The 142136-nt window shown below is 47.3% G+C and overlaps 1 protein-coding gene across 2 annotated transcripts; it reads left to right on the top strand.

The window, feature by feature from the left end:
* The first annotated feature begins 28213 nt into the window (after nt 1-28213).
* bace2 (beta-secretase 2) lies at nt 28214-118562 on the top strand. 2 transcript variants are annotated; one of them, XM_086007197.1, is made up of 9 exons: nt 28217-28977; nt 41613-41701; nt 66884-67100; nt 67312-67449; nt 71832-71966; nt 78337-78438; nt 103972-104121; nt 105598-105766; nt 113541-118562. In XM_086007197.1, exons 1-9 carry the CDS (start codon nt 28714-28716, stop codon nt 113780-113782), a joined length of 1506 nt encoding a protein of 501 aa, XP_085863323.1. In that variant the 5' UTR covers nt 28217-28713; the 3' UTR covers nt 113783-118562. The 2 variants fall into 2 exon arrangements, with proteins under 2 accessions (XP_085863324.1, XP_085863323.1); XM_086007198.1 differs by lacking the exon at nt 71832-71966 and having other exon boundaries at nt 28214-28977.
* The last annotated feature ends 23574 nt before the right edge of the window (nt 118563-142136 follow it).

Here is a 142136-nt window from a genome sequence, read left to right on the forward strand (position 1 = left end):
AGGGTCGTAAATCTGTGGAATTCTCTGCCGCAGAGAGTTGTGGAGGCTGGGTCATTAAATACATTTAAGGTGGAGATAGACAGATTTTTGCAAGATAAGGGAGTGAAGGGTTATGGGGAGCGGGCGGGGAAGTGGCTTTGAGCCCAAGATCAGCCATGATCTTATTGAATGGCGGAGCAGGCTCGAGGGGCCAAGTGGCCTATTCCTGCTCCTATTTCTTATGTTCTTATGTTCTTACTCTCTCTGTTACCTCTTCAAAAAATTCAATGAGGCTGGTCAAGCAAGACTTTCCCTTTTGAAAGCAAAATACTGCGGATGCTGGAAATCTGAAATAAAAACAGAAAATGCTGGAAATACTCAGCAGGTCAGGCAGCATCTGTAGAGAGAGAAACAGAAATAATGTTTCAGGTCGATGACCCTTCTGTTTCTCTCTCTACAAATGCTGCCTGACCTGCTGAGTATTTCCAGCATTTTCTGTTTCTATTTCCCTTTTGAAATCCATGCTGACTATTCATTACTATGTTTTTGGTTTCTAGATGTTCTGCTATTTCCTCCTTTAGTAGGGATTCCATTATTTTTCCTACCACTGATATTAAGCTGACTGGTCTATAATTCCCTGGACATGTTTTATTCCCCTTCTTAAATATAGGTATTAGATTAGCTATCTGCCAATCCTTTGGCACTGCACCTTTTTTTAATGAATTTTTAAATTTGTGTAGTTATGCCTCTGCTATCTCTTCCCTAGATTCTTTTAAAATGCGTGGATGCAATCCATCCGGACCAGGAGTTTTATCCTCTTTGAGTTTGATTAGTTTATTTAATATATCCCCTTTTTTTTATTTTAAATGTATTTATCTCATTACTAATCTCATCATCCAATGTCATGTCCACCTGTTCTATCTCCCTGGTAAATACTGAAGCAAAATAATGATTTAATATTTCTGCCATCTCTCTATCGTTACCTGTGGTATTACCCTGACTATCCCTTAATGGCCCTATTCCCATCCCAACCTTCCTTTTTTTATTGATATGCCTGTAAAATATTTGACTATTTTGTTTTAGGATCCTTGATAATTAAATTTCACAGTTCCTCTTTGCCTCACTAATTGTATTATTTCAACAACAAAAACCTTTTGTTGATATATAGTGCAATGATACGAGAACTGTCATGGGGGAGTTTTGGTTTGAGCGACGAATGGGCACGATATCGGCGACAACCACCCAACGCTACAGTCGGGAGGCTCGAGCCGCTTTCTGGTTTGGGCCTCGTTAACATTTTCTCAGCGAGCTCCTCGGGAGGAGATTGGCTACTCCACGCAGCTGATCGGAGTGGGGAGTGGCTGCGGGGAGATTGGGGGGTGGGGGGGATGAGGGGTGTGAACGGGCCAACAGTGGGCCGGAATTTTTTTATTGGGCCTGCAGGACTTCTGATCCCACGAAAATATATATATTTTTAAAACACCTTTTTGGCGAGGCCTCCAGTAGTCACCTTAAGACCATCGTTGGGCCTCTCAATGGCTGAAGAAATGGGACAGGCTTGCACTGTGTCAGCTGTGGCTCAGTGGGTAACACCCTTGCCTCTAAGTCAGAAGGTTGTGAAATCACATCCCACTCCAGGAACTAGAGCACATAAATCCAGGTTGACACTCCAGTGCAGTGCTGAGGGAGTGCTGCATTGTCAGAGGTTCTGACTTTCAGATGAGGTGTTAAACCAAGGCCCTGTCTGCTCTCTCAGGTGGATATAAAAGATCCCAAGGCACTATTTCGAATAAGAGCAGGGACATTTTACTTCGTTAAAGGCGCTATATAAATACAAATTGTTGTTGTTGTTTAATTCACTCTTTCCCAAAGTTTACCTACAGACAGAATCGCATTTCAGGAACCTCAGTGTAAAATACTTGTTTTGTTCGGTGTCGGTTAGGTTGAATTTGTGAACGAATGATTAAGTAGCTACCAAAATTCGACAGCTGCCTATTTTAACCTGCAGTTTAAGAATCCTGATCCAATCCCAATCCCTAGCACAAGCTTAAAATATCTTAGAACAAAAGTAAAAGACTGCAGATGCTGAAAATTAGAAGTCAAAACAAAAGGTGCTGGAAAACACACAGCAGGTCGGGCAGCTTCTCTGGGTTCTGACGAAGGGTCATGGACCTGAAACGTTAACTCTGATTCTCTCGCTCCACAGATGCTGCCCGACCTGCTGAGTGTTTCCAGCGTTTTCTGTTTTAATTTCTCGAAATATCTTACAACAACGCTACTGAAAGGATTGTAGGAGGCTTGAAATTCATTGCTGCAATGATAATGTGCCTTTAATTTGGAGGCTTAGCGTGTCCTAAGGCTTATTCGGCCATGACATACGACGGACCAAATCTCCAGTTAAACCTTTACCGTCTAGTTCACTGAGGTGGGCACTTATTCCAATAATGTCGCTGTAGTTGTGGATCTCAGCCTACAACCTTGCGGCACTGTTTTCTGCCCCTATCCCCGTCAGATAGGAGACAATGGGTATGGAGTACAAATCAATAGCATTCCTGTACAGTATTTCTCCAGCCAGGACTGTTAATACTCACAGATTAGATTTACATAGCAAGCAATCTATCTTTCTGACAGGTAATCATTTAACAGCCCTTGTACACCCTTTTAAGCCACCTGTCACAGGTATGTCACTAAAAGACAGCAGGGTGGGTCGGTTAAAGATGTAGGACTGTTGCAAAGCTAGTAATCCCCTCAAGCACCTTGGGATGTTTTACTGCATTAAAGGCAGCATATAAATCCAAGTTGTGGCTGTTGTTTCTGTCCCAGTTAACAGTTTCATCTCAGAAGGTATATCAGAACAGCTTTCAAGAAGGTTATGTGCTCATAATTCTAAAATTATATTCTAGTAGTTTGCTTACTTGGACTAGCTACCCAACTCTCATGGTCAACTATCGCTGTCCGGGCTCATAAACGGCTGCCTGGGTGAGATGCTGAGGGCCTACTGATACCCGTGAAGCTGTATCCCAATATTTTTTTTATTTGTTCACAGGATGTGAGCATTGCTGGCAAGGCCAGCATTTTTTGCCCATCCCTAACTGCCCTTGAGAAGGTGGTGGTGAGCCGCCTTCTTGAACCGCTGCAGTCCATGTGGTGAGAGTACTCCCACAGTGCGGTTAGGGAGTTTCAGGATTTTGACCCAGCAACGATGAAGGAACGGCGAGATACTTCCAAGTCAGGATGGTGTGTGACTTGGAGGGTAACTTGCAGGTGAGGTGATGGTGTTCCCATGCGCCTGCTGCCCTTGTCCTGCTAGGTGGTAGAGGTCACGGGTTTGGGAGGTGGTGTTGAAGAAGCCTTGGCGAGTTGCTGCAGTGCACTTTGTAGATGGTACACACTGCAGCCACAGTACACCGGTGGTGGAGGGAGTGAATGTTTAAGGTGGTGGATGGGGTACCAATCATGCGAGCTGCATTTTCCTGGATGGTGTTGAACTTCTTGAGTGTTTTTGGAGCTGCACTCATCCAGGCAAGTGGAGAGTATTCCATCACACTCCTGACTTGTGCCTTGTAGTTGGTGGAAAGGCTTTGGGGAGTCAGGTGAGACACTCACCGCAGAATACCTAGCCTCTGACCTGCTCTTGTTGCCACTGTATTTATGTGGCTGGTCCAGTTAAGTTTCTGATCAATGGTGACCCCCCAGGATGTTGATGGTGGGGGATTCGGTGATGGTAATGCCGTTGAATGTCATGGGGCTATGGTTAGATTCTCTCTTGTTGGAGATAATCATTGCCTGGCACTTGTGTGGCACAAATGTTATTTGCCACTTAGCAGCCCAAGCCTGAATGTCATCCAGGTCTTGTTGCATGCGGACATGGATTGCTTCATTATCTGAGGAGTTGTGAATGGTGTTGAACACTGTGCAGTCATCAGCGAACATCCCCACGTCTGACCTTATGATGGAGGGAAGGTCATTGATGAAGCAGCTGAAGATGGTTGGGCCTAGGACATTGCCCTGAGGAACTCCTGCAGCAATATCCTGGGGCTGTGATTGTTATGTTCATTAATAAATAGACATTCTTATTATGAACACAGCTAGCTTTTGCTAGCTACTTTTATTGAGCACATGTGGACTTGTACAGCATCTTGTAGAGGCTTCCATCTTGACTGCTGCCTTGTGGGTCGTCTAGCCTCATGGGTAATGTAGTCTTAATATAATATATAGCTGGGTAGTGTAGTCTTATACATACAGCTCTACAGCTCCACCTAGTGTCCACTATAGAATGACATGCTATTGATCACTACATCCCCCTTTCTTTGAGGTTTAACAAAATCAATATCAATCAACTTTCAAGAAAACAATAAAGATAATATCAGTAACACTTTTGTTAGTGCTCTATAAACATAAACATTTTCAAAACAGTCAACACATTTTCAAAGCTTTACATTGTACTCAAAGATTAAGTCTATCAGGCTCTTTTACTTCATGTGTGGATCTTCTCAACATGGGTAAGTCTGATGTGTCTTCATGAGATTGTTCTGGCGGTGAATGACAAGATGCAGTTGCGGCATTGTCATCAATCTGGTCTTGAATAGTCTCTTGTGTTTTTAGGAGGGAACGGCGGTTCCTCCTGAGAATCTGTCCTTCCTCAGTTCTCACAGTGTATGACCTTGGTCCTACTTCCTCAAGAACTGTAGCTTTCCGGTTCCATGCATATGGATCCTCAATCCTGACAACATCATCCTTTGTCAATGGTTTTAGAGTTTTGGATGACTTGTCACAGTATGATTTCTGTTTCAGCGTTAACAGTTGAAGTCTCTGTCTCAGTTCCTCACTTTGCTGTTCTTTTGCACAGCAGGGTAGCGTGGTGCGCAACTTGCGACCCATTAGTAGTTCAGCAGGTGAAGAACCACAGTCTAAAGGTGAGGCTCGGTAGCTCAGCAGGGCGAGATAAGGATCAGACTTGCTTTCTGTCGCTTTCTTCAGTAGCTGCTTGAGAACTTGAACACCTTTCTCTGCCTTACCATTTGACTGAGCATACAAAGGACTGGATGTGATGTGCTGAAAGTCATAATGTGCTGCAAACTGTTGCCACTCCTTACAGTTGAAGCATGGACCACTGTCGCTAACGGCAATCCTGGGAATTCCATGTCTGGCGAAGATGGATTTCACATGCATTATGACACTGCTTGCTGTGGTGCTTGAGAGCAGCGCCATCTCAGGATAGTTAGAATAGTAGTCAATCACTATTAGATATTCTTTACCATTTAAATGAAAGAGGTCCATACCAACCTTTTGCCATGGTGCTGTTGGTATGTCAGCTACTATCATTGGTTCCTTTGCTTGTTTGTTTTGGTGTTTCTGACATGTCTCACATTTGCCTATCATGTTCTCAATGTCCTTATTTATGCCAGGCCAATAAACAGTGTCTCTTGCTCTCCTTTTGCATTTTTCAATTCAGAGGTGTCCCTCATGAATCCTTTTGAGTATGTCTTGACGTAGAGCCTGTGGAATGACTATTCTGTTCTGTTTTAGTAATAGTCCACTTGCGACACTCAATTCTGACCTTATGTGAAAATATTTTGGACAGGAACCTTTTGGCCAACCATGATGAATGTTCTCTATTACTGTTTGTAATACTGTATCTTTTACTGTTTCTTCTGCTATTTGCTTTGATTTTGTGTCTGACACGGGCAGCGCAGCAGTGACCATACTCACATGAACATCCACGTCTTCTTCAGTAGAGCTCACATGGCTCATTGTGGGTGCTCGGGATAGTGCATCTGCTAACACTATGTATTTGCCTGGTGTGTAGATCAGTTCAAAGTCATATCTTTGCAGCTTCATCATGAGTTGTTGAATCCTTGGAGACATCTCATTCAGGTTTTTTTTTTATGATGGCAACCAGAGGGCTGTGGTCTGTCTCAACTGTGAAAGTGGGAAGTCCATATATGTAGCCATGAAACTTTTCTAGTCCAACTACCAAGCCTAGACATTCCTTTTCAATCTGGGCGTATCGACACTCAGTATCAGTCATAGACCTGGAGGCATAGGCAACAGGCTTCCAATCTTCACCCTCTGCTTGTAGCAAGACCGCACCTAGGCCATCTTTTGATGCATCCGTTGACACTTTGATTCTTTTGGTTGGGTCAAAGAAGGTGAGTACAGGTGTGGTTGTCAGCACTGTTTTGAGGTTTATCCACTCTTGTTCATGTCTTTCTGTCCATGCGAACTCATTTGTTTTATGTAGCAGGTCTCGCAGACAGGCTGTCTTGGCTGACAAGTTAGGAATGAACTTTCCAATGAAGTTTATCATCCCCATGATGCGTAGCACTCCTTTTTTGTCAGTAGGTCGGGGCATTTTGAGTATGGCGTTTACTTTTTCCATATCTGGCTCTATTCTTTTACCAGATAGATTATCTCCTAGGAAAGTGACTTCCTGGACGCCAAACTGACACTTGGCTTTGTTGAGCTTCAGTCCATTCTGGCGTATGCTCTGTAGCACTTTAGTCAATCTCTCATTGTGTTCTTTCAGTGTGGAGCCCCAGATGATGATGTCATCAACATAGACCCGATCTCCTTCCAGACCTTCAATTATGTGTTCCATCGCTCTATGAAAGATTTCAGATGCAGATATTATCCCGAAAGGCATTCTGAGGAAACAATACCTGCCAAATGGTGTGTTGAAGGTACAGTATTTGGTGCTCTCTTCATCCAGTTTTAGTTGCCAAAATCCTTGTGAGGCATCGAGCTTTGTAAAGTATCTGGCACCTGACATTTCACTGGTGATTTCTTCTCGCTTGGGAATCTGGTAGTGTTCACGTTTTATGTTTGCATTTAAGTCCTTTGGATCCATGCATATTCTTAGATCATTGTTCTTTTTCTTTACACATACCATGGAGTTAACCCAGTCTGTTGGCTCTTCGACTTTCCTGATGACTCCTCGTGTGGTCATTCTGTCCAGTTCATTCTTGAGCCGGTCACGCAGGGGTGCTGGAACTCTTCGTGGAGCATGTACCACTGGCTGAGCATCCTCCTTTAGCTGGATCTTGTAAGTGAATGGTAGAACTCCAAATCCTTTGAACACACCCTGGAAATTATTAACTACAGAATCCACCGAGTCATCTGGTCTGCTTATGGCACAGTTTATGCGGTAGACTTTTTTGACCAGTTCTAAGTCCTCACAAGCTTTGTCACCCAGTAGTGAATCAAGCCTTTCAGCCACAACAGAAAACATGAGATGATGCACTTTGTCTTTGACTGTCACTTTAAGTCTGCATACACCTAAGCTATCTATTTTCTGTCCATTATAGTCCTTCAGTAGTACTGACTTTTTCTGTATTTTGGGCTTTTCTTTCATATTGTTGATGTCACTCATACTGATTAAGTTTGCTTTTGCCCCAGTGTCTAGTTTCAAGGTAACTAATGCTCCATTTACCTGCAGTGGAATCATCCATTTGTCCTCTTTTACTGCATTAACTTTATGTTCAGCATTGTCCATTTCTGAGGGCTGCACATTTTCTGTATCCTTTTTGATATTGTCACATGACACCATTCCTACAAAAAATGTCTCACTTAAATCAGTGTCCTCAATTACATTAACTCGTTGCCCTTTCTTAGTTTGTACTTTTGAAAAGCATTGTTTGGCAATGTGATTGTTTCCATTACACTTTGTGCACATTTTTCCAAACACTGGGCATTATCTTAACTGGTGTTTGTAACCACAGCGTTTACAATTCAAAATTTCATCCTCCGATTGCTTTTCATTATTGATTTCACTGAAAGTCTGCGCGTGCTTTCGAGCTAGCTTGCTGGCTTGGCATATTTTCACCGCATTTTCCAAATTTAGTTCAGTTTCTCTCAACAGACGTTCCCTGACTTTTTTATCATGAATACCAAACACAATCTGGTCACGAATCATGGATGCTTTGAGCTCAGAGAAATTACATGTCTGTGCTTTCAGTTTCAGATCAGTTATAAAGCTATCAAACGTCTCATTTTGTTGCTGTGTCCAAGAACGGAAGATGTATCTTTCATACGTCTCATTCTTTTTGGGAGAACAATGTGCATCAAATTTCTGTAGCACATCGTCTAATTTGTCTCTGTTCTCCGCTGGATTAAATACAAATGTATTAAATACCTCTATCGCCTGTGGGCCTGCAACCGTAAGCAGCAACGCTATCTTCCTTGCATCTGGCTTCGTACCGAATCCGATGGCTGCAATGTAGAGTTCGAATTGCTGTTTAAAAGTCTGCCAATTGTAGTCAATTTTTTCTGTGAGTTTCAAACGCTCTGGTGTCTTCAAATTCTCCATGTCGCTTTTCACAATTTTCAGCAGATCTTCACCACCCTGGTACCATGTTATGTTCATTAATAAATAGACATTCTTATTATGAACACAGCTAGCTTTTGCTAGCTACTTTTATTGAGCACATGTGGACTTGTACAGCATCTTGTAGAGGCTTCCATCTTGACTGCTGCCTTGTGGGTCACCTAGCCTCATGGGTAATGTAGTCTTAATATAATATATAGCTGGGTAGTGTAGTCTTATACATACAGCTATATACAGCTCCACCTAGTGTCCACTATAGAATGACATGCTATTGATCACTACAGTGATGACTGACCTCCAACAACCACAACCATCTTCCTTTGTGCTAGGTATGACTCCAGCCAGTGGAGAGTTTTCCCCCTGATTCCCATTGACTTCAGTTTTACTAGTGTTCCTTGATGCCACACTTGGTCAAATGCTGCCTTGATGTCAAGGGCAGTCACTCTCATCTCACCTCTTGAATTCAGCTCTTTTTCCATATTTGGACCAAGACTGTAATGAGGTTTGGAGTCGTGTGGTCCTGGCAGAACCCAAATTGAGCATCAGTGAGCAGATTATTGGTGAGCAAGTGCCGCTTAATAGCACTGTCGATGACACCTTCCATCACTTTGCTGATGATTGAGAGGGGACTGATGGGGCAGTAAATTCACAGATTGGGTTTGTTCTGCTTTTTCTGGACAGGACATACCTGGGCAGTTTTCCAGATTGTCGGAGAGATGCCAGTGTTGTAGCTGCATTGGAACAGCTTGGCTAGAGGCACGGCTAGTTCTGGAGCACAAGTCTTCAGCACGACAGCCAGGATATTGTCGGGGCCCATAGCCTTTGCTGTATCCAGTGCACTCAGCCTTTTCTTGATATCACGTGGAGTGAATCGAATTGGCTGAAGGCTGGCTTCTGTGATGGTGGGGACCTCAGGAGGAGGCCGATATGGATCATCCACTCGGCACTTGTGGCTGAAGATGGTTGCAAATGCTTCAGCCTTGACTTTTGCATTCATGTGCTGGCTCCGTCATCATTGAGGATGGGGAGATTCATGGAGCCTCTTCTTCCCATTAGTTGTTTAATGATCCACCACCATTCACGACTGGATGTGGCAGGACTGCAGAGCTTTGATCTGATCTGTTGATTGTGGGGTCGCTTAACTCTATCTATAGCATGCTGCCTCCCCTGCTTAGCATGCATGTAGTCCCGTGTTGCAGCTTCCCTGGTTTGGCCCCTTATTTTTAGGTACGCCTGGTGCTGCTCCTGGCATGCTCTTCTGCACTCCTTATTGAACCAGGGTTGGTCCCCTGGCGTGATGGTAATTGTAGCGTGAGGGATATGCCAGGCCATGAGGTTACAGATTGTGGTGGAGTACAATTCTGCTGCTGCTGATGTTCCACATGGATGCCCAGTTTTGAGCTGCTAGATCTGTTCTGAATCTATTCCATTTAGCACGGTGGTAGTGCCACACAACACGATAGAGGGTGTCCTCAGTGTGAAGACGGGACTTCGTCTCCACAATGACTGTGCAGTGGTCACTTCTACCAATGCTGTCATGAACAGATGCAGGCCCAGTCTGGTAGTTATGTCCTTCAGGACTCGGCCAGCTCGGTCAGTAGTGGTGCTACTGAGCCACTCTTGGTGATGGACATTGAAGTCCCCCACCCAGTGTACACTCTGTGCCCTTGCTACTCTGTGCTTCTTCCAAGTGGTGTTCAACATGGAGGAGTACTGACTCATCAGCTGAGGGAGGGCGGTAGGTGGTAATCAGCAGGAGGCTTCCTTGCCCATGCTGGACCTGAAACCATGAGACTTCATGTGGTCCGGAGTCAATGTTGAGGACTCCCAGGGCCACTCCCTCCTGACTGTATACTACTGTGCCACCACCCCTGGTGGGCCTGTCCTGCCGGTGGGACAGGACATACCCAGGGATGGTGATGGAGGAGTTTGGGGCATTGGCTGAAAGGTATGATTCTGTGAGTAGGACTATGTCAGGCTGTTACTTGGCTAGTCTGTGGGACAGCTCTCCCAATTTTAGCACAAGTCCCCAGATGTTAGTGAGGAGGACTTTGCAGGGTTGACTGGGCTGGGTGTGCCGTTGCCGTGTCTGTAGCCGGTGCTGAGGTCGATGCCAGGTGGCCCTTCTGGTTTTATTCTTCTTACTGTTTTTCGTAGCGGTTTGTTACAACTGAGTGGCTTGCTGGGCCATTTTAGAGGGAAGTTAAGAGTCAACCACATTGCTGTGGGTCTGGAAACAAAAATAGGCCAGACTAGGTAAGGACAGCAGATTTCCTTCCCTAAAGGACATTAATGAACCAGATGGGTTTTTACGACAATCCGATAGTTTCATGGTCACCATTACTGATACTAGCTTTTTATTCCAGATTTATTTAATTAACTGAATTTAAATTACCCAGCTGCCGTGGTGGGATTTGAACTCACGTCCCTCGGATCATTAGTCCAGGCCTCTGGATTATTAGCCCAGTGACATTACCACTGTGCTACTGTTTACCTCAAATATAAGTTATAGACGAGTTGAGAAGGAAAATTGAAGGAGGGAAGAGTAAGATAATGGGAAAAAATGTAAAGGTAGATTTAACAGACACAGACTGTTGAGTGTAGAGCTTCACGCACTGGGACTGGGCGGGGGGAGGGGGGGGGGGGAAGGAGGGTCCACTGGATTATTTGTCCATTAGGGTAAAACTCTTAAAGGGTAGATTTTCTGAACCTGTAACAAAACCTGTTTTCACTATATTTACAGTAAAACCAGGCGTGTGCTCCCCTATGTATTGTGGAGCTAAGAGCATTGATGAGGGTAGGTGGCATGGTGGGCACAGCATGCTGGAGTGAGTGGCACCACAGAAGGGGTGGGTCCATTGCCTTCGACCCATTGAGCCCCAATCGCTGCCGTCTCGCTGCTGAGCAAGGGGCTCTGCTTGACGGAAGGAGAGGGAACTAAAGGGAGAGTCACCAGAGGCTGTCCTTAAACACTTTCTAGCACTTCAAAGGTCTGCGAGGAGATTGGCTAACGATTCTCTTAGCGATTTAAAAAAAAAATTGTTTATGGGATGTGGGCGTTGCTGGCAATGCCAGCATTTATTGCCCAACCCTAATTTCCCTTGAGAAGGTGGTGGTGAGCCGCCTTCTTGAACCGCTGCAGTCCGTGTGACGAAGGTACTCCCACAGTGCTGTTAGGGAGGGAGTTCCAGGATTTTGACCCAGTGACGATGAAGGATTGGCGATACAGTTCTAAGTCAGGATGGTGTGTGACTTGGAGGGGAACTTGGAGGTGGTGGTGTTCCCATGTGCCTGCTGCCCTTGTCCTTCTAGGTGGAAGAGGTCGCGGGTTTGGGAGGTGCTGCCAAAGAAGTCTTGGTGAGTTGCTGCAGTACATCTTGTAGATGGTACACACTGCAGCCACGGTATGCCGGTGGTGGAGGGAGTGAATCTTTAAGGTGGTAGATGGGGTGCCAATCAAGCGGGCTGCTTTGTCCTGTACAGTGTCGAGCTTCTTGAGTGTTGTTGGAGCTGCACTCATCCAGGCAAGTGGAGAGTATTCCATCACACTCCTTACTTGTGCCTTGTAGATGATAGAAAGGCTTTGGGGAGTCAGGAGGTGAGACACTCGCTGCAGAATACCTAGCCTCTGACCTGCTCTTGTTGCCACAGTATTTATGTGGCTGGTCCAGTTAAGTTTCTGGTCAATGGTGACCCCCAGGATGTTGATGGTGGGGGATTCAGCGATTGTAATACCATTGAATGTCAAGGGGCGGTGGTTAGACTCTCGCTTGTTGAAGATAGTCATTGCCTGGCACTTCTGTGTTGTCGGAGTTGGGATAGGAAGCAAAAGACTTTTGAAGGGAGCAAAAAGGGAGTTTATATCCTTACAAAAGAAACACCACCGCCCCAATGGGCCCGCTAATTTTTCTTGGGTGCGCGGCCCGTTCAAACTTCCACGCATGCGCGGTTTTTCAATTGAGGAACTGGCAGACGGCCTGCGCGGGAGCTTCGAACAGCTGTACAGCCAAACGGGAACATTGCTCCACACTACAGTCATGAGATTCCAACGTAACTGCAGCTGAGGAATGTTGTTCAAACCATCTTAATTCACCCATGTCAGCATCCAAGTGTTTCGTCAATGATTCCGGGGGGGTTTTACCTGTACTCGTCTGGAAGTTTATTCGACATGCTGGTCACTCTGGAGAAGAATTTCCTGCTATTGGTCCTCAATTTACCTTCCGCGATCCTGAATCTATGTCCCCTTGTCCTACTCTCACAATTTGATTTAAGGCCTGCCAGAGAGGTTTTTGGTGCAGCTTAATATAAATGGGCAATTTAGGATGACATTAAACAGTCTCCTGCTACGGTTTAAGGGGTTACATTGTGCTGCATGTCAACAAGGCCTATCAGAGGCTTAAAGATTATTTACTGCCTAAAACTTACTTTGCTCAGTGTATATTTATGTCAGATTTATAAATTTTCATCATCCATAGGAGTCAACAGCGTCAATTTCATTTCCCCGGCAATCCTGAGTATGCCACAATACCATCCTCAAGTCGAAAGGTTTGCACAGCACTGAATTTAGAAACATGTGGTCAGGGATTAAGGAATGCTGCTTTAATCCAGGATTTCCCATCTAGTCCTGAATGTAATTACAGCGAATCCGATACCAAACACAGATGAGAGCAGATGTTCAGTGTCTAAGTAAAGAATTATGTACTTAATATATCTCCGATGCTCTGAATTAGTGCAGTAACCGCAGGTCAACGATTTCGTCCAAGGCCTAATGACACAGTTGAAATTCCAGATTATGTGCAGAGCTGGTGGCGCATGGGCCCATTGGTGGGTGCGCACCTCAATTGAACAGGGAGCATAAAATAAGACGTGGATCAAGGGCCCGGCAAGTAATCCAGGCAGGGTTTAGGTATGTGGTGTGAACTGGCCCAGGTATCCTGGACCTCTGGCTAGTGTTATTGAGCAAGAAAGATAAAGCGCCTTTCACAATCTCAAGTTGTCCCAAAGCACTTCACAACCAACAAAGTACTTTTGAAGCACTCAGGATTGCTGGGGAAATGAAACTTGCGTTGTCGACTCCTATGGATGATAATTTATAAATCTGACAAATATACACTGTTGTAATATAGGGAAACGTGGCAGCCAATTTTCACACAGCAAGGTGGCACTAACACCAATGCCCAGATCATTTGTTTTTTTATTGATGTTGATTGAGGGATAAATATTGTCCAGGACACGGGGGAAACTCTCCTTCTCCTCTTCTTTTAAAGGTTCCTTGAGTGGCCGTGGGATCTTTTACGTCCACCCGAGAGAGCAGATGGGGCCTCGGTTTAACATCTCATCCGAAAGACGGCACCTCCGACAGTGCAGCACTCCCTCATCTCAGTACTGCTCTGGAGTGTCAGCCTACATTTGGTGCTCAAGTCTCTGAAGTGGGACTTGAATCTATGACCTTCGGACTCTAGAGGTGAGAGTGCTGCCCACTGAGCCACAGCTGACATCTCAAATGCTTTGAATTTTTTATATAAGGACACTGAAAGACACCACGGCCCTGAAGTTACACCGTGAGTTACTAACACGCGTATACATGTTTGCCTAAAACTCACTGGGTGTCAGCCATGCTTGATCTACCCCACTGTAGGGGGTATTTTAACCCTTCCACTTGGCAGGAACCGTGGGCTTGATTAAGGTCCGCACAGACTCAGACCTGCCACCAAAAGCTGACAGCAGGCAGGAGCATGGCCATAGGAGGCCCAAGTAAGTGAGATTATTTTAATTTTTTGAAGGTTCCTTGAGGACCAGGAGGTGCAAGAGTGCTCCTCCTGGCCCCACAAAGATACCTCAGGACTTCCCTGTGCCAGGCTTGCCCCTGTCCTCCGATTCCCCCCTCCCTCTAATTTCTTCCTTACCTTCCCAGCGACTGTTTCCGTGGGTCCACCCATGGCAGCACGGACCTCCCCATGAACTTTGGCTCCCGTCCGCTACTGGTGATGTCATTCCCACCAGCATCAATGTACAGGAAACTCTTTGGTATCCGGCACCGACGGGACCGGCGTGTTGTCGGTTGATCAAAAATTCCGGATGACGGAGAGGGTTATCTACCGAGGCTATTTTTAACAAAGAAAAATTTTAAAAATCAAGAAATGTGCAGTATACAGTAATTGGGTACTCACCTACAGAATGTTGTGTTAAATAGATGGTGGAAGATGCTTGATTAAGTACAGTACTGCCAGTTGAGGGTAATGCAATGCAATGACTACCAGCAGTGTGGGAGACACACAGTACCCCTGTAAAATGGCGGATCAGAAGAGACTACCGGCAGCGCGGGAGAGTCAGACTCCTGTTACAGGGGTATTGAGGTGTTCCAACTTCCGACAGCGCCAAGAAGCCGAGTAGTGGCAGTTTGGAGAACTACCCCCCCACTGACAAACTTGGCCACTGCGGGAGACTCGGACTCGGCAACATTGCCGGTTATTGAGGTGTTGTTTTCGGAGTGAGAATTTTGCCGGTTAATAGAGAATTCCGGATATTTAGTTGCCATTTAAATGAGAGTTTCCTGTAAATGAGCCAAGCTGGGACTAAGCATTTGTGGGAGGACTACTGAGCATCTGGCAACTGGCGGGACGATTCTTGTGGGGCGAGGGGCAGCATTTATGCTCCTCCAGGCCACACAAAAATCAGAGCCCCAGCTTTGTTTCTGGCCGTTTTGGGAACGGCCTCCAGTGGTTCCCCCTCCGAGGACCATCAGTTAGGCCACTCTACTGCCGGTACCAATGCACGGCTGCACCCATTGCTACCTGAAAATTGCATCGGGCTTCAACAACCCCAATTTGAATATTTTAATGAGGTTCCCGCCTGTTTCGTTTCTGGGCGCTGGAGGCCCAGTTTTGACGCCCACTCAATGATCGAGACAGCCAGTGGGCAGTAGGTTTTGAAAAAAAATTTCGCCCACCTGTCACCCCATTTTACGCCACGATAGGGGCTGCAGACAGTCGAAAATCCACCCCCGCCCCGGCTCATCTGTTATTTTTTCGATAATGGTTCTAAATAGTTTTTAAAAAGGAAAAAGCAACAAAACCCAGACAAATCATTGGTAACGGAGAGAGATGTTTTTGACTAATCCTATCCTTAAAAAATAACAATTAATTTCAGTTTTATGCGGGTTTAATAAATGTTTATTGTCGGCCGGTGTTGAAGATTCTGTTAAAGGTATAGGAGAACTGTCAGAAGTTACACAGAATTACATAGAATGTACAGCAGAGAAACAGGCCATTCAGCTCAACGGGTCTGTGCCGGTGTTTATGCTCCACACGAGCCTCCTCCCACCCTGCTTCATCTCACCCTATCAGCATATCCTTCTATCCCTTTCTCCCTCGTGTACTTATCGAGCTTCCCCGTAAATGCATCAAGTACTGACAGAAGTTCCGGAACTCTCTCCCTAACAGCACTGTGGGAGTACCTTCACCACACGGACAGCAGCGGTTCAAGAAGGCGGCTCACCGCCACCTTCTCGAGGGCAATTAGGGATGGGCAATAAATGCTGGCCTTGCCAGCGACGCCCCCATCCCCAAGAAAATATTAATACAAAAAAAAGTCAGAAGTTTGAACATTGCATCATTGAAAAAATAAATAAAACCAGCATTTTTCAAAGTAAGAAGTACTGAGATAAGCCAAGAAATCTTAACAAGTTTGAGATTTTTAAAAATATATTTCGCCATAGAATCATGCAGCACTGAAGGAGGCCATTCGGCCCATCGTGCCTGTGCCGGCTCTTTGGTAGAGCTCTCCAATTAGTCCCACTCCCCCGCTCTTTCCCCACAGCCCTGAAATTATTCCCCTTCAAGTATTTATCTAATTCCCTTTTGAAAGTTACTATTGAATCTGATTCCACCGCCCTTTCAGGCAGCGCATTCCAGATCACAACAATAAATTTTTTGTATTCATGTTTCTTCCAACAACAACTTGTATTTATATAGCGCCTTTAACGTAGTAAAACGTCCCAAGGTGCTGCACAGGAGTATTTTAAGACAAAAAATTTGACACCGATCCACATAAGGAGATATTAGGGCAGGTGACCAAAAGCTTGGTCAAAGAGGTAAGTTTTAAGTAGCGTCTTAAAAGGAGGAAAGAGAGGTAACGAGGCGGAGAGGTTTAGGGAGTGAATTCCTGAGCTTAGGGCTTAGGCAGCAGGTTCCCCAGGCACTGACTCTCACTGGGGTACAGTTCCCCTGGCACTGACTCTCACTGGGTTACAGTTCCACAGGCACTGACTCTCACTGGGGTACGGTTCCACAGACACTGACTCTCACTGGGGTACGGTTCCACAGACACTGACACTCACTGGGGTACGGTTCCACAGACACTGACTCTCACTGGGGTACGGTTCCACAGACACTGACTCTCACTGGGGTACGATTCCCCAGGCATTGACTCTCACTGGGGTACAGTTCCCCTGGCACTGACTCTCACTGGGGTACAGTTTCCCTGGCAGCGACTCTCACTGGGGTATGATTCCACAGGCACTGACTCTCACTGGGGTACAGTTCCCCTGGCACTGACTCTCACTGGGGTACGGATCCCCAGGCACTGACTCTCACTGGGGTATGGTTCCACAGGCACTGACTCTCACTGGGGTATGATTCCACAGGCACTGACTCTCACTGGGGTACAGTTCCATTGGCACTGACTCTCACTGGGGTACGGTTCCCCAGACACTGACTCTCACTGGGGTACAGTTCCATTGGCATTGACTCTCACTGGGGTACAGTTCCCCTGGCACTGACTCTCACTGGGGTACGGTTCCCCTGGCACTGACTCTCACTGGGGTACAGCTCACCAGGCACTGACTCTCACTGGGGTACAGCTCACCAGGCACTGACTCTCACTGGGGTACAGTTCCACAGGCACTGACTCTCACTGGGGTACGGTTCCCCAGGCACTGACTCTCACTGGGGTACAGTTCCCTGGGCACTGACTCTCACTGGGGTACAGTTCCCCTGGCACTGACTCTCACTGGGGTACAGTTCCCCTGGCACTGACTCTCACTGGGGTACAGTTCCCCTGGCACTGACTCTCGCTGGGGTACAGTTCCACAGACACTGACTCTCACTGGGGTACGGTTCCCCAGACACTGACTCTCACTGGGGTACAGTTCCACAGACACTGACTCTCGCTGGGGTACGGTTCCCCTGGCACTGACTCTCACTGGGGTACGATTCCACAGGCACTGACTCTCACTGGGGCACGATTCCACAGGCACTGACTCTCACTGGGGTACAGATCCACAGGCACTGACTCTCACTGGGGTACGGTTCCCCAGACACTGACTCTCACTGGGGTACAGTTCCACAGACACTGACTCTCACTGGGGTACGGTTTCCCTGGCACTGACTCTCACTGGGGTACAGTTGCCCAGGCACTGACTCTCACTGGCGTACGGTTCCCCAGACACTGACTCTCACTGGGGTACAGTTCCACAGACACTGACTCTCACTGGGGTACGGGTCCCCAGGCACTGACTCTCACTGGGGTACAGTTCCCCAGGCACTGATTCTCACTGGGGTACGGTTCCCCAGGCACTGACTCTCACTGGGGTACGGTTCCCCAGACACTGACTCTCACTGGGGTACGGTTCCCCAGGCACTGACTCTCACTGGGGTACGGTTCCCCAGACACTGACTCTGACTGGGGTACAGTTCCACAGACAACGACTCTCACTGGGGTACGGGTCCCCAAACACTGACTCTCACTGAGGTACGGTTCCCCAGACACTGACTCTCACTGGGGTACAGTTCCACAGGCACTGACTCTCACTGGGGTACGGTTCCCCAGACACTGACTCTCACTGGGGTACGGTTCCCCAGACACTGACTCTCACTGGGGTACAGTTCCACAGGCACTGACTCTCACTGGGGTACGGTTCCCCAGGCACTGACTCTCACTGGGGTACGGTTCCCCAGACACTGACTCTCACTGGGGTACAGTTCCACAGACAACGACTCTCACTGGGGTACGGGTCCCCAAACACTGACTCTCAGTGGGGTACAATTCCCCAGGCACTGACTCTGACTGGGGTACAGTTCCACAGACAACGACTCTCACTGGGGTACGGTTCCCCAGACACTGACTCTCACTGGGGTACGATTCCACAGGCACTGACTCTCACTGGGGTACGGTTCCCCAGACACTGACTCTCACTGGGGTACGGTTCCACAGACACTGACTCTCACTGGGGTACAGTTCCACAGGCACTGACTCTCACTGGGGTACGGTTCCCCAGACACTGACTCTCACTGGGTTACAGTTCCACAGACACTGACTCTCACTGGGGTACAGTTCCACAGGCACTGACTCTCACTGGGGTACGGTTCCCCAGACACTGACTCTCACTGAGGTACGGTTCCCCAGACACTGACTCTCACTGGGGTACAGTTCCACAGGCACTGACTCTCACTGGGGTACGGGTCCCCAGGCACTGACTCTCAGTGGGGTACGGTTCCCCAGACACTGACTCTCACTGGGGTACGGTTCCCCTGACACTGACTCTCACTGAGGTACAGTTCCCCAGGCACTGACTCCCACTGGGGTACAGTTCCACAGGCACTGACTCTCACTGGGGTACGGTTCCCCAGACACTGACTCTCACTGGGGTACGGTTCCCCAGGCACTGACTCTCACTGGGGTACGGTTCCCCAGGCACTGACTCTGACTGGGGTACAGTTCCACAGACAACGACTCTCACTGGGGTACGGGTCCCCAAACACTGACTCTCACTGGGTTACGGGTCCCCAGGCACTGACTCTCACTGGGGTACAGTTCCACAGGTACTGACTCTCACTGGGGTACGGTTCCCCAGACACTGACTCTCACTGGGGTACAGTTCCACAGGCACTGACTCTCACTGGGGTACGCTTCCCCAGGCACTGACTCTCACTGGGGTACAGTTCCCCAGGCACTGACTCTCACTGGGGTACGGTTCCCCAGACACTGACTCTCACTGGGGTACGGTTCCCCAGACACTGACTCTCACTGGGGTACGGGTCCCCAAACACTGACTCTCACTGGGGTACGGGTCCCCAGACACAGACTCTCACTGGGGTACGGTTCCCCAGGCACTGACTCTCACTGAGGTACGCTTCCCCAGGCACTGACTCTCACTGGGGTACAGTTCCCCAGGCACTGACTCTCACTGGGGTACAGTTCCCCAGACACTGACTCTCACTGGGGTACGGGTCCCCAGGCACTGACTCTCACTGGGGTACAGTTCCACAGGCACTGACTCTCACTGGGGTACGGTTCCCCAGACACTGACTCTCACTGGGGTACGGTTCCACATGCACTGACTCTCACTGGGGTATGGGTCCACAGGCACTGACTCTCACTGGGGCACAGTTCCACAGGCACTGACTCTCACTGGGGTACAGTTCCACAGGCACTGACTCTCACTGGGGCACAGTTCCACAGGCACTGACTCTCACTGGGGTACGGTTCCACAGGCACTGACTCTCACTGGGGTACAGTTCCACAGGCACTGACTCTCACTGGGGTACGGTTCCCCAGACACTGACTCTCACTGGGGTACAGTTCCCCAGGCACTGACTCTCACTGGGGCACAGTTCCCCAGGCACTGACTCTCACTGGGGTACGGTTCCCCAGGCACTGACTCTCACTGGGGTACAGTTCCACAGGTACTGACTCTCACTGGGGTACATTTCCCGTGTAACTGATTCAACCGTTCCAGAAGCTACCCGAGGGGGCCATTCTTCATATGCGAGCCCAGACAAAGTTACGCAATGAGATTAAAAGGCTGTTTAATTTCCTGTGTTTTTCCAGTCCTGACGAAGTGTTTCGACCCGAAACGTTGACTCTGTTTTCTCTCCACGGATGTTGCCTGGCCTGCCGAGTTTTCCCTGCATTTTCTGTTGTTATTTTGCTTTTCCAGCATCCGCAGTATTTTGCTTACGCAATGGGATGTCCGATGGTCAAATGTCACATGATGGAACCTCCGGGAATACGTCCAGAGTTGGTAATTCCTGTGACCTTGCAAACTATTACTTTACTTGACTTGACACGAGTATGAACTCACCAGAAGCTGAGCCAAGTGTCCCTCGTCACTTGTGCTGTATGCAGCGCCCTCTGCTGCACTATCCACATTCGTGTCAGAGGCTGCATGGGCAGTGGTGTCCCGTCAGAAATCAGGCGTGTCCGCTCTCTGTAGATAATTGTCCAGCGTAGAGTGGAGTTAGCTAATGGTTTTAAGGGACTGCATTACATTTAAATTACATAATGGAACATGCAAGAGATGCCAATGCTGTGCATGAACAGCATCGCATTGGGCTTCTTGTTGAGCAGAAAATCTGATCAGTGAAGTTCACGTAAAAATGTTTAATACGTTCATGCTACATAGAAACATAGAAGATAGGGGCAGGAGTAGGCCATTCGGCCCCTCGAGCCTGTTCCGCCATTCAATGGCTGATCATCCAAATTCAGTACCCGGTCCCTGCTTTCTCCCCATATCCTTTGATCCCTTTAGCCTTAAGAAATATATCCAACTCCTTCTTGAATATATTTAATGAATTGGCCTCTACTGCCTTCTGTGATAGAGAATTCCACAGGTTCACCACTCTCTGGGTGAAGAAATTCCTCCTCATTTCTGTCCTTATCCTTAGACTGTGACCCCTGGTTCTGGACTCCCCGACCATCGGGAACATCCTTCCTGCATCTAGTCTGTCCAGTCCTGTCAGAATTTTATAAGTTTCAATGAGATCCCCTCTCATTCTTCTAAACTCCAGCGAGTACAAGCCCAATCAACCCAATCTCTCCTCATACGTCATTCCTGCCATCCCAGGAATCAGCCTGGTGAACTTTTGCTGAACTCCCTTCATGGCAAGAACATCCTTCCTCAGATAAGGATTCATTCCTTCTGTTTGCTGTTTTATTACAGGCTTTAATCCTCAACATACAGGTTAATGCCAGTGTGCAAATAGTGCACACACGAAGGTCATACAAGTGATCACAGTGAACTTCATTGATTGGAATTTCTAATTCTTATTGGTTGATAACTTTGATTGACAACTGATGTCATCACCAACAACAATGAAGCAAGTGTCCCTTCTCAAAGGGGCACAACCAATAAAACTGTAGCTTAAACCAAATTTAAAGGAAACTTAACAAGTCAAATTAAAATGTTATTCCCAGGGGGGTGACGATGCACTCCAGTCCCTCCGGTGCCCACCGGTCGCGCAAGACCTCAAACGTGCCGGCGGACACCGCGTTCTCCATCTCCAGGGGCACCCGAGCGCGAACATAGCCGCAGAAGAGAGGCCGGCTGTCGGGCCGAACGACCCCCTCGATCGCCTGCTGCCTGGACCTGCTAATGGCCACCTTGGCCAGGCCCAGGAGCAGTCCTATGAGGAGGTCCTCCAACTTTCCTGCTCCCCTCTACACTGGGTGACCAAAGGCCAGGGGCATGGTGATGGGAATTTCTATATTCTTGTTTTATTTTTCCACACAGGGATCATAACCTGTTAGGCTTGCATCCAACCAAGAAACTTGAAGAGGGGGGGCCATAGCCCTTTCTGGATAGATGGGCTGAATGGCCTTTGTGCTTTCTGCCCTATTTACACTAGTCTGTAAAATTCTGGTGTCAGGGGAAAAGGACCAGTCTTCAACCTCCCCCCACCCTTACAGTAAAGGGCCATGTCTGGCCACCCAGAATACCCTTATAGGGCCTCAAGGTCATTCTTGCCAGCTGAGGCTGGCCAGAGTACTGTTGGAACCCTTGGAAAGGCCCCAGAAATGTTCCAGACAATGGTAATCTATCCTGGAGGGGCTCCGTTACCTACCAAACACTGGCAAAATGCCACCTTAAGCCACTGAAGATAATAAAAAATGCTTGGCCCAGAAATTCGGGCCGGGGGCTTCCCGCGGGTGCAAGCCTCCGACCTGCACTTACCTAGCGCGCCGGCCATTGAGCTGTGGGGCCCGCGTGGGATTCCGATCCTGGGCCTCCTCCAGCTGCCAGCGCGCAGTGCTTGCGTATCCCAGGGGCGCAGTTACTTCGATGCGTCCCCTGGGATCACGTGGACCATGGAGAGCCAATGGTAGCAGGGAAATGCCCATTCATAAAATTGACAGGAAGAGCTGTCAAAACTATAAAAACTATAAGCCCCAAAACATCACTAAAACTTCAAATAAATTTTTTAAAAAGCCATCACATTTTTTAAATAACTATAAATTACATAAAATAACTATTTTAAACAATAATTTAAATTTTTGAAAAAATTAATTACATTTTCTAACGGGGCTAAAAATAAACTTACCTTTCTTTAAAGTATTTAAAAATAATAAACCTGTGGAAAAAATGTTTTAGTTTTAATTAATTCACCACTTACCTTGTTAAAAGCAGGCCTTGCGCCTGCTTTTTACATGTGTAACTCCTGGAGACTTACCCTCCCGGAGAAACCTGCAAAAAAAACGTAAGTTCCTTGCGCACGCGCTGCCTCTCCGGCGCACGCGTTCCACCTGCCAACCCCTTCCTTTCAGGGAACGGAAGTTCCGGTTTCCCGCGCATGCGCAGTGCATGCACAAAACCGGCATTTCTGTTGGGCCTACGGGTGAGTACCCAGCGCGTACTCACCCGTGGGGACCCGAATTTCTGGGCCATAATGTCTTTATCTTCAGCCTCAGAGGGTCTCAGCAGTCCCCTAACAAGTGGGTGCAGGCCTCTAAGATGTAGGTGGGTGGATTGAGTCAAGTGTTTTCATTGCAGGAAGCATTTTTTAACAATAGAAATAATTTGCTAATAAGCCAACAAATACAGAACATGATCTAGAATACAGAATTAGAAGTCTCATGGTGTGCAATATGCCTTAGATGGCGTAAATCGGACCACCCTCCAATCTGCAGACCCCACTGATCTACAGCCACTGGCCTCAGTGCAGCATAACTGCAGCCCAGGGCAAATTACCTGACCACCTGGCACAGCCCCTTTAAGAAAGACCTGCATTTGTATGGCGCCTTTCACGACCTCAGGACGTCCTAGAGTGCTTTACAGCCAATGAAGTACTTTTGAGGGGTAGTCACTGTTGCAAGGCCGAGGTTGAGACCCAGGAGCGAGGTCGGGACCCAGGGGCGAGGACAGAGCCCATGAGCGAGGTCGGGACCCAGGGGCGAGGACAGAGCCCAGGAGCGAGGTCGGGACCCAGGAGCGAGGACAGAGCCCAGGAGCGAGGTCGGGACCCAGGAGCGAGGACAGAGCCCAGGAGCGAGGTCGGGACCCAGGGGCGAGGACAGAGCCCAGGAGCGAGGTCAGGACCCAGGGGCGAGGACAGAGCCCATGAGCAAGGTCGGGACCCAGGGGCGAGGACAGAGCCCAGGAGCGAGGTCGGGACCCAGGAGCGAGGACAGAGCCCAGGAGCGAGGTCGGGACCCAGGAGCGAGGACAGAGCCCAGGAGCGAGGTCGGGACCCAGGGGCGAGGACAGAGCCCAGGAGCGAGGTCAGGACCCAGGGGCGAGGACAGAGCCCATGAGCGAGGTCGGGACCCAGGGGCGAGGACAGAGCCCAGGAGCGAGGTCGGGACCCAGGAGCGAGGTCGGGACCCAGGAGCGAGGTCGGGACCCAGGAGCGAGGTCGGGACCCAGGAGCGAGGACAGAGCCCAGGAGCGAGGTCGGGACCCAGGGGCGAGGACAGAGCCCAGGAGCGAGGTCGGGACCCAGGGGCGAGGACAGAGCCCATGAGCGAGGTCGGGACCCAGGAGCGAGGACAGAGCCCAGGAGCAAGGTCGGGACCCAGGGGCGAGGACAGAGCCCATGAGCGAGGTCGGGACCCAGGAGCGAGGACAGAGCCCAGGAGCGAGGTCGGGACCCAGGAGCGAGGACAGAGCCCAGGAGCGAGGTCGGGACCCAGGAGCGAGGACAGAGCCCAGGAGCGAGGTCGGGACCCAGGGGCGAGGACAGAGCCCATGAGCGAGGTCGGGACCCAGGGGCGAGGACAGAGCCCAGGAGCGAGGTCAGGACCCAGGGGCGAGGACAGAGCCCAGGAGCGAGGTCAGGACCCAGGGGCGAGGACAGAGCCCATGAGCGAGGTCGGGACCCAGGAGTGAGGACAGAGCCCATGAGCGAGGTCGGGACCCAGGAGCGAGGACGAGGCCCAGGGGCGAGGACGGAGCCCATGAGCGAGGTCGGGACCCAGGAGCGAGGACGAGGCCCAGGGGCGAGGACGGAGCCCATGAGCGAGGTCGGGACCCAGGAGCGAGGACGAGGCCCAGGGGCGAGGACGGAGCCCATGAGCGAGGTCGGGACCCAGGGGCGAGGACAGAGCCCATGAGCGAGGTCGGGACCCAGGAGCGAGGACAGAGCCCATGAGCGAGGTCGGGACCCAGGGGCGAGGACAGAGCCCATGAGCGAGGTCGGGACCCAGGGGCGAGGACAGAGCCCAGTAGCGAGGTAGGGACCCAGGAGCGAGGACAGAGCCCAGGAGCGAGGTCGGGACCCAGGAGCGAGGACAGAGCCCAGGAGCGAGGTCGGGACCCAGGGGCGAGGACAGAGCCCAGGAGCGAGGTCGGGACCCAGGAGCGAGGACAGAGCCCAGGAGCGAGGTCGGGACCCAGGGGCGAGGACAGAGCCCAGGAGCGAGGTCGGGACCCAGGGGCGAGGACAGAGCCCAGGAGCGAGGTCAGGACCCAGGGGCGAGGACAGAGCCCATGAGCGAGGTCGGGACCCAGGGGCGAGGACAGAGCCCAGGAGCGAGGTCAGGACCCAGGGGCGAGGACAGAGCCCAGGAGCGAGGTCAGGACCCAGGGGCGAGGACAGAGCCCATGAGCGAGGTCGGGACCCAGGAGCGAGGACAGAGCCCATGAGCGAGGTCGGGACCCAGGAGCGAGGACGAGGCCCAGGGGCGAGGACGGAGCCCATGAGCGAGGTCGGGACCCAGGGGCGAGGACAGAGCCCATGAGCGAGGTCGGGACCCAGGGGCGAGGACAGAGCCCAGGAGCGAGGTCAGGACCCAGGGGCGAGGACAGAGCCCATGAGCGAGGTCGGGACCCAGGGGCGAGGACAGAGCCCATGAGCGAGGTCGGGACCCAGGAGCGAGGACAGAGCCCAAGAGCGAGGTCGGGACCCAGGAGCGAGGACGAGGCCCAGGGGCGAGGTCGAGGCCCAGGAGTGGCGCATCATGGACCAGCAGCGGGGTCAGGGCCCAAGGAAGGTGCAGCACGGGTCAACAGCGAGGTCGGGAGGATCACACTGTAGCAGAGAGGACCTGTGGGAAGGAGGGAGGAGGACAGTAGGAGTATGTTTGTGTGTGTGTGCTAGGCCGTTGTAGCAGAGCCTGGTCTCCAATCGTCTTGGATCCCCTTGCCATTGGACCAAGACCTTGCTCTGTCAAGCCCGAGCTGGTGTGCAACGGCCACCCCACGTTAAAAGAATTCATGCACAGGCATCTTTCACCCTTTAAAATGAAGTCGAGACCTGGAACGTCAGGACCCTCATGGACAAGCCCAACAGCGACAGACCGGAACGCCGTACTGCTATCATTGCCCGGGAGCTCAGACGTTTTGACATAGATATCGCCGCCCTAAGTGAGACCAGGCAGGCAGAGGAAGGCCAGCTCAAGGAGCAAGGCAGTGGTTACACCTTCCTCTGGAAAGGCAAACCTGAAGAAGAACACCGCCTCCATAGGGTAGGCTTCGCCATAAAAAATGAGCTAGTTGGACGTCTCAGAGACTCCCCTTGCGGAATAAATGAACGCCTCATGACTCCACGGCTCACCCTAGCCCAGAACCAGTACACTACGGTCATCAGTGTGTATGCCCCAACACTGGAAGCCACAGGCGAGACCAAAGAGGAATTCTACTCCAGCCTCAAACAATCCCTGTCCCGAGTCCCAACGGGCAACAACCCGATCCTCCTTGGCGACTTTAACGCCAGAGTTGGAAAGGACACAGACCTATGGGGAGGTGTGATCGGCAGAGAGGGGGTAGGGAAAGCCAACTCCAACGGTACCCTCCTCCTGACGAAATAATTAGAACATGGCCTTGTCATAACCAACACCTTGTTCTGTCAGAGAGACAAGTACAAGGCTTCATGGCAACACCCTCGCTCCAAGCACTGGCATCTGCTGGACTAAGTCATCGGCCGAGCGAGGGACCGCAAGGATGTCTGCATCACCCGCACCATGACAAGAGCTGATGACTGCTGGACAGACCACCGCCTAATCCGCTCTGTCACCTCCATCAGCGTAGCCCTAAAACAGCAGCGGCAACAGAAACAATGCCGCAGGAAAATCAGTGCTGGAGCACTCAAAGACCCTGCTAAGAAAGCCCTATTCAGCCTGCGCCTCACAACCAACTTGACGACTCCCAGTGAGTCAGAGACACAGAGTGTCCACGGTGCCTGGTCTGCACTCAAGGCCTCCATAATCAGCACCTATGAAGAGATGCTTGGTCACTCGACCAGGAAACACCAAGACTGGTTCGATGAGAACAACCAGGAGATCCAGGAGCTAATAATCCGCAAGCACAAGGCATTCCTGATCTGGAAACAGCAACACAACTCGAGAGCAAGAAAGCATCTCTATAGACGCCTGAAGGCTGAGGTCCAACAAAAAACTTGCGACCTAAAGAACAGATGGTGGGTGGAGAAAGCGCAGGAGATCCAGCAGCTAGCCGACAACCACGACGTGCGTGGATTCTTTAGCGCAGTCAAGACCACCTACGGCCCAAGCACCTAAGGTCCTACCCCACTGCAGGCCAAGAACAGAGAGGTAGTCATCAAGGACAGAGAGGCAGTCAGTGCCCGCTGGAAGGAGCAGTTCGAAGATCTCCTTAACTGAGACTTTGTCTTCGATGCGAGCATCCTCAACTCCATCCCGCAGCATGCTACCCGCCACCACCTCAGCACAACCCCAGGCTGGCATAAGTTTGAAAAGACCATCAGACAACTGAAGAACAACAAGACCTCAGGACCAGATGGAATCCCCGCCAAGGCACTAAAGCATGGCGGAGAAGCACTATTGGTGCGAATACATGAACTCATTTCTTTTATTTGGAAGGAGGAGAGCACGCCAGGGGATCTCAGAGACGCTGTAATCGTGACCATCTTCAAGAAAGGGGACAAGTTCGATTGTGATAATTACAGAGGAGTTTCCCTGCTGTCTGCCACAGGGAAAGTCATCGCAAGAATCCTCCTCAATCGCCTTCCCCCAGTGGCTGAAGAGCACCTCCCAGAGTCGCAATGCGGATTCCGCCCACTAAGGGGCACAATGGACATGATCTTCACCGTGCGTCAATTACAAGAGAAATGCAGGGAACAACACCAACCGCTGTACATGGTCTTCTTTGACGTCACAAAGGCCTTCAACACTCAACCGTGAGGGATTATGGAGTGTCCTCCTCAAATTCAACAGCCCTCAAAAGTTTGTCACCATCCCCCGCCTGCTTCACGACGACATGCAAGCCATGATCCTGACCAACGGTTCCACCACAGACCCAATTCACGTACGGACCGGGGTCAAGCAAGGCTGTGTCATCACACCAACGCTCTTCTCGATCTTCATTGCTGCACAGCAAGCTCCCACAAAGAGCAATGAGTTAAATGACCGGATCATTTATTTTAGGTGTTGATTGTGGGGTTAATATTGGCCAGGACACCGGGAGAACTCTCCTGCTCTTCTTTGAATACTGCCATGGGATCTTTTACATCCATCCGAGAGTTGGCACCGACAGTGCAGCACTCCCTCAGCACCGCACTGGGAGTTGTCAGCCTGGATCATGCACTCAAATTCTGGCTCAGAGGAGAGAGTGCTACCCACTGAGCTGACAAAAGAAAAATACTGCCGACTCTCTAAATCTGAAATGAAAACAGAAAATGTTGGCCAACACTCAGCAGGTCAGGCAGCAACTGTGGAAAGAGAGACAGAGTTAACGTTTCAGGTCTATGACCTTTCAGCAGAAACTGAGCTCCACACCCACCCCTTCGTTGCAAAGCTTTTCACCCCACTTCCTAAATAAAAATTCTCCGCGAGTAAAAGACCTCCGCACATTATCCACTAGGGGTCTGTCCAGCACTCCGAACAACTTTTGCAAAGTTTCCCATTCCAGCGGCTCGTCACATCCGTTTAAAGTGAAGTTTGGGCAAGAGTTTTTTCTGGGACGTTGAACAAGTTTGCTTCGAAAAGTTTAAATTTGACACACTTGGCAGGTAGCAGAATTTACTTTCCATTAGTTTAAGTGTTTGGTTTTAAAAATAGGGAAAACTTTTTTCCAATCTAAAAACTTGAAGCAAGTTTTAAAAAAAAAAGCCACAATGAGTCAATTTCAACCCGGATTTTCGAGATGAAATAGCAAAGTTGCAACCCTTGTGGCGCAGGGTTTTTGCGGAGTTGAACGGGTCTGTATTTTCCCCGGTGAAATGATGCTCTTTGTGAGGCTGGTGTTGCTGTCGGTGCTGGGGGTTTGCCGAGCCCAATACTTTCTGCTCCCCCTGAAGATCTCCTCCACTTACAACAGCACGGGACTGCTGCTTTTGGACAGCCGGAGCTCGCAGTTCCAGGGCATCTCCCTCGCCTCTCTGCCTGCCGGTGCAGTCAGCTTCCTGAGTATGGTCAATAACCTGAAAGGCGATGTGGGGAGAGGCTATTATCTGGAGGTACTGATAGGGACGCCGACACAGAAGGTGAGAAATGTTTGACTTACTCAAAGTTTAATGGGGAGAAAATGTTGTTGTAAATATTTTTTTTTTTAAAAGAGCATGATAAAGTGTGAAACTTTTTTTTCCCTAATGGCCAGTAGGAAGCTATTTGCTTATGATGGCCTAAATCATGGCAAAATATAACCCCCGCCCCCCCCCCCGGCACTCACCTATTAACACAGGGGTGTCCAGTTTAAAGATGTGATTACACTGGGGAGGGTAGAGGAGATTTCCGAGGATGTTACCAGGACTGGGGAATTTTAGCTATGAGGAAAGATTGGATAGGTTGGGGTTGTTTCCTTTACAACAGAGGAGGCTGAGGGGAGACTTAATTGAGGTGTATAAAATTGAGGTGCCTAGATTGAGGGGATAGGGAGAACCTATTTCCCCTAGCAGAGAGGTCAATAACCAGGGTGCATAGATTTAAAGTAATTGGTAGAAGGTTTAGAGGGGATTTGAGGAGAATTTTTTTCACCCAGAGGGTGGTGAGGGCCTGGAACTCACTGCCTGAAAGGGTGGTAGAGGCAGAGACACTCATCACATTGAAAAAGTACTTGGAAATGCACTTGAAGAGCCGGAACCTACAGGGCTACGGACCAAGAGCCGGAAAATGGGATTAGGCTGGATAGCTCTTTTTCGGCCGACACGATGGACCGAATGGTCTCCTTCTGTGCAGTGAATTTCTGAGATTCAATTTATGGCCCCTTGCCTCCTAGAAGTCTGGCCCTCCAAGCCCAGGCAAATCAGTCCAACTGGCATTCATTGGGCCAGACTTTGCTGGAAAAAGTAACAATTAATGTCCAAATCGGCCAACAACTTGTGGCAATGAAGAGCTACTCTGTGAATTGCGAATCGCCACAAGTTACTGGTCAATTTGCACCTCTCCGCCGTTGGCCGTGTCAGCTGTGGCTCAGTGGGTAGCCTTCATGCCTCTGAGTCAGATGGTTGTGGGTTCAAGTCCCACTCCAGAGACTTGAGCATAAAAATCTAGGCTAATGTTCCAGTGCAGTACTGAGGGAGAACTGCACTGTTGGAGGTGCCGTCTTTCAGATGAGACATTAAACCGAGGCCCCGTCTGCTGTCTCGGGTGGACGTAAAAGATCCCATAACACTATTTCGAAGAAGAGCAGGGGAGTTATTTCCGGTGTCCTGGCCAATATTTATCCCTCAAATCAACATCACAAAAACAGATTGTCTGGTCATTATCACATTGCTGTTTGTGGGAGCTTGCTGTGCGCAAATTGGCTGCCGCGTTTCCTACATTCCAACAGTGACTCCACTTCAAAAGTACTTCATTGGCTGTAAAGCGCTTTGGGATGTCTGGTGGTCGTGAAAGGCGCCATATAAATGCAAGTCTTTCTTTCTTTAGCCTCCTGAAAACTGCAACCTCCCTGTGATTTTCATGAACTTGGTGCATTTGCACATTAATTGACCATTAAACTTGCCACAGCAAATTAAGTCTAGTAATTAACTGCATAAGTACCCTTTTAATGGCGTGATAATTGTTGATTGCCAATCAACCCCTCTGGCCCAGAAAGTTATCAACCCAATTTCGTGACCGGTGGGCGCCGCGGGGACTGGAGTGCATAATAGGTCCAAATGACCAAATTTTAATTTAATTTCTGATTTCTGATTTGAGTTCTTAAAAGTTACTGGATTTTTAGTTGTTTTTGATTTAACACAAGAGGAGAAAGTTATCAACCTCCCTCTCTTCCGCGGCCATGTTCGCGGCCGGGTGGCCCTGGAGATGGAGCACGCGGTGTCCGCCGGCGAGCTCGAGCTCTTTCGAGACCGGTGGGCGCCGCGGGGACTGGAGTGCGTAGTTGGTTTAAACAACCAGACTTTAATTTAAGTGGTTAAGTTTTGTTTCGGGGTTTATTGGACTGGTCGGTAGTGTATTTGTTTAATGTATTTTTATTGGTTTAAACAAAAGAGGAGAAAGTTATCAATCGTAAGTGTGGAGTCTCATTCCTTCAGGTTGTGAATTACTTTAGGAGATTTTAACAATGTCAAATTTTAAATTTAATTTATTTTTCTTACCTTTCTTTCGTCTCTCTTTTTCTTTCTCCCAATCCAATCTTTCGTTCCCTCTTTTTCTCTTTCTGTACCTGATTTGGCATTGAATTCACCCACTCTAGTTCACCCTCCTTCTCAGTCCGTCCTCTGTTTAATTTCTCAATCCATAAATCTCATTGGTTAAGGCCACTTAGGTCCCAGATGTCCTGTTGCCTGTTATCAGCTCGCACTTCCAGCAAATTTGTGGGCAAATCTTTTTGAAAAACCTAGGCATGCATGAACGGATCTAACTAACTGGACAAACTGCGAGATGCCCTGCTTCTGCAAAATATGGCCCATAATGTTTTTTATTTCCTGGTTTGTTCTGTTTAGATTTTGTGTGGGTCTGGGAGGTTTGGAAAGAACTGTCCTTGGGGCTGTTTGCCTTGTTGGATAAATCTAAAGTTTAGAGACCATAAGATCTGTTGGCATCAATGGCTTGAGATGTAGGACAATTGTTGAGAGCATTGATTCATATTAAAGGCGTGGTCCCCGAGACTCTGTTGCACTAATCAGTGTAGCCCACAGAGATGAAAAGGCTCGGACACCCCCCCCCCCCCCCCCACCTTAAACATAGAAGATAGGAGCAGGAGTAGGCCATTCGGCCCCTCGAGCCTGCTCCGCCATTCAATGAGATCAGGGCTGATCATCCAAATTCAGTACCCTGTCCCTGCCTTCTCCCCATATCCCTTGATCCCTTTAGCCTTAAGAAATATATCCAACTCCTTCTTGAACATATTTAATGAATTGGCCTCCACTGCCTTCTGTGGTAGAGAATTCCACAGGTTCACCACTCTCTGGGTGAAGAAATTCCTCCTCATCTCTGTCCTAAATGGCTTACCCCTTATCCTGAGACTGTGACCCCTGGTTCTGGACTCCCCGGCCATCGGGAACATCCTTCCTGCATCTAGTCTGTCTAGTCCTGTTAGAATTTTGTAAGTTTCAATGAGATCCCCTCTCTTCTAAACTCCAGCGAGTATAAGTCCAATCGACCCAATCTCTCCTCATACATCATTCTTGCCATCCCAAGTATCAGTCTGGTGAATCTTCGCTGCGCTCCCTCCATGGCAAGAACATCCTTCCTCAGATAAGGCGACCAAAACTGCACACAATACTCAAGGTGTGGTCTCACCAAGGCCCTGTACAACTGCAGCATGACATCCTTGTTCCTGTACTCAAACCCTCTTGCTACGAAGGCCAACATACCATTTGCCTTCTTAACTGCCTGCTGCACCTGCATGCTTACCTTCAGCGACTGGTGCACAAGGACACCCAGGTCTCGTTGCACTTCCCCGTCTCCCAATCTATTGCCGTTCAGATAATCTGTCTTCCTGTTTTTGCCACCAAAGTGGATAACCTTGCATTTATCCACATTATACTGCATCTGCCATGCTTCTGCCCAATCACCCAACCTGTCCAAATCATACTGGACTTTCTCGGCATCCTCCTCACAGCACACACGCCCACCCAGCTTTGTGTCATCTGCAAACTTGGAGATATTACATCTAGTTCCCTCGTCTAGATCATTTATATATATCTTAAAGCATTCAGCTTGCCATTTCTCTCAAAAGCCTATCTTTTCGACGATTTTTTCTCCTACCCCACCCACCCTGCTAATTTGTTTTCTGCCCACACTCCGTGTCCTTTTCCCCCCCCTTATTAAACTTCCTTTGCTATGTGAGGGCAGTTACACAAATATAATCTTCTGCTCTATATTAACGTATATCACTGGGACACTGGTCTGGGATGTCCTTATGACGAAACAGGTGAATGGCTCTTCCAGAGAAAATCACTTCCCATGCATTTCCATTTAAGACGGGTAGTGCCCTTTTGAAATGAATTTGGGTCAGCATTCTAACCTACAAGCTACTTTTGGTTATATTAACATGAACAACATTTTTTTAATGACATTTCTCTCAGCTGTTGCAACATAGAAATATTGGTTAATACTGATAACAAATTCTACTCTTGCATATGAGCAACGTTGCAACAATGGCACTTCTAATTATTTTGTAATGCTCTTTTAATGCATAGAAAGAAGAGAGAAATGCTTTGGGCTCGAATTGCCAAGCCCCGTGGATGCGGGTTTGGAGGCGGGAGTGGGGGGAAAATTGCAGAATCGGGGGGCACGAACCCTTCCCGCCCCAACCCGTTTCCCAGGAGGCGGGTACCCGACCTGTGCTGGGAGCCGCCTCCCCGAGGCGGGAAGGGGATTAGTGCCAATTAACTGCCTGTTAACAGGTAGTTAACAGGCAGTTTTTGGCCTAATCCCTATTTTTAGCCCTGAAGTGTGGGCTGCCTGACGGCTCCAAACCACGCCAAGTTAGCGAGGCCAACCATCGGGCTGAAGGGCTTGGAGGGTTCGAGATGTCCGGTGTTCAGGTGAGTGATGGGTGCATGAGTGCAGAGGTAAGTGTGCTTGGTGTGTGTAAAGTGTTTAAATAAGTTTTACTTACCTTTACTTACTAATGCAGGCTTCCTTCCTTCAGGTCTCTGGAGTCCCTCATCTCACCGGCATAGAAAGCAGAATGGCCGCGAGCTGTCAAAAGTTGCGGCTTTCTGTTCTGGAGAGATTTCTAACTGAGTCTGTGGAGAAGGACTCAAGTTAGAAGACAGATTGTCAGTGTTTGACAGCTTCACAGAGCTGTCAAACGCTGATATTTCATCTGTCAAAAGCTCTTGACAGATGAAATGTCAATCCCTGATGCCACCTGTAACCGGGTGTCCCTTAATTGGCCTGCTGAGCCCACTGGGCGGGCTCAACAAGGTCAATCAAGGGAAAATCGTATGGGTTGGCCACAAATCGATGGAGGTGGGACTACAACCCAAAAAGTGGGAGTCCCGCCTCCATCACGTCCCCATTGACAAAATCCAGCCCTTTGTGTGCACTCGCGCTCCCCCTCTCTTAAATAAAATGGAGTCTCTCTAAAACATTAGCCAAATTTCAATTTTGACAACACTGTGAAGTTACAGGATTAACACATTCAGAAATCGAGGTGAAATTTAAACAATAGTTTTAATTTTATGCACAGTATTCCATTTGGGCTGCAGTTAGATTCGAACCAGTATTTTGTGTGTTGAAAGGAATGAAGGATTTCTAAAGGCAGGAAAAATCAAACTGGATTTTTTTCTCATTCTACATCGCTCCAAAAGATGACTACTTTCTAAAATTTAGCACTAGGGTGGAGTACTTTGATATTTAATGGGAGAAATTTGAGGTGATGAGTTATAAGAACATAAATAGGAGCAGGAGTAGGCCATTCGGCCCCTCGAGCCTGCTCCGCCATTTAATGAGATCATAGCTGATCTGATCTTGGCCTCAACTCCACTTTCCTGCCCGTTCCCCATAATCCTCGATTCCCCTGTTTTTCAAAAATCTGTCTATCTCCGCCTTAAATATATTCACTGACTCCGCCTCCACAGCTCTCTGGGGTAGAGAATTCCAAAGATTCACGACCCTCTGAGAAGAAATTCCTCCTCGTCTCTGTTTTAAATGGGCGACCCCTTATTCTGAAACTATGCCCCCTAATTCTAGATTCCCCCACGAGGGGAAACATCCTCTCAGCATCTACTCTGTCAATCCCCCTCAGAATCTTTTATGTTTCAATAAGATCACCTCTCATTCTTCTAAACTCCAATGAGTATAGGCCCAACCTGCTCAACCTTTCCTCATAAGACAACCCCCTCATCTCTGGAATTAATCTAGTGAACCTTCTCTGAACTGCCTCCAACGTAAGTATATCCCTCCTTAAATAAGGAGACCAAAACTGTACGCAGTACTCCAAGTGTGGTCTCGCCAGCGCCCTGTACAGTTGGAGCAAGACGTCCCTACTTTTATACTCCATCCCCTTTGCAATAAAGGCCAGTATTCCATTTGCCTTCCTAATTACTTGCTGTACATGCATGCTAACTTTTTGTGTTTCGTGTACAAGGACTCCCAGATCCCTCTAGCATTCTGTAGTCTCTCTCTATTTAAATAATATTTTGCTTTTTTATTCTTCCTACCAAAGTGGATAACCTCACATTTTCCCACATTATACTCCATCTGCCAAATTTTTGCCCACTCACTTAACCTATCTGTATCCCTTTTGTAGACTCTTTGTGTACTCCTCACAACTTGCTTTCCCAGCTATCTTTGTATTGTCAGCAAATTTGGCAACAGTACACTTGGTCCCTTCATCCAAGTCATTTAATATAGATTGTAAATAGTTGAGGCCCCAGCACTGATCCCTGTGGCACCCCACTAGTTACAGTTTGCCAACCTGAAAATGACCCATTTATCCCGACTCTCTGCTTTCTGTTAGCCAATCCTCTATCCAATCTAATATATTACCCCCAACACCGTGAGCTCTTGTGCAGTAACCTTTTATGCAGCACCTTATCGAATGCCTTCTGGAAATCCAAATACACCACATCTACTGGTTCCCCTTTATCCACCCTGCTCGTTACATCCTCAAAGAACTCTAGTAAATTATAACTTTAAAAAGGTGCAATTCAAAGAAATGAGGGGCGACTAAAGCAAATAAATTGGTGGAAATTGTTTAGCAGCATTTCAGTACAGGATTCGTGGAACACCTTTAAAGGTATAGTGCTGAAAATGCAGGATAAATACATACCAAAAACCAATGAACTCAGACTGAACAAACGTGACCCAAAATGGATTAACAGACGTATCAAACTGAGGGATAAAACAATGACAAACAAATCCAGATCCATCAGTCTCGCCTCCATTCCAAGTGAAATATTGGATTTGATCAATTCAATTCAATTCAATTTTATTTGCCATATGTAACCAGTACAAGTACAATGGGATGCTTACTCCCCGTAGGGACACGTCAGCTATTCTTACAGCGCCGTGTTCAGAAAGTCAGTTCAATGGCTTCCAGTGGCAGTGGGAGCACGATGTCCCTCAGCCGCTCCGTCCTCCTCGTCACCGCGGCCTCCTCCTCACTGTTGCCGGCTCCACGTGTGGTGGCCTGCTTCTCCCGCTCACGATCCGACCTCTGGCCGCCATGCCCGGCTCCCCTCCTCCCAGTCGGACTGCGAGCTTCCCGCCATGGAGCTGCCGGCCGACGTGCTGTAGCGGGTCGTCGTGGCTGCTGCTGCTGCTGCTCGTTGCGCTGCGCTGCCTCCGCCCGACTTGCCGAACACATCGTCGGGATGTGAATGCTCCGGTCGCCGCGGCCTCCTCCTCACTGTCGCCAGCTCCACGGTCCGACGGCCCGGAGCCTGCTTCTCCCACTTACGGTCCGGTCTCTGGCCGCCATGCTCGGCTCCCCTCCTCCCAGTCGGACTGCGAGCTTCCCGCCACGGAGCTGCCGGCCGACGTGATCCAGCGGGTCGTCGTCGCTGCTGCTGCTGCTCGCCGCACTGCGCTGCCTCCGCCCGACTCGCCGAACACTTCGCTCCGGTTGCGGGAGCGAGCAGCGAGAGCGGGCAGCCCGAAGCAGGGAGAGCGCGCTAGCACTGGACCGCCTCGGCCGCCATCTTGACTTCCATTAGGAGTAAACTTGAGCATCTATCTAATAAGAGGCTTTGAACTGTCTAGGCCCTAAGCTCCGAAATTCCCTCTCTAAACCTCTCTGCCTCTCCACCTCTTTCTCCTATTTTTAAGATGCTCTTTAAAACCTACCTCTTCCTACCCTAATATCTCCTTGTGTGGCTCGGTGTCAAATTTTGTTTGATAACGCTCCTGCGAAGTGCCTTGGGACGTTTTACTACATTAACAGCGCTACACAAATGCAAGTTGTTGTTGTTGAATAAGATCTGTTTCAACTAAAGCTGAGTGATTCCTATGCCTAATTGTGTGCACGGGGACATAAGAGAAGAGCCTGCGACAGCATATTCTCTGATTGACCGTGAACAACGCGACGGAAGCTCAATTACAATGTAGCAATATGAACTGCGTATAAGTCAGCTGAACCCCCTTGGCACACATGCCTGAATTGCTCGTTTAAAATTTCAAGTCTGCAACTCCTATCTTCTGTATCTCTGATCTCCCTGTATTGTGTCATCCTTTGGTCCATGCAGAGTTACAGAATGTGATGCAATCTAGCCTTCAGTTGCTCCTTGTTCAAGAAATGGTGCAGCTGCTGAATAAAGGCATAGTTTCAGTGAGTGTACCTCATGTGGCTCCACATGACCGCCGTGTTGGTCGTGGGTGTTTCCCATGTGACTGGGATTTTAACAATGCGCCTCACAGAACCCATCCCTTGCTTTGCCTCCGACAAATGGAATTATTCTCTGCGCAGTACTTTAAGTCGGAGCTGCTGGCAAAAGTAATCCCAGGAACAAAAAGAAAACAATATTTTTGTTTTTAAAAAAGAACTGAGCTCCAACTCCTCCGTACAGTGCCTACCAGACAGGCTACGTGTCTGAGTGTCGGAGATTTTCAGGGCTTGCTGAAATCAGGACTAATTGACTATTTACTGCAATTCTGAAGGCCATCGGGTGAGACTGGGGTTTTTGTATGCTAGAAAGAAAGACTTGCATTTATATAGCGCCTTTCACGACCATCTGACGTCCCAAAGCGCTTTACAGCCAGTGAAATACATTTTTTGTAATGTAGGAAACGCGGCACAGCAAGCTCCCACAAACAGCAATGTGATAATGACCAGATAATCTCTTTTTTTAGTGATGTTGATTGAGGGATAAATATTGGCCAGGACACCAGCAATAACTCCCCTGCTCCTCTTCGAAATAGTGCCATGGGATCTTTTACGTCCACCTGAGAGAGCAGACGGGGCCTCGGCTTAATGCCCCATCTGAAAGACAGCACCTCCAACAGGGCAGCACTCCCTCAGCACCGCACTGGAGTGTCGGCCTGGATTTTTATGCTCAAGTCCCTGGAGTGGGACTTTGAACCCACAACCTTCTGACTCAGAGGCAAGGGTGCTGCCCACTGAGCCACGGCTGACACATTGGCACAGAACCCAGGAATAAACACACTTCCTTTTTTCAGTTTTTTAAAAGGACACTTCCCTCCCGCCTCCTGCGTGCCCCCCCCCCCCCCCCCCACCAACTCCCCAATTTTCTTACCTCCTCTCTGAAGAAGAGCGTGCATTTCTATAGCGCCTTTCATGATCTCGGGATGTCCCGAGGTGCTTTACAGTTAATGAAGTACTTGAAAGTGTGGTCACTGTTGTAATTTAGGAAATGCAGCAGCCAATTTGCGCACAGCAAGATCCCACAAACAGCAATGTGATAATGATAAGATCTGTTTTAGTGATGTTGGTTGAGAGGTACATTTTGGCCAGGACCTTGGGGAGCACTCCCTGCTCCTCTTCGAAGTAGTGCCATGGGTTCACCTGAGGGGGCAGACGGGGCCTCGGTTTAATGTTCATTCCAAGAGACGGCACCTCCTGCAGTGCAGCACTCCCTCAGTACCGCACTGAAGTATCAGTCTGGATTTTGTGCTTCGGTCTCTGGAGTGGGCCTGGTCCTGATTTCACCTTGTGGCTCAGACCGCTGTCCACTGAGCCATGGCTGAAAGATGCTGAACCCTTGTAGATACCGTTCCACAGGTGCCCATCTCCTTCCAATACCTGTCCAAGTGCCTACCTTTCACGTGAGCCTCGACTGCAACCTAGTGAAGGCGAGGAGGGGTGGTGGTGGTGGTGACAGGGTCAGGGGTCAAAGCCAATTCGTGTCTGGTCCTTCACACACCTTTATTTTCAGATAGAGGTCAGTAGAGAGAGATGAGGACTCACTCGCAGCATTTAAAAGAAATTAGATAAACAATTGAAGAGAAAGAAATATTCAGGGTTGCAGGGCACACAGGAGAATCCGATCAGAGGAGATATTTATTACATAACATAAGAAATAGAAGCAGGAGTCGGCCATTTGGCCCTTCGAGCCTGCTCTGCTATTCAATAAGATCATGGCTGATCTTCTACCTCATCTCCACTTTCCTGAACTATCCCCATATCCCTTGATTACCTTAATATTCAAAAATCTGTCGATCTCTGTCTTGAATATACCCAACGACTGAACCTCCACAGCCCTCCTGGGGTCAAGAATTCCAAAGGTTCACCACCCTCCGAGTGAAGAAATTTCTCCTCGTCTCCGTCCTATTATTCTGTGAAGGTAACACTTCACGGAAGTGTCGGCACAGGCACGATGGGCCGAATGGCCTCCTCCTGTGCTGTATGTGCCTGTGCCAGCGTTCAATCACGTGGTCTTCTAAGCTGACATTTCAACATTCAGTGGAACGATTACTGAAAGCAAATAAAAATTGCGGAAAATGGGAATCTAAAACAACTGTAGTAGGGGTGGAATGGGGTGTCCTATTTGCTCCTGAGTTGTGCGTCAAACACCACACCGTAACTCCACAACATCATACACCTCTGTCCCTCTCCTACCCCTACTGCAATTGAAGCTTTCATCAATTGACTTCATTTCTCCCTTGCCAACTTCCTGCATTCCACCTTTCACAAATTGTAAGTCATCCAATACTCTGCTACTCCTATCATTTATGCAATGCTAAGAACCAAGCTCTTTGTCCAAGCTGTTAGTCACCCTTCCTAATAACTCCTCCTTTGGCTTGGTGTCAAGTTATTGTTTGACTATACTTCTGTGACGTGTTTTGGCATGTTTTTCTAAGGTAATAGTCTTCTATAAATGCAAGTTGCTGCGGAGGACCTTGGACCCAATATTGGTGGGGAGCGAGTGGGGTGATTTTTAGCATCCGGGGAATGCGGAGGCCCTGCCGAATTTAGCGACAGGACCTCATTTGAATTATTTTCTGTTTCCTGCCCGACAGCCGGCCAGGTTGAGAGGCTGGCTGTTGGGCAGGAAGACCTGTGGTAGAAGGCCACAGCCGGGGACCGGAGAGCAGAACAAGAATTTGCAAAATGGGACAAACACCCAATTGAGATCCTACATGCAGAATTCTGTAAAAGTATCCTCTGGACTCAAAGGAAAACTGTAAACAATGCATGCAGGGCAGAACTAGGCCAATATCCATTAATAATCACTATCCAAAAAAGAGCCACCAAATTTTGGAAACACCTAAAAATGAGCAACCCCCACTGCTATCATTACGAAGCCCTGAAATGCCAAGAGAGGACCATAAAGAAGAATACCCTCAGTCAACTAGTCCTGGGACTCAGTGAAGTCACTACTAACAATAACCAGCCCCAGGACAGTGACAGCGTAACACAAAGAATTCGACCCAACACAATCGTCACTAAGCAAAAGGAAAAATATCTGTCATATTGGGCAGAAACAACAAAAACCCAAAACAAACTCAATTGCTACTTGGCCCTAAACAGACAATACAACATGGCTGATTACCTGACCATGGTAAAGGATAGCAAACTGAGAAAAACCTTGACAATGTACAGACTTAGTGAACATAGCCTGGCAATCGAAAAAGGTAGACACAGGCAGACCCGGCTACCAAGAGAGGACAGGATATGCTCTCACTGCAGTCAGGGAGTGGTGGAGACAGAGATGCACTTCCTCACAGCTTGTAGAAAATATCCGGGCATAAGGGAGAATTTCTACCCAAAATTCACAAAAATATGCCTGGAATTCAGAAATTTGAATGACGACCAAAAACTCCCATACCTACTAGGGGAAGAGAGAAATTGTGTAACCTTAGCGGCACACTATGTTACAGCTTGCCATAAACAGAGGGACAACCACTAAATATAAGAAAAGAGTATATACAAATTATATGAATGTATATTTATACACTCGGGGATATATCTGTTTATACACTGTATGGATAGATCTGTGTTTGTGTTCAACCATGAATGTTTTTCGATGCTTTGGCAACATAAGATGTACCTTGTCATGCCAATAAAGCGATTTGAATTGAATTGAGAGATGACTGGGGCCAGGGGGGGGAAGAGAGGGATGACTGGGGCCGGGCGGGGCGGGAGAGGGATGACCAGGGTTGTGGGGGCGGAAGAAGAGATGGCGGGGCCGGGGGAGATTCTCCTGGTCCACAAACAGTGCTGAAAAAGCACTTCCTGGTGGATCCAGCAGTTCTCTCATCCCTTTGGATTTCAGAGTCCAGGGAACCCAGTCTGCGCCCGTTAAATCCACATGGCTGCTAAAATCTGAGGCAAGCAGCCTCACTTAAATATTAGAATTATACTGACCCGCCTCTTGAGAGCAGGTTACTTGCCTGACCAGCAGCCACCCCCCCCCCCAGGTTAAACCAGAGGTTGGCCCGTTCGTGGCAGGATGGTGCTGGCTTTCCCATTTTTAAGAATTTAAACCTCCCCTTCCGGCCCGTCTCTTACCACCTCCTCTTCCCCCATGCCCCCCAGCCTGCCATTCGCCCGCCTGTCCTGGGTGAGGTGGGAAAGGAGGGTTAATTCCCCCCCCCCCCCCCATCTTTGTGTTTTTTCCCCTCCAACTTTCTTGCCTACTCTCCTGAAGGCGCTGCGTCCAACGGGCGGCTGATCCAATACCGCCCGTTCTGCGCCACCGCTTGAGACGAATTTCTAGGCGCTAAGTCTTGCCAGTGTGAGCCCTGTTCTTGCTTTCTCTCGTCCCTCTCTTCCAATGAATGGATTCCTTTGTAATATGTGCTGTGTTTCCTTCACATACAGATGAATATACTGGTCGATACTGGGAGCAGTAACTTTGCAGTGGCCGGTGCCCCATACGGCACGATGGGGACCTACTTCAAACCAGAACAGTGAGTACACAAACGTTGGCGTGTGGGGCGGTGGAGGACTACATGTGTACGTGAGGGGGGGTGGTGAGGGAGGGAGTTCAGACTTAGCAGGATGATTGTTGCTGTTTTGTAAAGTTCGACATCTTGTACGAGATGCGCATCACAAGGATGTTGCACAAGCCAGATGAATGGCGTCATTGTGACAATTTTTTTTTTTTACAGGTAAGTGACATTTGAGAAGCCATGGCCCAAAATGACAGATGTAATTGGGGTTGAAAAAATCAGTTGGGTTGGTTGTATGTGGGATGGTTTATGCCCACCTCTTTTAATGTCTCATTATGAAGGCGACACTTTCAACAATGCAGCACTCCCTCAGCACTGCACTGGAGTGTCAGCTTAGATTATGTGCTCAAGTCTCTGGAGTGGGACTTAAGCACACAATCTTGTGCCTCACAGGCAAGAGTGCTACCACTGAGCCAAGGCTGACATTTCAAAGGGTTTGTATAACTGAGGGGCGTGTATATAAGAAGCAGGAGCAGACCATACGGCCCCTCGAGCCTGCTCCGCCATTTAATAAGATCATGGCTGATCTTCTACCTCAACTCCATTTTCCCACCGTATCTCTTGGTTCCCTTGGTGTCCAAACACCTAGCGATCTCGAGGCCGTCGCCCATCCCTTCGTGTATGAGGGTTATGACCTCTGAGTAGGTTCATTCTAAAAAAAAATACCAAATTCCGATCAATGTAGGACTGTGATAAAAATGTAATATTTTGGTGAGTCTAGTTTTCACTTGGTGGCTCTCCCAGTTTGCACACAGTTTCCATTATAAATACAGGAAACTTTCTGATATCCGGCACTGACGGGACCGAGCTGGTGCCGTAACATCAAAAGTGCCGGACATACCAGAATTAATGTTTAAACATACGAAACTGAGAAGCTCCGTGTGAATCAACAAACCCTGTTGCTTAGCAACAGCTTCAAAACAGTCGGCTGCAGCTGCAAGCGTCTGTAGCTGAAGCTGTTGCTATAGCTACAGACCTTGCAGTGCTTGACTGGGGGGGGGGGGGGGGAAAAGCAACGAGAACTAAAAAAACATATAGAAAACGGCTCCTGATTTTTGCCGTTAGATCGAGTATTCTGGACATATAACCTCCGGATAAACCAAAGTTTCCTGTATGGCCATATGAATTTATAATGGAACAAGTTGATCGGATTACACACGCACTCGGATTGTTCCCTTGTTCTTTAATATTTTTTGTGACTTGACTTGCTTCACATGTTTGTGTAACTCTCGGTCCCAATGGATGGTAGAGATAGCTTTTTTTTGTTTATAAAGTTGTATTATTTGAAATGCTGCTGTGCATTTGTCCGGTCTATTGAATTTAAATGGTGGCCTTGTTGGTGAGTCCTTTTTAAAGAGGTCTTTTATCCCATTGGAAGGGAGTTACAATGATTTGATTCCATTTTCCGGGTAATTCCTCCTGCCAGCTTTGTGCTTTTAAATTAGGTGATCAATAGGGTCGTTTTTGTCTTTTGAAAATGAGCTATAATTAAAACGGAAGCAACAAGATTCAAGATTGAGATCCACAGATGAGTGTCTATGGGAAAGTATCAAATGCCTATGTGCTGAAACTTAATTAAGTCAAAATTGCTTTTCTATAATGGACCTGTTTATTTGAAATGTTTAATATATGTGTGAATTTACAGTCAGTGGCTTAGGTGATTTTATTTTGTCAAGAATATTGAACTATTGTACTGGGGAAAGTGTAAGAATCCCAAGATAGTTATTTCCTGGACCATTAAACATGCAGTTCTCTGCACTGTGGGTCTTCAAAGGATCTGCTTTTCAATCAAAGGAAAAGATGTGTTTAAAACTCGCCATCTCCAAGTCTTCATTGCCGCTTCGCGGTGCCTTACACGTGAGGGTCTAATTGGGACTCTAAGGAATTGCCCCCACTTAATCTTTCACCAGTGCCAAAGCAAAATACTACGGATGCTGGAAATCTGAAATAAAGAGTTAACGTTTATCAGAAGGGTCCTCGACCTGAAACGTTAACTCTGTTTCTCTCTCTACAGATGCTGCCTGACCTGCTGAGTATTTCCAGCATTTTCTGTTTTCATTTTTATACTTTCACCAGAGTCTGTTTCCAAAACCTTACTGTTTCCCACATTACAACAGTGACTACACTCCAAAAGTACTTCATTGGCTGTAAAGTGCTTTGAGGTGGTCGTGAAAGGCGCTATAGAAAAGCAAGTCTTTTTTTACTGAATGGAACTACAAGGATTTCAGACTTGTTTCCAAATGGTTGATATATTCCGTAAGTCTGATTATTGTGCTGTTAAGTATTTTGATGATTCTTTCTGCTTCTACACTGTATTTCAATATAAGTAAATTTGACCAAATAGTTTAGCTTGTATGTATAACGTTATATCATAGTGTTTTACTATGCTAAAGGTGCTATGTAAATGCAAGTTGTTTTTTGTTGACTTGCACTATTTTCCACTGTGGGAAAGGGACAGGAGAATGTGGTGCAGATTCCCAGTGGTCTCCAGTAAGCAATATACCACAGTCAGAGGTTATTTGTTAAACTTGGGCTTGCTAACCCATCCGTGGCATGTACCTGTATAAGGATGCAGGCTTCAGTTCGTAGCCTCTTCCTGCTTCTAGAAATTGCCATCCAGCTGTGAACATGGAACCAAATGTTGGGAAAAAGACCATATTCGATTTTCTGGATTGTTCTCCAAGTCTCTTTTTTGGGAGGTTGGTTGGAGTGGGGGGGGGGGGGGAAAAAAAAGAGAAAAAACTTTCTGGACCTTCAGCTGTTCCAAGGTGCTTCACGACCAATTAGATACTTCTTGAAGTGATGTCACTGTTGTAATGTAGGGAAACGTGGCAGCCAATTTACGCACAGCAAGCTCCCACAAACAGCAATGATATAAATGACCAGATAATCTGTTTTTGTGGTGTTGGGATTGATATTGTCCATGGAACTAGGGGAATTTTCCTTCTGATTTCGAAAGTGCTGGAGGGATCTTTATGTTCACCTGAGACCCCTCGAGCCTGTTCGCCATTCAATTAGATCATGGCTGATCTGTACCTCAAACTCCATTTACCCGCCTTGGCTCCACATCCCTCGATACCCTTGTCTAACAAAAATCTATGGATCTCAGTCTTGAAAGCTCCAATTGTCCCTCAGCATCCACAGCCTTCTGGGGGAAGAGAAATCCGGATTTCTACGACCTTTTTGTTGGAAAAGTGCTTCCTGATTTTTGCCTTCACTCTAATTTTAAGATTATGTCCCCCACGTAAAATAATCGGCAGTGGGACGGGACTTCAGCTCGGTAGTGGAAGTGAAAACTTTAGCGCCATGCAAATCGATGCTGTTCTGTAGGGTTTTTCCTTTTTAGAGGGATGAGGGGAGATGGGCCGAATGGCCTTGCTTGAGTAATTATCCTGCGTATGACCTGCAAGCTTCACCGAAGAAAGGGTGGGGGCTGATGGTAAATGTTATAGAATTTACAGCACAGAAACCGGCCATTCAACCCAACTGGTCTGTGCTGGTGTTTATGCTCCACACCAGCCTCCTCCCACCCCTTTTCATCTCACCCTATCAGCATAACCTTCTATTCCTCTCTTCCCTCATGTGCTTATCTAGCTTCCCCTCAAATGTATCTATGCTATTTGTCTCAACCTCTTCTTGAGGCAGCGGGTTCCACATTCTAACCACTCTCTGGTTTAATTATTGTATGCTTAATAAATCTGAGGCTTCTGGTATTGCGAACCCTATTTTGAGCAGTATACAGGAAACTTTTTTTTTATCCGGCACGGGCGGGACCGACGTGGTGCTGGTTCATCAAAAATTCCGGATAACCGAGAGCTATAGTAAAAGATACGGAGAGCTGAGAGCTCCGCATAAAGCAACAAACCCTGTTGCTTAGCAACAAGTGTAGAACAATGGCCACAAGTTTCAAGCATCTCTGTAGCTTAGCAACAGCTGCAGCCACACCCTTGTACAGCACAGATGGAAGAAGGCAAATACAATATGAAGTAAAACCTACTCCTGAATTTTGCCGGTTAACCGAGATTTCCGGTTATTTAGGTGCTGGTAAATCGAAAGTTTCCTGTGTTAGAAGTACGAACACACACAGTTGCCCCTCCTCTAATACTGGGCAGACACAAGGATTCCTTCTGGGGCCTGGAAGAATATTCATGCTCCTCCTGCTCTTCCCCCCCGCCCCCCCCCCCCCCCCACCCCACCCACCCAACACCCTCCCAAGAATCCTCCCGAAGAGTAAAGATTGAAAGTGACTGTGGTCTCTTCTGGCCACTCCGGTGCCTCAGGCAGGGTTTCTTTGTCAGGTTTGTAATTGGACATTCCCCACCCCCCCCCTCCGAGTTGTAGTTAAAATAGCATCGTGGCACTGATGACATCATCGGGCCATGACTTTTACATTACAATTAAGCCCCCGCCTGCCCTTGGCGGAAGCCTCGGCCGACTTGAAAGTCAGGTGAAAACGGCACTGGGCGGGAACGGAGTGACCTCGGTAAGTCGACCTGCCTGATTGTAGCCCGTCCCACGCAACCGTACCCATTCGGTTCGACAGCATCTGTCGATTTTTATATTGCCAGCAGAAACTGTGCCGTTATTGTGAAGAAATTGCGTCAGTCAGTGGCTCAGTGGGCAGCACCCTCACCTCTGAGTCAGAAGGGTGTGGGTTCATAGTCCCACTCCAGGGACTTGAGCACAAAAGTCTAGGCTGACACTCCAGTGGAGTGCTGCACTGTCAGAGGCGCCATCGTTCGGGTGAGATGTTAAACCGAGGCCCCGTCTGTTCTCTCAGGTGGACGTAAAAGATCCCATGGCACTATTTTGAAGAAGAGCGGGGGAGTTATCCCCGGTGTCCTGGCCAATATTTATCCCTCAATCAACATCAAGAAAACAGATTATCTGGTCATTATCACATTGCGGTTTGTGGGAGCTTGCTGTGTGCAAATTGGCTGCTGTGTTTCCCACATTACAACAGTGACTCCACTTCAAATGTACTTCATTGGCTGTAAAGTGCTTTGGGATGTCCAGTGGTTGTGAAAGGCGCTATAGAAATGCAAGTCTTTCTTTTCTTTAAACCCACACTGTGTGTCATTTTTGAAAAGGCAAAATGGAGGGGAAATGGCACATAGTGTACTTCTAGCACCAACCTAACCAGCTCCAAAGTGACGAGGAATGGTTGCCTAGTAGTCGTCAGAAAGTATAATGTTTGTTTTCATTCCAAAGTCTATAAGAATTCTTGTACAAGATTTTCTGGTTCCCAGCCACTTGCCTGTACTCCCAATTAATTATCGTACCAGGTTGCTTTGGGTAGGGTAGAATACCCAGTATGTTTTGTCAGTGAGAGACCTGATGAGGTATGACTGACTGACTGTGTCGCAAGCTGGGGGGGAGGGAACATCATTTAATGATGACTGGGTAATGTCACCTGTAACCCAGCGTTCAGGAGATGTCTGCACCCATTTTTAGATGTGATCGTTTATCAGTTAATCAAAAGTGGTTCATGAAATCAACCAAAGTAACCCGCCAGCCCACCCCCCCCCCCCCCCCTTCCCCCCGAAAGTCCTGGGGACAGGGATACTCATTGTAGGTGCTGTTGAGCTGGGGCGGTCCCTCGCCCATTTTTGCAGCCAATTTCCTGGTCTGGTGCATAACATCCTGATGGAAGATTTAAATCTTTCCAACCTGCGCACTCAATTGTTGTAACTTTTTTAAATGCTAGTTTTCAGCCAATGACCGACCCAAATTTCTAAACTTACTCCCACCTCCAAACTGATGGGAGAAAGAGGAAATGGGCGACCGATAAAAGGTTAGATGTGGTCGGCGGAGTTGAAAAGAATGCAATAGGATAGTTGGCGGGGGTGGGGGTGGGTGTAAAGTTTTTATGGTGAACGGGAAAGAAGAGAAAATGGAGAGCCTGGAAGTGATGTGAAGTTTCGAGGACGTGCAAGTGAGGTGTGCGCAAGGTGGCGGAGGTGAAGGGACTAATAGTAAGGGGGGTCACAGATGCAGAGTGCTACAATAGGAGCTGAAGGAGACAGAGTGCAGTGATAGGAGAGTGCTGATCATCCAGGGAGGGAAGGGTAGCGCTCGGGAGACACAGTGCAAGGCAAATAAATACACGAGGGAGAAAGGAATCGAGCTTACGTAATGGTTCCTATATTACAACAGTGGCTACACTTCAAAAAGTACTTAATTGGCTGTAAAGTGCTTTGGGACGTCTGGTGGTCATGCAAGGTGCTGTAGAAATGCAAGTCTTTCTTTCATGCTGATGGGATTAGATGAAGTAAGGTGGGAGGAGACTCGTGTGGGGCATAAACACCGACATAGACCAGTTGGACCGAATTTCCTGTTTCTGTGCTGGAAGTTCTACGTAATGAGCAGAATGGAGAGCCCCAGGTTTAACTCGGGATGTGAGTGCAGGGACTGGGGCGGGCAAGAAGTGCCCATCATGGTGCTGGCGAGTGGCCCAGGTCATTTGAACTCCTGGACCTGGTTACCATTTTCCACGGTGGACACCAGCATTCCCGTTTGAGCTGCGCGGCCTCGCTGCGGCCTGGAGATCCCGCGCAGGCCACTTGCCGTCTTCACAATAGGGGGGTGGGGGGAAAGAACTGCGCATGTGCAGAAATTTGAATGGGCTGCTCAGACCCTTAAAGGGCCCCAAAAACAAATTAATGGGAACATGGATGGACACCCACTCAAACCCGGTGAAAATTACTAGAGGGCCGGCACATAGGAGTGGGATTTTTGCACCGTCTGCCGGGGACCTGAGGGAACAGCGCACCGTGGCTGCAGTGTGTCCTACCTACAGGATACACTGCAGCATCTCCCAGACCCGCGACCTCCACCACATAGAAGGACTAGGGCAGCAGGCGCATGGGAACGCCACCACCTCCAAGTTCCCCTCCATGTCGCATGCCATCCTGACTTGGACGTGTATTCCCCCCCCCATTCCTTCATCACCGCTGGGTCAAAAACCTACCTAACAGCAGTGCGGGAGTACCTTCACCAACGCGGACTGCAGCGGTTCAAGGGGAAGGCGGCTCACCACCACCTTCTCGAGGGCAACTAGGGGACGGGCAAAAAAAAAAAGCCGGCGTCGTCAGCGACGACGCCCACACCCCGAGAGTGGTTTTCGTTTTAAATGGCGGCGCGTGCAACCCCGTCTGGCCCGACCGACCGCTATTTCAATCATCCACCTGCCCCACTCTCTCCCAATGTGAAGGGTTAAAATCAGGCCTGTAGTCTTTAAATGTTTTATTTTTTAGAATTGTGCTTTAATTGCATATTTTAGTCCTGCCATGTTAGGGTTAAAGCTGTACATGAGCCAAAAATAAATTAAACCAGTCGGTCCAGGGAGATAGGAATTTCCATGGAGCTGTCAGCAGTCTAAAGATTGATGAGAATTCATTAACCAAATACTAAGACGTGTGACGCTCAATGTATGGCAGAAACTGCTAATGTGGGTAACTTGCCGTGCACTGGATCATTATGCATTCCATACCAGTTTTCTATTCATGAAACAGAAAGGAACCTGATGAGATTAAGACTGCCTCAGTTTTCAGTAAGTTTCCCTGTAAATATACCCTGAACTCTTGGATAACCTGACACCTACAGCAGAACCTCTAGTGTCCACCACAATGGACCACCCTTCCTGGCCCTCCCCAACAGTGGAAATCTGCAGATACTCAATAATATACATAATAGATCAATATGTGGTGTAGCAATACCCCAGGGACAGAGATGAAGACAAGTACAATACAAATATAAAATAAATGTAATCTTTTCTGTAAAGTGGGGTTCTCTGTTGTACAGGGGAATGTGTTACTCGGCAATGCAACGGGGTGACGTCTTGTGTAAGAATTTATCCCATTCAATTGATGGGTTATGGGGGCAGCCAGATAATTTGAGTTTAGAAATTATGTTCATTATTTAAATTGTTTTATACTGCAGTATAGTTACAGTACTTGGGTATGTCCTGACCCAGTAACAAGTGTGTGACTATCACAGTTCTGACGAAGGGTCATTGACCTGAAACGTTAACTCTGTTTTTCTCTCTCCACAGATGCTGCCTGACCTGCTGAGTATTTCCAGCACTGTTTTTATTTGTGACTATCACTGTTGCGATAAGAGTGTGGCTTTAAGAGCAAGTTATTCTGAGGGCCTGTTTTAAGGGGCATTATACCTTTAAGTGATCACCATCTCTCTTTACATTATGTTTCTGCTGGTTCTGTATTGTGAATAATAGCTTTCAATAGTAATTTCATGCTGTACATTTTGCTTCCAACAAAGCACCCTTGAACGTTGCTGCTTGGTTGAGTTGCAACTTACTGTACAATCTCCACTAAAAAAGAGAGAGAAGGAAAGAGAGAGAAGGCACCCTACTGTGAGGCTTTGGGGGCTCCTCTGATCCTAGGGAGTGGCTGTTCCGAATTATTCCGTTGATTTGCTTCTTCGCTTCCCGTGACTTTTGATGCCAGGTGAAGCGGCAGCTTTCGACAAACTTGATGGCGGCACCAAGATCGTCAACTATGTCTGATCCATTCCCCTTGGACAAACGAAATCCTCTTGGGCAGTCCCTCGGAACCGAGGATGACTTGCTTCCACATGAGTTCGCAGGTGACTGATGAGTCCAATGTGGGACCTACAGTCTCTGTCACAGGTGGGGCAGACGGTGGTTGAAGGGGTGGGTGGGTGGGGTGCTTGGGTTGACGTGCGTTCCTTGCGCTTGGCTTCCGCTTGCTCCCGGCGAAGAGACTCGACGTGTTCGGCGCCTTCCCGGATGCTTCTCCTCCACTTTGTGCGGTCTTGGGCCAGGGATTCCCAGGTGTCGGTAGGGATGTTACACTTTTTCAAGGAGGCTTTGAGGGTGTCCTTGAAGCGTTTCCTCTGCCCACCTGGGGCTCTCTTGCCGTGCCGGAGCTCCGAGTAGAGCGCTTGTTTTGGGAGTCTCGTATCGGGCATGCAGACAACGTGACCCGTCCATCGGAGCTGATTGAGCGTGGTCAAAGCTTCGATGCTGGGGATGTTGGCCTGAGCCAGAACACTGACGTTGGTGCGCCTATTCTGCCAATGGATTTGCAGGATCTTGCGGAGGCAGCGTTGGTGGTACCTCTCCAGTGCTTTGAGGTGCCTGCAGCCCTGTCGACAACCAAATGTGGAAAAGCAGCTGGTCCAGATGGTGTTTACCCAGAATTCATAAAAGCACTGGGACCCAAAGTGAAGAGATGGTTGACCTTCTTCTCTGAGGCACTGGCAACCAGTAAAATTCCACCTATTTGGAGGGAGACTAAAATAATTGCCCTCCTGAAGCAGGGGAAGAATGCTTCTGAAGCCTCCAGCTACTGCCCGATCTCCTTACTTTGCACTTGTTATAAAGTGCGGGAGAGGCTGCTACTCTACAGACTAGCCCCCATCATTGAGCCAACCATTCCTAAGGAGTAAGCGGGCTTCCGGAGCGGCCGTTACTGCTGTGACCAAGTGGTAGCTTTAACTGCACGTCGAAGCAGGCGCCCAGCGCCAGCTCAAGACCGCCGTAGCACTCGTGGACCTGTCGGCAGCGTATGACACACTGGAAGCATGGACTGCTTTTCAAGCTCTCCACCATTTTACCCTGCAGAACAACGATCCATCTTCTCAACTCCATGCTTAGCAACCGATGCTTCCGTGTGTACTCTGGCACCCAGAAGAGCAGATATAGGACATTGAACAACGGACTCCCACAGGGTTATGTCCTGGCACCCATATTACTCAACGCTTACACCAGTGACCTGCCTGAAACAGAGTCCCGCAAGTTCGTATAGGCTAATGACATTGCCTTGGCCGCGCAAAACATGAATCTGTCCGTCACCGAGGAGACCCTGACCAGTGATTTACAGAGGATGGAGGCCGACTTCTGCCGATGGCGACTTCGGCCAAATCCACAAAAGACCGTCACCTTGACATTCCACCTCGACACCCATCAAGCATACCGAACTTAGAAAGTCTCTTTTTGTGGCACAGAGAGAAACCATGCCAAAACCCCCTCCTATTTAGGAGCCACGCTTGATCGCACCCTGTTGTACAGACAACATCTCCAGAACCTTGGGAAGAAACTAAAGTGTAGGGTCAACTTGATCCAGAAACTCGCCGGATTCACACGGGGAGCAGACGCTCTAACCCTCCATACGGCAGCTCGCGCCCTGGTGTACGCTACAGCGGAGTACTGCTCTCCAGAATGGTTATCGAGTCCGCATGTCAAATCCGTTGATGTCCAGCTGAATTCTACTATGAGAATTATCACCGGTACACTTTTATCGACACTAACACCTTGGCTGCCCGTGCTTGCAAACATCGCACTGCCACACCTACGCCATGAATATGCAGTCTCCAGAGAATACAACCACTACACCAGCAAAGACATGCCGATCCAGGTTGACTTGTATAACCTACCGCCAACCCCTCTCAAATCTAGGTGGTCATTTTGGACCGTTTCTGAAGCCCTTCAGCGATCTCCCCTCAGCCTTGATGACCGATGGCGAAATGTTTGGAAGAACTGTGACATACGGAATGGATTCCTTACAGAGGACCCCACAGTGCAACTTGAAGGATCAAACCTTCCTCACAAACAGCGGACAACCATCAACCGCCTCAGAGCCAGTCATGGTCGATGCTGCCACCTTCTCCATAGATGGAAGATTAAAGCATCCCCATCGTGCGACTGTGGAGCTCCTGATCAGACCCTGGAGCACATCATTGAGCACTGTCCTCAGAGGAAATTCACAGGCAGCCTACAAGATATCCACGCTGTTACACTGGAAGCTTTGGCCTGGATATCTGACTTAGATATTGACATCTGATTTGCTTTGCTACTACTGTATGAAAGAAGACTTTAACTTGCATCTGTTTAGCACCTCCCCTAGTCGTGGGTAAGGACTCGACGATGGAATTGTGGAAAGTGAAAGAGGATTCACCAAGTCCCATTCACCCATCACCCCTGTGCTCCCTGATCTACACTTGGCTCACTGTTCACCACGCCTCGATTTTTAATATTCTCATCCTTGTGTTCAAATCATCTCTGTGGCCTCGCCCCTCCCTATCTCTGTAACCTCCTCCAGCCCTACAACCCTCCGAGAACTCAGCGATCCTCCAACTCTAGCCTCCTGCGCGTCACTTTCGCCCCACCATTGGTGACCGTGCCTTTAGCAGTCCAGGCCCCAAGCTCTGGAATTCCCTCCCTAAACCTCTCTGCCTCCGAACCTCTCTTTCCTCTAAAATGCTCCTTAATACCTACCTCTCTGACCAAGCTTTTAGTTGCCCATCCTAACATAGCCGCCTTTGGCTCGGTGTCTGATAACGCTCCTGTGAAGCATCTTGGGACATTTTCCTACATTAAAGGCACTATATAAATATAAGTTGTTTATTCTGGTTATTGGCCTGCACTGGCAAAGCTCCAGTTTGGCCACAAGTTAACACCTTTCCTGTAGTGAGTTTTGTTGGCTTTGAACAATCCTGAAATAGGGTGTTTATAATGGCGCAAGGATCCTCAGAGAGTCCTTTTGCCTGTATAATTAGAGGAAGAAAAATGCATTTATGTAGTTCCTTATCAAGTAACAGTGTTTCAAAACCCATTGATTACTTTTTTGAAGTGCAGTCACTATCTTTATGTTTATCTCACCCTGGCCGTGCCCCCTGGTACGGCCCTCCTCTTTGCTCCCTTAAGTCTAAGGGGCGCAGACTTGAACGGATATGGCGGACATCTGGTTTAGCCATTCACCGCCAGATCTGGCTGGACCACATAAAGCATTATCGGGTCCTGTCTTATCTGCCAAAACTGCTCACTGCATTCCAGAATGATTCTGGAATGCAAAGATAAACCCCAGCTTCTATTCTCCACTGCCAACCGTCTTCTTAAACCCCTCTCCCCTGTCTCCTCCACCCTCGCCTCCGATAACAAGTGTGAGGAGCTCATGGACTTCTTTGTCTCTAAGATTGAGATCATCCATTCAGCTGCCTCTGCCACTTCCCTTCCTTCCCCCTAGCCCACCAGGCCAAACTTCCTCCAAGGTTCCCCCCTGCCCTAGCCATGAACTGACATCTTTCTCCAGTTTCTCTCCGATCTCCCCTCATGACCTCTCCTAACTCACCTTGTCCATGAGATGCACTTCCTGCTCCCACAACCCTATTCTCACTAAACTGATGACCACCCAACTTCCTTTTCTGTCTCCCATGTTAGTTGACATTGTTAACGGTTCGCTCTCTTCAGGTACTGTCCCCCTCTCCCTCAAATCTGCCGTCATCACCCTTCTCAAAAAAACCAATCCTTGAACCCTCTGTCCTTGCAAATTACCGCCCCATCTCCAACCTCCCTTTCCTCTCCAGTCCTTTAACGTGTTGTCACCTCCCAAATCCGTGCCCATTTTTACCGCAATTCCATGTTTGAATCCCTCCAATCAGGTTTCCGCCCGCCACAGTACTGAAACAGCTCTCATCAAAGTCACAAATGACATCCTTTGTGACTGACAAAGGTAAACTATTCCTCCTCGTCCTTCTTGACTTGTCTGCAGCCTTTGACAGGGTTGACCACTCCATCCTCCTCCAACGCCTCTCCACCATCGTCTAACTGGGTGGGAATGCACTCGCCTGGTTCCATTCTCTGGTTACGATTAGATAGATAAGAATCACCTGCAACGCCTTCTCTTCCCGCTCCTGCATCATTACCTCTGGTGTCCCCCAAGGATCTATCCTTGGCCCCCTCATATTTCTGATCTACATGCTGCCCCTTGGCGACATCATCCAAAAATATAGCGTCAGGTTCCACATGTATGCTGACGACACCCAGCGCTACCTCACTACCTCTTCTCTCGACCCCGCCAAGGTCTCTAAATTGTCAACTGCCTGTCCAACACCCAGTTCTGGATGAGCAGAAATTTTCTCCAATTAAATATTGGGAAAACAAAGCCATTGTTTTTGGTCCCCGTCACAAATTCTGTTCCCTAGCCACTGACTCCATCCCTCTCCCTAACATCTGTCTGAGGCTGAACCACACTGTTCGCAACCTTGGTGTCATATTTGACCCTGAAATGAGCTTCTGACCACATATCAGCAGTTTAACTAAGACCGCCTATTTCCACCTCCGTAACATCGCCCGTCTCTGCCCTTGCCTCAGCTCATCCACTGCTGAAACCCTCATTTGTTACCTCTAGCCTTGACTATTCCAACGCACTCCTGACTGACCTCCCACATTCTGCCCTACCTAAACTTGAGGTCATCCAAAACTCGGCTGCCCGTGTCCTAACTTGCACCAAGTCCCGTTCACCTGCTTGCTGACCAACATTGGCTCCCGGTTAAGCAAAATTCTCATCCTTGTTTTCAAATCCCTCCGTGGCCTTGCCCCCTCCCTATCTCTCTAATCTCCTCCAACCCCACAATCCCCCGAGATATCTACGCTCCTCTAATTCTGCCCTCTTGAGCATCCCTGATTATAATCGCTCAACCATTGGTGGCCGTGCCTTCTGTTGCCTAGGCCCTTAGCTCTGGAATCCCCTGCCTAAACCTTTCCATCTCGCTACCTCTCTCCTTTTAAGATGCTCCTTAAGACCTACCTTTTTGACCAAGCTTTTGGTCACCTGCCCTAATTTCTCCTTGTCCCCAACTCTTTACAATCTATATTAACGATTTGGAGGAGGGGAGCGAGTGTAACATATCAAAGTTTGCAGATGATACTAAGATGGGAGGGAAAGTAGTGAGTGAGGAGGACATAAGAAACCTGCAAGGGGACATAGACAGGCTAAGTAAGTGGGCAGAGATTTGGCAGATGGAATACAATACTGGAAAGTGGGAGGTTATGCACTTTGGCAGGAAAAATCGTAGAGCAAGTTATTATCTTAATGGCAAGAAACTGGAAAGTACTGAAGTACAAAGGGATCTGGGGGTCCTGGTGCACGAAACTCAAAAGGTTAGTATGCAGGTGCAGCAAGTGATTAAGAAGGCCAATGGAATGTTGACTTTCATTGCTAGGGGGATAGAATATAAAAATAGGGAGGTATTGCTTCAGTTGTACAAGGTATTGGTGAGACCGCACCTGGAATACTGCATACAGTTTTGGTGTCCATACTTAAGAAAAGACAAACTTGCTCTCGAGTCAGTACAAAGAAGGTTCACTCGGCTAATCCCGGGGATGAGGGGATGGACATATGAGGAGAGGTTGAGTAGATTGGGACTCTACTCATTGGAGTTCAGAAGAATGAGAGGCGATCTTATTGAAACATATAAGATTGTGAAGGGGTTGGATCGGGTGGATGCGGGGAGGATGTTCCCGATGATGGGTGAAACTAGAACTAGGGGGCATAGTCTTAGAATAAGGGGCTGCTCTTTCAAAACTGAGATGAGGAGGAACTACTTCACTCAGAGGGTGGTAGGTCCATGGAATATGCTGCCCCAAAAAGCTGTAGAAGCTACATCATTACATAATTTAAAACAGAAATAGACAGTTTCCTAGAAGTAAAGGGAATAAAGGGTTACGGGGAGCGGGCAGGAATTTGGACATGAGTCTAGGTTCGGATCGGTCATGGCCCTGTGGGTAGCGGAGCGGGCCCAGGGGCCGTGTAGCCTGATCCTGCTCCTATTTCATGTGTCTAATTCTGTTAGATTCAGGAGATGGTTCTGTGACAGTGGATTGGCGGTTAGGATCAGATCAGCCATGATCTTATTGAATGGCGGAGCAGGCTCGAGGGGCCGATTGGCCTACTCCTGCTCCTATTTCTTATGTTCTTATGTGGCTCGGTGTCAAATTTTCTTGTCTTAAAATACTCCTGTGAAGCGCCTTGGAATGTTTTACTACGTTAAAGGCGCTATATAAATACAAGTTGTTGTCAAGTAAGTAAAGTGATGCTTGAATATTGGACCATGATCCAGATTCAAAATGGCTGCACTGAGGTAAAGAAACAAGGCAACTCTGACAGCGGTGGTTGCTGAGTCTCGGATGGATCCTGTTAGCAAGCACCAATATAAGGAGTGCTTTATTGAGGCTGTGGTCATTGACTCGCATTTGAAAAAGATTCTAGATACAGGTAGAGTCCCCAGCACTTGCACTGCCAGCTGCCTATATCGGGGGGGACATGGTGCTAACCATTTGTCATCAGAGGCACCGCTTAAACCGTATTGTGCACTTGAAGCGCCGTAACCTACAAGGCTACGGACCAAGAGCTGGAAAGTGGGATTAGGCTGGATGACTCTTTTTCGGCCGGCACGGACACGATGGGCCGAGTGGCCTCCTTCTGTGCTGTAAATCTCCATGAGGCACGCCGGCTATTTTGTGCAACTCCGCACGTGTCGGTTTCAAAGCTCTGCTGATTTCGGGTCTTCAGGGAGCTGATAACTTTCATGGCTTTTTTTTTTGATGCTTGCCTACAAATTACCAGATTTATTGAATTCAACTTGCCATGGGTGGGATTACCAAACCATAACCACTGCACTACTGAACCTGTATAAGTAGATTTTTTCCTACTCTTGTGTTCGGCCAATTTTCTCCCCTCCCTGCGCCTCTTGTCAACATTGTATCCTTCCTGGTGTGCAATTACATGGGCACAAGTACCCTCTGGTGCTTTGCCTACTTGTCCATTCTTCAAATGAAAGCCTAAATAGCGAGTGTCCGCCGCAGCAACAACAACCTGCATTTATGTAGCGTCTTTAAGGAAGTGAAACATCCCAAGGCGCTTCACGGGCGTTATTGAAGACAATTCGACACTGAGCCACATAAGGCGATATCGGGACAGATGACCAAATGCTTGGGCAATGAGGTAGGTTTTAAGGAGTGTCTTACAGGAGGAAAGAGAGAGAGATAGTGAGGCGGAGAGGCTTAGGGGGGAATTCCAGAGCTTGGGGCCTAGGCAGCTGAAGGCATGGCCGCCAACGGTGCAGTGATTAAAATCGGGGATGCGCAAGAGGCATTTTATCATCTAAAGCAGTCTGTTTTATCATAAGAGGGCATTTCACCAAGCCTGAACCTGTCTTCACGCATGCACTGCCAACAGGGGGCAACTGGATGGCAGTCAGAAATAGGAACCCCAGCCATTTTTTCCCCCCTCCCTGCAACCCAAGGGTGCTGAGGCCAATTCTAAAGCCTATACCCCAGCCATGGCTGATGGAACCACCTCAGCATAGACTGGAGATTTAACCTGGGACTCTCCTGGTAGCGTCACTGCTTAAGGAAAGAAAGACTTGCATTTATATAGCGCCTTTCACGACCACCGGATGCCCCCAAGTGCTTCAGAACCAATGCAGTACTTTTGAAGTGTAGTCACTGTTGTAATGTAGGAAACACGGCAGGCAATTTGTGCACAGCAAGGTCCATCAAACAGTAATGTGATAATGACCAGATAATCTGTTTTTAGTGATGTTAACTGAGGGATAAATATTGGCCCAGGACACCGGGGAGAACTCCCCTGCAGGCAGAAGAGCTGCAGAAGTATTGTTAATGAGCCCTAATGTTGTGACCAGTGTAAAACTAGAGTGTATCCCACGCAAGGCATAATGCTTTTTCTCTCAGCCGTGGCTCAGTGGGCAGCACTCTTGCCTCGGAGTCAGAAGGTTGAGTGTTCAAGCCCCACTCCAGAGACTTGAGCACAAATCTAGGCTGACACTCCAGTGCAGCGCTGAGGAAGTGCTGCACTGTCGGAGGTGCCGTCTTTCGGATGAGACGTTAAACTGAGGTCCCGTCTGCTCTCTCGGGTGGACATAAAAGAGCCCATGGCACTATTTCGAAGAAGAGCTGGGGAGTTATCCCCGGTGTCCTGGCCGATATTTATCCTTCAATCAAAATCACTAAAACAGATTATCTGGTCATTATCTCAGTGCTGTTTATGGGAGCTTGCTGTGTGCAAATTGGCTGCTTCGTTTCCTACATTACAACAGTGACTACACTTCAAACGTACTTCATTGGCTGTAAAGCGTTTTGGGACATCCTGAGGTCGTGAAAGGAGCTCGAGAAATGCAAGTCTTTCTTTTGTCTCCTGTGAAGTCCTTGACGCACCAAAAAAGGATACTGTGTGCCAATTGTGCGTGTTAGGCTTAGCCTACCGCCCTTCTAATGTGCAGAGCTGAGATGAAAGAGACGTTCTTTCGTTTCACTTTGACCTTGACTCTGTTTCTGTAATCCGCTCACATCACTGGAGATCATCGAATAACAGTTTCTTGGCGGCCGATAGTCCCACATGGGATGGCTGAACCTGAACCATGGGAGCTTGTATTCACACAATCCACATCAATTTGTCTGTCGTTTACAGTTTCTGTGTTGTGACTGTTGAGTTTGTCTTGTCAATTCGCCTTTCTAACTGGTTATTTTCTTTCTTTGTCTGTAACCTCCTCCAGCCCTACAGCTCTCCGAGGTCTCTGCGCTCCTCCAATTCTGGCCTCTCTCGAATCCTCAATTTTTTTTTTTATCGTCCTACCATTGGCGGCCATGCCTTCAGCTGCCTTGGTCGGAGGCTGTGGCATTCCCTCGCTAAGCCTCTCCGCCTCTCTACATCTCCTGCTTTTAAGTTGCTACTTAAAACCTACCTTCTGGTCACCTGTCCCAATATCTCTATGGCTCGGTGTCAAAGGTAACGCTCCTGTGAAGCGCCTTGGGACGTTCTACTATGTTAAAGGCACTATATAAATGCAAGTTGTTGTCATTCACCAGTCAGATTGTGTAAGACTTTTCTTCCCAGTCGCAGTGCATCAAAAGAACAGAGATGCAGCCTCCATGACTGTTCCACGGTACACCGTAAGAAAATGAAATTACCACAACGCCAGTGCGTAAATGAAAAATCACAACAAGAGTCTTGAAAATACCCATAAATTTAGCAAATGCATCTCATTTTCTTCGACGTGCTTTCTGTACTGGAGAATTGGAGCTTCACTAATCTTCTCTTGTAGCACACCTCTTTTGCACTTTGGAGTTAGTCTTGTTGCTTTTCTCCCTCTCCTGTACATACTTTCTGGCAGTAATTGGCTCTGTCCCAAGATTGATCAAGATAAAGGGGGAGATTGGGTGGCATTTGCTATTGCAGGATAAATTAGACGTTTTTTGCCTGTGCAGCATTAGGGAAACCTTTCCCAGTTGAATTCTCCTGTCTATGATTAGGGAACAGAAGAAAGAACTTGACATTTTATATGATAGCAAAATACTGCAGATGCTGGAAATCCAAAATAACAACAGAAAATGCTGGAAAAACACAGCAGGCCAGGCAACATCCGTGGAGAGAAATTAGAGTTGACGTCGACTCTAATTTCTCTCCACAGATGTTGCCTGGCCTGCTGAGTTTTTCCAGCATTTTCTGTTGTTATTTGACATTTTATATAACTGCTTTCAGGATGTCCCACAGTGCTTTACAGCCAATGAAGCACTACTGAAGTAACCACTGTTGTAATGTTGGAAGTGCAGCAGTCACTTTGTGCACAGCAAGCTCCCACAAACCGCAATGTGATAATGACCAGATAATCTGTTTTTGTGATGTTGATTGAGGGATAAATATTGGCCAAGGCACCACGGATAACTCCCCTGCTCTTCTTCGAAATAGTGCCACGGGATCCTTTACCTCCTGAGGGGGCAGACGACGGGGCTTCAGTTTAAAGTCTCATCCGAAAGATGGCACCTCTGATAGTGCAGCGCTCCCTCGGTACTACATTGGAAGTGTCAGCCTGGATTAGTGCTCCAAGTTCTGGAGTGGGGCTTGAACCCCACAGCCTTCTGACTCCGAGGCGAGCGTGCTACCCACTGAGCCACAGCTGACGAGAAGATTTCTGTGATCAATCTCTTTGAATCTAGCCTGTCAAATAAATCACAATCTCTCCTTGCCCTCGGCTACAAACATTGGCCTTTTATTTTCTTTTAAATTAAATTTTGAAAGCAAAGTTGCCTGAAAAGGCTGGCTGATGGCATTGTAACTGATCAGTGCTCCACAGTACAGCAAGACTCGAGTAATCATCTGGCTAATTGGAAACCAATTGCTTCTTTGTTTATTTCCTTGGGTTTTCTCCTCCACCTCCTTGCTTTCTGCTCGATCATTTGTTTTGTTTGTGTCCCGTATCCCTCACTAGATGGATGGCAAAGACTGGTAAGAATGGACAGATCATGGTGCCTGCTACATTATTTAATATAAAAATAGCTTGCTGGGGTTTTATAGGTGTTTATTACTCTTGCATGCTACTAATCATTTCAAGCCTTGCACTCGAATTAGTGTTTTCAACTTCAGTTTTGCCTCTCCTTGGGTCTTGGCTCTCCGCCAGACTCCTCGGGAGGTATAATATCTGGTAATTATTAAGCAAGGCTGAGAGGATATTGCTTGCTGGGGTGTAAAATACTGAGAATCTGTCCTAATTGAGAGAGTCTGCATAGCAAAGTGATGCGAGTGCAGTAATCTAATGGAAAAAGTCACTTTGCAAAATCGGCTCCAGCTTGCCCAAGGTTTGATTGGTTGAGAGGGAAGAAAGTGTGGCGGAAGGGAGTTACAGGAAACTCTCGATTTACCAGCACCTAAATGACCGGAAATCTCTGTTAACCAGCAAAATTCAGGAGTAGGTTCAGGTAAGTTTTACTTCATATTAGTGGCAGTTCCTGGATCTGTGGCTGTGTAACTGGGGCTCCTACACTTGTTGCTAAGCAACAGGGACGCTTGGTCTGTGGCTGGAGTTCCTGCACATGTTGCTAAGCAACAGGGAAGCCTGGATTTGTTGCTGTGTACAGAGCTCTCGTACCTTTTAACTATACCTCTCTGTAATCTGGACTTTTTGATAAACAGGCACCACGCCGGTCCCGGATACCAAAGAGTTTCCTGTGCTTAGATTTGCATCCTCCTTCTCTCCAGATGGAAAGCATGGGAAAGTCCAACAGTTTTTTGTTTAGTATCAGCTGGTGGCGTTATCGGAACGGTGGCATAGTGGTTATGTAGCTTTTAAAAGCTCTTTAGAATAGTTTGTCCGTGACTACACAAACCATTCTGGGTACAGGTATATTGTGTATCAGTAAAACAGGTTTATTAAGCATTAAACATCCGGTACAAAGAAGTAATACTTAACAAGAAGATAGTCGCAGTCTGTTCGTTGAACCCCAGCGTTCCTTCCGAGTGACACTGGCGCGGTCTCTTTATTCTCTTGCTGTGTTCTGTTGACTGAAGCTTTTCATCCTCTAGTTTCGCGTTGCCTGCAGTGTTCAATAGCTGTTCATTTTTACTTTTTTTCCCCTCCGTTTTGCCTTCATGGCAGTTAGAAAGTAAGCTATCTTTACCTGAGAACAACCTTCACACTAAGTTCTCACAGATGTCTTTTTGCTTTTTAATCAGCTCATTGTTTGGCCAGTTCTGCATTTTTGCGAAGACAGGGAGTGGTGACTGTCTCCAGCCCCCTATCTTCTTTTGCAACGTTGCTGAATTTCTTGTTCCCCACTATCTCCTTGTTTATTTAATAGACCATTTTACAGAATTATATCAATTTCTAACAGAGTTTAGTCAGGTTGGCATAATTCCCATCCTGCTTTACTTCTCAGCCATTCGTCATTGTATACAGGCATTTTAGGTTTTTAACATACAATTTCACATATTATAGTTACTTAATAATGGTTACATAATCTTAACAATGTTTACTAAATCCTACAGGTACACTCTATCCTACAGTTATGTTACGGGACTAGTAATCCAGAGGCCTGGACTAATGATCCCGAGACATGAGTTCAAATCCCACCACGGCAGCTGGGGAATTTAAACTCTGTTAATTGAATAAATCTGGAATAAAAAGCTAGAGTCAGTAATGGTGACCATGAAACTATCGGATTGTCGTAAAACCCATCTGGCTCACTAATGTCCTTTAGGGAAGAAAATCTGCCATCCTTACCCGGTCTGGCCTATAGGTGACTCCAGACCCACAGCAATGTGGTTGACTCTTAACCGCCCTCTGAAATGGCCTAGCAAGACACTCCATCATACCAAACCGCTACAAAGAACTATACTAAGCAGCACCGTGAGAGTACCTTCACCGCACAGACTGCAGCGGTTCAAGAAGGCAGCTCGCCGCCACCTTCTCGAGGACAATTAGGGATGGGCAATAAATGCTGGCCTTGCCAGCAACTCCCACAAACAAATAACCTTTTAAAAATCAGCCAGGCGGCATGCTCCATTTCCTTTTTGTTTTAGTTCCTGTCTCTGGATATTACCTTTCCTTTTGTTTGAGCAATCTTAGTGTTACGCAAACAACCATGACTGATCCTCTTGGAGGGAGGGGGAGGCAAGAGAGAGAACAGCAACATTCTATGCTGTCAGCCAGCCACCAGGGGGTGTTGCTCTTGGAATATGTTTTCCAATCAAATTTTTTGCTGTGCTTTATAACTCTTGGCTCTTAGTACTTGACATACCTGGGGGTATCATAGAATGGTTACATCACAGAAGGAGGCCATTTGGCCCGTTGAGCCTTTATCGGCTCTCCCAAGAGCACTTCAGCTAGTCCCACTCCCCCACCCTTTCCCCATAGCCCAGCAAATTTATTTCCTTCAGGTACTTACCCAATTCCCTTTTGAAATCCATGATTGAGTCTGCATCCACCACCCTCTCGGGCAGTGCATTCCAGATCATAACCACTCATTGCGTAAAAAAGTTTTTCCTCATGTCTCCTTTGCTTCTTTTGCCAATCACCTTTAATCTGTGTCCTCTGGTTCTTGACCCTTCCACCAATGGGAACAGTTTCCCTCTATCTACTCTGTCAAGACCCTCATGATTTAGAATATACCTCTCGAATCTCCTCTCGACCTTCTCTGCTCTAAGGAGAACAACCCCAGCTTCTCTAGTCTATCCACGTAACTGAAGTCCCTCATCCCTGGAATCATTCCCGTAAATATTTTCTGCACCCTCTCTATGGCCTTCACATCCTCCTTAAAGTGCAGTGCCCAGAATTGGACACACTACTCCAGTTGAGGCCGAACCAGTGTTTTATAAAGGTTCATCATAACTTCCTTGCTTTTGTACTCTATACCCCTATTTATGAAGCCCAGGATCCCGTATGCTTTTTTAACTGCTTTCTCAACCTGCCCTGCCACCTTCAATGATTTGTGCACATATACCCCCAGGTCTCTCTGTTCCTGCACCCCCTTTAGGATTGTACCCTTTAGTTTATATTGCCTCTCCTCGTTCTTCCTACCAAAATGTATCACTTCGCACTTTTCTGCGTTAAATTTCATCGGTCACGTGTCTGCCCATTTCACCAGCCTGTCTATGTCCTCTTGAAGTCTATCACTATCCTCCTCACTGTTCACTATACTTCCAAGTTTTGTGTTCTCTGCAAATTTTGAAATTGTGCCCTGTACACCCAAGTCATTAATATATAGCAAGAAAAGCAGTGGTTCCAGTATCGACCCCTGGGGAACACCAGTGTATACCTTCCTCCAGCCTGAAAAACAACCGTTCACTGCTACTCTGTTTCCTGTCACTTAGCCAATTTTCTATCCATGCAGCCACTGTCCCTTTTATTCCACGGGCTTCAACTTTGTTGTCAAGCCTATTATGTGGCACTTTGTTGAACGCCTTTTGGAAGTCCGTGTACACCACGTTAACGGCATTGCCCTCATCAACCCTCTGTTACCTCATCAAAAAACCCGATCAAGTTAGGGTAGCACGGTTGAAATTATTCTAGAGATTTGCTGGACAGCAATTTTTTTTCCTTTGCCTAACCATTTTCTCCCCCCCTCATTTCTTTTTCAAGGCCGCCTTACTAGAGTCCAGCTCCATGGGTGCTAGTTGTCTTCCAGTACCATGGCCATTCTTCATGCCTGAGCCTTCACCTTGAGTATTAGTAGCTTATTTGATTGTGTGGGGCATCACAGTCAGACTTGTTCCTGTCCTCAGTCAACATCCACGCACTTCCAATACTATACACCGGGTCGCCAACCCTCCAGGATTACCCTGGAGTTTCCAGGAATTGAAGATTCATCTCCTGGACACGGCTGCGAGCAACCCAGGAGAAGCATTGGAGCCTTTAAAAGAATTGATTTTTTTTTTTCAATATCTTTGAGCACTTTGATTTAATAGTTGCAAAAATATTGGAGATGGGGAAAAGATTGTTTTACTGGGTAGGTCAATTGGAGGCAGGAGGTCATGTGATGAAACCTCTAGCAATATGGCCAACCAGAGTTGGGAACCCTAACTATACATGCCAACCTGGTCAACTTAAAAAGCTAACTGCTCAATCAATCCAGACTCTGAAACTGTAGTAGGACACGTTCGTTAAGCTGCAGGTATATTCAATATTCCATTACAGGAAACTTTGTGCTATCCGGCACCGACGGGACCGAGCTGTTGCCGTCCCATCAAAACTGCCGGACAAACCAGCGCTAATGTTGAAACATAGAGATTTTGAGCTCCGTATCTGGCAACAAACCCTGTTGCTTAGCAACAACTTCTAAACAGTCGTCCGTACCTTGCAAGCGTCTCTGTAGCTTAGCAACAGCTTCAGCGAGACCTTGCAGAGCCTGACTGGTGGGGGGAAAAAAAAAGCAACGTAAAGAAAAAAAACCTAACGAAACGGCTCCTGATTTTTGCCGGTGACTTGAGCATTCGGGACAGTTAACCTCCAGATAAACCAAAGTTTCCTGTACTTGTATAATGGGTGATTGGGGCAAAAATTGTCAGACTTTTTCCCAAATGTCTTGCAGAAATTTCAGGCTATTGTCAATAAATATTGGTGTTGATGCTCTTTGTTGCTAAATCTATAAATTGGTTATACAATTGTCTGGGTGACATTGAGGCACTTTCTTCCTCCCTGCCCCTCCCTCAGTTTGTGTTGCCACTCCCCTGCACCCAGATTTTGCCAGTTCTCTTTTTTTCCTTTTATCTTCTGCTCTACTTCCTTCCTCATCCCTTTCCCAGTTCACACCAGCACAACTCTTCTCCGCCTGCTGTCTTTCTCCTTCCCCCCCACTCCCGCCTCAGTTCATGCCGCTCCTCTGCTCTCTCATGACTGCTCTTGGCCCCGACATGGCACTGTTGCCATTGGAGCCTATTTTGTTTACTCCAGAATCCCACTAAAAGCAGTGAGATTAATGATCAGTGAATCTTGCCTTTGTTTGAATGTTGTCCCGATCTTTATCAGATAGTGCCATGGGCTCTTTCACGTTCATTTGAACCGATAGAACAGGGCCTCCTTCAGAACTTGAAACTTGAAACATTGAAACTTATAAAATTCTGACAGGACTAGACAGACTAGATGCATGAAGGATGTTCCTGATGGTCGGGGAGTCCAGAACCAGGGGTCACAGTCCAAGGATAAAGGGTATGCCATTTAGGACAGAAATGAGGAGGAATTTCTTCACCCAGAGAGTGGTGAACCTGTGGCCTTCTCTACAACAGAAGGCAGTTGAGGCCAATTCATTAAATATATTCAAGAAGGAGTTAGATATATTTCTTAAGGCTAAAGGGATCAAGGAATATGGAGAGAAGGCAGGGACAGGGTACTGAATTTGGATGATCAGCCATGATCTCATTGAATGGCGGAGCAGGCTCGAGGGGCCGAATGGCCTACTCCTGCTCCTATCTTCTATGTTTCTATGTTTAACTGAGATGAGTAGGAATTTCTTCTGAGGATTGTAAATCTGTGGAATTCTCTGCCCCAGAGGGCTGTGGAGGCTGGGTCATTAAATACATTTAAGGTGGAGATAGACAGATTTTTACAAGATAAGGGAGTGAAGGGTTATGGGGAGCGGGCGGGGGAAGTGGCTTTGAGCCCAAGATCAGCCATGATCTTATTGAATGGCGGAGCAGGCTCGAGGGGCCAAGTGGCCTATTCCTGCTCCTATTTCTTATGTTCTTATGTTACATTTGATGCCTTGCCCGAGGGACGACAACTCTGATAATGCAGGCCTCCCTCAGCACTGCAGGAGAATGTCAGCTCAGATTATATGATCGAGTCCTGGAGTGGGGCTTGAACCCATGACTGACGTGAGGTGCGAATGCTACCACTGCACTGAGCCAAGCTGGATTTATTGGGGGAGTCTAGTAAAAGTTCAAGATTCTTTTTGGCTTGTATTGAAATTTAAGCTTTAATATTAAGCTACGTTATGTTTGTTCTGAATAGGTTTTGCCTTGTGCGTGGTTAGGGGTTTCAATTGTAAATTGGTGAGATGCTAAACCCTTGTCCTTTTTTCTTGCTCAGATCTAGCACCTATAAGTCTTTTGACCTAGATGTCTCTGTCAGATACACCCAGGGAAGTTGGGTGGGTAAACTTGGCACGGATGTCGTCACCGTTCCAAAAGGACCTAATGGTACTGTCACCATCAATATTGCCACTATCATCCAATCACAGGACTTCTTCTTGCCTGGAATAAACTGGCAAGGGATTCTGGGGCTGGCCTACAGTATGTTAGCCAAAGTAAGTTCCATTTTTTTGCGATACTGAAAATGAAATGAGAATTTGTTTCGCTTTTATCCTTTCTCTTCGTTTGCCCTTCCCAAAGAAACCAATATTAATTGTAAACAAAAGTGTAAAAGTCACTGTAGCAGAAAAAAGGAACTTCTTTAATGACCTGCAGCCAGTTGTTGGTTCCTTCGAGTTCCCACTTTGTTCGTTCATTCTTTTACAGCCATCCAGTTCTGTGGAGCCATTCTTTGACTCGTTAGTGAAACAAATGGGGATCCCTGATGTGTTCTCGCTCCAAATGTGTGGTGCTGGATTGTCACTAAGCGAAGAGGAGCAAGCCAGCCCAGTAGGAGGGAGTCTGGTAAGTTCTGAGGACCACTGTGCTCTGGCTGTTAAACTAGGAGTGTCTGACCTTTTGGCCCTCATCAGCTGCTTGGGTGCATACTCCAAGCCTTGGGAAACATAGAAACATAGGAGCAGGAGTAGGCCATTTGGCACTTCAAGCCTGCTCCACCAGTCAATATGATCATGGCTGATTCTCTCTCCCAATACCATATTCGCGCTCTCTCCCCATACTCCTTTGATGCCCCTTGTGTCTAGAAATCTATCTATCTCCTTCTTAAATATATTCAATGACTTGGCCTCTGTGGTAGAGAATTCCACAGGTTCACCACCCTCTGAGTGAAGACATTTCTCCTCATCTCAGTCCTAAATGTCCTACCCCGTATCCTGAGACTGTGACCCCTCGTTCTAGACCCCCCAGCCAGGGGAAACATCCTCCCTGCAGCCAGTCTGTCTAGCCCTGTCAGAATTTTATACGTTTCAATGAGATCCCCCTCTCATTCTTCTAAACTCTGGTGAATACAGGTCTAGTCGACCCAATCTCTCCTCATACAACAGTCCTGCCATCCCAGGAATCAGTCTGGTGAACCTTCGCTGCACTCCCTCTATGGCAAGTATATCCTTTGGGAGCCCCAAAAATTCCCATTATTTTACACAAGCAAGAAGCAGTGGGCAATAACAGATCTCGATGTTTTGACTGAAGATATATCTGTCAGTGAGGCCAGTAGCATGAAGAGTAGCCCATTCCAAACGTCCCAAAGCCCATGAAATTCAAACAGGACAAACCAGCGAGTAAGAAATATATGTTCAGATTAGAAATGGAGTTACCTGGGCCTTGTGGTTTGGATTTCAAAGCTTGCGATAGAAATGGCACCTTGCTGTATGGGAATCCCAAGTCGTATGCGTTTGGATAGTCTGAATCCACATTCCAGTCAGCTTTTGTGCACATTCTCCTTAGAGCAGAGAAGGCCAAGAGGAGATTGAATCGAGGTGTTTTAAAAATGAAGGGCTTGGATAGAGTAAATAAAGAGAAACCGTTTCCAATGGCTGAAGGGTCGATAATCAGAAGTCACAGATTTAAGGTGATTGTCAAAAGAACCAGAGGTGACATACGGGAAAAATGTTTTACGCAGCGAGTGGTTAGGATTTGGAATGCGCTGCCTGATTGGGTGGTGGATACAGATTCAATAGTAGTCTTCAAAAGGGAACATAAGAGCATAAGAAATAGGGGCAGGATTCGGCCCCTCGAGCCTGCTCCGCCATTCAATAAGATCATGGCTGATCTTCTACCTCAACTCCACTTTCCTGCACTATCCCCATATCCCTTGATTCCCTTAATGTTCAAAAATCTATCGATCTCTGTCTTGAATATACTCAAGGACTGAGCCTCCACAGCCCTCTGGGGTAGAAAATTCCAAAGATTCACCACCTTCTGAGTGAAGAAATTTCTCCTCATCTCAGTCCTAAATGGCCGACCCCTTCTCCTGAGACTGTGACCCCTGGTTCTAGACTCCCCCGCCAGGGGAAAGTTGAAGGAGAAAAATTTGCAGGGATATGGGGAAAGAGCGGGGCAGTGGGACTAACTGGATTGCTCTTCGAAAGAGCCGGCGCAGACTCGATGGGCTGAATGGCCTCCTTCTGTGCTGTACTATTCTGATTCTATCTACGATTAGTGTATAAGTACAGTTAGCTTTCGATATTTAAGAGAAGCTCACATAGTGGTGACAATGCTGCAGTGGGCAGAGCTGGAGGTATTGGTTGGAACAGGTTGTTGAGCAGTGGCAGGCCTGCTCTGCACCTTCTCCATGTTGATACATGACCTGGGAGTACTTGATGCTGACACAAAGTGGGGAAGGGGGAAATCCCCTGCATCAAGATTCTTCACCTTGATGAGTCAGAAAAATTAACCCTACAACACAAAAGGAAGGTGAGAAGTGGTCTGCCAACAGAGACTCAAGTATCTGTGTCTCATTATGTAACCTAGCAATTGCCAATACAGTTTTTCCTTCAACTAATAAGCACTGGTCTTAATGACTTCTTATATCCAAGACTGTTTATTAATTATCCCTGCTATTTCATATAAGGGGCACTGTCTGTAGTTGCACTCTTCCCAGTAAATCATAGAATTATAGAAATTTCAGTACAGAGAGAGACTTTTCATACCACTGCTAGCCCCATACCAGAACTATCTACTCTAATCCCATTCTCCTACTTTCCTTTTTATCATTTAATATTTTTTCCTTTTGAATTTTTAGCTATTTTGCTCTTAAATTACATAGAATATACAGCACAGAAACAGGCCATTCGGCCCAACCAGTCTGTGCTGGTAACTCGGACTCAGACAAATGTTGCAAATGAATTGGTTTCAATGGCCACTTGTGATCATGCATACCATATTCTAATACCCCCCTTGTGTGGACAATGTCTTCAAACTCCCCCTTTATGCTTGTAGGGCTAATCCTAAATTTATGTCCCCCATCATTATTTCCACTGGTCAGTAAATCAGTAATCGTTCCCTCCTTGCCCCCTCAATCCTCTGAGCACACATTTAGAATCTAGTGATAGCAAATGGGTCTTCCATGTCATCTTTAGAGTTTAATGAAAGTCAACTTTAAAAAAAAAAAAAAAAAAATGTTTTATGAAGCAACACAACTGATGAGATCTTTTTGAAAAGTAACTTATTTGGGGTGAAATTTGTGCTTGAGATGAAGGATATCTGTGCTGGGGAGTAGAATATTTTGTTGTTACAGATGGGCCGAATGGCGGCCTTCTGTGCCGTTATGACTCTATGGGCTAGATTTTCGGGGAGCCGTCAGGTGGGGTTTCAGGCGTGTGGGGGGGGGGGGGAATCCCGAATTTGGGGGTCCCGCCACCAGCCCGCTCAAAACCCCGCCCCACAAGTTTCAGTGGCGGCGCGTGCCCACCCTGCACTGGGACCTGCCGAAACCAGGCGGGAAGGGATTAGTGCCAATTAACTGCCTGTTAACAGGTAGTTAACAGGCAGTTTTTAGCCTAATCCCTATTTTGAGGGGTTTCGTGTGGGTTTCCCGACGGCTCCAAACCACGCCAGGTAGAGCAGGCGGGCCGTCGGGTTGAAGGAGTTGGAGGGGTCGCGATGTCAGTGCTCGGGTGAGTGATGGGTGCATGAGTGCAAAGGTAAGTGTGTTTGGTGTGTCTAAAGTGTGTAAAGAACTTTTACTTACCTTTACTTACCTTAACAGCCTTTCTTCCTGTAGCCGTCGGGAGTCCATCACTCAGCCGGCACTTAAAGCTGAACGGCTGCGATCTGTGAAAAGTGACAGCCTTCAGCTTTGAGTGCTGCTGAGAGTTCTAACTGAGTCTGTGCAGAAGGGCTCATGTTAGAACTCAGACTGTCAGTGTTTGGCAGCTTCAAACAGCTGTGAAACACTGATATTTCACTTGACAGATGAAATTTCAGTCTGTGACGTCACCTGTTGCTGGGTGGCCCTTAATTGGCCTGCTGAGCCCGCTGGGCGGGCTCAACAAGGTCAATCAAGGGAAAATCGCGCGGATTGGCCGGACGTTGAAGTAGGCGGGTCAAACCCGAAAGGGGAAGTCCCGCCACCTTCCCGACAGGTTCAGCAAAATCTACCCCTATGACTCTAACCATCTATAGAACAGAGCAAAGCTCCCGGTCCTCTCCTCTAGTCACATGCCTTAGTCCCAGCTTCAGAACAGCACGCTCTAACTGCACCAGTCTGATACTTTTCCATTGCTCATGGTTTCGGTGTGAGATTTTCAATTTGTGCCAATTTCAGGGTGGTTTTCTGCTCCCAGTGGCCGCAAGGAACCGGGTTGTGACTGCCCCCTAACCTTCATGTAGGGTCCTTACAGTCAGCAGCTTGGGATGTTTTCATCTCATTAGTCTGGGCTGAATTAAAAAAAAAAAAAAAATTCATACTCAAAGTGTAGGCATCGCTAGCGAGGCCAGCATTTATTGCCCATCCCTAATTGTTCTTGAGAAGATGGAGGTGAGCCGCCGCCTTGAACCGCTGCAGTCCGTGTGGTGAAGGTACTCCCACAGTGCTGTTGGGGAGGGAGTTCCAGGATTTTGACCCAGTGACGATGAAGGATCGGCGATATACTTCCAAGTCGGGATGGTATATGACTTGGAGGGGAACTTGCAGGTGGTGGTAGCAAAATACTGCAGATGCTGGAAATCCGGAATAACAACAGAAAATGCTGGAAAAACTGAGCAGGCCAGGCAACATCCGTGGAGAGAACATAGAGTCAACGTTTCGGGTGAACCCTTTGTCAAGACGGAGGTTGCGGGTTTGGGAGGTGCTGTCGAAGAAGCCTTGCTAGTTTTCTAATTACCCTGGTTTAAAAAAAATATATAATGCTGGCAGTTATAAGGGAGTTTTATTTTCTCATTTTTAGATTATGGGTGGAATTGAACCCAGTCTGTACAAGGGGGATATCTGGTACACCACTATCAAAGAAGAATGGTATTACCAAATTGAGGTTCTTAAACTGGAAGTGGGAGGACAAAACTTAAACCTGGACTGCACAGAGGTAAGCACGCTATCAATTCAGAGGCATGATGTTTGCTGTAGTAAGTGGAATGTGGCAGAGCGTCATTCAGTATCTGGTGAGGAAACATTGGAACTGATCACTTCCATCAGTTCTCGCACTTGAAGATTGAGATGTCAGAGGAGTTTGAATCAAGCGAATAGAGAATGAAGAAAAGGAGCTGTTTAATAACCTCATTAAGGAGTAACCTTAGTACATGGTAGATTCCAATGCATCTTTCGTGGTGTTCGGACCCAAGATACATTGGAGGTTCTGCACTTTAAAGCATGATTGAAGTATATAGGACAACCCCACTAATTGTTTTCAATATAGTGCTCGTGTCAATCTTAAGAAATCTAGGTGACAGACCACAGCCCACAAGCGCAGAATGCCACCAAGGTTGAAGGGACTAAGATGGAATATGAGGTAAATTTAGAAGTTGTGGTTATGTAATGGCAAGCGTGGCTGTCAACTGCATCAGCTCACTGCAACAAAGGAGCTGTTATTTGACAGCAAGACAATGCAATGTGTATGTGATATGCACCCAAGCTTATTCATTCTGTGCAGCAAATCATTCATTGTTGTTTATTTGTAACATTAGACATGATTTTGCACAAATGTCACAGAGTGCTTGGCAAGGTGGCTCTAACCTTCCTCCTCCTCCCATTTGGTAAGTTCAGGTGTTAAGTGCTAAAGTTTGCTTTCTTCACTATTGTCGTAAAGGTACTTTACGATCAGGAGATAGTCAGATGTGCTGGATGGAAAACAGCACCAGAGAATTGGTAACGTGACTGCACCATCAGTGCACCACTTGGGGAGAGAGGGGGGGGAAGAGAGAGTTTCCAAAACAAAATGGGGAGATTCCCGGGTATTTTCTGAGGTGTGTGGCAGGTCCAACATCCTGCAGGATGTTGAATTGACAAGAGACCAGGGTTCCAAGAACACTGCTGGATAGGAAGATGGTGCCGCGCCTTATTTCCTGCTTAAAGCCAGTGCTAGAGTAAACTGACGTGGCACACTCATCAGTAATAGGTCCACAGAAGCCTTGTGTAAATTGTCCAGAAGTATTAAAGGATCCGCGTCTTTAAGGGAGGGAGAAGCGAAATGAGCACATGCCACTTTCACTACAATGCTGTACTTTTCCAATCATATCAAATCTCTTTTGTTCGTCAAGTTGCCTTTAAGTGCTATAGATGTAAGTTTACGTCACTGCTCATCTTGTGTACTGTTTAAATTCCAGAATTGCTTCCTGTAACGCGAGGAGCTTCCCTGTTTATGTAATGGGGTGGTTGCTACAGCTGCCAAGCGCACATTAAAACTACATTTGTATGTCTTAACGTTGCAAATGATTCTTTCCCCCAGTGACCGGGGAAGAATCTTGCAGGCCAGCGAGAGGAGAATGTCCTCCTGTCCGAATGGATGTGCACATTTTGTCCAACTCCAAAAGTGCCCTGCTGTGGGGAGGGGTAGGCAGCAAGAGGTCACACTCCTGGTTGCTGCCCCATTACTCCTGCTGGAAAGTGCACCTGTACTGTTGTTGAATGTGGACAGGATGGAGCATGACTCTAATGCCCCCCCCCCCCATAGCTGAATAGCCCGTGGATACTCGCTGGAGGCTCGTGTGAAGAACGGCCACTTGTGTGCATTACTACATCTCCAGTGCGAGGTCACACCTTTAGAAAAGAAGGGAAGAAAACTGGGGGATTATTAAACGTCATCATTGGACTGGCTTCCAAACCAGTTGCCCTTAACTCCCCCGCCCACATCTCTTCAACCTGTGGGTAAGGTGACTCATCAACTTTACAAGCCAGTGGTGTTTGTTCCTTAGCAACGATTCAGTTAACCATCAGTCAACCTGATTTTAAATGGTGCAGTTCCGGGTTGTTGAACTGGGCAGCAGATCCACAAAGCCACTGGAATGTATTTCTTTTATTGGTTCAGAAAATACCTTGCAACCTATTGATGCAGTTGCCTGATAAATCCAAACTGGTTTCCTTTGCGTCAATTCAGCGGGTGAAATGGGTTATACTTTGCATACACTTGAACTCTGACTGCCGGGGCATCTTAAAGTAGGTGGGGGGGGGGGGAAAACGCACTGCTCTGAAGGTCTATGACTAGATAGATGGCTTTAGTATGGTTTCAGGTGTGAACCACACCCAATTTTTATATGGGGGAAAAAATGAGAGAATTTGCATTTATACAGTGCCTTTTACGTCCTTAAAATCATAGAATGGTTACAGCACGGAAGGAGGCCATTCGGCCCTTCAAGCCCATGCCGGCTCTCTGCAAGAGCACTTCAGCTAGTCCCACTCCCCCGCCCTTTCTCCGTAGCCCTGCACATTTCTTTCCTTCGGATACTTATCCAACTCAACAGCAGCCTTCTCTACTGGCTCGTGCGATCTGTGGTCATTCATCTCTCGGGAGGTCAAATTAATTCAGTAAAATCCATGACAATTCAAGTAAAATATTAGTTGGAAGGAGCTCTCTCATTGAGCCTTTTCCAGTTCAGAGTTACATTCTTCACTAATGCCCAACCTGGAGTGTCAATATTTAAATAAGTCATGAATTCAAATATTCTGCAAAATACCATGTCAGAATCTCAGAATGGTTACAGCATGGAAGGAGGCCATTCAGCCCATTGAGCCCATGCCAGCTCGCTGCAAGAGCACTTCAGCTAGTCCCACTCCCCTGCCCTTTCCCTGTAGCCCTGCATATTTCTTTCCTTCAGGTAGTTATCCAACTCCCTTTTGAAAGCTGTGATTGAATCTGCCTCCACCACCCTTTCAGGAAGTGCATTCCAGATCCTAACCACTCGCTGCGTAAGAACGTTTTTTCTTACGTCGCCTTTGGTTCTTCTGCCAATCACCTTAAATCTGTGTCCTCTGGTTCTCGACCCTTCCACCAATGGGAACAGTTTCCCTCTATCTACTCTGTCCGGACCCCTCATGATTTTGAACACCTCGATCAAATCTCCTCTCGATCTTCTCTGCTCCAAGGAGAACAACCCCAGCTTCTCCAGTCTATCAACATAACTGAAGTCCCTCATTCCTGGACTCATTCTCATAAATCTTTCCTGCACCCACTCTAAGGCCTTCACATCCTCCTTAAAGTGTGGTGCCCAGCATTGGACCCAGTACTCCAGTTGGGGCCGAACCAGTGTTTTGTACAGGTTCATCATAATTTCCACACTTTTGTACTCTGTACCTCTATTTATGAAGCTCTGGATCCCGTAAGCCTCTTTAACTGCTTTCTTAACCTGCCTTGCCACCTTCAACGATTTGTGTACATATATCCCCAGGTTTCTCTGTTCTTGCACCCCCTTCAGGATTGTAAATTTAGGTTCCTGTCCTCTCCTCATTTTCTCTACCAAAATGTATCACTTCAACTTTTCTGCGTTAAATTTCATCTGCCACGTGTCCTCCCATTTCATCAGCCTGTTTATGTCTTCCTGAAGTCCATCACTCTCCTCCTCACTGTTCACTATGCTTCCAAGTTTTGTGTCACCTGCAAATTTTGAAATTGTGCCCTGTACACCCACATCCAAGTCATTAATATATATCAAGAAAAGCAGTGGTCCTCGTACTGACCCCTGGGGAACACCACTGTATACCTTCCTCCAGTCCCAATAACAACTGTTCACCACTACTCTCTGTTTCCCATCATTTAGCCAATTTCCTATCCCTTAGCCAATTTCCTATCCATGCTGCCCTTTTATTCCATGGGCTTTAACTTTGCTGGCAAGCCTATTATGTGGTACTTTGTCAAACGCCTTTTGGAAATTCACTACATCAAGTGCATTACCCTCATCAACCCTCTCTGTTACCTTATCAATAGGTAAACACGATTTGCCTTTAACAAATCCATGCTGGCTTTCCTTAATTAATCCACACTTGTCCAAGTGACTGTTAATTTTGTCCCTGATTACTGTTTCTAAAAGCTTCCCCACTACCGAGGTCAAACTGACTGGCCTGTAGTTGCTGGGTTTATCTTTACACCCTTTTTTGAATAATAGTGTAACATTTGCAATTCTCCAGTCCCCTGGCAGCACCCCCGTATCTAAGGAGGATTAAAATATTATGGACAGTACCTCCGCGATTTCCTCCCTCAATTCCCTCAGCATCCTAGGATGCATCTCATCTGCTCCTGGTGATTTATCTATTTAAGTACAGCCAGCCTTTCTAGTAGCTCCTCTATCAATTTTTATCCTATCAAGTATCTCCACTACCACCTCCTTTACTACAGGTTGGACCCCGGTAATCCGGCACCCTCGGGATCAGGCCGGTGCCGGATCATTGAAAATTCTGAACCACTGAAGGTGTCGAAAGTCACCACAAACACCGCCACCACCTGCTCCTCCTCTTCCTGCTGCTGCCCTCCCTGTGCTGCCGCCGACCCCGCGGGCTGCTCGGGCTCCATCGCTCCGCCGAGCCATCGGTGATGCTGCGCGGTCCAGGCGCTGATCCTGACCTGGCGGCGGTCCCGGGACCTGAGCCGGACCCATCCCAAGGAGGGAATGTGACAGCAGGACCTTCCTCGTGCCGGACCACTGAAGGTGCCGGATTACCGGGATTCAACCTGTATATCTATGGCAGCATCCTCTTCCTTGATGAAGACAGATGCAAACTACTCATTTAGTACCTCAGCCTCCATGCACAGGTCTTTTTGGTCCCTAATGGGCCCCACCCCTCCTTACTACTCTTTTACTATTTATATGCCTATTCTTAAACTAGATGAACTTGTATTTATATAGTGCCTATTATGACCTCAGGATGTCCCAAAATGCTTTACACCCAATGAAGTTGTTTTGAAATGCAGTCATTGTTGTAAGGTAGGAAACACAGCAGCCAATATGTGCATAGCAAGATCCCACCAACAGCAATGAGAGAATCTCTCATTTGAAGTTGGCTGAGGGATCATTTTTAGCCGGAAAACCTGTTCTACTTCAAAATAGTGCCATGGAGTCATTTACGTCCACCTGAGAGAGCAGACGGGGCCTCGGTTTAACGTCTCATCTGAAAGACGGCACCTCCGACAGCGCAGCACACTCTCCGCACTGCACTGGATGTCAGCCTAGATTATGTGCTCAAATTCCTGGAGTGAGCCTTGAACCCACAACCTCCTGAGTCAAAAAGGAAGGTATGCTGCCACTGAGCCACAGCTTCCCACCAAAGTGCACCAGGAATTCAAATTCATATTTACATAAGGTTCAAAACGTGCTGCTTTCTGCAGGGGATGTGTCCGAGTAGATTGGTACATTTGGTATGCATAGCTTTTTCACCCCACTCTTTTTTAAACACTAGGGGCGTGATTTTGCCAGCCCTGGGATAGCTGGTATGGAGGCAGGACTGTCGGGGGGGGGGGGGGATGGCAGAATCCAACCCGCCATCTTGCCAGGAGGCGGGTAGCTGTCGCGCACCGGGTCCCGTCTCCTTGGAGGAGGGCAGGGATTAAAGCCACTTAACTGCCAGTTAACAGGCAGAAATTAGGATTATCCCCTTTTTGCCCTCAAGTGCGGGCTTCCCGAAGTCTCCGAAACCCGCCAGCTCAGCGAGGCGAGTAGTGGGTCTGTGGGGGTTGGAGGGGTCCAAAAGTGCGCTGTGGAGGTGAGTGATGGGTGCAATGGTGGAGAGGTGAGTATCTGAGGTAAGTGCAAAGTGTTAGAAAAAGTGTACTTTGTTTCTTCCTGCAGGCTTCAATCAGTGGGTATGCGGAGAGTCTCGCACCTCCGCGGTAGAGATGAGAGATGGCCGTTGCATTCTCCAATGCAACAACCATCTAATTTCTGCTAAATGAAGAGATTTGATGAGGTCTTGAATTTAAGAACTCATCAAACTACAGAGAATGTCAGTGTTTGACAGCTTCACAGAGCTGTCAAACGATGACAATTCATCTGTCAAAAGTTTTTGACAGATGAAACGTCATACGTCGACGTTCTCTGCAACTGGCTTTCCCTTAATTGGCCGGGCTTAACAAGGTCAATCAAGGGAAAATGGCGTGAGTTGGCCAGAAATTGATTGCAGCGGGAGTGAAACCTGACGAGTGGGAGTCCCACTTCCAAAAGCTTCCCATTGGCAAAATCACCCCCTAGGTTATTGGGCTAGTCCAATTCTTGCAGTTGGATCAGGACTTCTGCATCATTGCAGTAAATGGGAAGTGGTTTGGTCCATTGGAATTCTATGCTTGGATCTGTTTTTGCATTGACCTGTTGTTGACGGTAATACAACATTTGATGTGGGACTGTCACTTTACTGCTCATCTTTAGTCCTGTTTATATTCCAGAATTGCTTCCTGTAGTTTCCATCGCTGTAGGAACTGTCACTTTGCAGAATGCTTATTAAACATCGTTTTGTTTGTTTTCCATCCCTCTCCCCAGTACAACTCTGACAAAGCCATTGTGGACAGTGGCACCACACTCCTGCGCCTACCAATGAACGTTTTTTTTGCAGTCATAATGGCCATTAAACAAACTTCAAAGGTAAGAGACTTGCCACCAGTGCTGGGCTGTTGAGAAGATGTCACTTGTATCTAAACAGGTATTGTAAGTTCTTCCATCATTCAATGCACCAACCAGGTTTCCTTCTGTGTGTTGGAAGTTTGGGCTGCGGACTTCATTGTTCAAAAGAAAATGTCTTCCATGTTGCTACTGAACTGGCTTGGCGCGTCAAAGCAGCCCACTGTGACTTATCCTCGTATCTTTTTCTCTCGTCCCATTGTGGTGCAACCGAGCTCAGGAACTCCTAGCACAAAGAATCTTGGGTGCAAATATATATCCTGCCTAGGGGCTTGAGACCTCTGTCACTGTTGTTCCTTGTTTGACCAGCAACAGTCAGTTCCAGGTCTCCTTAGCAGCAGCACACTTGAGAGTTGATATAGTGATAGACAATGGTGATCATTAAGTGTCCTGTATAAACTGTTGCCCATTACATAAGAAATAGGAACAGGAATAGACCATTCAGCCCTTCAAGCCTGCTCCGCCATTCAATAAGAACACGGCTGATCTTCTACCTCAATTCCACCTTCCTGCACTATCCCCATATCCCTTGGTTCCCTTCGTATCCAAAAATCTATCGACTGCTGTCTTGAATATACTCAACGACTGAGCATCCACAGCCCTCTGGGGTAGAGAATTCCGAAGATTCACAACCCTTTGAGTGAAGACATTTTTCCTCATCTCAGTCCTAAATGGCCGACCCCTGGTTCTAGACTCCCCAGCCAGGGGAAACATCCTCCCAGCATCTACCCTATCACACCCCTTAAGAATTTTATATGTTTGAATGAAATCACCCCTCATTCTTCTAAACACTTGAGAATATAGGCCTAGTCTACTCAATCTCTCCTCATAGGAAAATCCCCTCATCCCAGGAATCGGCCTAGTGAACCTTCGTTCCACTCCCCCTAAGGCAAGTATATCCTTCCTTGGGTAAGCAGACCAAAACTGTACACCGTACTCTGTGTGGTCTCGCCAAGGCCCTATATAATTGTAGTAAGACTTCTTTACTCTTATACTCCAATCCTTTTGTAATAAAGGCTAACATACCATTTGCTTTCCTAATTGCTTGCTCTACCTGCATGTTAACTTTGTGATTTGTGTACAAGGACACCCAGGTCCCTCTGAATACCAACATTTCCCAATCTTTCCACATTAAAAACTACTCTGCTTTTCTGCTTTTCCTACCAAAGTAGATAACTTTGCATTTCTCCACATTATATTCCATCTGCCATGTTCTTGCTCACTTATAACCTGTCTATATCCATTTGCAGCCTCTTTGCATCCACCTCACAGCTCACTTTCCCACCTAGCTTTGTATCGTCAGCAAACTTGGATACATTGCACTCTGTCTAATTCTTCAATATAAATTGAATATAGATTGTAAATAGCTGAGGCCCAAGCACTGATCCTTGCAGTACCCCACTAGTTACAGCCTGCCAACCCGAAAATGACCCGTTTATTCTTACTCTCTGTTTTCTGTCCGTTAACCAATCCTCAATCCATGCCAATATATTACCCCAATCCCATGAGCCCTAATTTTGTTTAATAATCTCTTGTGTGGCACCTTATCGAATGCTTTTTGAAAATTCAAATACACCACATCCACTGGTTCCCCTTTATCTACCCTGCTAGTTACAATCTCAAAAAGCTCAAACACGATTTCCCTTTCATAAATCCATGTTGACTCTGCCCAATCCTATTATTATTTTCTAAGTGCCCTGTTACCACGTCCCGAATAATAGATTCTAGCATTTTCACTACTACTGATGTCAGGCTAACTGGTCTATAGTTCCCTGTTTTCTCTTTCTCTTTTTCTCTCTCTCTCTCCTTTCTTGAATAGCGGGGTTGCTACATTCCAATCTGCGGGAACCATTCTAGAATCTATGGAATTTTGGAAAATGACAACCAATGCATCCACTATCTTGGTAGCCGCCTCTCTTAGAACCCTAGGATATAGGCCATCAGGTCCAGGGGAGTTGTCGGTTTTTAATCCTATTAATTTCTCCAGTACTATTTCTCTAATACTAATTTCTTTAAATTCCTCATTCTCACCAGATCCTTGGTTCCCCACTATTTCTGGAATGTTTATTTGTTCTTCCATGAAGACAGATACAAAGTATTTGTTTAATATCTCTGCCATTTCCTTATTTCCTGTTATAATTTCTCCTGTTTCTGCCTGTAAGGAACCCATGTTTACTTTTGCTAATCTCTTCCTTTTTACATACCTATATAAACTTTTACTATCTGTTTTTAATGTCTCTTGCTAGTTTACTCTCATTCTCTTTTTTCTCTCTCATCAATTTTTGGTCATTTTTTGTTGAATTCTAAAATTCTCCCAATCCTCCGGCAACATTGAGCCTCTTCCTTTAACCTAATGGGGCAGAAATTCGGGTCGGGGGCTTGCCGCGCGTGCAAGCCCCCGATCTGCACTTACCCGACGCGCCTGCCATTCACCTCCAGGGACGCCTGGAATTCCTGTTTGAAAGAGAAGAATCCCGGGCAGCGTCTGACGTCACGCCGCCCAGGAGTGCAGCCAGCGCGAAGCCTGTCGCGCGCAGTGCAAGTGAGACACGCCCCTTGAGGTCTCAGTTTAATAGGACACGCCCCCAATGTTTCTCACAAGCTGAAAAGCATTTTTACATGCAGAGCAGCATTTCAAATAGTTTTTGGTATTTTTATGAAGCTTTTGGTAACTTTTATAAACTTTTAAAAACGTTTACATTATTTTGAAGAATCTGAAGTAGTTTTAAACAGAATTAAAGCAATTTAAAGACTTTTAAAAGCCCTGAAAGAATTTTTTTCATTCCATTTATTTATTTAGCAACGTCGTCGTCATATGTGTCTTCACACTGTTCCCTTTGGGGAACTGTATGAAGTGGTGGAAGGATTTATGGCCGTGATTAACGCTCATTCCGTGACCGTAACCATCTTTGAACCAGCCATTAGGGTGGTTAGTCCTATGGCGGGAGGGTTTTATGGGCTCCCACAAGATATACGAGGAGGGGGGGCCACCCACACCCACGGACGCAAATATCCCACCGGATGTCAACCCAGAATTTAGAGCCGGAGCTCCGACTCCACTTGCCGGGACTGTCTGGAGCGGGGTTCGAAACCCTACCCCGTCTGGCCCAGCGGCGGGGATCCTACCGCTATGCCAAAGGCCCACTCCGATTAGCAACGTGAAATGGCTGGAATGAGCACAATTCACGGCATTAAAAGAACTCACAATTGAACTGATGATGACCTCAGCAATCTCCTCAACGAGGTGGCGGCGCAGCGCCTGCTCATCATTGGTAATGAGAAGTCAAAGGCGCTGCAAAAAGGACAGATGATAGCTTGGTCTTTCAAGTGGCAGCATAGGGCTCCAGTCACTGGGAGGGAAAAGGTGCAGGAAACGTATGGGTGTCACCTTTTGCGCAGAGTGGGCCTTTTGCGTAGCGGTAAGCATCCCCGCCGCTGGGCCAGAAGGAGTAGGGTTTCGAACCCCGCTCCAGACAGTCCTGGCAAGTGGAGTCGGAGCTCCAACTATAAATTCTGGGTGGACATCCAGCGGGATACTTGCGTCCGCGAGTGTGGGTGGCCCCCCCCCCCCTCAGATGGGTTGTGGGAGCCCGTAAAACCCTCACGCCATAGGACTAACCACCCTAATGGCTGGTATGAAGATGGTTATGGTCACGGAAGGAGCGTTAACGTGGCCAGAAATCCTTCCACCACTTCATACAGTTCCCGAAAGGGAACAGTGTGAGGATACGTACGACGATGACCTCTTGTGCAATGCACCTCCTTGGACCCTCAGTCGCAGATGCGAGGGGGCAAATCGTGCAATTGTTAAATTTTTCATTTTATTGACATGTAAAATGTTGGCCCAGTAATTCCGTTCCAAACGCGTGAGTACGGTCGGGGTACTCACGCGTCTGGCCGGAGGAAATGCCGGTTTTCGGCATGCACAGCGCATGCGGGGAAAACCGGCATTTCCTGTCCTCTGAACGAAGGGGTTCAGAGGCAGAACGCGTGCGACTGCACAGGCAGCGCGTGCGCAGTAAAATTCGCCGGTTTCATCCATGCTTTCAGTGAGGTTAAGTCCTTACAACTTACACATGAAAAAAGCATGAGTACAGTTGCTCCAGAGGCTGCGGAGGAAGATATATTTTATCGTGGAGCTTCTGAAAGGCAATATTTTTGTTTGGGAAAGGGAGGAAAGTTATTTTAAGAAATGCTGTGGTAAGTTTTAAAGTTTATTTTTGTTTTTTAAAACGGGTTTTCAGTACTGTAGGTAGAAGGAGCAATTGTGGCTATGTGAATTGAATTTGCTGTGTTTATTAAATGTGAAAATGACTCCAACATTTTTAAGAAAGAAACTTTTCATCAGTAATATATTCTTTTAAGTAATTATGTATGTCTGTATATATTCCTTTGCGTATATGTATGTATATATTCCTTTACTTGCGTGTATGAATGTATGTATTTAATTATGACTTTCAGAGAAAGTAACTTATTGGAAAATCATAATTAAATACATACATTCATACACAAGTAAAGGAATATATACATATACGTAAAGGAATATATACGGACATACATACATAATTACTTAAAAGAATATATTACTGATGAAAAGTTTCTTTCTTAAAAATGTTGGAAATGTTACATTACTCATTTTAGAACAGTCATTTTCACATTTAATAAACACAGCAAATTCAATTCACACAGCCACAATTGCTCCTTCTACCTACAGTACTGAAAACCCGTTTTAAAAAAAAAAAAAAAAAATTAAACTTTAAAACTTACCTCATCATTTCTTAAAATAACTTTCCTCCCTTTCCCAAACAAAAATATTGCCTTTCAGAAGCTCCACGATAAAATATATCTTCCTCCGCAGCCTCTGGAGCAACTTTACACATGCTTTTTTCATGTGTAAGTTGTAAGGACTTACCCTCACTGAATCCATGAATGAAATCGACGAAGTGCAGTCGCACGCGTTCTGCCTCTGAACCCCTTCGTTCAGAGGACAGGAATTGCCGGTTTTCCCCGCATGCGCTGTGCATGCTGAAAACCGGCATTTCCTCCGGCCAGACGCGGGAGTACCCCGACCGTACTCACGCGTTTGGAACGGAATTACTGGGCCAATAATTGTTAGCCATGGTTGAACCAATTTTCCTGTGGTGTTTTTATTCCTTAAGGGAATATATATTCGTTGCAAATTAAGAATTGTTTCTTTTTAAGTGTTTTCCATTGCTTATGTGCCGTTATATCATTTAATCTAATTTCCAGTCTACCTTAGCCAACTTGCCCCCGTAACTACGGAGTTTGCTCTGTTCAAATTTGAGGCCTTAGTTTCTGACTTAATTAAATCACTCTCAAGCAATATAAAATTCTTATAAAACTCTATCAGATTGTGATCATATTCTATCCTATTACGAGTGTGGGCAGTGTAAGTGGTGTGGACTGTATTGGATTCCGCATCCATTATGCGCTGCTACCTTTTAACACACTTTGATTTACTTCAGCTTTTTAACTTTTAATACACTCCGAATCCTCTGGAGGGTGTCTAGAAACATAGAAAAATTGGAGCAGGAGTAGGCCCTTCGAGCCTGCTCCGCCATTCAGTATGATCATGGCTGATCCTCTATCTCAATACCATATTCCCACTCTCTCCCCATACCCCTTGATGCCTTTTGTGTCTAGAAAACTATCTACTTCTTAAATATATTCAGTGACTTGGCCTCCACAGCCTTCTGTGGTAGAGAATTCCACAGGTTCACCATCCTCTGAATGAAGACATTTCTCTTCATCTCCGTCCTAAATGTCCTACCCTGTATCCTGAGACTGTGACCCCTCGTTCTAGTCTGGGGCTAATGTTTCATTCCTATAACCTATGACGGTTTTACCCTCCAACACCAATGTGCCTTCTCTAAGCGGTGCGGACTGCATTTAACTTATAAACTCACTTTTATAAGGCAACTTGTGTACAAAACATTCCCTTCCTTCCCGCCTCCCCCACCCCCCCATCCCCATACTTTCCAGCCAAACATTTCTTCAAACAGCAGCAGATTTAAATTCAACTGCAGTTCTAAAGAAGCTTTTATTCCAGCATTCAGTTCTCCTTGCCCTTGGCTCCTAGTCTCCACTCTGTGTTGGCGCACAGCAGCCCATTGAGATCAAACATTCCACACTCTCTGCTTCACCGGTCACAACGCAGAGCGGGAAATTTGCTTTCGACGCTCGTGCCGGCTATTACACGCACCGCAGCCATTTTGCACCGACACTGCAGGCAAGCCGGGGACCAGTGCTGATGAGTCCAGAAGAGACGGGAGCCCGGGACTGGGCAAAAGAGCAGGTGGGTGTGCTCCCCTGGACTGGTCTGTTGTACTGACCACCGCAATAACTCCTGTACAAGTGACACCCTCGCCACCCACCAGCTATCGACCCCCCCGTGACCTCAGCTTCCTGTCTTACACATAAAGTGCTGGTTATCTTTCTCGTTGAATTGATGAGCTTGATCTATAGATGCTGATTGTCTTAGCCAACAAACTTGAAAACCAGGGACATTGTCCCTAAAAAGCTAAGGACACTTTATTTTGCCACGTATATTTTAAAGAAATATTTTTTTATATGCTTCCAATTAGTTAAATGTATTTTGGTTTTCGCATGTTTTAATGTGAAAATATAATGGAATTTTATAAATTGACACAGGCAAACTCTCCGGCCGGAATTTTCCCCTAAACAAACGGGTGGGTTTGGAGCGTGGGAGCAGTTAAAGTGTTAAAAATGGGATTCCCGCCTTGATACGCTTATCAATTACTTCATAAAAGGTGATGAGTCGAAGAAGAGATGAATAAGGCTTTTATTAGCTAAGAAGAGACCATGCTTCTTCGTGAGTGACTGAACAAGTCTGAACGAAACCCACACACTGGTGGGTGGAGTCAGCTGAGGCATGCCTCCATACACAGCGCCACCCAGAGGTGGCAATATACAATACAGTGGTTTACCACATTCACCCCTTGTTTAATGTGAAGTCCGGCGGGGTGAAGGGTACTACAAGTTAAGTCTATCAGGAGGCCTTGTCTGACGTCCTGATCGTCGTGGTGGCGGCGGTGGTGTTGCAGCATCCGACGTCGGGTCTGGTGTCTGGGTGGTTGGCGAAGATTCCTGGGGCTTTGGCATGCCGTCTGCAGGGGTTGGGTTGGGAGGGGTGGTGGGGGATAACAGTGGTAAGGGGGATAACGGTGGTAAGGGGGATAACGGTGGTAATTCAGGGGTACCCGAGGGTGCGAGATCTCGTATGGAGACCGTGTCCTCCCGCCCGTCTGGGTATGTCACCCAGGCATACTGGGGGTTGGCGTGTAGGAGGTGCACCCGCTCGACCAGGGGGTCCGTTTTATGCGTCCTCACGTGCCTCCGCAGTAGGACGGGCCCAGGAGAAGTCAACCATGCCGGTAGCGAGGTTCCCGATTGTAGACTTCCGGGGGAAAACGAACATTTTCTCATGAGGGGTCGCATTAGTGGCAGTACAAAGCAGTGACCGAATGGAGTGGAGCGCTGCAGGGAGGACCTCCTGCCAGCGGGAGGTCGGAAGGCCCTTAGATTTTAGTGCTAAGAGGACTGCCTTCCAAACCGTCGCGTTCTCCCTTTCCACCTGGCCGTTCCCCCGGGGGTTGTAACTGGTGGTCCTGCTCGTGGCGATACCTCTTGTTAGCAGGTACTGCCGAAGTTCGTCGCTCATGAACGATGAGCCCCTGTCGCTATGTATATAGCTGGGGAACCCGAACAGAGCGAAGATGTCATTCAGACACTTGATGACCGTGGTACTGGTCATGTCTGGGCAAGGGATGGCAAAGGGGAAACGGGAGTACTCATCAACTATGTTGAGGAAGTACACATTGCGGTCAGCGGAGGGGAGGGGCCCTTTAAAATCGACGCTCAGGCGTTCGAAGGGGCGGGTGGCCTTGATCAGGCTTGCTCTGTCCGGCCTATAGAAGTGCGGTTTGCACTCGGCGCAGATTTGGCAGCTCTTGGTCATGGTCCTGACCTCCTCGATGGAGTAGGGCAGGTTACGGGATTTGATAAAATGGAAAAACCTGGTGACCCCCGGGTGGCAGAGGTCATTGTGGAGGGACTGCAGCCTATCACTCTGCGCGTTGGCGCATGTACCACGTGATAGGGCATCTGGGGGCTCATTGAGTTTCCCTGGCCGATACAAGATATCATAATTGTAGGTGGAGAGTTCGATTCTCCACCTCAAGATCTTGTCGTTCTTGATTTTACCCCTCTGCTTATTATTAAACATAAAAGCTACTGAACGCTGGTCAGTGAGCAGGGTAAATCGTTTCCCGGCCAGGTAATGCCTCCAGTGACGCACCGCTTCTACAATAGCCTGGGCCTCCTTTTCGACGGAGGAGTGTCTCGTCTCGGGGCCCTGGAGGGTCCTTGAGAAAAAGGCCACGGGTCTGCCCGCCTGGTTAAGGGTCGCGGCTAGGGCGAAGTCGGAGGCATCGCTCTCCACTTGGAAGGGGATGGACTCATCCACCGCGTGCATTGCGGCCTTCGCGATATCGTTCTTGATAAGAGTGAAGGCTGCACACGCCTCTGGTGTCAGGGGGAAGGAGGTGGCTTTGATGAGGGGCCTGGCTTTGTCTGCATAGAGGGGCACCCACTGGGCGTAGTAGGAGAAAAACCCCAGGCATCTCTTCAGTGCTTTTTGGCAGTGGGGAAGGGGTAGCTCCATTAGGGGGCGCATTCTGTCGGGGTCGGGCCCGATGACTCCGTTCTCCACCACGCAGCCGAGGATGGCCAGGCGCTTGGTGTGAAACATACATTTTTCCTTATTGTACGTTAGGTTCAGCCGTTGGGCCGTACGGAGGAAATTTGCTAGATTAACGTCGTGGTCCTGCTGGTCGTGGCCGCAGATGGTGACGTTATCCAAATAGGGGAAGGTTGCCCGCAGCGCGTTCTGGTCAACCATTCGGTCCATCTCCCTTTGGAAGACCGAAACCCCGTTGGTGACGCCGAAGGGGACCCTAAGGAAGTGGTAGAGGCGGCCGTTTGCCTCGAAGGCAGTATACTGGCGGTCCTCATGGCGGATGGGCAGCTGGTGGTACGCTGACTTAAGGTCGATGGTGGAGAATACTTTGTATTGCGCAATTTGTATTAGCTAATAAAATTGATACGCTTATCAATTACTTCATAAAAGGTGATGAGTCGAAGAAGAGATGATGAGTCGAAAGAAGAGATGAATAAGGCTTTTATTAGCTAAGAAGAGACCATGCTTCTTCGTGAGTGACTGAACAAGTCTGAACGAAACCCACACAGTGGTGGGTGGAGTCAGCTGAGGCATGCCTCCATACACAGCGCCACCCAGAGGTGGCAATATACAATACAGTGGTTTACCACACGCCTCCAACCCACCCACTTCCGGTTTTGGCGGGGGGGTGGTGGGGTTGTGAGTGACCAACCCATTCCCAGGGGGCGTTGCCTCAATTTAAATATTATAATGAGACTGGAAGCGTCTTTTTCCATTTTATGTTTAACTGCCTGTGGACGGGTTTCACACAATTCATGGGATGTGGGCGTTGCTGGCGAGGCCCATCCCTTTTTGCCCTTGCGAGGGTGGTGGTGAGCCACCGCCGTGAACCGCTGCAGTCCGTGAGGTGAAGGTACTCCCACAACTTGAGGGTGTGACATTGGGTGACTGGTCAAAATCCACCTCATTAAATCTCTTCTGTAGCTTCAAAAAAAAGTGTCGGTTTTCTTGTGGCTTTGTTTGATCGTGACCCTCACTTTTGCCCGTGTTGTTCAGTTCATGGCCCCCATTTTTGCCCCCTTGTTTAGTTTATGTCCCTCATTTTGGGTGCCCCATCTCGAGTCCCACCTGCATCACAGTAATTCCATTAATTGGAGTGGTTGGCCATTGTTCAGAGCCTCCTTTGAGCGTAGTGCTGTGTCACTAATTGTATTATGTGGGCTTGAGGTGCCAGTACTTGACATCTACCCGTGCAGTCACTAATTAGAGTAGGTAGCTTTGAGTTGCTAGCATTTGTCAATATTTCATTTTGTTTTGTTGAAAAAATTGTTAAATTTACCCACCTCGGACTGTTCACGTTAGATTCCTTGTGAGGCGGGAAAGGGTAAACAACAACAGGCACCTCTGGTTTCTACTGACTGCAAGTAAGGAGTGCTGAAATGCAGCCGAGATGGCATCCTTCCAGCATCTCATTGATGTTGGGCGCTTTTTGTTTCATCTAGTCAGCTGCTCCACTCAAACTGCCAAGATCAATAACCTGACCTCGTCTAATAGGATGTTCAAAGAGCTGCAAGCGAGCCATCAGCTCAGGGCAGTCGGTAGCACAGAGCATGATCCTTGTAGGGCAGCTCATCGGTGAGTTCAGACGCTGTCACGAGTCACAGGATCTGAATCTCCGTGCGTTGCTGGCATGAGATGTGTTTAACCATGTTCTGTTAATCTTTCTTGAACAAAATATGCTATGGTTTTAAGAAGGCTGTGGCTATTGGAGTTTGACTGGAGCTATGGTGATAATATATCACTTCACTTGAGCTGATGTGCTGTGCCCAAGGCTGTGTTGGTATTAATTTCTATTTGAGTAAAGGAAAATAACAGCGTATGTATGTTTTGGTCCATGTGGCACTACTTCACACATCCTGTTACACTCTGTATTTACACACCTGTTCAAACAGATTCTGTCTTCTTGCCCTACCTTTTTCTCTGATGGCAGATCCCTCTATAGTCCACAGGGGCAACTTAAGCTATTAAAAGTAACGGCTAGCTTATAACTCGCTCAAGCTGTCCTCCTCCCTGCCCTGCTAGTGGTGGATGATTAGAAAAGCTGCTGTTCGAGTCAAGTTTAGTGACCATTGGTGGCCGTGCCTCCAGCCGCCTAGGTTCTAAGCTCTGGAGTTCCCTCCCTAAACCTTTCCTCCTTTTAAGACGCTCCTTAAAACCCACCTCTTTGACCAAGCTTTTGGTCACCTGTCCTAATATAGAGTCATAGGGGGCTAAATTCGGTTGATTTGCGCCTCCCATTAGCGCCCTAAGAGGGTGCCAATGGGGTGTAAATCAACCAGCGCCTGGGCGCGGCGCCGCTAATGGTCCGGCGAAATTCAGCGGGAGGTTAACGGCAGCTCTGGCTGTAATATTGGGTGGCGACCCCTGAATTAGCACCGAACGCTATGTCTGCCGGGGTCAGGGGGTCCAACCTGCGGCCAGGGCGGCGCTAGTTAAAGGGCAGGTGGCAGGCGGCCAATTTTGTTGCTGGCCACCTGCCAGCACTGGCCCCTGTTGCTGTCCTCGGCCCCCGTGAAGCTCCCCCCCCCCCCCCCCCCCCCGCAGGGTGCCGACTGCTCTCTGGGAGCCCGGCACTCCTCTTGAGTGCCGGGCTCGTTTGCCAGCACTCCCGATCCCTGGTAGTCCAGCTGGGTGCAGGGTCGCCAGGCCCCTCCCCTTTAATAAGGGGAGAAAAGCCTACAGTACTGCGTCGTGGTACTGCAGCCCATAGCGCCGCGATATTGGCTCGCAGCGCTCCAAGAGGGACGCAGGGCGCTTCCAGTAGCGCCCCTCCTCCCTCTCGGGGCGCTACCTGGGTAAATCGGCCACGGGGGCACTAACCTTTTCGGGGCGCTAAAATTAGTGCCCCGGCGAAGGTAGCACCCCCCAATTTTTACGTCATAGGGCCAGATTTTCCGATCGGAGGCTTCCTGCGTGCAGATGCGCCTCCAATCTGGAAAAATCTACGAACTTACCTGCTTGCTCCGTAGGTCCCGACACTTCCGCTCCTGGTCCACGCGCGCAGAGGCCCAGGTATCCCAGGGGCGCAGGCAGTTCACAAGCATCTCTGGGATCACATGGGCCATGGGGAACCAATGGAAGATCGGAATCCCCCTTCACACCTTTGACAGGTCTCTCAGCTTAGACCTGTCAAAAGTATGAATGGGGATCACTCAAAAAACACACAAACATTAAATTAAAAAATGTTTAAATCATGTATTTAAAATTACATTAAATTAAATATTTAAAACAAAAATTTAATTTTTTGAAAAAATAAAGTTTTTTACGGAGCTAAAAATAAATGTACCTTTTTTAAAAGTATTTTTAAACTCTTTTGCTGGTGAAAGCAGGCCTTGCCTGCTTTTACCAGGTGTAAGATTTTTAAAGGTTTTCAGTGGGTGGAGGTTCTGCAGAAAGAGGAACTCTCCACCCGCAGAGGCCACTCTCCAGGGCAAGTGGAGGATCTGTCAAGAAGATTCTTGACCGATCGAAAGTGCCGGTTTTCGGAGCATGTGCTTCGCATGCCTGAAACCGGCACTTGCGAGGCTCCTACGTGTGTGTGTGTGTACACACCTGTGGGTGTCGGAAAATACAGGTTGTAGTAGGCCATTCAGCCCATCGAGTCCATGCCAGCTCTCCTTATGTGACTCGGTGTCAAATTTTGATTGATAATGTTCCTGTGAAGCGACTTGGGGCATTTTACTACATTAGAGGCACTATATAAATACAAGTTGTTGTTGTGGATTTACTTTCAGTGAGAGCAGCAACACAAAAGCCTCCCAGAGAACCTTGGAAGTTGCAGTCTAATAAGAGCTTTGGTAAAGATGAGGAGGCCTAGGAAGGCATTGGGTCTTGTATACGTGTAAGGAGAAACAAATGGAGAGCTGGCAATGGGAGTTAATTAAACTGTAGCCACTAACTGGAGCTCAAAGACTGCTACTCTTTGAGGGCCATTTGAATTGGTCGTGTGGATGCATTGAATTGGATTGGCCGTCGCTAGTTGCTGCAAGCTTGTAATAATAAAGTTTGACTTTTTAATTTCTTCATGTCCCAATTTCATGTCATTTAGTTCAAAGGTTTTTGTTTGAATTTTTCCTCATGGATTGAGATTCCCTTTAGTGCAGCCTATGGGTGGGGCATTCCATCCCTTTCTCAAAGGGCTAATTGAATCATAACTCTGTTGGCACTTAATAACTTTCTGAGTGGCCTGTTAGTAGTTTTCAGACTAGAAAACATTGATTCTCCTTTCTGAAAAAGTTTAACTGCTGAGTCGGGGAGTGATGCCAACAACTGCCCTTGATGTGCTTTCCTAATTTACTGTTTCCTGTTCTTTTGAATGTCGAAATGGAGAGCAAATGGTTTATAAACCAATTAACTGATCTGAGCACTTGAGTAAAACACAGTAGATGATGGAGGTTGTGCTAAACACTGAGTGCTGATTTTGGTCTGGTTCAACCGGAGGCGATGGCCGGGAAGGGGGATGGAATCGGTGGCAACCGTGTGGCGTTTGTGGCGGGGAGCCGAAGGTGATGGCTTCCGTCTTTCCAATGTTTAACCGGAGGAAATTGGAGCTTGTCCAAGACTGGATGCTCTGCTCAGCAAAATGGTCGAATTCCTTGACGACGGTGACCTCTGTTCCCTGAACGATTTTTTAAAAATGAATTTGTACTTTTTGCGCAGCACTTGTGACCATGTTTCTAATGGCGAAGAGATGAAGGGGGAGGGAAGGAGAGAGCAAGGGCAGAGGAAGAGTGCTCCAGGCTATCTCCAGCTATCAGTGCATTTGAAAATGCCTAACCTTGCGATTTGTGCTATGAGTGAGCTTAATGGCAAATACAGATTTAGGAAGGAAAATTAAAGCATGTGCTCTTTTTTTGCCCCTCTTCGATCCTCTGACAAGGGTGACGCTGGCGAGGCAGTATTTATTGATCAGACCTAGTTACCCTGTGGGCATTACGAGTCAACTGCATAGAGTAGGGATAAAAACAGAAAATGCTTGAAATACTTGGCAGGTCAGGCAGCATCTGTGGAGAGAGAAACTGAGACAGCATTTCAGGTCGATGACCTTTCGTCAGAACTGGAGGAAGTTTAATAGTTTTATAAACGAGTACAGAGCCAGGGAAAATTGGGGTGGGGGCTGAGGAAAGAGCAAAGGGAAGGTCTTTGATGGGGTGGAACTGGATTCAGAGTAGGTAGAGGTGACGGGGACCCTCACTAGAATGCCAGCATTTTTAGTTTTTAATGTATTTGTCACTTGACTGTTCCCTGCAGCCCATGGGTTGGTTGCAGCTTGACACTTGTAACCATGTCTGTTGTTGGTTGTAGGCCGTGCCTCGGGCATATGGCATATAATCGAAAAATCTTGCAACTTGAGTTTCCTCCAGTGCTCTGTCGCCCACATTATTAGGCCACAGTAGAGAAAGCTTTGTCTTTGTCAGAGCTGATGCCTGTTCCGAGCGCTAATGTGCCTCACTTGCATGTTGTTAAGAAAAAAAGGATTTTCTTTTGGAAGGGGGTGCGGTGGTGGGGGGAGGCAAGTTCAATTCAATTCAATTCAAATCGCTTTATTGGCATGACAAGTTACATCTTATGTTGCCAAAGCATCGGAAAACATTCATGTTTGTTCACAAAAATACAGATCTATCCATACAGTGTATAAACAGATATATCCCTGAGTGTATAAATATATACTTTCATATAGTGTATAAATATATACTTTCATATAATTTATATATACTCTTTTCTTATATTTACTGGTTGTCCCTCTGTTTATGGCAAGCTGTAACATAGTGTGCCGCTAGTGTTATGCAATTTCTCTCTTCCCCTAGTAGGTATGGGAGTTCTTGGTCGTCATTCAAATTTCTGAATTCCGGGCATATTTTTGTGAATTTTGGGTAGAAATTCTCCCTTATGCCCTGATATTTTCTACAAGCTGTGAGTTTGGCTTTCAAATGTAAGCTGTTCTCATTTAATCCCGTCTAATAACCGCATGAAGCACAGTCACCAGCTTTTACACGAAGCCATCCCCAAAGTACTAAATTCCTGCAAGCTACCTGCGAACATGTTTGCCTCATTAGCATAATGGCTCCTTTTGTTGAGTGCTGGGTCAATTGTAGTGTGTGTAATTAGCATATTATGCAAATGTAACCTTTCAACCTTCCAGGAGCAGTCGTCTAATTAGCATCATGTGCAATATCTATCCACCTGTACCTGCAACAGTGTCTGCAAGAGCTTAAACATATTTAGAAATATTCCTTCAGAACTGCAAATCGCAGACAGTGTAAAATAAGGTTTGTGGTTTGAAAGTCGATAGGGAGGTCATGTGAGATATGGGAAAGAAAATTGGGCGTCGTGTAAAACAGGCTTCCGATTTGCTATTGGTACAGCTCGTCTCAAACTCTGCTGCCCGTATCCTATCCCACACCAGGTTCTGTTCACCTATCGACCCTACATTGGCTCCATATCCACCAACACTTCCAAATTAAAATTCTCATCCTCGTGTTTAAATCTCTTCGGCCCTCCCATCCCGATCACCGCAACCTCCCCCTGCGAACTCTCCATTCCTCCGACTCTAGCCTTTTGAGCATCTCCCTCTTCCTTCGCTTCACCATTTAGTGGCTGTAACTTCAGCTATCAAGCCTCACACACTGGAATGCCCTGACTCGACCCCTCTGCTGCTCCACCTCCCTCGCCTCCTTTAGGACCCTCCTTCAAACCCACTGCTTCAACCAGGCTTTTGGGAACTCCTCCTAATACCATCATCGTTCTCCATTCAGCATCCAATTTTTGTCTGATTGCAACTCTGAAGCAGCTTGGGATGATTTTTTATAATATGGGTGCTATATAAATACAAGTTATTGATGGGCAGTAAAATGGTACACTCCAGATTATAGGTTACTAGCTGGGGGGGCCCGGCATTGCCAGGGCAGTTTAGAGGGTTGCGCGGTTGACGGCTGGCCTCTGCCGCTCCCCCGCTCTGTGTCTCAGGCAGCGCGGTTGACGGCCGCCCGCTGCCGCTACCCCGCTCTGTGTCTCGGGCCAAGCTGTTGTGAGGCCCGGCCCGAGTGACCCCAACTCACCTCCCGCTCCGGCGGGCCGACGCAGCTGCCCCACTCGATGTTGAGGAAAAGCAGAGGAAAAAATGGAGGCGATGTTTAGGAAGGCTGCAGGATTAGGTCCTGCCCGTGATGCACCGATTGGTCAACTATCAGGTCACTGAATTGTAGGATTGGTCAACCATCACGTCACTCAACGCTAATGAGCGGTAGGATTGGTGAACCGCTAATGAGCGGATTTCTGAACGTTTTTTGTATACTGTCCGAACAATTTTTGTCTGACCAAAAAGTAAATACACCTATGACACTCCCCTGATCATCAGCTTTCTTTTGATATAACATATGTGTAGGTACGCTCTATAACTTTTGAGTGTATAGCGGACGGACGGACGTAGATATAAGGTCCACTTGTGGGAATTATAGGTGACGCAAAACTGGAACGATTGTAATGGGCTCCTTTATACAGGGGAAATGTAAGAAGTCACACAACACCAGGTTATAGTCCAACAGCTTTATTTGAAATCACAAGCTTTCGGAGCGCTGCTCCTTCGTCAGGTGAAGTGGAGAAATGCATAAAGACACAGCTTATATAGTCAGAGAATAATGTCAGATGTTTACAGGTAATCTTGCCAACTGCCATTTATCACACCTCGGCAGAGAGATAATCACAGCAATCAAAGGTGTGAATGGTGTCCAAACAGGTCAGTCAGGAAAACATTACATCAAAGAACAATGAGGTGGGGTAACAAGGGGTCAAATATTGCAGATGCTGGGGTCTGTATGAAAAACAAAAAAAAGACACAAAACATTTATTTTTTTTGCTGGAAATCACAGCAGGTCCGGCCGCATCTGTGTAGAGAGAACAAGCCAATGTCGACTCGAGTCTGGATGACCCTGCGTCAGGTGGGGTTACATGTAGTGTGACATGAACCCAAGATCTCGGTTGAGGCCGTCCTCATGGGTGCGGAACTTGGCTATCAGTTTCTGCTCAACGATTTTGCGTTGTCGTGTGTCTCGAAGGCTGCCTTGGAGAATGCTTACCCGAAGATCGGAGGCTGAATGTCCTTGACTGCTGAAGTGTTCCCCGACTGGGAGGGAACACTCCTGCCTGGTGGTTGTGCGGTGTCCGTTCATCCGTTGTTGCAGTGTCTGCATGGTCTCGCCGATGTACCATGCTCCGGGGCATCCTTTCCTGCAACGTATGAGGTAGACAACATTGGCCGAGTCACATGAGTATGTACCATGTACCTGGTGGGTGGTGTCCTCACGTATGATGATGGTATCTGTGTTGATGATCTGGCATGTCTTGCAGAGGTTGCTGTGGCAGGGTTGTGTGGTGTCGTGGTCGCTGTTCTCCTGAAAGCTGGGTAATTTGCTGCGAACGATGGTCTGTTTGAGGTTAGGCGGCTGTTTGAAAGCGAGTAGTGGAGGCGTGGGGATGGCCTTAGCGAGGTGTTCGTCATCATCGATGACATGTTGAAGGCTGCGAAGAACATGGCGTAGTTTCTCCGCTCCGGGGAAGTACTGGACGACGAAGGGTACTCTGTTGGTTGTGTCCCGTGTTTGTCTTCTGAGGAGTTCGGTGCAATTTTTCGCTGTAGCCCGTCGGAACTGTCGATCGACGAGTCGAGCGTCATATCCCGTTCTTACAAGGGCGTCTTTCGGTGTCTGTAGGTGTCCATTGCGTTCCTCCTCGTCTGAGCAGATCCTGTGTATTCGCAGGGCTTGTCCATAGGGGATGGCTTCTTTAATGTGGTTAGGGTGGAAGCTGGAGAAGTGAAGCATCGTGAGGTTGTCCGTGGGCTTGCGGTAGAGTGAAGTGCTGAGGTGTCCGTCTTTGATGGAGATTCGTGTGTCCAAGAATGAAACCGATTCTGAGGAGTAGTCCATGGTGAGTTTGATGGTGGGATGGAACTTGTTGATGTTATCGTGTAGTCTTTTCAGTGATTCTTTGCCGTGGGTCCATAGGAAGAAAATGTCGTCAATGTATCTGGTATATAGCGTTGGTTGGAGATCCTGTGCAGCGAAAAAGTCTTGCTCGAACTTGTGCATGAAGATGTTTGCGTATTGGGGTGCGAATTTGGTCCCCATGGCTGTTCCGTGTGTTTGGGTAAAGAACTGGTTGTCGAAGGTGAAGACATTGTGGTCAAGGATGAAGCGGATGAGTTGTAGGATGGCGTCTGGAGATTGGCTGCTGTTGGTGTTGAGTACTGAGGCTGTCGCAGCGATGCCGTCATCGTGGGGGATACTGGTGTAGAGTGCCGAGACGTCCATCATGGCGAGGAGTGTTCCTGGTTCAACTGGTCCGTGGGTGCTGAGTTTCTGTAAGAAGTCTGTAGTGTCGCGACAGAAGCTGGGGGTTCCCTGTACGATGGGTTTCAGGATGCCCTCGACATATCCAGAGAGGTTCTCACACAGGGTTCCATTGCCTGATGCGATAGGACATCCGGGTGTGTTGGCTTTGTGTATCTTTGGGAGGCAGTAGAAGTCTCCCACGTGGGGAGTACGTGGGATGAGAGCATGTAGGATGCTTTGAAGGTCTGGATCGAAGGTCTTGATCAGTCTGTTGAGTTGGCGGGTGTGTTCTTTGGTCGGATCTGCGGGTAACTGTAGTGTTCCTGGTTGTCCAGTTGTCGGTATACTTCTTTGCAATAGTCCGTTCTGTTCTGTATGACGATGGCGCCTCCTTTGTCTGCTGGTTTGATGACGATGTTGCGGTTGGTCTTGAGAGCGTGGATGGCGTTGCGTTGTGCTCGGGTGACATTCTGGACTGTCTTGTGAGTGCGGCTGATGAATCTGGCGTTGATGCATCTCCTGACAGCTTGAGCATACATGTCAAGCTTAGGGCAGCGACCCTCCGGAGGGGTCCAATTTGACTCTTCTTCGGTTGCTGCACTGCGGATCCCTCTGTCTGCTGTTCCGGATCATTGATTGTCTCATTGGGTTCGCTGCTGACACCTTGGGATTTGTGGAAGAATTCCCGGAGCCTCATTCTCCTGATGAATTCCTCTGTGTCTGCCGCGAGACTGATGGGGTCCATTTTGGTGGTGGGGCAGAAATTGAGCCCTCGGCTGAGAACTTCAATTTCGTCTGGTTGAAGGGTGTGGTCGGACAGGTTGACGATGGATTTCCCTGTGGTTTCAACCGTGGTACCGGGGGAGGCTTGGTTGCTGCTGCTGGTGATGCCGAGTTTCTCAAGCTTCCTGTTCTTGGTGTGCATGTAGGTAGCGTAGTTCCGTTGCCTTGTTTGTTTGGCGGTGTCTCGTAGCTGGTCTGCTGCGTCCTGAGCACAGGCTGAGAACATGGACTCCATCTCGGTTTTGAGGTTGCGGCGTCTGCTGTAGAGCTGGTGTACGAGATGGTTGAGGAGTGTGCGAGAGGTACGACGGCAGAGTCTCTCAGCATAGTCTGTGTTGTCGGTCGACTTGAGTGGGTTTGTGATCTGTAGTCCTTTCGGGATCTTGTCTGCTAGGGGAGCCGATGGGGTCGATAGAGAGAAGCTATTTCCGCTGGTTGGGGAGTCTACGATTAGGAGGCATAGTCTAAAAATTAGAGCCAGACCTTTCAAGAGTGAAATTACGAAACACTTCTCCACACAAAGGGTGGTGGAAGTTTGGAACACTCTTCCGCAAACGGCAATTGATGCTAAATCAATTGTTAACTTTAAATCGGAGATTGATAGATTTTTGTTCCCAAAGGTATTAAGGGATATGGGTCAAAGGCAGGTATATGGAGTTGGGTCGTAGATCAGCCATGATCTCATTGAATGGTGGAGTAGGCTTCACAGAATCACAGAAACCCCACATTGCAGATAGAGGCCATTTCGGCCCATCGAGCCTGCACCGACACATATCCCACCCGATCCCCGTAACCCCAACACATATCCCACCCTATCCCTGTAACCCCACCTATTTAATCCCCCTAACACTAAGGGTCAATTTATCATAGCCAATCAACCTAACCCGCACATCTTTGGACTGTGGGAGGAAACCGGAGCACCCGGAGAAAACCCACGCAAACACTGGAGAGTGTGCAAACTCCACACAGACAGTCGCCCGAGGCCGGATTCGAACCCGGGTCTCTGGCGCTGTGAGGCAACAGTGCTAACCACTATGCCACCGTGCTTGAGGGGCTCAGTGGCTGACTCCTGTTCCTATGTTCCTGCAAGGATGTCACCGAGCGGCTACAGAACATTGAGGTGGGATGCTGAACAGCCAGAGGTCGTGGTCCATATCGGTACCAACGACATAGGTAGAAAGAGGGATGAGGTCCTGCAGGCAGATTTCAGGGAGCTAGGAAAGAGATTAAAAAGCAGGGTGTCAAAGGTAGTAATCTTTGGATTACCTCCGGTGCCACGCGCTAGTGAGTATAGAAATAGGAGGATAGCGCAGATGAATGCGTGGCTGGAGAGAGGGTGCAGGAAGGAGGACTTTAGATTCCTGGAGCATTGGGACTGGTTCTGGAGGAGGTGGGACCTGTACAGGCCGGACAGGTTGCACCTCAACAGGGCTGGAATCAATATCCTCGCAGGGAGGTTTGCTACTGATGTTGGGGAGGGTTTAAACTAAATTTGCTTGGGGATGGGCACCAGGATGTAACATTAGAAAGGGGAAATAAAGTGCTCAAAGGATTGGGAGAGGTAGAGAGCACTAAAGTAAGAAATAGTAAGTTATTGGGTGGGGTCAAACTAAACGAGAATACAGGATGGTCTAAGATGGGTTTACAGTGTATGTATGTGAACGCACGAAGCTTAGTAAACAAGGTAAGTGAGCTGCAGGCACAAATAACCACATGGGAATATGATGTGGCAATGACTGAGACCTGGCTCAAAAAGGGCAGGATTGGGTATTAAGTGTTCAGGAAAGATGGGGAAGGAAAGATAGGAGGTGGTGTGGCAGTATTGGTCAAGGAGAATGTTAGTCCTGGAGGGGTCAAGGACAGAATCTATATGGCTAGAGTTAAGAAATAATAGAGGTGCCATTTTTTATTCGTTTATGGGATGTGGGCATCGCTGGCAAGGCTAGCATTTATTGCCCATCCCTAGTTGCCCTTGAGAAGGTGGTGGTGAGCTGCCTTCTTGAACCGCTGCAGTCTGTGTGGTGAAGGTACCCCCACAGTGCTGTTGGGTAGGGAGTTCCAGGGTTTTGACCCAGTGACAATGAAGGAATGGCGATATATGTCCAAGTCAGGATGGTGTGTGACTTGGCGGGGAACTTGGAGGAGGAGGCGGAGGTGATGGTGTTCCCATGCGCCTGCTGCCCTTGTCCTTCTAGATGGAAGAGGTCATGGATTTAGGAGGTGCTGTCGAAGAAGGTGTATTCTATAGACCACCAAATAGTGGGAAAGAGATAGAGGAGCAAATTTGCAGAGAAATTACAGAGAGGTGCAAAAACTGGAGAGTAGTAATAATGGGGGACTTCAACTATCGTAATGTAGACTGGGATCGTAATAGTGTTAAGGGCAGAGATGGGGAAGAATTTCTGAAGTGTGTTCAGGAGAACTTTCTTGATCAGTATGTTTACGACCTGATGAGGGAGGAAGCATTGCTGGATCTGGTTCTGGGGAATGAGGTAGGTCAAGCGGAGCAAGTGTCAGTAGGTGAACATTTAGGGAACAGTGATCATAGTATCATAAGGTTTAGATTGACTGTGGAAAAGGACAGGGAGCAATCTAGAGTAAAAATGTTTAACTGGGGGAAGGCCAATTCCAGTGGGATGAGAACGGATCTGGCCCGGGTAAACTGAAATCAAAGATTGGCAGGCAAAACTGTAATGGAACAATGGGCTACCTTTAAAGAGGAAATAGTTCAGGGACAGTTGAGGTACATTCCCACTAGGGGAAAAGGCAGGGCAACTAAAGTCAGGGCTCCCTGGATGACGAAAGAGATAGAGAATATGATGCAGCAGAAGAACGCTTATGACAGATGTCAGTTTGCAGATACATCTGAGAGTCGGGCTATATATATAGAAAGGTCAGGGAAGTGAAAAAGAAAATAAGAGGGGCAAAGAGAGGGTATGAGAATAGAATAGCAGCCAACATAAAAGGTAATCCAAAAGTCTTCTATAGGCATATAAATAGTAAATGGGTAGTAAGAGGAGGGGTGGGGCCGATTAGGGACCAAAAAGGAGACCTATGCATGGAGGCAGAGGGTATGGCTGAGGTACTAAATGAGTACTTTGTATCTGTCTTCATCAAGGAAGAGGATGCTGCCATAGACATAGCGGAGACACTTGATAGGATAAAAATTGATATAGAAGAGGTATTAGAAAGGTTGGCTGTACTTAAAGTAGATAAGTCACCAGGAGCGGATGGGATGCATCCTAGGAAACTGAGGGAATTGAAGGAGGAAATTGCGGAGGTACTGGCCATAATATAGAAACATAGAAGATAGGAGCAGGAGTAGGCCATTCAGCCCCTCGAGCCTGCTCTGCCATTCAATGAGATCATGGTTGATCATCCAAATTCAGTACCCTGTCCCTGCCTTCTCCCCATATCCCTTGATCCCTTTAGCCTTAAGAAATATATCCAACTCCTTCTTGAATATATTTAATGAATTGGCCTCCACTGCCTTCTGTGGTAGAGAATTCCACAGGTTCACCACTCTCTGGGTGAAGTAATTCCTCCTCATCTCTGTCCTAAATGGCTTACCCCTTATCCTTAGACTGTGACCCCTGGTTCTGGACTCCCCGGCCATCGGGAACATCCTTCCTGCATCTAGTCTGTCTAGTCCTGTTAGAATTTTATAAGCTTCAATGAGATCCCCTCTCATTCTTCTAAACTCCAGCGAGTATAAACCCAATCTCTCTTCATACATCATTCCTGCCATCCCAGGTATCAGTCTGGTGAATCTTCACTGCACTCCCTCCATGGTAAGAACATCCTTCCTCAGATAAGGCGACCAAAACTGCACACAATATTCAAGATGTGGTCTCACCAAGGCCCTTCCAATCCTCCTTAGAAACCGGGGTGGTGACAGAGGACTGGAGAATTGCAAAAGTTACACCATTGTTCAAAAAAGGGTGTAAAGATAAACCCAGCAACTGCAGGCCAGTCAATTTAACCTCAGTAGTGGGGAAGCTTTTAGGAACGATAATCAGGGACAAAATTAACAGTCACTTGGACAAGTGTGGATTAATTAAGGAAAGCTAGCACGGATTTGTTAATGGCAAATCGTGTTTAACTAACTTGATTGAGTTCTTTGATGAGGTAACAGAGAGGGTTGATGAGGGTAATGCAGCTAACATGGTGTATGTGGATTTCCAAAAGGCGTTCGACAAAAGTGCCACATAATAGGCTTGCCAGCAAAGTTGAAGCCCATGGAATAAAAGGGACAGTGGCAGCATGGATACGAAACTGGCTAAGTGACAGGAAACAGAGAGTAGTGGTCAACGGTTGTTTTTCGGACTGGAGGAAGGTATACAGTGGTGTTCCCAGGGGTCGATACTAGGACCACTGCTTTTCTTGATCTACATTAATGACTTGGACGTGGGTGTACAGGGCACAATTTCTAAATTTGCAGATGACACAAAACTTGGCAGTATAGTGAACAGTGAGGAGGAGAGTGATAGACTTCAGGAAGACATAGACAGGCTGGTGGAATGGGCGGACACATGGCAGATGAAATTTAACACACAAAGGTGTGAAGTGATACATTTTGGTACAGAGAATGAGAGGAAATATAAACTAAAGGGTACAATCCTGAAGGGGGTGCATGAACAGAGACCTGGAGGTATGTGTGCACAAATCGTTGAAGGTGGCAGGGCAGGTTGAGAAAGCGGTTAAAAAGGCTTACGGGATCCTGGATTTCATAAATAGAGATATAGGGGTCGATTTTCCTGAAGCTGTCGGGAAGAAGGCGGGACTACAACTTTCGGGTTTTAGACCCGCCTACTTCGACGTCCGGCCAATCCGCGCGATTTTCCCTTGATTGACCTTGTTGAGCCCGCCCAGCGGGCTCAGCAGGCCAATTAAGGGCCACCCGGCAACAGGTGATGTCACAGACTGTAATTTCATCTGTCAAGCGTTCTTGACAGATGAAATATCAGTGTTTCACAGCTGTTTGAAGCTGTGAAACGCTGACAGTCTGAGTTCTAACATGAGTCCTTCTGCACAGACTCAGTTAGAACTCTCAGCAGCACTCAAAGCTGAAGGCTGTCACTTTTCACAGATCGCAGCCGTTTAGCTTTAAGTGCCGGCTGAGTGATGGGCTCCCGACGCCTACAGGAAGAAAGGCTGTTAAGGTAAGTACAGGTAAGTAAAAGTTCTTTACACACTTTAGACACACCAAACACACTTCCCTTTGCACTCATGCACCCATCACTCACCTGAACACCGACATCGCGACCCCTCCAACTCCTTCAACCCGACGGTCCGCCTGCTCTAACCTGGCGTGGTTTGGAGCCATCGGGAATCCCACACGAAACCCCTCAAAATAGGGATTAGGCTAAAAACTGCCTGTTAACTACCTGTTAACAGGCAGTTAATTGGCACTAATCCCTTCCTGCCTGGTTTCGGCGGGTCCCAGTGCGGGGCGGGTACCCGCCGCCCCTGAAACTTGCGTGGGGCGGGGTTTTGGGCGGGATGGTGTCGGGACCCCCAAATTTGGGATTTCCCCCCCCCCCCCCCCCCAACACGCCTGAAACCCCGCCTGACGGCTCCAGGAAAATCGACCCCATAGAGTACAAAAGTGTGGAAATATAATGACCTGTATAAAACACTGGTTCGGCCCCAACTGGAGTACTGTGTCCAATTCTGGCCACCACAATTTAGGAAGGATGTGAAGGCCTTGGAGAAGGTGCAGAAAAGATTTATGAGAATGATTCCAGGACTGAGGGACTTCAGTTACGTGGATAGACTGGAGAAGCTGGGGTTGTTCTCCTTGGAGCAGAGAAGATTGAGAGGAGAGTTGATGGAGGTGTTCAAAATCATGAGGGGTCTGGACAGAGTAGATAGAGAGAAACGGTTCCCATTGGCAGAAGGGTCGAGAACCAGAGGACAGAGATTTAAGGTGATTGGCAGAAGAACCAACGGCGACATGAGGAAAAACTTTTTTTACGCAGCGAGTGGTTAAGGTCTGGAATGCACTGCCTGAGAGGGTGGTGGGGGCAGATTCGTGGCTTTCAAAAGAGAGTTGGATAAGTATCTGAAGGAAAGAAATTTGCAGGGCTACGGGGAAAGGGTGGGGGTGTAGGACTAGTTGAAGTGCTCTTGCAGAGAGCCAGCATGGGTGCGACGGGCCGAATGGCCTCCTTCCGTGCTGTAACCATTCTGTGATTCTGGCATGGTATGTTGCAGAATATTTGAATTCCTGACTTATTTAAATATTGACCCTCCAGGTTGGACATTAAAGTGAAGAATGTAACTCTAATCTGAAAAAGGTCCAATGAGAGAGCTCCTTCCAACTAATATTTTACTTGAATTGTCATGGATTTTACTGAATTAATTTTACCTCCCAAGAGATGAATGACCACAGATCGCACGAGCCAGTAGAGAAGGCTGCCGTTGACACTCGAAAGCAATTGAGTGAAAAGTTTAAAACTCCTTTGGCCTGGGACAGTTGTGTTTCACAAACTATTTGATCACCTTGGCTAAAGATCAACATTGTAGCCTTCAATTCTTTTCACAACACGATTTTTGCCAAACTCGCTCTAACAAACTAATGATGCAACATTATTGTGTTGGCAGGTTGAGGAGTTTGCCGATGGATTTTGGTCAGGCAACCAGCTGGCCTGTTGGGCAAAAGGAACCACACCTTGGTCCTTCTTCCCCAAAATCTCCATCTACCTTCGAGGAGAGAATTCTACCCAGTCTTTCCGCGTCACCATGTTACCACAGGTAAGACCTGAGTTAACAGCATCTTTAACAGATCGGGCCTATATCTGACTGTAATCCAGTCCAAATCCCCCCTCTTGTGCATTCATAATGAGGATGGGTAAGAATGACACTGTACTTGTAATACAAATGTCTGGATATAAGTTCACAGAAATGCCTGCAATCGGAGATAGTCCGGCTTGTGAGAAGAGAAAGGGACTGCATTGACTAATTATAAAGTGCTTGACTACATTGTGGTCTACTCATGTCCAAAATGGTGGATACCAATTTATTTTGTATTACTGCTCCTGTATTTCTGGATGTATTCTCTAGGAACAGGAGGAGGCCATTCAGCCCCTCAAGCCTGTTCCGCCATTCAATGAGATCATGGCTGATCTGTGACCTAACTCCATATACCCTCCTTTGCTCCATATCCCTTAATACCTTTGGTTAACAAAAAGCTATCAAGCTCAGATTTAAAATTAACAATTGATCTAGCACCAATTGCCGTTTACGGAAGAGAGTTCCAAACTTCTACCACCCTTTGGCCTAAAAATTCGGTTGCTTTGCGCCTCCCATTAACGCCGGGGTGCAAAGCAACTAGCGCCCAGGCGCGGCGCCGCCAACGCCTCCCACGAAATTCAACGGGAGGTTAGCGGCGGCAGTAACCATTAGCGCCCCGCGGCGCTGCGCCGCCGGCGATGACATCGCCATGTGCAGTGCCCCGTGACTTACCGCTGGACGCTGCGTCCGACGGGGTTGGGGGGGGGGTGCCCACCTGCGGCCGGGGCGGCGCTAATTTAAGGCGAGGTGCCAGGCGGCCATTTTTGTTGCTGGCCGCCTGCCAGTACCTGACTCCGCTCCCGTCCCCGGCCTACTGACCTGCCCCCCCTCCCCCCCGCGGAGTGCCGGCTGCGCTCCGTGAGCCCGGCACTTCTCTTGAGTGCCGGGCTCTTTTGCCGGCACTCCGATCCCCGGGGGTCACGCTGCGCAAGGCCCCGCCCCTTTAAGAAGGGGAGGAAGGCCTGCAATATTGTGGCACGTAGCGCTGATATATTCCCTCGCAGCACCCCAAGAGGGAGGTGGGGCGATTCCAATAGCGCCCTGCTTTCCTCTTGGGGTGCCACCGATGAATTTTGGCTGTGGGGGGGTGCTAATTTTTTCGGGGTGCTAAAAGTAGCGCCCTGGCAAAGTTAGCGCCCTGGCAAAGTTAGCGCCCCAATGGGGGCGTGACTCAATTTTTCCCCCTTTGTGTGTAGAAGTGTTTCCTAATTTCACTCATGTAAGGCCTGGCTCTAATTTTTTAATTATGCCCCCCCCACAGTCCTAGAATCCCCAACCAGCGGAAATAGTTTCTCTCTATCGACCCAATCTGTTCCCCTTAATATCTTGAAAACTTCGATCAGATCACCCCTTAACCTTCTAAATTCCAGGAAATGCAACCCTGGTTTGTGTAATAATCTGTCTGTGTTGAGCTTACCTGTGTATGTTGCCACGCAGTTGTACATCCAGCCAGTGGCAGATATTGGAGTCCAGAGGGAATGCTATAGGTTTGGAATCTCCTCGTCCTCCAGTGGATTGGTCTTGGGTGCCACGGTGATGGAAGGCTTCTATGTCATCTTTGACCGGGCGCAGAAACGAGTTGGGTTCGCTGCCAGCTCGTGTGCAGGTAGGTCTTTGTCCCCAGTCAGTTTTCTGTGCTTTTGTTTAATGAGTATCATTGTGCAGTGTTTCAATATGCCTCGCGCCACATTATAGTAGCCCTGGGGTTTAACAACAATCGAGTCCAATCCTGAGCTCTGAGGCTGAAGGGGCCTTGACCCCAGGTCTTGTTGAAAGAATGTGGCGTTTGTTTGCGGGGGGGTTTGCGAAGCAAGCTGTTATTCGAAGAATTGGCTTAAAATTTCAAAACTCGTTTGATCGTTGCAAAGTCCTTCTGCTGCACAGTTTACACCGGGGCCTCTCTATAGAGGCTGTGGCTGGAAGCTGTACATAAAGAATGTTGGAGCGAGGGAGCCATTAACATTGTATGCTCTTACAAAGCTTGTTACTCAAAGGACTGATGTGTTTGCAAACTGTGATAACTGCGCATCACCCAATTAATTCTGTTAAAGGAGCAAATACCTTCATGGAAAAAGTGTTTTGTCATTTTTCACCGTGAAACTATCGTGCTGAGTGAAGTTTTCAACATGATTTATGAGCGACAAAAGGTTTGGCCAATTAATGTTCAGCGGCAGTGCTCAGTGCTGTCCCGCCATCCCAAGGTTTCGGCCAAGAAATCTCTCGGAGTTCCTGCCGCTCTGCAGGGGGTTTGCTCCGCACTTCTGCCAAAGTAACTGGAGCAGCTCCAAGGATATCCTGGCCGTCAACCTTTGAAGAGGTATTGGCCGTGAATTTCCTCGGACAAGCTCCCACTCGGAAGTGGGGTTTCTGCCGCACTTCCAGGGAACTTAGTGGCGGAGTGGGAGCAGATCCAAGGAAATTCCCCCAGCTCGCGTTCCTTTAAAGACTGCGGGTGGAATTTTGAACTTTGGCAGGGGTGGGGTCGGGGGGGAAGGAGGGAGCGTAAAATGAGTGGGAGTTAAACGGCCGGTCATTCGCCACCCCATCCAATTTTCCTTTCCATTGGCTTGGAAATGTCTGAACCAATAACCGTCAGCTTCACACCCCCTGACTGAAAGTTGACGGTTGCACCCTAGATCTTGGGGTGACGTGGCAGCCCTGAGCATTGCCGCCGATGATTAATGCTGCACGCGGAGCAGGGATTGATGCCGTTTTTGAGTTCTACTCTGCTCGAATCCCAGTCTCCGCCCCGTCAAAACCTTGAGCTGGCTTAAGAAAAGCCCATAGCAAGGCTGTGCGAGGGCTCGCCTTCTGATGGCAGCCTCTGCGCAGACCGTGTGCCTGGGCTCCAGAAACCAGGCCAAGCAAAGGCCGGAAAATGTAGGGAACCTATTTGAATGAGGCACTTCACAGGAGCAATTATCAAACAAAAGTTGACACTGAGCCGCATGAGATATTAGGACAGGTGACCAAAAGCTTGGTCAAAGAGGTAGGTTTTTGAGGAACGTCTTAAAGGAGGAAAGAGAGAGGTGGAGAAGTTTAGGGAAGTGGTTCCAGAGCGCTTAGCCCAGGCAGCTGAAGGCACGGCCGCCAATGGTGGAGCGATTAAAATTGGGGATGTGCAAGAGGCCGGAGTTGGAAGAGCGCAGAGATCTCGGAGGGTTGTCGGGCTGCAGGAGGTTACAGAGACGGGGAATAACCCCCAAAATGAAGCAAAATGATTGAATCTTTTCCCTCTGATTTTAAAATAATTGATGAGGAAGGTGCACCATGAAAGCTGTCTGTAAAAATCGATTAGCTCCAAACATTTTATGAATCCCAGCATCGTCTTTTTCTGCCGCTTTCCAAAATGTAACCGATTAGTGCTGTTGACGTTTGGGCTCTGGTGGAGTAACTGAGCTGACTTCACACCACACAGATACAGTCGTAAACACAGGGATGATTCAGGATGAGTTGCATATCTTAAGCTCTCTCTCACAGTGGGTTCACTAACCCTGCTGAGCAATTTATTCAGTGACCTCCTCACCAGTTGCTGATTGGAAAAAAATAAAAAATTTGATACAATTAGATGAAACAACAAAATAAAACTCTCTTTGGATTGGGAATCGGTGCCTCTCCCGAACCGGGAGACTGGTCCACCTCTCCTGTCCATCCCAGGTCTGAAGGCTGGCTCTGGCACTCCTGTCTTTTCAACTACAACTTGCATTTGTCTAGCACCTTTAACGTAGTAAAGCACGCCACAGGAGCGGTTATCAGACGAGATTTGACACCGAGCCACATAAGGAGATATTGGAGCAGGTGACCAAAAGCTTGGTCAAAGAGGTAGGTTTTAAGAAATATAGAAAAATAGGAGCAGGAGTAGGCCATTCGGCCCTTCGAGCCTGCTCCACCATTCAATATGATCATGGCTGATCCTCCACCTCAATACCATATTCCCGCTCTCTCCCCATACCCCTTGATGCCTTTTGTGTCTAGAAATCTACCTATCGCCTTCTTAAATATATTCAGTGACTTGGCCTCCACAGCCTTCTGTGGTAGAGAATTCCACAGGTTCACCACCCTCCTGAGTGAAGAAATTTCTCCTCATCTCAGTCCTAAATGTCCTACCCGTATCCTGAGACTGTGACTCCTCGTTCTCGAACCCCCCCAGCCAGGGGAAACATCCTCCCTGCATCCAGTCAGTCTAACCCTGTCAGAATTTTATACGCTTCAATGAGATCCCCTCTCATTCTTCTAAACTCAAGTGAATACAGGCCTAGTCGACCCAATCTCTCCTCATACGACAGTCCTGCCATCCCAGGAATCATTGCTTTTTCTCTTTTTAACAAAATTGCCAATTTTCTCCCCTCCTCTTGAAGGCACTCTCTCATGCCGAGTTACAGTTTCAAGCGCACTAGGTGCCATTCTGTACCTCACCCAGGTCCCTAGTTTTTATGCACGGTCCTTAATGGTGCCAACAGGCTATTCACTCATGGAGGATGCCAGAGTCGATTCCAATTCCTCTCCTCGCCTAGTATGCGTGTGCGCCCACTTTCTAGCAGGAATCTCTAGATAGGCATCAAGAACAAGAATCCTAGCTGACCCCTGGACTAGAGGTGGTGATGGGGTCATTCTAGCTACCCTGCTGATATCAGGTGCCCAGTGATCGAGCCTGGGTCTGCATGGCTCAGCTACACAGCACGCAGTCCATTGACCCACTGAGCCATCGGGTAAATGCTGATTATTTTTTTTCCTTGTACTATATCTGTTTCAGGTTGCAAGTACTATTCCCAATGGTGCTGTTCTTTGGTATAACTACTGCACTTTCTCTCCCCCTTCTAAATTTGCGAGTTTTTTTTAAATCCGTCATCTATTTGGATTCTCAACCATCAATTCTGCTCGGGTGTGCGTCATTTCCAGAGTAAGTGGATCTCTTTCCAGGACCCCACGCTACTGAAGAAAGCTGCTGATAGTTGTATCTCAGCAGCACAGATTCAGTCTTTGTCATGACTTGGCCAATATTTGTCGCTCAACAAACATCACTTTTAAAAAAAAAAAAAAACATGATCTGGTCATTATCAAATTGCTGTTTGTGGGAGCTTGCTGTGTGCAAATTGGCTGCCACATTACAACAGTGACTACACTTCCAAAAAGTACTTCATTGACTGTAAAGCACTTTGGGACGTCCTGAGGTCGTGAAAGGCGAATAGAATAGAAATGAAAGTCTCTGTTTTTATTAGAATTTATTTTGTCCCCTCCTTTTTTTGTGAATTAACTCCTCTGCTTGGTATCTACATGGACAGAGGAGAGGAGAGGAACCAGTCCTATCACTGAGGTCTGGTGTACACAAGTACTAACAATGGCCCGTATTTTCCGATGCCTACGGGTGTGTCCGAGCTTGACAGATCCTCCACCTGCCCTGGAGAAGGGCCTCTGTGGGGGGGGGGAGTTCCGCTTTCTGCACAACCTCCGCCCGCAGAAATCATTTAGAAATCTTACACCTGGTAGAACCGGGCGTAAGGCCAGCTTTTACCAGCATAAGAGTTTTTAAAAAGTTTTAAAAAAAAATTTAAAAAAATTCCCACTCATTTATAATTTTTAATTTTTTTTTTAAAAAGTTAAGTTTATTTTTAGGCCCGCTAAAAAAACTTTTTTTTCAAAAAATTAAATTTTTGTTTAAAATATTTAATTTAATGTAATTTTAACTCATTTTAAAAACGTGATGGTTTTTTAAAAATGTTGTAGTGTCTTTTTTCAGTGATCCCCATTCATACTTTTGACAGGTCTATCTGTCAAAAGTATGAAGGGGGATTCCCTTCTTTCTTTGGGTCACCCGGCCCACGTGATCCCAGGGATACTTGCGAACTGCCTGCACCCCTGGGATACCTGGGCCCTGCACATTTCGACTGTGGAGAGGCCCTCGGGTAAGTGCGTAGATTTTTTTCCGATAGGAGGCATCTGCACGCAGGAAGCCCCCTATCGGAAATTGTGGGCCATAGTGTCTTCTTTCAGCACTACTTTTCAAAGAAAGATAAACGGATTGCTACATTTGTGTTTTTCTATTGTCAGAAATGTCAAATTTATATGCATTCCACTAAATACAACTTGATGTAGGTGGTAGGCCCAAGGAATTTTAATTGGAACATTGTACAGTGCAGCCTATTATTAGTCCCCTTCCCTTCAGGCTTGCTTATTCAGACTGACTTGCAATTGGCAAAAAAGCCAGAGGCAACATGAGGGAAAAAAGATTTTTAAGCAACAGGTTATGATCTGGAATGCACTGCCTGAAAGTGCGGTAGAAGCAAATTCAGTAATAATTCTCGAAGGGGAATTGGATAAATACTTGAGAAGGAAAAGTGCTGGGCTATGGGGAAAGAGCAGTGGGGAGTGGGACCAATGTTCCCTTTAGGTGCGCGGGTTGAAAAGCCAGCTGCACGGGATCCTTGGAGTGTTGCACGGTCACGCGGCCGTTTGGCTTACAGGGAACGTTGAGTGGGACTAGACATGGAGAGCTCTTTCAAAGAGCAGGCACGATGAGCCAAATGGCCCCCTCCTTTGCTGGCATCATTCGATGACTTCCACAGTCTGCCTGCTGATCATATAAGAATTTGAGGATTTTCATGGAGTTTAGACCCAACTAGCCAATCTCTTTGCTAAATCAATCCCGCCTACCACGCTCACCGTATCCCTCAATCCTTTCTCTCTACCCAAATGCACCCAATTGCTTTTTGATCATAGTTATACATATCTGCTTCAGTGCCTTCCCTAGTAACTTATTCTAACTTGTAATTTATTCACAATACGGGGTGGAAATAGGCTCCAAGCTTTAGCATGCCTGTCCATTGCAAAGTCGATAAAATGTATTTATGCTTTAATTTTTAACTTTATACTCTGAGGCAAGTGACCTCAGTGCTTGGTAATGAAAAGCACGTCCTTGTTTTGTACCTAGTGTCAGCAACAAGCACGCCGAGGTAAGGTGGAATACCTTGGGATATAGCTTCCCGTATTCTATGCTAATAAAAAGCTTTTGCCACCCTCTTCCCCATCTCGGTAAAGAAGCCCCCACCCCCCCTTCTCAACCACTGTAAATAGTCATTACACTGCCATCATGTGTTGCCCAAACACAGATATTGAAGTTTATTCAGATATCGGGTAAGATTTTTGCTGTAGTTTACTCTTTTTTTTGGTCATTTCCCCCCCACCCTCCTCGTGTATTAAGGTAACGAAAAGTCCACTGGTTAAATTATACCTGCGTTATTCTCCTCGATTTAAAAAAATAAATACATTTGCAGTCCATGGTATGTTGTCAAGTGTCCTGAGTGCAATAGAACCTCAATCAAATGGCCCTTGCCTCATCTAGATTGAGGTAAGACAGGAGAGCTTTGGGAAGAATGGGAGAGGGAAGCTGTGGTTGATTTGTGAGGTAACTTGATTAAATTAAGGCATGTATTTTTTCAAAATGCATTGTGCTGTAAATACCGCTCTGGGCTGAATTACTTAAACTGCCCAAGTTGATGTCTAAAGCATGTTTTTCTACGTGAGAATTATGATTAAGCAACGTAACTAGTGAATATGTGGAAACACATTTGTATACACTGTAGAAATTTAGGCAGAGCAGGCTGAAGGCTAAATGAGACCCAAGTGTTCTTGCATGGAACACCTTTCTCAATCGTGACCTTCAACTTTCCACCATCTACAAGGCACAAGTCAGGAGTGTGATAGAATACTCTCCACTTGCCTGGATGAGTGCAGCTCCAACAACATTCAAGGAGCTCGACCCCATCCAGGACAAAGCAGCCAGCTTGATTGGCACCCCATCCATCACCTTAAACATCCACTCCCTCCACCACCGGCGTACCGTGGCTGTAGTGTGTACCATCTACAAGATGCACTGCAGCAGCTCGCCAAGGCTTCTTCGGCAGCACCTCCCATACCCGCGACCTCTACCCTCTAGAAGGACAAGGGCAGCAGGCGCATGGGAACACCACCACCTCCAAGTTCCCCTCCAAGTCACACACCATCCTTACTTGGAAATATATCGCCGATCCTTCATCGTTGCTGGGTCAAAATCCTGGAACTCCCTCCCTAAGCACTGTGGGAGTACCTTCACCACACGGACTGCAGCGTTTCAAGAAGGCGGCTCACCACCACCTTCTCAAGGGCAACTAGGGATGGGCAATAAATGCTGGACTTGCCAGCGACACCCAGATCCCAGGAACAAATAAAAAAAAATTGTGAATAACTCCATTGCATCACTTACCCATAGTGTGAAATGTGAATAAAGTTGTTAAGAGAATCCATCAAATGTGAACAGTGTTCTGAGCAGAGAAAAAAGAAATGGAAGGAACATTCATGGTAATTAAGAGTTGTAACAAATTATATAATAGTGATATTGAGTTCATGGTGCATCTTTATTTCTCAGTTGTGGAATACTGTTGTACTAAATAGCCCATGAACGGATGTGTAGATCCAAGCGATTTGCCCAAACCAAGAGGTAGATTTGCAACAGGGAAGGATTTCTTATGGTTGAATCTTGCCATTTGTCCAATGCCCCACCAATTGACCATGATTGAATCAATCAAGGGCAGCCAAACTGTGTAAAGGTGATGCACTGAGAGCTTGCTACTAGACGTATTTGCCAAATGTGTTAACCACTAGGTCTGATATGCTGATAACATCTAAAGTAGAATATTATTACTGCACCAACTTCCCGAACTCCAGTACTGAGCTTCAGAAAATTGAATAAGGGCCAACTAGCTGTTTTATTTAAGCATTCTAGATCTAACACTTTCCTTTCCCTCATGTACTGACAGAAGGGAGACAGATCCTCTGTCATAACTTGCCCTTCAAATCTTCCCTCCCTCCTTCCTTCTGACTATCTAGAATCACCTACTGCTTCTGCAGTGATGGGCCATTTATTGTGTGGCTATCTAGAATCCTACTTTGTGTGTTCATGAAGTGGAACAGACAATGGATGTTCTCGGGTCATCTAAAACACTGGGGGGGGTTCCCTCCCGATATCAAACTGATTCCCAATGTTCTTCGGCAGCAGCTCCGAGACCAGGTGGTGCCAACCAAATCTTGTCCCTCCAGATGTGCTCTTTCTATGGTCTCCCTGCTAACGGTACAGCTGTATTGTGCCCTTGTAAAGCCTGCATTATCACCAACCCAAGGTGCCAAGGGAGATCCAGTGCAGAGTGTTGATAGGTTTGCACCTTATAGTAGCCTTGGAAGAGACCATTTTAACAGGACGAGTGTCAACTGTTGATACTTTTAAGCTCCAACGTGTTACATCATGAGCGAATGGACTGAGGGATATTGCGCTTGGCATAAAAGAAAAGTCTTTGAACAGCGGAGTTAAGTCATTGAACACTAAACTAGTTTTTTTTTCCTATCGACAGTCATTGCCGGTTCCTCAGTCTCTGAACTTGCTGGTCCATTCTCGGCGACAGATGTTTCAAACAACTGCATCAACAAAAGGCCGAGGACAGAGCCTACACTCTGGATCATTTCCTATGCTCTGATCGCGCTGTGTTGCATCACCATCCTCATTTCGGTCATCCTGCTGATTATCCCTTGTGGCCATCAAAATGGCAATGGTCTCACTGATGACTCCTCACTAATTCGGCATCGCTGGAAATGATGCTGTGCACTTTGTCCTCGCAGCATGTCTGGAGCGAATACTGGGGTGTTTGTACTACTGATGGCACCCGTGTAGCCTGGTGCCTAACAGAACAATGATGATTGTAAAAAGAAATTTTGCTGATGGTGACTAATGATGTGCCAGGGGTGGGAACTGAAGGTTCAACGCCTGTTGAAGAGGGTGTGCATTCTACTTAATTGCCCCGTAATCCGGACTGCAGTGGAGCGAGCTATCTGTACACTGATCAGCATCTATCAGTTACCTGATCTCTTTGTATGCTTGGGAACTACTGGTTGAGGAGTAAGCTGGAACCAGACATTTTGTGCAGATCTTCTGCTGCGACTCGGAAGTTTTCCTGTCCACTGGCATTATGAATGGTGGGGGCCCGTGAGATTATGGGTAGATATCCGAATCGTAAGGTCATTGGGCAGAGCTTCGTAATGCCACAAGAGGAGCCGAGCTACACAAGGTCTACGCTCTATCAGAATTCCTCTCGCCAGCAATCCTAAAGCAAAGAGCAACAAGTGGTCGGGGGGGACGCTGGAAGATGCCAATAAGTGTACAGCCATCTCCCATTGTTCTATTTTGAGGTCACAGGATCATTCAATAGAATGTTTTTTTTTTTTGCTAAGTGTGTGACGATGACTGACGGTGTGTGTGACGATGACGGTAACTCTTACTGCTTGAGTTAAGCCAATATTTCAGACCAAAATCGTTGCATCTTCACATAAACTGCCTGAAATAGCACAGGGCACAAGTTTTTGATTACCAGTTCCACCAGTAGGATTTTCAGGTGGGCATAATTGGCTGTAATATTCCTGACACTATCCTGTTGCTTCAAGCTGTCTTAGCACAGCTGTTGAATTTCAAACTTTCAACCGACCTGTTCACTATATTGTGCACCAAATCCTGAGCTGGAGCTCAAGGCTGGAATTCCGACTCTCGGCTCACAAGCCACTTCAGCGTAGGTCTTGTGTCCTGGTGCCATCTGTAGCCAGCAAATGAAACTGCAGCCTTGTAATTTGTACCAGCTTATCTCTGTTCTAGATACAATTCCTCCTGCGGATGCACGCACGCAATGTTCCTTCCCCCTTCCTGCCCTTCACGTTACAGGTCCTCCTATCCATGCTTTGTGCTGTCAAACCCAGCACTGCCACTTGCCAATCCTATAGCCTCAATTATAATGTTCGAGTGTACAAACACGCCGCAGGACCTCCTGCGACTGCAGTCGAAAGCCACCTGGTTAATTCCAGGGGACAGAATGGGTGGTACCACTCAACTACTGTCTACTAATAGAGTCCAGACATGTCAACAGCGGAACGTTTCTGTCTTAACCACTCCCGCTATTGATTTCAGGCTGCAGGACATCACAGATTTGACGTCACACTTTTTTACGTACGCGATGAGGGGGCCATTCTTTTGGGTGAGCTCAATGGACGCAGTTCAGTAGCACAACTGAATGAGGGGGCAGGGCTTCTGTTGAGGGACAGCTCTTCATCCCCCCACAGAACACGTGTAACAGTTGATACTGGAATGTCTATATCCGATCAAAGGGGAGCTGCTTGCAGTCATCCAGGGTGATGACTCGTCATTTTGTGTGTGAGATTCCGACTATTCCTAGGGCAGCTCCGCCTGTCTTGCAATGAATGGCTCCATCAGCACAACTATTGGAAGTATACTTGCGCCCAACTTCAGAATTGGCAGCAAGACTAATGAATTTTCTAGGACTAGCATTGACTTAATTGCTTACTTTTGCCAGATTAACACACTGACCCCATCGGCATATATATTTTTTTGCAAATTTTTGAAAATCAAGATGTGGGATGAGGCACAGTTTTCATATCAAGCCCCCAATATCAACATCAAATACCCAGGGGTAGTGTACAGTTAGGTACACTATAAGCCCGTCTCTCTGTACCCTGCCCTCGTCTCGGAAGGATACCTGCCACTGTGAGGTGTTTCGATTTGGAACACCAGTCACCCTGTGGCCTACGAGATTGTCAGTTTAAAAACATTTTTTTAAGACTGTTGCAACTCATTTCCTATAGGACCCTAACAGGAGACTTGTATCCCAACAGCCTAGGCTGGGATTTAAGCTCTCATTTAGTGAACATGGAGGAGCTCAAACCAAAAATAAGGCCAGATATGCATTTTAATATTAAAAAAAAACTTAACAGCACTTTTGTTTCCCCCAAAGAGCAGAATTTGAAATGTTTCTGAAATGTGAAATAACAATTGTGGAAACTTGACACCTTAAAAAGCTTTTGATGTTTAAAAGAGCTTTTTTGCTTTTTAATGCGTGACATAATTTGGTAACATCGTGCTGAAAGATGAAGTGTCTTGTCAACCAAGATGTCCACCTCTGAAATTTTCCAACGGTTATTGTATTTTATGCACCTTTTTAATTTTCAGTCTGCCACAGCACAAGTGTCTTGGGATTATGTAAGAGGCAAATCAATCACTTTAACAGAATAGCAATTAAGTTATGGGTAAAACCCTTGGGTTTTGTAAATCTTAAATAAAATAAGCAGTCAACGGAAAGAAAAATCTACAAGGCACAAACTGATTTTTGTTCGTCTGAAATTTAAGGTGGATTTCATAAGTAGGAAACCTTTTTGAATATTTTTTTTTAAAACAATTGCGTCGATTAAATCAGCAGAAGGTTTTAGCCCGGATAAGGAATGTCATTGCTGTAAAATAACTTTTGTGTCCATGAGTTGGTGGCTTTGATGGTGCTGATGAGTGGAAACCTGTTGAGGGTGAGGATTTTTATGTTTTAATTAAAAATTGTAGCTTCTGCTACAGGCCCAGTTGGTAAGGATTGATGCAGTGTCAACCATGGCTGGTAGCTCTCTCGTCTGAGTCAGAAGGTCGTGGGTTCAAGTCCCACTCCAGAGACTTGAGCACATAAACTAGGCTGACGTTCCTAGTGCAGTGCTGAGGGAGTGCTGCACTGGCGGAGGTGCCGTCTTTCGGTTGAGATGTCAAAGCAAGTTCCCGGTTGCCCCCTCGGGTGGATATAAAAGATCCCACGGCATTATTTCGAAGAAGAGCAGGGGAGTTCTCCCTGGCGTCCTTGCTAAAATGTATCCCTCAACCAACATCGCTAAAAAAAGATTATCCAGTCATTATCACATTGCTGTTTGTGGGAGCTTGCTGTGCGCAAATTGGCTGCCGCGTTTCCTACATTTCAGCAATAACGGCACTTTAATTGGCTGTGAAGCACTTTGGGCTGTCTTGCAGTCGTGAAAGGCGCTATATAAATGCAAGTTCTTTGGTTCTTTAACTGAGCCATACAGGTGCTGAATCCATTGTCTCGTGCAAGTCGAGAAGGCTGGAAGCTAGGATTGGCCTTCAAACCTCTGGGTTAAGAAGATGAACGATAAGTTCAGGTTCCCACTCCCGATCGCCATCCAGTAACTCCTGCTGGAGATTGTGTCCATGGTCAGGACCGGCGCAGTCGAACATCCTGCTGACGCTCACTAGCCTTGTACACAAGGTCGTCCAGAGGGAAAATATCAAAGGGATGGGGGGGGGGGGGGAGGGGGGAAGATGGCATCAGCTGCTGGATGGCATCACTGAACCAGTTTCCTTCACCATTGCAAAATCCATTCAAAGTTAGCAGCTCATTCGTGTGTGTGATTTAAAGAGCCGCTGACTTTGTGGAAAAAAAATGTGAGGCAAACTTTATTTCTCTTTGTAAACACAGCACGGGCTGACGTGAATTGTGTCTGTGCCTTGTGTGTGATGTCGTCACATTACAAATGGCTCTTTTCATTCGTTCCCCCCTCCCCAGCCCCAACAAAAAACATTTTGCCGACAAAAGATTGGAACTCAAATTGCCTGCGTCCTTGGACTGCATTGGCAGTGGGAGCAGCAATGCTCGTGGGTCTTATCTAGTACAGGAAACTTTGTGATATCCGGGACCGGCGTGTTGCCGATCTATCAAAACTGCCGGACATACAAAGTTAATGTTGAAGCATACGGAGGTTTTCATCTCCGTATCTGACAACAAACACTCTTGCTTAGCAACAGCTTCTAAAGAGCTGGCTGCAGCTGCAAGCGTCTGTAGCTGAAGCTGTTGCTATAGCTACAGACCTTGCAGTGGCTGACTGGGGGGGGGAAAAAAAAGAACGAGATCTAAAAAAACTTACAGAAAACGGCTCCTGATTTTTGCCGTTAGATCGAGTATTCCGGACATACAAGCTCCGGATAAACCAAAGTTTCCTGTACTCTTATTACAAACGGTTAATAGTGAAGTGTCGTTTAATCCTTGAGTTAAAAGGCACAGCCTGCTCCTAAAGTACCAGACACCTCTACCGGGTCTGTCCCCAGGGGGGTCATGTGCAATGCCATGATCCTAATATTGCCAATTCTCCCTAGATGTTACAAACCTGAAATTAATTTTTGTTTTTAAAACTTAGTTAGAAAAATCCATTTTTTTTGCACGACACCCAATCCAGGACATGCGCCCCAAACCCTGCTCTGTTTGCCAAAGATCGTAATGTACGAGCTGAGATTTAATGCGGCCTACTTGTGCACCTTTACCTGGCAATACTGCTCTGATGAGGATGCCGAAGAGGAATAGGAAATAAAAGCCATACCCAGGCCTTTGGGCCTCGTGGATTCTTGTATCTACAGTATATTTCGGCATTATTTAATTGGGGGAGACTTTCCTTCATTTCCTTGTGATCTCTGCTGTCTACTTATTTTTGCCCTGCAATGTATTGTTAACAGATTGTATTCCCAAAAATAAAGTTAAAGGTTTTTCTAAAAAAAATTATTTCGGCTAATTGCTCAGGACGTTGGTGCTGATGAAAGAAGCCTTTTTAGACTATTAGTCATTCTTAACCACTGAACCTAGTTTCCGAAGTCTGAGATAGCTAGTAGAGAATACAGGGGAGATCCCCTCTGATCTTGTTCAAGCCATTGTTTACCCTAATGCACCTTCATATAAAGTGACAGTGCAAACCCATCGGAATGCCTTGCATTTATATAGTGCCTTTAATCTACAAAAACAGCCCAAGGCATTTCAGAGAGGCAAAACAAAAAATAAATGGATGCTGAGCTAAAGTCCGAGATATTAGGAGGGGTGACCATGCTTAGACAAAAAGGTAGGTTTGAACAGAGGCAGAGGTTTAGGGTGGGAATTTCAGAGCATGGGGCCGAGACGGCTGAAACCTCACCTGCCAACAGTAAAGTGAAGGAAGGGGGGGTGGGGGGATGCACGAGGCCACAATTGGCAGAACACAGACTTCAGGAGGCACTCGGCAACAGCACCTGCTTATAGAAAGGGGCTTGTACTATGAGTGCATGTTAACTGGACCAGCCACATAAACACTGGCAACAAGAGCAGGTCAGAGGCTGGGTATTCTGCGGCGAGTGTCTCACCTCCTGACTCCCCAAAGCCTTTCCACCATTTACAAGGCACAAGTAAGGAGTGTGATGGAATACTCTCCACTTGCCTGGATGAGTGCAGCTCCAACAACACTCGAAGCTCGACACCAGAACAAAGCAGCCCACTTGATTGGCACCCCATCCATCACCTTAAACATTCACTCCCTGCACCACTGGCGTACCGTGGCTGCAGTGTGCACCATCTATAAGATGCACTGCAGCAACTCCCAAACCCGCAACCTCTACCACCTAGAAGGACAAGGGCAGCAGGCGCATGGGAACACCACCACCTCCAGGTTCCTCTCCAAGTCACACACCATCCTGACTTGGAAATATATCGCCGTTCCTTCATCGTCGCTGGGTCAAAATCCTGGAACTCCCTCCCTAACAGCACTGTGGGAGTATCTTCACCACACGGACTGCAGTGGTTCATGAAGGCGGCTCACCACCACCTTCTGAAGGGCAATTAGGGTAAATTGGATAAAATTGTTTTTTTTTATATAAGGACAAGACTGCTGCACCGTGCAATGCATATGTATTCTGCTAAGGAGAAGCTATGCTCCTTTAAAGCCATCACTGCTAATTACTGTTAAGTAATCACTGCATGAGCTAATTCAGACTTTAATTACTATTCAGGCTACAGCTTTGAACCTTGTCTTTTTAAGTAGGAGATTAATTAAGAGGCAGCAGACAGTCTGGGGTGGATTTTGGTGTACAGTGCCAATTGGTGGGCGGGATGTCCATGCCATCCACTGATGAAGCTCGCCAGAGGCTCAAACCGCTTTAATGCTCCGGCCTCATTACAATAAATCTGGCAAGCTTCCAGCACTGAAGAAGCACTGACAGGCAACTCCTGGCCGCATTGAAGAACTTATCTGTGAAGTTTTTGTACCAGCCTCCAATGATTCTTTATTTAAATTCATTCTCTGGATGTGGGAGCGGCTGGCAAGGCCAACATTTATTGCCCATCTCGAGTTGTCCCTGAACTGGTGGTGGTGGGCCGCCTTTGTAGCCCTTTGAGTGGCTTGCTAGACCACTTCCGAGGGCAGTTAAGAGTCAACCACGTTGGTGTGGGATTGGATCAGGTAAGAATCATAGAAAGTTACAGCACGGAAGGAGGCCATTTCGGCCCATCGTGTCCGCGCCGGCCGACAAAGAGCTATCCAGCCTAATCCCACTTCCCAGCTCTTGGTCCGTAGCCCTGCAGGTTAGAGCATCCCAAGTGCACATCCAAGTACTTTTGAAATGTGGTTAGGGTTCCTGCCTCTACCACCCTTTCAGGCAGTGAGTTCCAGACCCCCACAACCCTCTGGGTGAAGAAATTTCCCCTCAAATCCCCTCTAAACCTTCCCCCAATTACTTTAAATCTGTGCCCCCTGGTTTTTGACCCCTCTGCTAAGGGAAATAGGTCCTTTCTATCCACTTTATCCATGCCCCTCATAATTTTATACACCTCAATAAGGTCTTCTCTCAGCTTCCACTGTTCCAAGGAAAACAGACCCAGCCTATCCAGTCTTTCCTCATAGCTAAGATTCTCTACTCCTGGCAACATCCTTGTAAATCTCCTCTGTACCCTCTCTAGTGCAATCACATCTTTCCTGTAATGTGGTGACCAGAACTGCACGCAGTACTCTAACTGAGGCCTAACTAGTGTTTTATACAGTTGAAGCATAACCCCCCTGCTCTTGTATTCTATGCCACAGCTAATAAAGGCAAGCATTCCGTATGCCGCCTTAACCACCTTATCTACTTGGTTCGCTATCTTCAGGGATCTGTGGACATGCACTCCAAGGTCCCTTTGTTCCTCTACACTACTTCGTGTCCTACCATTTAATGTGTATTCCCTTTCCTTGTTAGCCCTCCCCAAATGCATTACCTCACACTTCTCTGGATTGAATTCCATTTGCCACTGTTCTGCCCACCTGACCAATTTATTGATATCTTCCTGCAGTCTACAGCTTCCTTCTTCAGTATCAACCACACAGCCGATTTTAGTATCATCTGCAAACTTCTTAATCATACACCCTATATTCAAGCCAAGATCGTTGATATATACCACAAATAGCAAGGGACCTAGTACTGAGCCCTGCGGAACCCCACTGGAAACAGCCTTCCAGTCACAAACTCCCATCAACCATTACCCTCTGCTTCCTGTCTCCGAGCCAGTTTTGAATCCAACTTGACACTTTGCCCTGGATCCCATGGGCTTTTAACTTCGTGACCAGTCTGCCATGTGGAACCTTATCAAAAGCCTTGCTAAAGTCCATATACACTACATCAAACGCACTACCCTCATCTACCCTCCTTGTTACCTCCTCAAAAAATTCAATCAATTTTGTCAGACACGACCTTCCCTTAACAAATCCATGCTGACTATCCTTGATTAATCCGTGTCTTTCTAAATGAAGATTTATCCTGTCCTTCAGAATTCTTTACAATAATTTTCCCACCACCAAGGTTAGGCTGACTGGCCTGTAATTACTCGGTCTATCCTTTACTCCCTTTTTAAACAAGGGTACCACATTAGCAGTCCTCCAGTCCTCGGGCACCACACCTGAAGCCAGAGAGGATTGAAAAATGATGGTCAGGGCCTCTGCTATTTCCTCTTTTGCTTCGCTTAACAGCCAGGGATACATTTCATCCAGGCCTGGGGATTTGTCCACTTTTAAAGCTGTTAAACCCCTTAATACTTCCTCTCTCTCTATGTTTATTTCATCTAATATTTCACACTCCTCCCCCCGATAGCAATATCTGCTTCGCCCCTCTCCTTAATGAAAATAGACGCAAAGTATTCATTAAGAACCCTACCGACGTCTCCCGCCTCCACACACAGATTACCCTCATGATCACTAATAGGCCCTACCCTTTCTTTAGTTATCCTCTTACCCTTAATGGCCCAGAAATTCGGGTCGGGGACTTCCCGCGGGTGCAAGCCCCCGACCTGCACTTACCTTGCGCACCGGCCGTTGAGCTGTGGGCCCGCGTGGAATTCCGATCCGGGGCCTGGTCCAGCTGCCGGCGCACAGTGCTTGCGTATCCCAGGGGCGCAGTTAGTTCGATGCGTCCCCTGGGATCACGTGGGCCATGGAGAGCCAATCGGAGCAGGGAATGCTTCATTCATAAGATTGACAGGAAGAGCTGTCAAAACTTATAAATACTACAGCCCCAAAATAGCACTAAATCTTCAAATAAATTTTTTAAAAACATCACATTTTTTAAATAAACTATAAATTACATGAAATAACTATTTTAAACAATAATTTAAATTTTTGAAAAAAATAATTTTATTTTCTAACGGGGCTAAAAATAAACTTACCTTGCTTTAAAGTATTTAAAAATAATAAACCTGTGGAAAAAATGTTTTAATTTTAATTAATTCACCACTTACCTTGTAAAAAGCAGGCCTTACGCCTGCTTTTTACATGTCTAACTTCTGCAGACTTACCCTCCCGGGAAAACCTGTATTTAAAAAAAAAAACTAAAAAAAACTAAGTTTGATGCGCACGCGCAGCCTCCCCCGCGCACACGTTCGACCTCTGAGCCCCATCGTTCAGGGGAACGGAAGTGCCGGTTTCCCGCGCATGCGCAGTGCATGCAGGAAACCGGCACCTCCATTGGGCCTACGGGTGAGTACCCTGTGCGTACACAGATTACCCTCTGTAATGGTACAGGGGGCCATTCAAGTGGAGGGAGTAAAAAGAAATATTGTAGTGGTAGGGGATAGATAGGATTCTCTGCAGTCAAGAGCGGGAGTCCCGAAGGCTGTGTTGCCTGCCCGGTGCCAGGGTTAAGGACATCTCTTCTGGGCTGGAAAGAAACTTGGAGGGGGAGGATCCAGTTGTCGTGGTCCATGTTGGTACAAACGACATAGGACAAGGAAGACGGTTCTGTTAAAGGAGTATGAGCAGCTAGGGGTCAAATTAAAAAACAGAACCTCAAGGGTAATAATCTCTGGGTTACTACCTGAGCCACGAGCGAATTTGGCTAGGATAAATAAAATTAAAGAGTTAAATGCGTGGCTCAAAGACTGGTGTGGGAGAAATGGGTTTTGCTTCTTGGGACACTGGCACCAGTACTGGGACAGGAGGGAGCTGTTCCGTTTGGACGGACTCCACTTGGCCAGTGCTGGGACTAGAGTCCTGGCGAATCATATAACTAGGGCTGTAGAGAGGGCTTTAAACTAATTAGTGGGGGGGAGGTTTCTAGAGAGCAAATAATAGAAATGACAACGGAGAAGGTCATAGACTTAGGTAGCAGTGGGGGAATTAAAAAACAGAACGTGTCAGGAAGGGACAGAAGGTATGGAGTAAAAAGTAAAGTACTAAAAGGGGGAAAAAACAGGAACTAAGTGTTACAAAACATATTTGAAAGTTCTTTATCTGAATGCACGTAGCATTCGTAACAAAATGAATGAGTTAACGGCACAAATAACGACATATGGGTATGATCTTGTGGCCATTACAGAAACATGGCTGCAGGGTGACCATGACTGGGAATTAAGCATACCAGGTTATTTAACAATCAGGAAGGACAGGCAGGAAGGGAGGGGAGGTGGGGTGGCTATGTTAATAAAGGAAGGAATCACTATAATACAGAGAAATGATATTGGGTCAAAGGAGCAGGATAGTGAAACAGTTTGGGTGGAGATAAGGAATAATAAGGGGAAAAAAACACTAGTGGGTGTAGTCTATAGGCCTCCGAACAGTTGCAACTCTGTTGGACGGAGTATTAATCAGGAAATAGTTAAGGCTTGTAATAAGGGAACAGCTATAATTATGGGGGATTTTAATTATCATATTAACTGGACAAATCAAATTGGGCAGAACAGCCTTGAGGATGAGTTCATTGAGTGTATTAGGGATGGGTTTCTTGAGCAGTATGTAACTGAACCGACCAGGGGGCAAGCAACCTTAGATTTGGTCCTGTGTAATGAGACAGGATTAATTAAAAATGTCCTAGTAAAGGATCCCCTTGGAATGAGTGACCATAACATGGTTGAATTCCATATTCAATTAGAGGGTGAGAAGGTTGGATCTCAAACAAGCGTGCTGAGCTTGAATAAAGGAGACTATGAAGGTATGAGAGTGGAATTGATTAGAGTGGACTGGGAAAATAGATTAAAGGGTAAGATGGTACATGATCAGTGGTGTACATTTAAGGAGTTATTTTACAACTTCCAAAAAAAATATATTCCACTGAGGAAAAAAGGGTGTAAAAGAAAAGATAGCCATCCGTGGCTAAGTAAAGTAATTAAGGATAGTATCCGACTAAAAACAAGGGCATATAAGGTAGCCAAATCTAGTGGGAGGATAGAAGATTGGGAAGTCTTTAAAAGACAGCAAAAAATAACTAAAAGATTGATTAAGAAAGGGAAGATAGATTATGAAAGTAAATTAGCAAAAAATATAAAAACAGACAGCAAAAGTTTACGGTAGAGGACACTAAGAATATCCCAACATTGGACAAACAGGCGGCTCTAGGGGGGGAGGAGCTAAATACGATTAAAATCACTAAGGAAGTGGTACTTGGTAAAATAATGGGACTCAAGGCGGATAAATCCCCTGGACCTGATGGCTTGCATCCTAGGGTCTTGAGGGCAGTGGCGGTAGGGATTGTGGATGCATTGGTAATAATTTTCCAAAACTCCCTGGACTCAGCAAAGGTCCCGGCAGATTGGAAAACTGCTAATGTAACACCCTTATTTAAAAAGGGTAGTAGGCAGAAGGCTGGAAACTATAGACCTGTTAGCCTAACATCTGTGGTTGGTAAAATGTTAGAGTCCATTATTAAGGAGACAGTAACGGGACATTTGGATAAACATAATTTAATAGGACAAACTCAGCATGGTTTCATGAAGGGGAAGTCATGTTTGACAAATTTGCTTGAGTTCTTTGAGGAAGTAACATACAGGGTGGATAAAGGGGAACAAGTGGACGTAGTGTATTTAGACTTCCAAAAGGCATTTGACAAGGTGCCACACAAGATTATTGCTCAAGATAAAAAATCACGGGATTGGGGGTAATATTCTGGCGTGGGTGGAGGATTGGCTCTCTAACAGAAAGCAGAGAGTTGGGATAAATGGTTCATTCTCAGACTGGCAACCAGTAACTAGTGGTGTTCCGCAGGGGTCAGTGCTGGGTCCCCAACTCTTTACAATCTATATTAATGATTTGGAGGAGGGGACCGAGTGTAACATATCAAAGTTTGCAGATGATACAAAGATGGAACGGAAAGTAGTGAGTGAGGAGGACATAAAAAACCTGCAAAGGGACATAGACAGGCTGAGTAAGTGGGCAGAGATTTGGCAGATGGAATACAATACTGGAAAGTGTGAGGTTATGCACTTTGGCAGGAAAAATCATAGAGCAAGTTATTATCTTAATGGCAAGAAACTGGAAAGTACTGTAGTACAAAGGGATCTGGGGGTCCTGGTGCACGAAACTCAAAAAGTTAGTATGCAGGTGCAGCAAGTGATCAAGAAGGCCAATGGAATGTTGGCTTTTATTGCTAGGGGGATAGAATATAAAAACAGGGAGGTATTGCTGCAGTTGTACAAGGTATTGGTGAGACCGCACCTGGAATACTGCATACAGTTTTGGTGTCCATACTTAAGAAAAGACATACTTGCTCTCGAGTCAGTACAAAGAAGGTTCACTCGGTTAATCCCGGGGATGAGGGGGTGGTCATATGAGGAGAGGTTGAGTAGATTGGGACTCTACTCATTGGAGTTCAGAAGAATGAGAGGCGATCTTATTGAAACATATAAGATTGTGAAGGGGCTTGATCGGGTGGATGCGGTGAGGATGTTCCCAATGATGGGTGAAACTAGAACTAGGGGGCATAATCTTAGAATAAGGGGCTGCTCTTTCAAAACTGAGATGAGGAGAAACTTCTTCACTCAGAGGGTGGTAGGTTTGTGGAATTTGCTGCCCCAGAAAGCTGTGGAAGCTACATCATTAAATAAATTTAAAACAGAAATAGATGGTTTCCTAGAAGTAAAGGGAATTAAGGGTTACGGGGAGCGGGCAGGAAATTGGACATGAGTCTAGGTTCGGAATGGTCATGGCCCTGTGGGTAGTGGAGCGGGCCCAGGGGCCGTGTAGCCTGGTTCTGCTCCTACTGTGTTCTAATTCTGTGTTAGATTTCAGGAGATGGTTTTATTCCTGTTCCTGGCTGGGGTGGAGATCGCCTTTACAGAAGGTAAGTACTGTAGAAAATATAGGGACAGAGTGATCTCCTGGACGAGTTTCGATCGCCTAGATGGGTCGGAGAGGAATTTCCCAGATTTTTTTCTCCCAAATTGGCCATTAGGTCTTTTATCTGGTTTTTCGCCTCTCCCGGGAGATCACATGGGCTCGGGTGGATGGAGAGTGATAGAAGATTTGAGGTTAGGATCAGATCAGCCATGATCTTATTGAATGGTGGAGCAGGCTTGAGGGGCCGATTGGCCTACTCCTGCTCCTATTTCTTATGTTCACCCGTGGAGACCTGAATTTCTGGGCCAATATATTTATAAAACATCTTTGGGTTTTCCTTGATTTTACTTGCCAAGAATTTTTCATGCTCTCTCTCGCTTTCCTAATTTAATTTTTAATTGCACTCCTCTAAAGATTCTGGAGTATTCAGCCCTCGGTATCTCATACGTCTCCCTTTTTTTCTTTATCCTACCCTATATGTCTCTAGACATCCAGGGGGCTCTAGATTTGTTAGTCCCACCTTTTTTCTTTAAGGGCACATGTTTGGTCTGAACCCTCCGGATCTCCTCCTTGAATGCCTCCCACTGCTCTGACACTGATTTACCTTCAAGTAGCTGTTTCCAGTCCACTATGGCTAAATCCCCTCTGAGCTTAGCAAAATTTGCTTTTCCCCAATTTAGAAGTTTTATTCCTGGTCTATCCTTGTCCTTTTCCATAACTACCTTAAATCTAACAGAATTATAGTCACTAGCACCAAAATGCTCCCCCACTGATACACCTTCTACCTGCCCAGCTTCATTCCCTAAAACTAAGTCCAGAACCACCTCCTCCCTTGTTGGGCTTGCTACATACTGGCTAAAAAAGTTCTCCTGGATGCATTTTAGGAATTCTGCACCTTCTATATACCCTTCACACTAATTTTATCCCAGTTAATATTGGGGTAGTTGAAATCCCCTACTGTTACTGCCCTATAGTTTTTGCACTTCTCAGAAGACAGGTTTTCTCGATAATGGAGTTGTTGACTAATCATAGCAATCAATCTCTATCAATTAGTCTGTAACAGACCCAGACATGATGTGAGGGAACCCCAGTGGTGGAGAACTTTAGTAACCGTTTGTCCAAAGTCACCTGTTCCTCCCAAGCAGGTGACATTTACCACCTGTCTCAAATTACTCAATATATTGTATCCCAAAATGTTATTCTCAAAAAGAAATCAATCTCATTTACATTTGAATGAATCAATACTATCAGCTTCCACCATCTCCCTAGGGAACCTGTTCTATGGATTTACCACTCGCTCACTAATATAATGGCCCGTAATTTCCTGCGTGCAGTTGCCTCCTATCGGGAAAAAATCTACGCCCTTACCTGAGGGCTCCCAAGGTCCGGACTCTTCTGATCCTGGGCCTCTCCTGGTGCACGCGCACGCAGAGGCCCAGGTATCCCGGGGCGCAGGCAATTCACAAGCGTCCCCCTTCATAAATTTGACACGGAGACCTCGTACACACCCGTAGGGATCGGAAATTACGGGCCAATGTTCCACAAATTTTGAGGTTCTAAGAAAGAGTGAGTTCGTGTAGATATTTATGAGTTGTGAAACTAGCATGGTGCACCCAGGTATCTTATAAATTGGTGTAGGATGCATGTGTAACCCCTTCATGGTTCTCTAGATATATGAGAGATGTGGTCTCTGTTGTAGACAGTATTCTATAGTCCAGTAAGGAGATCACTACTACAATGGCTTAATTCTAATTATCTTACTTTATAGTTTTAACGTCAGACAGTATAAGAAGATTACGGGTCAATGACCTAAATTAGACATTTGCATACATTAGAATGAATCTAGACATAATAAACATACATTCTCCATTTATATGGATTCAAAGGAGAATCTGTCCCTGTGTCCAAATTCGAGTGCACTCTTTCGTTGGCGCGCTTAAGTTGGAGCTCATGGTATGTATAATGTCTGCAAGACTTACGACTCCAAACCCCTTCGTTGAATTCTCTTCACGATCACTGAGTCCCACTTTGAGTTCTGGATGCAGAGCTACTAATACGAAGGGCGGCGGCCGAGTTTGGAAGCCCGGGACGGGATGCGGCAGCCATTTGCCTCCTGAGCCCTCTTCTGAGCTCCTGCCCTCTTTTCTTCCAGTCGCTCGCATTTCCCGCTCGACAAACCCGACTCCACCCCTTCCTCCTGGGGTTTCTGCCTGGAGACTGCGCAGCCTCACTGTCTGCAACAGTTGATACTGGTGCAGAATTATGGAAAGTCTGCTCTTAGTCACATTGTGTCCTTAAAAGTTCTTGCCGTACCTTCACATGGGCAACTTTAACCCAGGGATTTATAACAATGATAATACAGTGTCTAAGTTAAAGATTGATAACCATACTTAGCGTACATAACATTTCCAGTGGGTATTACACATGATAATGGAGTGGCGGGGTTAAATTAAAATATTTAATCACCTCATTGGATGGTGTATTTCACCTCTGGGACTTGGATTCAAATCTTGACTAGACTGATGGGCCGAAAGTCTCTTCTGCTTGCTGTAAGGTTGAAGTAAGTTTGAAAGTCTTAAAATGTCAACTTTGGCTCAGTTGGGCACTTTCCGGTCAGAAGGTGGTGAGTTCAAATCTCGCCACTGGACTTGAGCACATAATCTAGATGGATAATCCAGTGTAGTGCTAAAGGAATGCTGCGGTGTCGGAGACGTTACCCTTCAGAGGAGATTTTAAACCGAAGCTCCTGTCAACCTGTTGCACTGGTTCAGGTGGAACCCAAAGATTCCGTGGTGCTATTGGGAGAAGAGCGGATGGGGGGTGGGGTTTCCATTGTCTACATGGAAACACTTATTCTCGGCATGTGAAGCTCTGTGGGATGTTTCTGAATAACGTGATAAGGTATTATATAAAAGTACGATAGCAAAATACTGCAGATGCTGGAAATCCGAAATAACAACAGAAAATGCTGGAAAAACTCAGCAGGCCAGGCAACATCCGTGGAGAGAAATTAGAGTCGACGTTTCGGGTCTTGAAAAAGGGTTCGACCCGAAACGTCGACTCTAATTTCTCTCCACGGATGTTGCCTGGCCTGCTGAGTTTTTCCAGCATTTTCTGTTGTTATTTTTATATAAAAGTAACTTGGTTCTTAGTGAAATGGAAGCACTCAGCAGGCCAGGCAGCATCTGTGGAGAGAGAAACTGAGTTAACGTTTCAGGTCTGGGACCCTTCATCAGAACTGGAAAAGGTTAGTGATGTAACAGATATTAAGCAGGTGCAGAGACAGGGAAATGCGGGGGGGGGCGGTGGGGGAAGGGGAGGAAGGAATTGAAGGAACAATCTGTGCTAGGGTGGGAGGCAGGAGTGGTTAAATGTTGCAAATGGGAATGGCAGAATCATCAACAGCCGCCTGAAAAATGGGGGCAGGGGTTATAGTCTGAAATTGTTGAACTCAATGTTGAGTCCAGAGGGCTGTAAAGTGCCTAATCGAAAGATGAGGTGCTGTTCCTCGAGCTTACATTGAGCTTCATTGGAACAAATGCAATAGGTCGAGGACGGAGAGATCAGAGTGGGAGTGGAGCGGTGAATTAAAGTGACAGGCGACCGGAAGCTCAGGGTCACCCATACGGACTGAACGGAGGTGTTCCGCAAAGCGGTCACCCAATCTGCGTTTGGTCTCCCCAATGTAGAGGAGACCGCATCGTGAGCAGCGAATACAGAGCACAAAAACTGCCCTGAATTCAACACTCGGAGATGATTAGTGTGGGAATGGAAAAATATCACTCTGGATTGGAAGGAAGTCTTCTGAGGCTGAAGCTCAGCCACATTGTTCAGGCATCTCACCTTGATACAGCTGACTGAGGGCTGAAGAGCGATGCCGGGTACCTGAAACCGAAAGTATTCCTTTCTCCGACAGCAACATACCTCACCTCGACGGCACAAAATAACTATAATTCATAAATGGTACTACAGGTTCAACGACAACAAGTTGTATATTTATAGCACCTTTAATGTAGTAAAATGTCCCAAGACTTCACAGGAGCGTTAGAAGACAAAATATTTGACACTGAGCCACGTAAGGAGATATTAGGGCAGGTGACCAAAAACTTGGTCAAAGAGGTAGGTGTGATGAAATATGTCATTCATCAGACTCTGTATTTAACTATATATATTGTATTGCCTGCTTCTGTGTTTGTATTGCCTGCTCCTGTGTTTTTACCTTGTATTGTATATAGTGCACCGCCCCCTTTCTCCCCATTGGGTGTGTCGGCTCTGCCCATACCTGGCCCTACTTAAGACAAGCCCAGGCTTGTCTTGCAGGAGAACAGCAGAATGCTAGGTGAAGACACAGGCATCTTTCTTTGCTAATAAAAGCCTTGTTTTATCCAGTTAACTTTGAGCCTTGAAGTTATTGAGGCGCGTCAATTTTATTAGCAAACTTTCAACGATGGATCAACTTTTGAAACCGGAACGCTTGGATTTGGACCCGCATGCTTCGGATGCATCGGCACGGTTTGGACACTGGTTCCAGTGCTTGGAATTTTTTATGGCCAACTCCGAAGCCGTCACAGCCTCTAGAGCCACTGGAGATGTGAAACTCGGGATCCTGCAGAATCGGGTAAGCCACCGGGTTTTTCCACTCATCCAAGACGCCGCCACCTACCTGGATGCCTGCAACATTCTAAAGGCCCACTATCAGCGGCCTACCAACGAGGTGTACGCCAGGCATCTGCTTGCTACCTGCACACAGCGACCCGGAGAGTCGCTAGAGGACTTTCTAGTCACCCTAAAAGTGCTTGGCAAAGACTGCAAATGCAAAGACGTGAAAGCCACGGTATACACAGACGAGCTTATTCGGGATGCCTTTATCGCAGGCCTTAGCTCTAATTACATCCGGCAGAGACGGCTAGAGAAAACGGGCCTAGATCTGACGCAGACTGTGGACACAGCGCGATCGCTGGATGTGGCTCAGAAGAACTCTGACTCCTACTCTTCAGGCCGCACGGCCCACGCCGCCTCGTACGCACCAAGGGCGCCGCCATGTTGGAAGACATCTTCCCCGCCCGGTAGCCCAACACCGTCGGGGCCCTGCTCTCCCCCCAGAAGCCCTACGACCGCCGCGACGCATCGGGGCCCCAAATGCTACTTCTGCGGGCAGCCGAAGCACACCAGGAACCTGTGCCCGGCGAAAGGCACCACCTGCTGTAAGTGCGGTAAGAAGGGGCACTTTGGGAAGGTGTGCAGGGGGAACCCCGCAGGCAAACCCGCCATCGCCGCATGCGCGCCGTGGGAGTGGCCATCTTGGACGCCATCTTACCCGGCCTCGTGTGGCCCACCATCTTGTCCCAATCAGGGCCCTACAGTGGCGTCGATCACAGTGGACCAGTCCAGACCGCATCCACTATCCAAATCGATGGTGGACATCGAGGTAAACGGGTGCAAGGTTAAATGTTTAATTGACAGCGGGAGCACGGAGAGCTTCATTCACCCTGGTCTGGTACAACGACTCTCTCTAACTATAGCCCCTACTCAGGGCACGATCTCTATGGCCGACAAAACCCAGATATCGACTATTGCGGGTTACTGCGCGGTACGATTGTCCGTTAAAGGCACTGTATATAATAATTTTAAACTGTTAATTATGAAGGATTTATGTGTGAGCGTGATCTTGGGCCTGGATTTTCAGTGCCACCACCAAAGCATCACGCTCAATTTCGGTGGGTCCCAGCCGCCCCTCACAGTGTGCGGTCTGGCTACCCTGAAGGTAAAGCCGCCTTCGCTATTCGCGAACCTTACCCCTAACTGCTGGCCAATAGCGACCAAAAGCAGGAGGTACAGCTGGGAGGACAGGCGGTTTATCGCGACCGAGGTAGACAGGCTCCTGAGGGAGCGCATTATTGAACGCAGCAACAGCCCGTGGTGCGCCCAAGTGGTGGTGGTGGTGAGGGGTAGCGAGAAGAAGCGGATGGTGATTGACTATAGTCAAACAGTCAACATCTATACCCAACTAGACGCCTACCCGCTACCCCGCATATCCGAGATGGTGAACCAAATTGCCCAATACCGGATGTTCTCCACTATCGACCTCAAGTCAGCGTACCACCAGCTCCCTATCAGACCAGAGGACCGTTCGTACACCACCTTCGAGGCAAACGGACGCCTCTACCAGTTCCTCAGAGCCCCCTTTGGGGTCACGAATGGGGTCTCGGTCTTTCAGAGGGAAATGGACCGCATGGTCGATGACCACCACTTGCAGGCAACCTTCCCCTATCTCGACAACGTCACCATCTGTGGCCACAACCAACAGGACCACGACTCAAACCTCGCGAGGTTTCTGAAAACCGCACAAAAACTCAACCTCACGAGGACAAGTGCGTTTTCAACACCACGCGCCTCTGCATACTAGGCAGCGTGGTGGAGAATGGGGAAATCGGACCAGACCCCGACTGATTGCGCCCCCTACGGGAGCTGCCCCTGCCCAACACTCCCAAAGCCCTGAAAAGGTGCCTGGGGTTATTCTCGTATTATGCCCAATGGGTCCCTAACTACTCCGATAAAGCCCGCCCCTCTTGAAAGCATCCTCTTTCCCGCTCTCTGCTGAGGCCCATGCTGCCTTCAAAAGCATTAAGCAGGATATTGAGCGGGCCACGCTACAGGCAGTGGACGAGAACACTCCCTTTCAAGTGGAAAGTGATGCGTCTGACTTTGCCTTGGCGGCCACCCTCAACCAGGCGGGGCGGCCCGTAGCTTTCTTCTCGAGGACCCTCCAGGGGCCCGAGATCAGACACTCCTCTGTGGAAAAGGAAGCCCAAGCAATCGTGGAGGCAGTGCGCCACTGGCGGCACTACCTAGCCGGCAAACGCTTCACCCTACTTACCGACCAGCGGTCGGTAGCGTTTATGTTCAATAATAAACAGAGGGGGAAGATTAAAAATGATAAGATTCTTAGGTGGCGGATCGAGCTCTCCACCTTCGAGTACGACATCATATATCGGCCGGGGGCCCTTAACGAATCCCCCGACGCCCCCTCATGAGGGATGTGTGCCAACGCCACCGGGGATCGGCTACAGACCCTCCACAACAACCTCTGCCACCCAGGGGTCACACGGCTGTTCCACTTCATAAAGTCCCGCAACTTACCCTACTCGATTGAGGAAGTTCGGTCCCTGACCAGGAACTGCCGCACTTGCGCTGACTGCAAGCCTCGGTTCTACCGCCCTGATGGAGCCCACCTAATCAAAGCTACTTGGCCCTTTGAGCGGCTTAGCTTAGATTTCAAGGGCCCCCTCCCGTCCGTCGACCGCAATGTTTACTTCCTGAACATTGTGGACGAATACTCCCGTTTCCCATTCGCCTTCCCCTGCCCAGACATGACCAGCGCCATGGTCATTAAATGCCTCAACAGCCTGTTCTGCCTGTTCGGTATGCCAAGCTATATCCACACGAATAGGGGGGCGCCCTTCATGAGTGAAGAGCTACGCCAGTACATGCTGTCCAAGGGGATTGCCACGAGCCGTACCACCAGCTACAACCCCCGGGGTAACGGTCAGATGGAGCGAGAGAACGGGACAGTATGGAGGGCAGTCACTCTAACTCTAAGGACCAAGGGCCTCCCTATCTCCCGCTGGCTGGAAGTCCTCCCAGATGTGCTCCACTCAATACGGTCACTATTGTGTACCGCCACTAATGCCACGCCTCATGAGCTAATGTTTCTCTTTCCCCGGAAATCCACCTCCGGCGTATCCATACCGTCATGGCTCTCCACCCCAGGTCTGGTACTTTTGCGGAAGCATGTGAGGGGCCACAAGACGGACCCTCTCGTGGAACCAGTGCACCTGCTCCACGCCAACCCACAATATGCGTATGTCCGGCACGCCGACGGACGGGAGGACACTGTGTCCATAAAAGACCTCGCCCCAGCCGGTAACAACAGCAACAACGACAACGACTACAACAGCAACAACCACAACAACTATTACCCACCCACTATTCTTTCATCACCCCCGGAAGAACACCAGCCAACAGTACCCCCACCACCTACTCCTTCAACAACCCCGGTGGCGCCCCCGGCAGAGACCCAGGAGGTCACCTGGGACACCCAGCCGGCACCCGCGGCACCGCAACCGTTACGTCGGTCACAGAGGACTATCACACCCCCGAACAGACTAAATCTGTAGAAGGGGTGAATGTGATGAAATATGTCATTCATCAGACTCTGTATTTAACTATATATATTGTATTGCCTGCTCCTGTGTTTGTATTGCCTGCTCCTGTGTTTTTACCTTGTATTGTATATAGTGCACCGCCCCCTTTCTCCCCATTGGGTGTGTCGGCTCCGCCCATACCTGGCCCTACTTAAGACAAGCCCAGGTTTGTCTTGCAGGAGAACAGCAGAATGCTAGGTGAAGACACAGGCATCTTTCTTTGCTAATAAAAGCCTTGTTTTATCCAGTTAACTTTGAGCCTTGAAGTTATTGAGGCGCATCAGTAGGTTTTAAGGAGCGTCTTAAAGGCGGAAAGAGAGGTAGAGAGTCAAAGAGGTTTAGACAGGGAATTCCAGAGCTTAGGGCCTCGGCAACAGAAGGCATGGCCACGCGATTATAATCAGGGATGCTCAAGAGGGCAGAATTAGAGGAGCGCAGATATCTCGGGGGGGGGGGGGGTGGGGGGGGGTTGTGGGGCTGGAGGACATTACAGAGATAGGGACGGCGAGGCCATGGAGGGATTTGAAAATGAGAATTTTGAAATCGAGGCGTTGCATAACCGGGAGCCAATGTAGGTCAGCGAGCACAGGGGTGATGGGTGAATGGGACTTGGTGGGAGTTAAGACACGGGCAGCCGAGTTTTGGATCACCTCAAGCTTACGTAGGGTAGAATGTGGGAGGCCAGCCCGGAGTGCGTTGGGATAGTCACTGTTCAGGAGTAATGGGTCTGAGTGCATTGCTAAGATTTGCTGTCTCGTTTTACTCTTGAATCTCTGAGTAGTGGTTTCCTCTATACCAGTGTCCAGTGTTTTCTTGAGACTATGTGTATGTACACACATGACCTGTGGTCGGCCAAGCTGTGCTCCCAGAACTTCGTTTTATCAAATGAATCTCCACCCTTTGATTGAAGCCAAAACCTGTACTCTCAACCAGAACCTGACGTGAGTTGAAGTGCTGAACGAGGTATCTTATTAATTGGTTCTTGGAGTGCAACACCTCCTTAGTGACATCTCTGCACCATTGAGAAATACCGTTCACTACTACAGAAACTTCATTAAGTTTTATTTGAAACAATTACTTGAACTTGAGTATAAGAGTAAAGAGGTCTTACTGCAATTATATAGGGCCCTGGTGAGACCACACCTGGAGTATTGTGTACAGTTTTGGTCTCCTTACCTAAGGAAGGATATACTTGCCATAGAGGGAGTGCAATGAAGGTTCACCAGACTGGTTCCTGGGGTGGGGGGATTGTCCTATGAGGAGAGATTGAGTAGACTAGGCCTATATTCCCTAGAGTTTAGAATAATGAGAGGTGATCTCGTTGAAACATACAAAACTATTACAGGGCTTGACAGGGTAGATGCAGGGAGGATGTTTCCTCTGACTTGGGGAGTCTAGAACCAGGATCCGAATAAGGGGTCGGCCATTTAGGACTGAGATGAGGAGAAATTTCTTCACTCGGAGGGTGGTGAATCTTTGGAATTCTCTACCCCAGAGGGCTGTGGAGGCTCAGTCGTTGAGTATATTCAAGACAGAGATCGATAGATTTTTGAATATTAAGGGAATCAAGGGATATGGAGATAGTGCAGGAAAGTGAAGATGAGGTAGAAGATCAGCCATGATCTTATTGAATGGCAGAGCAGACTCGAAGGGCCAAATGGCCGACTCCTGCTCCTATTTCTTATGAACTGGGAGTGTAATAACCTGCTGGACAGAGCAGTGTTGACGGTTATCTCAATGTTTCCTTTACTGTTAGAATTATATCTCTTAGCTGTCAGCCTTAGCTCAGTGTCAGAAGGTTATGGGTTCAAGTGTCACTCCAGAGACTTGAGCACGCAATTTCGACTGACACTTCAGTGCAGTCCTGAGCGAGTGCTCATTGTCTGGGATGTTGTTTTTGGATGAGACATTAAACTGAGGTCCTGCCTACCCTCTCAGGTGGATGTAAAACATCCCATGGCGTTCTTCAAAGAAGAGCACGGGAGTTCTCCCCGGTGTCCTGCCCCTCAACCAACATCACTAAAACAGTTTAATTGGTCATTTACCTCATTGCTGTTTGTGGAACCTTGCTGTGCTCAAAACGTCTGCCACATTTCCCTATATTACAATAGTGGCTACATTTCAAAAGTACTTCATTGGTTGTGAGACACCCAAGGTCGTTTTTTATTCATTGATGGGATGTGGGCGTCGCTGGCTAGGCCTGCATTTAGTGCCCATCCCTAATTGCCCTTGAGAAGATGGTGGTGAGCCGCTTTCTTGAACTGCTGCAGTCCATATGGTGTAGGTACACCCACAATGCTGTTAGGAAGGGAGTTCCAGGATTTTGGCCCAGCGACAGTGAAGGAACGGCGATACAGGTCCAAGTCAGGATGGTGTGTGGCTTGGAGGGGAACTTGTAGGTGGTGATGTTCCCATGCGTCTGCTGCCCTTGTCCTTCTAAGTGGTAGAGGTAGCGGGTTTGGAAGGTGCTGTTGAAGGAGCTTTGGCGATTTGCTGCAGTGCATCTTGCAGATGGTACACACTGCAGCCACGGTACGCCGGTGGTGGAGGGAGTGAATGTTGAAGGTGGTGGATGGAGTGCCAATCAAGCGGGCTACTTTGTCCTGAATGGTGTCGAGCTTCTTGAGTGTTGTTGGAGCTGCACTCATCCAGGCAAGTGGAGAGTATTCCATCACACTCCTGACTTGTGCCTTGTAGATGGTGGAAAGTCGTCGGAGAGTCTTTAGAAATGCAAGTTTTTTTATTCGTTTATGGGATGTGGGCGTCGCTGGCAAGGCCAGCATTTATTGCCCATCCCTAGTTGCCCTTGAGAAGGCGGTGGTGAGCCGCCGCCTTCAACCGCTGCAGTCCGTGTGGTGAAGGTACTCCCACAGTGCTGTTAGGGAGGAAGTGCCAGGATTTTGACCCAGCGACGATGAAGGATCAGCGACATACTTCTAAGTCAGGATGGTGTGTGACTTGGAGGGGAACTTGTAGGTGGTGGTGTTCCCATGTGCCTGCTGCCCTTGTCCTTCTAAGTGGTAGAGGTCGCGGGTTTGGAAGGTGCTGTTGAAGAAGCCTTAGCCCATTAATTCTTTAAAATTTGCTCTTAGAATGTGGATGATGCTGGCAAGGCCACGCTTATTGTCTACCTCTAGTTAGTTAGTTAGTTAGTTCAATAGTTTGTTCATTTGTGTCTCCTATGCCTGGTGCCACATGGGGCAACCCATTTCTTCCACTGGTGTCTGTCTGGAACAAGCTGTTTGACTCCCTCAGAGTACCACCTTGCATTACAGCCAACAGGTCATAGGTGTCCAAAGCTGATATTTATATTTGCTGGTCTGTAACAGGGTCGTCTTGTCTCTAGGTTGTTTGCATAACAAAAAGCATTTTTATTTGGACAGATAGTTAGCCTGACTCACAACCCCCTACCAGGACTGAAAGAGCGTGAAAGGAAAGCTATTGCCCAAACTCTGTACAAAAGCAAGTTCATTCTGCATCATCATGGTGTATATATAGCTCCCCCCAGATTGTTATACTGTGCACTGCACCTTTCTTTGACAGTATTGCTGCTGACGTCAATCACTGACCCTAGGGAGATCAGCTCCAGCTCTAGTACACTGTCGGCCTCGGTAACTCCTTCAAGCCAGTATCTCCCATTCTCAGCAGTATTCACTGTTTGAAGGGACAAGAATCATCTCGATATAACACATGCTTGGGATTATTCAAAAGAAAGAAAATAAAAGAAGACTACCAATTAAATCAGCAAATTCAGGGGAAAGTCGGATAAATACCTGGACAAAAATTTGATAGAGGAGTACAACATTGATGACCAGATGGCCCTGTACATTGCCATACTCTTACTTTGTACAGCATCTTGGCATATGCCTTGAAAATGTCTCTAAGGGCTTTGTCTATGATTAATTACTTTGGTGTTCTCTCACTGTTAGATAGGCGAGTGTGGCAGCCATTTTGTGCAAGATCCCACAAACCACAATTAGATGCATGACCAGTTCATCTGTTTTTTGACAGAATTGATTGAGGGAGCAATGTTTACCAGGTCACCAGGAGAACTATTCTTTCAATAGAGCCTCCATTTGAAATGCGGCAGCCAATTTGCACACAGCAAGGCCCCACAAATAGCAATGTGATAATGCCCAGGTAATTTGTTTTGTTGCTTGAGGGATTAATATCAGTCAGGATACCAGGGATAACTCACCTGCTCTTCTTCGAAATAGTGCCATGGGATCTTTTACGTCCACCTGAGAGAGCAGTTTAACGTCTCATCCGAAAGACGGCACCTCCAGCAGTGCAGCACTCCCTCAACACTGCACTGGAGTGTCAGCCTAGATTTTTGTGCTCAAGTCCCTGGAGTGGGCCTTGAACCCACAACCTTCTGACTCACAGGCGAGCGTGCTGCCCACTGAGCCACAGCTGACACCACAGTGGACATTCTGGAGTAATGTAAGATGACCACAGCGTATCCTTTGCGACACTGATATTATGCTGGCTCTCTGCAAGAGCACTCCAGCTAGTCCCACTCCCCTGCCCTTTCCCCGTAGCCCTGCAATTTTTTTTCCTTCAGGTACTTATCCAATTCCCTTTTGAAAGCCACGATTGAGTCTGCCTCCACCAGCCTTTCAGGCAGTGAATTCCAGATCCTAACCACTTGCTGCGTAAAAAAGTTTTTCCTCATATTGCCTTTGGTTCTTCTGCCAATCCCCTTAAATCTGTGTCCTCTGGTTCTCGACCCTTCCGCCAATGGGAACAGTTTCCCTCTATCTACTCTGTCCAGACCCCTCATGATTTTGAATACCTCTATCGAATCTCCTCTCAATCTTCTCTGCTCTAAAAGATTTAACTTCCAGTAGCCACAATAATTAGTGATTGCAATGGGCATTTTTTTTACTATGTTTGTTTAATGAGTCCATAGGATGACTTTTATTATGTAGTTAGGTAAATTATCAGATGTACTGTATAACACAGATGGCTGGGTGAGTCTGTGACAGGAAGGTGTAACTGCTCAAACATTGAAAACTCCTCTCCCAGCACTGCCTACAGGAACAGGAGGTACTGCAGTCACTCTTTCCCATAGGGGGAAGCTGCACACGAAAGTTTTTGATGAGACAGACTGAATTAGTTGCTATGATTTTATATTATTATTTATACATAAATAGCAAAAATTACAGCAATTTGGGAAGCAGGGTTGGGTGCAGTATAGGAATTTCTCTGCAGTGCAGGCTGAGGTGGCGGGAGGTGCAAAACTGAAGTGCTACAGCACCACCACTGATGGGAGGGTGTAATTACAACAAGACAAGTTTGCACAGGCAGTTTCCAGTATAAATGTGGAGGTAGGAATTTATAATGGAAAAAGTTGATGCAAAAGTGTGACAAAAAGAAGTATGCTATCTTCAGTTGATTTTACTCAGAGAATGATGAGAATGTGGATCTCGCTACTGCATTAAATATTTGAGGCGATTAGCATAGATGCATTTAAGGGGAAGCTAGATAAGTGCATGAGGAAGAAAGGGCTAGAAGGATATGTTGATAGGGTGAGGTGAAGTAAGGTGGGAGGAGGCTCGTGTGGAGCATAAACACTGGCATGGACCAGTTGGGCTGAATGGTCTGTTTCTGTGCTATAAATACTATGTAAAAAAAAGTGACAACAGGAAGTAAAGTTTTGTTGATAGGAAGTGTGTGCAGATGTAAGATTTTTAATATATCATGGATATATATACTTTCGTTCTTATTTTACTGGTATTAAATAACTGTACTAGGGAGTTTTTTTTTTAGGACCTTGGGTTTCTGACAGGCAGAAACTCTTCACCCCTAAGTCAAACCACAGAAAAATCTATGCAAATTCAACTGAACAATGACGAAGGGTGAAGTTATGAATACGTCAAATATCATCTCTGCCTGATGGATTAATGGATTGCTGACAGAAGACTTCTATTGGAAGACAGAGATCGATAGATTTTTGAATATTAAGGGAATCAAGGGATACGGAGATAGGGCAGGAAAGTGGATTTGAGGTAGAAGATCAGCCATGATCTTATTGAATGGCAGAGCAGGCTCACAGGGCCAAATGGCCTACGCCTGCTCCTATTTCGTTTGTTCTTATACTAAACACTTCCTGAATGGCAGGACAGGCTTGAGGGGCTGAATGGCCTACTGTTGTTCCTATGTTCAACAATGATGCATTGAGGACAATGTAACAAAAGAAGTGGCACAGTGACTGGGCCATATTTTAACCATTTTTATATTTGCGCATAACTTCACTCAATTGCGGGAGAGCTATGTCTGTGCACCTCCCTCCCGTACTTACAATTGGATTGGGGTGCTAGCCTGTGTGGGTGAGCTCAACTCTGTATTTAAAAGGGGGCCCCACAGACAGCAACTGGGACGAGTGAGGTTCACATTAGTAAAACTGCCTCACTTCTCCTGACAGCAGATACCAACAGCAAATTTCTTATTTGTTTTCTGTGTGGAGGGCCCACTACCCACAAGCTCGTGGGGGGAGGGGCGGCGGGGGGGGGGGGCGTTGGAAGAGGAAGTCGCTGTCCTGACTACCAAAATACCATGTTTCCTACATTACAACAGTGACTACACTTCAAAAGTACTTCATTGGCACTTTGGGACGTCCTGAGGTTGTGAAAGGCGCGATATAGAAACATAGAAACATAGAAGATAGGAGCAGGAGTAGGCCATTCGGCCCCTCGAGCCTGCTCCATCATTCAATGCGATCATGGCTGATCATCCAAATTCAGTACCCGGTCCCTGCTTTCTCCCCATATCCCTTGATCCCCTTAGCCTTAAGAAATATATCTAACTCCTTCTTGAATATATTTAATGTATTGGCCTCTACTGCCTTCTGTGGTAGAGAATTCCACAGGTTCACCACTCTCTGGGTGAAGAAATTCCTCCTCATTTCTGTCCTAAATGGCCTACCCCTTATCCTTAGACTGTGACCCCTGGTTCTGGACTCCGACCATCGGGAACAGCCTTCCTGCATCTAGTCTGTCTAGTCCTGTTAGAATTTTATAAGTTTCAATGAGATCCCCTCTCATTCTTCTAAACTCTAGTGAATATAAGCCTAATCAACTCGATCTCTCTTCATACAAGTTATTTCTTTCATGTCCGCTTCCCAAAGGAAAAGGCTAATGGAATGTTGGCCTTCATCTCAATGTTGGCGGGCGGGGGAGGGGAGGGGAGGGGGACTGGATTACAATGGCAAGGAGGCCTTGGTCAGACCCCATCTGGAGTTACTGCATTCAGATTTGGACACTGTTCCTCAGGAAGGATATGTTGGCCTTGGGAGGGGGCGCAGCACAGATTCACCAGAATGATAGCGGGGCTTAGAGGGTTGAATTATGAGGACAGGTTGCTTAAACTTGGGTTGTATTCCGTTGAGTAGAAGAGATTGAGGGATGATCTGGTCGAGGTGTTTAAAAAAAGGATGTGTTGGGGTAGATAGGGAGAAACAATCTCCCCTGGTGGGGGAATCCAAGAACAAGGGGACACAACCTTAAAATTAGAACCAGGCCATTCAGGAGAGAAATTGGGAAGCACTTTCTCACA

Source organism: Somniosus microcephalus, chromosome 14 (genome assembly GCF_052327205.1).
Source record: "Somniosus microcephalus isolate GS21.2 chromosome 14, FLI_Smic_1.0, whole genome shotgun sequence".
In the NCBI taxonomy this organism is placed as follows: domain Eukaryota; kingdom Metazoa; phylum Chordata; class Chondrichthyes; order Squaliformes; family Somniosidae; genus Somniosus; species Somniosus microcephalus.

Bases quoted from the DNA above. Each gene is read 5' to 3' on its own strand.
- bace2 (XM_086007197.1), top strand. From the start codon at position 28,714: ATGATGCTCTTTGTGAGGCTGGTGTTGCTGTCGGTGCTGGGGGTTTGC. The intron at 67,101-67,311 runs GTAAGTTCCATT...ATTCTTTTACAG, and splicing joins CCTACAGTATGTTAGCCAAA to CCATCCAGTTCTGTGGAGCC. The intron at 71,967-78,336 runs GTAAGCACGCTA...CCCTCTCCCCAG, and splicing joins TAAACCTGGACTGCACAGAG to TACAACTCTGACAAAGCCAT.